The 144,179-nt window shown below is 41.4% G+C and overlaps 1 protein-coding gene across 2 annotated transcripts; it reads left to right on the plus strand.

Moving 5' to 3' along the window:
- The first annotated feature begins 33,289 nt into the window (after positions 1 to 33,289).
- On the plus strand, positions 33,290 to 112,458 carry SLC1A3 (solute carrier family 1 member 3). Of its 2 annotated transcripts, XM_065905518.1 has the most exons (10): positions 33,290 to 33,414; positions 35,017 to 35,288; positions 57,548 to 57,685; positions 97,197 to 97,401; positions 100,539 to 100,581; positions 103,600 to 103,892; positions 106,426 to 106,659; positions 107,260 to 107,454; positions 108,361 to 108,495; positions 110,154 to 112,458. In XM_065905518.1, exons 2-10 carry the CDS (start codon positions 35,108 to 35,110, stop codon positions 110,356 to 110,358), a joined length of 1,629 nt encoding a protein of 542 aa, XP_065761590.1. In that variant the 5' UTR covers positions 33,290 to 33,414; positions 35,017 to 35,107; the 3' UTR covers positions 110,359 to 112,458. The 2 variants fall into 2 exon arrangements, with proteins under 2 accessions (XP_065761590.1, XP_065761591.1); XM_065905519.1 differs by lacking the exons at positions 33,290 to 33,414; positions 35,017 to 35,288; positions 57,548 to 57,685 and adding an exon at positions 58,030 to 58,131.
- Positions 112,459 to 144,179: the final 31,721 nt, after the last annotated feature.

A 144,179-nucleotide genomic window follows, 5' to 3' on the forward strand; every position in this document is an offset into this window, starting at 1 on the left:
CTTGGCAGGCAGATTCTTTACCACTGTGCTGCCTCAGAAACCCACAAGAGACATTAGTTGAAGTGAGCTGAGGTGGCTGAGATTTGCAAGGCAGAGAGAAGGACGCTATGCATGCAGAGATGTACCTTTAGGAATCTCCTTAAGTCTTTGACTGGATACAAGTCTGTGCCTGTATAGGGTAATACAAAAGAAGACCAATCAAAGGAAAACAGAAACTTGACCAAATATTCTGGATATTTTTTTTTCTACCCCATAGCATTAAGGTCAAACTAAACCTAGAGTAAAAACTACTTCAGATTTACTTTAATGAAGCTTAAAAACAAGCCTCAAAATGATGAAGACACTCTGCCAGTAAATTAATTACATGACAGAACAAATCTATTCACTCTTCCATCAAAGGAAAATGAAAAGATCCAACCAGGAAATGTTTTTAAAAAGTCCACCTAGAATTCTATAATTAAAAAAAAAAAATGAAGTTTAAATAAAGACGTTTTCAAGCAAGCAGAACCTGAGAAAACTCATTGCCATTGTTAAAGTGCTTCAGGTTAAAGGACAATAACTTCAGATGTAAATTTAAACCTCTGGAGATAAATATAGAAGACATTTATTTCTCACTTTTTAACTCCTTAAATAATAGTTAACTTTTTTCCCATTTATTTTTATTAGTTGGAGGCTAATTACTTAACAATATTGTAGTGGTTTTTGCCATACATTGACATGAATCAGCCATGGATTTACATGTATTCCCCATCCCAATCCCCCCTCCCACTTCCCTCCCCACCCGATCCCAGGCCCGAGCACTTGTCTCATGCATCCAACCTGTGCTGGTGATCTGTTTCACACTTGATAATATACATGTTTCAATGCTGTTCTCTTGAAACATCCTACCCTCGCCTTCTCCCACGGAGTCCAAAATTCTGTTCTGTACATCTGTGTCTCTTTTTCTGTTTTGCATATAGGGTTATCGTTACCATCTTTCTAAATTCCATATACACGCGTTAGTATACTGTATCGGTCTTTATCTTTCTGGCTTACTTCACTCTGTATAATGGGCTCCAGTTTCATCCAATAGTTAACTTTTAAAACAAACCCCAAAAAAGCACTGTGAGATTTATGCCATATGAAGAAGTAAAATCTATCATAATAATAGAACAAAGGGAGGAGGGAAAGGAAGTATAATGCTATAAAGTTTTAAAATTCTATGGGAAATAGCATAAAATCAACTTTTTGCCTAACTCTCTTACCCTTACATTTCTTATTCCATCAAATCCTAATGAACCCAGTTTTTGTCCTCAACATGACTTTCAGTCCCTAATCTTCGAAGTGTCCTCCGCTTGCCTTCCAACTCAGCAGGACCCTGTGGCCAAAACATAGAATTGTAGATGCTATAGAGCTAAGAGTTGGACGTTATCCACTGCAAAGCCCTTACTTTATAGATAAAGAAAGAATTCAGACCTCCAGCTCCTTTCCCTTCAGATACGCTTACCACGATCCTTTGTTTCCATGACCAATGCTCCACTTGCCTTGTTAATTCCCATGCTGTGCATACTTCCATTTAATTTCTCCAACTTCATCTTTTTATATTCATTGCTACAGTTAATTGCTTAAGAAATTATTAATCATATCAAGAGCTTCTATTGCCATTTTCTGCATCTCAATCAAGTTTTCAATACTGCTCCAACTCTTTTTTTCCATCTCTTTTTAGTTCCTAGTAGAATTTATAATATCAGTTTTAAAACTTTTTTTTTGGATGTGCCATTCATCCTGTAAGATATTAGTTCCCTGACCAGAGGTCAAACCTAGACCCTTGACAATGAAAGATAGGAGTCCTAACCACTGGAATACCAGGGAATTCCCCTCAGATGCTTACCTTTTAGTTTTCCTATGTCTGTGTTTGTTTTCTTTCTTACCAGTGGACATTGTAAAATTTTGGTTTTCCAACATTTGAACCACCCATACACCTTCCTATGGGGAATTTCTCATTGTGGGAGGCAGGTTTTTTAAAATAGCCTCCAAGATTCCTAACCTTGGTGTACATGCACCTTCTCCCAGTTATTCAGACACTACTGCTGTGAATTCTCAGTTATTCAAACACAAATTTCAGATGTAATCAAGTTCCCAGATCAGTTGGTCTTAAAATAGGGAGATTAGTCAGACGAGTGTGACCTAATCACCCTTTAAATCTGGGTCTGGTGTTGGGGACAGAGAAAGTCAGAGAGATGTGAAGCACAAGAGAGGGATTCAATGAGGGTGAAATGCTCCATTCCTGCTTTGAAGCTGGAGGGGGCCACACAACAAGGAAGGTAGGCAGTCTCTCACCTCCGAGAGTGGCCCCTGGGCAGCCAGCAAGGAAACCACATCACCCAGCATCATAACCATAAGGAACAGGACTTTCTACAACCACATGAGATTGGAAGAGAACCCCGAGCTCTAGCTGAGAGTGCAATCTGACCGACACCTTGATTTGAGTTTTGTAAGACATGGAGCAGAGATCTCAAGACTTCTGACCTACAGAACAATAAGCTAATATGTGAGTATTGTTTTAAGCCCTTAAGTTTGGTAATTTGTTATGCAGCAGAAAGAAACTACTACACCAGTCCACTGCAGGATGAAGGCATATGGTTTAGGTTTGCCTCTGTTAAGAACAAGACAATAGGGAATTCCCTAGCAGCTCATTGGTTAGGATTCAGTGCTTTCACTCCAAAGGGCCTGGATTCGATCCCTGATTGAAGAACTAAGGTCCCACAAGCCATGCTGTGTAGCAAAGAAAAAAAAAACTCAAAAAAAGAATTTCCTTCCAGAAACAAACAAACCGAGACAACAGGCCTAAAATGAAGTCACTTATGCTAAGCCTCATGTCACCAAACTAAGACCTAATTATAGTCTTGACTTTCCCAGAAATGAAATCTTTCCCAGAAATGATCAATCAAGAATCACCTAATCAGGACTTCCCTGGTGGTCCAGTGGCTAAGACTCTGCGCTTCCCATGCAATGGACCCAGGTTCGATCCCTGGTCCTCATGCCTCAACTAAGACCTGGTGCAACTGAAAGAAAAGAAGAATCACCTGATCAGCTCTAGTTAGGCAATCTGCCTTATAGAGCTCTGACATTTCCTAAAGGACTTCTCCGGTGGCTCAGTGATAAAGAATCCTTCAATGCAGGAGACACAGGAAACGCAGATTGAATCCCTGGGTCGGGAAGATCCCCTGGAGGAGGGCATGGCAACCCACACCAGTATTCTTGCCTGGAGAGTTCCATGGACAGCAGAACCTTGCAGGTTACAATCCAGAGGGTTGTAAAGAGTCAGAAATGACTGAATGCACGGACACGTAGCATTTCCTAAAGGAAACCAACCTGCTTTTTCTCTTCATACGGCTTCCTTCTTCCTGCTCCCTTCTGCTTATAAAGACGGATCCCTGAAGCTCCTTTCTATCTGCTAGATTGCAGGCTGTCTGTTTCAAATCAATTTTCATTCAGATAAACTCTTAAAATTTTTAACTTGCCTCAGTTTGTCTTTTAACAGTTCTGGTATCAGAAGAGGGAATCAAAGAAGACTCCCCCACACCCACCCACCCACCTGGAGAAGCCCCTCAGGAGCAAAGAGCAACCAGACTTCGGTATGCTTGCAGCCACTTGACCTGCCAACATTCTCAGAGCCCTTGGAGGGGGTGGGTAAGTCCCTCTAGCATTCTAGTTCCTCTGTTTTTGAATTATGAGTTTTCAGATTTTATGTAAGCATTTGTTTTTCCTGGCTGAGCCCAAAAAGTGACAAGAGTTCAATTTCGAATCCAGTCTGGGTTGGACTAGGTCTCTCTTAGTAATTGGACTGGTTTAGGCTCATACTGAGGTGCCACTGAGAAACTGGGCAGATGAGGCTGTTTGGGTGAATAAAATTTTGTTTTAAGGCTGAACAAGTAGGTTACACTTACCAAAGATAATTTGAATTATAATGGCTGAAGTGAAGAACTTTTTTCCCCCCAAACTTATTTATTTTTAATTGAAGGAAAATTGCTTCACAATATTGTGTTGGCATCTGCCATACACCAACAAGAGTCAGCCATAGGTATACATGTGCCCTCTTCTTCTTTAACCTCCTTCCAACCTCCCACCCCCTTCTACCCCTCTAGGTTGTTACAGAGCCCCAGTTTGAGTTTCCTGAATCATACAAGGAACAGTGGAGACGCAGACATAGAGAACAGACTTATGAACATGGCAGGGGGTGGAGAGGGGTGAGAAGGTGGGAAGAATGGAGAGAGAAACATGGAAGCATATACACTACCATGGGGAAAAAAGGTAACCAATGGGAATTTGCTATATGAAGTGGATAAATTTTAATCAGATAAGCTTATCCATTCATGAGGTGTCCTTAGAGAGAAAGGGGTCTCAACCAAGCATTGACCACAAAGGGTAGAAGGAAAATTATTTTTCCTCCTCTACAGTTTCTGGTGGCCAGGATGACACCCCTAGGACAGCCTACTTGCTCTAGAACCTGCAGACGGGATCCTGGGGAAACTGGCAGAAGCCTGCAAAGGGAGAGAATTCTTACCCAAGTCAGCGCGCCTAGATCTCTATCTGTCGTGCCAGGTGAAGAGAGAAGGTAAAATTTCATGTTGTCCTTTCTTTTTAGATTGGCAGACAGAAAAACACATGTAAGAATTAGATCTTTGAATTGTGACCTGTGGAATTGCTTTCAGGTACCTGTTGGTTGTCGATCCTTATATCTGTTGACTTCTTATTTGTCTCATCTTGTGTCCTAAGAGCTTGATTTGAAAATCATAGGTTAAGGGCTTCAAAAATATGGCTGGATAGAAATATGGGTTTCAATTCACTTGCAGTTGAGATTCTATGAACTTAGTCAGTCCTAAAGGAAATCAACCCTGAATATTCATTGGAAGGACTGATGCTGAGGCTGAAGCTCCAACACTTTGGCCACCTGATGCAAAGACTCACCCAGACCATGATGCTGGGAAAGGTTGAGGGCAAGAGGAGAAGAGGACAACAAAGGATGAGATGGTTGGATGACATCACTGACTCTATGGACATGAGTTTGAGCAAGCTCTAGGAGATGGTGGACAGGCAAGCCTGGCATGCTACAGTCCATGGGGTCGCATGAATCTAGATCCAGCTCTAAATCTGGAACACAGAAGTCTAAATCCAGAACACAGACATATTTTGTTTTTCATCATTGTTGAAGATCTTCTACCTAATATAAAGAAGCAAATTGAAGATGACTAGCTACTGGGCAGGGCTTCCCTTGTAGTTCAACTGGTAAAGAATCTGCCTGAAATGCAGGAGACCCCAGTTTGATTCCTGGGCCAGGAAGATCCTCTGGAGAAGGGGTAGGCTACCCACTCTGGTATTCTTGGGCTTCCTTGGTGATTCAGCCAGTAAAGAATCCACCTGCAATATGGGAGACCTGGGTTCTATTCCTGAGTTGGGAAGATCCCCTTGAGGAGGACATAGCAACACGCTCCAGTATTCTTGCCTGGAGAATCCCCATGGACAGAGGAGCCTGGCGAGCTGCAGTCCATGGGGTCACAAAGAAACAGACATGACTGAGCAACTAAGCATAGCACAACAGAGCTACTAGGCAACGTCCATATCAGTCAGGTTTCTTAACTTGTAAGATAAGTGCTGTTGATTTTAATTCCTTAAAGAACTGGGTCTTATACAAGACCCAGTCTTATACAAGAACAGAAGTGTGACTCTATGAACAATTCAAAGCCCATCTATCTATTTTTATCAGTCTTCTAACTTCCTCTATTCACCTCAAAAGGCTTGCAGATACTGTAAAAAGTCTGGACTTAAGAAACAGAAATCCTTCCTGGTGGAAACTCTTTCTCTGTGTTTTTTGATGTGTAAGTATTCTACTGGTTTTCTCCAGGAACCAGAGTAATTCTTATCAGGAAAAAAAGGAAAGGCTATTTTGCAAAGTAGACCAACAAAAAACTGAAAATTTCTTTCACAAAAATTAGTAAAAAACTTTAACCACCTGAACAGGTAATCTTAACTTATTCCATCTGCCAGAAACACAGTTTGGATCTACCTGTTCTTTTTTAAACTAGTGACTTTTGTACTATCATGCCCATCTTATGATTAAAATTTCAAAACAAAAGCTATAAGATCTCTGTTTGGGTCTGTATGTTTATGTATGTCTATGTATTTATTTATAGATGTCTGATATTTTTCTACCATGCAAAGGTATTACCAAAATTAATTTGTATAAAGCTCTATTTTATAGGCTTAAAGACAAACAAGCATTTATGTTAATCAAATATACTCTTGAAAATGTAGAAACTAATTAAAATTTTTTTCAAGTTCATGTGATCTAGGATAATCTTCAGTAACTAAAAGCTAGTTTAAGTTTGTTGGTTTAATTGAAACAGGCATGTCAGTCTTCCCTGGTGGTCCAGTGGTTAAGACTCTGCCTGCTAACGTAGGGGACATGGGTTTGACCTCTGGTCCTGGAAGATTCCAAGTGCCATGGAGCAACTAAGCCCATATGTCACAACTACAGAGTCCACTTGGCTAGAGCCCATGCTTCGCAACAGTAGAAGCCACCATAATGAGAAGCCCACACACTGCAAGAAAGAGTAGCCCCACTCACCACAACTAGAGAAACCCCGCATGAAGCAAGATCCAGTGCAGCCAAAAATAAATACTAAAACAATAGAACTAATGAAAAATAAATACATAAAGCAAGCATGTCTTTAGAGTTATGAGCATTAAATATAATACCTTTATTCTACCTAATCAAATGCAAGTTCATGCACCCCATGCACAGTACTTTCCTGGTGGCTCAGATGGGAAAGCGTCTGCCTACAATGCGGGAGACCCAGGTTTAATCCCTGGGTTGGGAAGATCTCCTGGAGAAGGAAATGGCAACCCACTCCAGTATTCTTGCCTGGGAAATCCTATGGACAGAGGAGCCTGGTAGGCTACAGTCCATGGGATCACAAAGAGTGGGACATGACTGAGTGACTTCACTTTCACTTTTCACATGCACAGTAAGGCCAAACAAACCAAAATGTCAGAGTTTGGAGCAGAAAAAAGTATATTGTAGGGCCAAGCAAGGGGAATGGGTGGCGCATGTCCCCAAACCCTGAACTCCTCCATGATTTGGATGAGGAGTTTTTAAATATGCAAAATTTGCAGTGAGGACTGCAGGGTGACTTTCTTCTGATTAGTTGATGGTGCTCAGGAATCTTATGCTCATCCTGAATTTACCATCCTCCACCTGGGCGGGAGACCTTAATTCCTGCAGAAGAACTCAAAGATACTGCTGTACATATCCCTTCAGAAAAAACCAGGACCTTGCCCTACCACTGTAGTATTTTTTTTTTTTTTTTTTTTTTGGCCATGCCACTCAGCTTATGGGATCTTAGTTCCCCAACCAGGGATTGAACCCAGGTCCTGAGCAGTGAAATCATAGACTCTTAACCACTGAACTACCAGGGAATTTCCTGCAGTATTATTTTCTGACTGGTCCTCCTTGGTTCCTACATTTCCTTATTCCCCTAATTAACAACTGTTGAATCTGTCCTTTAATATTCAGGAAGGTCTAGGAGGCTGAAGCCTTTTTGCTACAAATGAGAACTGGGGACCTAGAAAGGATTTATACCTGAGAGAGCCCCACGGGGTCCTGCTCCCTTTCATAACTCTACTTGAAAATAGTTTCCAAAATCTTTTGGTAACTTGAAACCTTAGACTTGGAGTGAGATAAATTAAATGATGACTATCCATTGACTATCTAGATCATTTCCAAATAAGATAAAATACTGAAGCATTAGTTACCCAGGTGGTGCTAGTGAACACACCTGCCAATGCAGGAGACATAGAAGATGCGGGTTCCATCCCTGAGTCTGTATGATCCCCTGAAGGAGGGCATGGCAACCACTCCAATATTCTTGCCTGGAGAATCCCAAAGACAGAGGAGCCTGGTGGGCTACAGTCCACAGGGTCACAAAGGGTCAGACACGATTGAAATGACTTAGCATACACACACACACACACACACACACACACACACACACACACACACGTCACCAAACTGAAATAATTATAGTCTAAACTCTTCCAAAAATGGAATATCAAACCAGTCAACCAGAAATCACCCAATCCACCACCACTTGGGGAGCTTGGCTCAGAGATTCCTATAATCCTCTAAAGGAAAGTAACTTTGCAGTAACCAACCTGTTTTTTGTCTCATATATTAATAACTTCTTCCAATTCCCTCTTGCCTGTAGAATTCTTTTGTACAGCTAATTGGAGCTCCTTTCTGTTAGACTGGATGTTGACTGATTGAAACCAACTTTTGCTCAAATAAATTCATAAATTTTAAAATATGATTCACTTTATTTTTACTGTATCTCAGATCCATTTTGCCATATTCAGGAGCCAGTGGCCCAATAAATAGGAAGTGTGATGTTCTTATGCTCCCAGTGGCATTAGTAGCAGCTGCTAAAAATCAAGTTTCTCATGTAGAAGTGATGGCTATATAGGTGGATAGCTAGTACTAAACCGTTGCTGTTAAGTTGCTAAGTCGTGTCTGACTCTTTGTGATCCCATAAACTGCAGCACACCAGGCTTCCCTGTCCTCCACTAGCTTCCAGAGTTTGCTCAAATTTATGTCCATTGGCTCGGTGATGCTATCTAACCATCTCATCCTCTGCCACCCTCTTCTCCTTTGCCTTCAGTCTTCCCCAGCAATAGGGTCTTTTCCAATGAGTCAGCTCTTCACATCAGGTGGCCAAATTATTGGAGCTTCAGCTTCAGCATCAACCCTTCTAATGAATATTCAGAGTTGATTTCCTTTAGGATTGACTGGTTTGATCTTGCTGTCCAAGGGACTCTCAGGAGTCTTCTCTAACACTGCAATTCAAAAGCATCAATTCTTTGGCACTCAGCCTTCTTTATGGTCCAACTCTCACAACTGTACATGATTAGAGTAAGGGCCAATATTTCCCAGTTCTTAGCCTCAATCCTCTGTGGCACTGAAACATTGATTTTTCTCTTCATTCATTTGTTCAACAAACTTTCATTGACTACCCAATATGTGACTTTTCCCCTAAAATATCATGGTTCAAAAAAAGACAGGTTGGACCCCTGTCCTCACAGATATGATGATCTAAAACATGTCCACAAATTCAACAGTCCTCCCGTCAAGCCCTTAGCACCGGCTGGCCTTACTGATTCACTTCTAAAGGATTGAATGCAGTGAAAATGTCACTGTGTGACTCTGCCCTTAGCAGAGACATTGTACAGTTTCTCCTTCTTTTCTCTAGGATGCCTGTTCTTGAAAACCAGTCACTATGCTGTGAATAACTGAGGCCATGTGCAGAGGTCACAGGCACATAGAGGTGTTCTGGTCAATAGTCTCAGCTGAAGTCTCAGTTGATAGCCACTGTCAACTACCAGACGTGAATTTTCGAGTGATTCCAACTCCAGACCTTGTCTTACTATAGCTGAATGAGAGATATTGAGTAATAATCACTAGCTGAGCCCAGTCAACCTTTGGAACCATGAAGAACAATGATACATAAGCTTTCATTTTATGCCACAGTGTTCAAGAAGGTTTGTTTTGCAGCTATACCTGAGTTTACTTGGAGAAGGAAATAGCAACCCACTCCAGTATTCTTGCCTGGGAAATCCCAGGGACGGGGGAGCCTGGTGGGCTGCCGTCTATAGGGTCGCACAGAGTCGGACACGACTGAAGCGACTTAGCAGCAGCAGCAGCATACCCGAGTTTACAGTCACATGCTCTAATGTCTACAGGAGACATCAAACAATTACCCCCCAAAATTAAATTCAGTTACAGAGATGGCACCAAGCTTTCTCCTTTCTTGGCGTACAAAACCCTACCCCATCCTAGCTCTTTCTCTCCTCTTCCCTGCTTCCCTGTCCTTGCTAATAGCATTATCCTCCTGACAAAAACCAAGGCTGAAAAATTTGAGTCACTCTTGGCCTATTTTCCTCATACCCATACTCAAATCATTTATCATATAGTTTTGATTCTGTTCCAGAAAGTGCCTTCCACTTGGCTCCACCTGACAAATCCCACCATCACCTTGGCCCAGTTCAGGCCCTCAGAATCTCATCACTGATTTGTTGAAATGACTTACCCATTGACCATTCACATCCTTGCCTGTTCACCACTGTCAGGTATGTGTTCTCAAACCACATCCTCTATCTTCCCCCTCTCCTGCTAAAAAAAAAAAAAAAAAAAAAAAAAGCTGTACTATCTCTTCATTCACTGCCTGAAAAGTACCAGCCAATTGTCTCAGACCCTTCATAGTCTTCTGCTAACATTTGTTCTGGCTTTTCTTCCCACGTAGTGCTGCTATTACATGCTATGCTCCTAATAATCTGAACTTCTGAGCATGCTGATCATGCCCCCTCATTGATGCCCTCAAGCTCTCCCTCCCTCCACTGAAAATGTTTTTTCTTACCGCATCTATCCTGTGATCTCCTGAGGCTCACACAACACGACTATCATTGATCCTATGGCTAGGAAAGGGTGATAGCTATGGCGGAGATAGTTCACCGCCAATCATTTCACACAGTGGAAGCCATGAGTTTTTGCTGAGCACATGGCCAGCCAAACGCTACAGTTAGCCACTCTTTTAATGCAGCCTGATGCAAGCGTAGGACTGAGTTCTGGCACATGGCATGTAACCAGAAACAGAATGTGCCACTTCCAGTTTAATCCCTTAAAAGGAATTAGCATGCCCTCCTCTAACCTTTTCCCTTTCTTGCTGGCAAGGATGGGACAAGGGCTGGAGACACCATCTTGGCCTTAGAGATGAAACTATATTTTGAAAATGGCAGAGATATTTTTATAGTCCAAGACCTCTTAGCTTCAAATAGAGAAAATTCATTTCTGTTACTCTGTACTACTGAATTTCGGAGTCTCCTTGTTATTGTAGCTTAGTCCATATCCTACCTACTATGATAGCTAATCTTTATATTGAGAGTTTATCAAGTAGCAGACACTGTGCATCACATCATTTAACCCTCACAATGATATCGTGGGAAAATAATGTTAGAAATGAGGAAACTGAATTTCAGAAGGGGTTTGCAACATGCCAGGGGCCAAACAGCTAGTAGATAATGCGGTTGGAACTCAAGCCTAGGCCAGTTGCTTTCAGAAACTATACCTTTAATTGCTGTTTATCCCTTTGCTCTGATCCGCAGCCTTGAAGGCATAGACAGACCTCACTGAGGTTTGCCAAGATTCCCCATAAACACTTAGAAACATGCTTCTCATGTTGTAGATACTCAATAAATGTTTGTTGAATAAATATCAATTGGTTTCAGGAAAGCAGCCTTTTTGGAAGTTCCTAGCTACAATCAGATGATATAGTTAACTGCTTCTGCTTAGCCAGCAGCACTGCATCCCTGTTTTATATAGAAAAGTCTCCCAGTTGCTTAATACCAGACAATTTTCCCTCTGAAGAATAACACATAGTGTGCACTTTGGGTCCATGTCCTTATCCATCTTACCTGCAATCGGCAGAGAGCCTATGTAAGTGGAGCAGGCAGCTGGGGAAAGCACGCAGCCAGTTGTACTCATCTGCATTTATTTACACAGCTGTTCTTCCCCTTGTTCAAGCAGAAGACTCCAACCCAAAAATCAGAAACAAAAATAAAATTAGGGGGCTTTTTGAAGACTGCTGGGCAGTCTCCTGCATCCTGGGGTCTCAGCAGGGATGTGGGGGTTCAAGGATGTTCAAAGTCTCCTTTGTACGGTGTCAAGGGTACTAGTACAAAGCGAATAGTACTGAGAGCTTGGGGCTGTGAGAGAGGTTATTATAAAGTTCTGACATCATGCTGTGAGGGCTGAATTGTGTTCCCTTCTTCAGGGCTCTTATCTGGAGCCCTGCGATAGAAAAGTCATAGAAGAGAACGCCTGAACTGTTCTAGGGTTGCCTTCAGCCCTCCCCTGGGAAAACTTTTAGCAATAAACACAAATCAAGAGGAAACTGAAAACGATTTTTTCAAATGGGCCTTCAAACAGGCAGTCTTTATTTGTTCAAGTGGGGGGACTAAAAGAAGAAATTAAAGCCAAGTTTCTTTCTAATTAAGTTCCATGGACCTCCCGAAATACAACACAGATGCTGTGATGAACATTAACAAGCTCTCTGATGGAGTGTACTTGAGCTCAGTAGGACTAAGACAGAGAATGATTTAGAAAAAAAAAATAAAACCTCCACACAGAGAGAGAAACACCCTAAAAGCTTCTTGCAATGATGACTTTTATTAGTTCTTTAAGAGGTTACATGATAAAGCTGAATCCTTTTTCATCAGTACATTCAAAAGTAAATTCATTCTTCTCTTTTGATTCTAGTAATGATACACATTTAAGATTATTCTTTCTTTTCTTATGGGAACCTACCATGTTAACATATCTAATTAAAAGTAAGCATTGTTTTGTTTCAGAACATATGTTTAGATATAATGTCCCTGTCCTGGAATTCTATAGAGTCAATGTCTCAGGGGTGAGGTGCAGGGGTTGGAGGGCTAAGATTGATCCATCACCTAGAGGAGTATGTACATTAGGAAGAGCTAAGTGATGATTGAAGAGGCATGTTCAATCCATCATGTGTAATCAGTTTTAGTGCAACCAGATCCCAGGGAGTGGGATGAGTGTAAGGCAGGTGATTCTAGCTTCAACTTCAGAAAGTCAGAGATGATTTGGGGGGTATTTCTGCTTCAGTTTTACCTATACTTGTTATACAGTTGCTCAGTCGTGTCCAGCTCTTTGTAACCCCATGGACTGTAGCCTGCTAGGCTCCACTGTCCATGGAATTCTCCAGGCAAGAATACTTGTGTTAGGGTCCACAGCAATAATCCCACAGATACTATCAAGGATAGGAAAAACATACGACATAGAGGGAACCATGCATGGAAGCTGGCATCACTTCAGAGTTAATTAATTTGAGATAAGAGTCAGACAAAAACAAGCTATGTGATAGTGCCCAGAAAGATAGATGAGGCTGTCCTGAAACTGAAAAAGAATTGAGCTCAATGTTGAGATTTCAAATGGAGGCAGTGCAAGGTTGGATTGAGGATTATTTGCCTGTGAGACTGTATTATCTATAAATCATGTCAATGAGGAAAAATAAAAACCAATGAGGAAATTCATCTTTTATGGCTTCTGTTAAGTTTACACTGGCATGAGGGAAAATACCAGCATAATTAACATAGAAGAGGGACTTCCCTAGTGGTCCAGTGGTTAAGAATCCGCCTACTAATGCAGGGGACCCAGATTCGATCACTGGTTGGGAAGCTAAGATGCCACATGCCAGGGGAGCAACACAGAGCCCTCGCTGCCACTACAGAGACCATGTGCTGTGGGGCCTGTGAGCCACAACTAGGGGTTTTGCACCACAAGGAAAGATCCCGTGTGACACCATGAAGATCCTGCATGCCTCAGCTAAGACCTGACACAGCCAAGTAAATAAATACATACATTTTTAAAAATTAATGTAGGGGATTAAATGAGGGGATCTGTTTCAGGCCACCCAGGCTTTGCATATGGAGTGAATTGGAGTAGAAGATGGAAGTTTCTGCATCTCTTCACATCCCTGTGTACTCTCTACCTCACCTTAAAAAGTGGAATAATAATTTACTCCATCCAACATCAAATTGTTAGAAGGGAAAGACTCAGGTTTCTTTCTTGTGGAGGATTCATTTTCAAATGAATCCTCTTTTTACTTCTTTTTACTTCTCACTCACTCTTTCTTCTTTTCTGGCAAATTAAGGAAGAATAAAGTAGACCTGTTTGGCTCCATTCCTACCTTTTTGGTGGGCCACATGGATTGTGGAATCAAGGTGCCAAGAGCCTTACCTGGACAACTCCCACCTCGGGAGACCGTCCCCAAACCGAGGTTGCCTGTGGCTCAGGAACACATCCGCCTAATCCTGGAATCAGTTCATAGGGCCATTTGGAGGTACACTTATAGATACACTATCAATGCAGTTGTAGTCTCTAATGAAGGTTATCTTTTTATTTCCCATATGCTTACCTCTTTACCTTTTTTCTCACTGTGTTCATAATCTGGACAGAGAAAAGATGTGCTATATATTGGGCTCCCTGGGAAATCTCAGCAAAATAAAGAAATATTGGAATGCATAACCTGGTTTTAAAGTCCATGTAGAAAAATAAGCAAGCAAGAATAGCTAGGACAATTGTGAAAAACAAAAATAGTGAAAGAATGTCTTGATAGTCTGATGATACAATAATTAAAACTGTGGTATTGACACATTGAAGCTGCAGACAAATCAATGGATCAGAGTAGAAAGGTAAGCATTAGTCACTCAGCGGTGTCTGACTGCTTGCGATCCCATGGACTATAGCCCGCCAGGCTCCTCCGTCCATGGAAATCTCCAGGCAAGAACACTGGAGTGGGTAGCCATTCCCCTTCTCCAGGGGATCTTCCCAATCCAGGGATCGAACCTGCCTCTCCTGCATCTCCTGCCCTGAAAACAGATTGTTTACCAACTGAGCCACCAGTGAAGACATAGGCATAAATATACGTGGAAATTTAGTCACAAAGATGACATTTAATATCAATAGAGAAAAGAAAAATTACTTAATAAATTGTGTTGGAGCAGTATATGGGGGAAAAAATGAGCCCTTACTGTATGGCAAGATAATTCCAGGTATATTAAATATTTAAATTCAACAAATTAAATAACAAAAATTCAGGAAGAAATCACTGGAGTCCTTTCATAATCCAAAGTACCATAAAACTTCTCAGAAATCACAAAAAGAAAGACTGATCATTTCAATTGCCTAAAATTCAAAATTTATGTATAGCAAAACCCATCAATAATCAAAAGATAAATGACAAACTGGTCAAAATATTAGAAACTTAAATCACAGGGAAAAAGACCAACATTTCCTAATAATATATTTATTCTATGTAAGCAGGAAAAGATAAATAGATATCAATAGATAAACAGGCAAAGGATATGAAATAAAAATGGCTCTTAAGCATGGAAAAAAAAACCCCAGTATCATTCATTAGAAGCAATATGTAAATAACTCTACAATGATTTATCATTTTTTGCCTATTAAATGGACAATTTTTTTTTAAAAAACTACATAGAACAATGTGTGGAGAAACCAGCACTATAATACATTATCCTTGAAAGTATAAATTGATTAATCCTCTACCAAGAATAATTTGATCGTATTAGTTACAAATGTACATACCTTTTGACCCAGAAATTCCTCTTCTAGAATTGAATTCTACCAATATATTTATATCAAATGATATATATAAAGTATTTATTAGAGCACTGTTTATAATAACAAAAGATTGAAAACTAAACATTCATTATTAGGAAGTTGGTTGAATAAATTATGATCAACCTCATTAGAAGATAAGGTCTATGAATGAAAGGATTTGTGTTTGATTTGTCCAATGAAGAAAAAGAAATGCAAAAAGGAAAAATGGTTGTCTGAGGAGGACTTACAAATAGCTGAGAAAAGAAGAAAATAAAAAGGCAAAGGAGAAAAGGAAAAATATACCCATCTGAATGCAGAGATCCTAAGAAAACCAGGGAGAGATAAGAAAGCCTTCCTAAGCAATCAATGCAAAGAAACAGAAGTATACAATAGAATGGCAAAGACTAGAGAACTCTTCAAGAAAATTAGAGATACCAAGGGAACATTTCATTCAAAGATGGGCACAATAAAGGACAGAAATGGTATGGACCTAACAGAAGCAGATGATATTAAGAAAACGTGGTAAGAATACAAAAAACTATACAAAAGAGACCTTCATGACCCAAATAACCACCCAAATGATCACTCACCTATAGCCAGACATCTTGGAGTGTGAAGTCAAGTAGGCCTTAGGAAGCATCACTATGAACAAAGGTAGTGGAGGTGATAGAATTCCAGCTGAGCTATTTCAAATCTTAAAAGATGATGCACTTAATATGCCAGCAAATTTGGAAAACTCAGCAATGGCCACAGGGCTGGAAGCAGTCAGTTTTCATCCCAATCCCAAAGAAAAGCAATACCAAAGAATGTTCAAACTACTGCACAATTGCACTCATTTCACACGCTAGCAAAGCAATGCTCAAAATTCTCCAAGCAAGGCTTCAACAGTATGTGAACCGAGAACCTCCAGATGTTCAAGCTGGATTTAGCAAAAACAGAAGGACCAGAGATCAAATTGTCAACATCTGTTGGATCATCAAAAAAGCAAGCGAGTTCCAGAAAAACATCTACTTCTGTTTTATTGAGTATGCCACAGCTTTGACTGTGTGAATTACAACAAACTGTGGAAAATTCTTAAAGAGCTGGGAATATCAGATCACCTTACCTGCCTCCTGAGAAACCTGTATGCAGATCAAGAAGCAACAGTTAGAACCAGACATGGAACAATGGACTGGTTCCAAATTGGGAAAGGAGTACGTGAAGACTGCATATTGTCACCCTGCTTATTTAACTTCTGTACAGAGTACATCTTGTGAAATGCCAGGCTAGATGAAGCATAAGCTGGAATCAAGATTGCTGGGAGAAATATAAATAACCTCAGATATGCAGATGACACCACCCTTGTGGCAGAAAGTGAAGAAGAACTAAAGAGCCTCTTGATGAAAGTGAAAGAGGAGAGTGAAAAAATTGGCTTAAAACTCAACATTAAAAAAATGAAGATCATGTCATCTTGTCCTATCACTTCATGGCAGTCAGATGGGGAAACAATTAAAACAGTGAGAGACTTTATTTTGGGGGGCTCCAAAATCACTGCAGATGGTGACTGCAGCCATGAAATTAAAACATGCTTACTCTTTGGAAGGAAAGTTATGACCAACCTAGATAGCATATTAAAAAACAGAGACATTACTTTACCAACAAAGATCCGTCTGGTCAAGGCTATGGTTTTTCCAGTGGTCATGTATGGATGTGAGAGTTGGACTGTGAAGAAAGCTGAGCGCTGAAAAATTAATGCTTTTGAACTGTGGTGTTGGAGAAGACTCTTGAGAGTCCCTTGGACTGCAAGGAAATCCAACCAGTCCATCCTCAAGGAGATCAGTCCTGGGTGTTCATTGGAAGGACTGATGCTGAAGCTGAAACTCCAATACTTTGGCCACCTCATGCGAAGAGTTGACTCATTGGAAAAGACTCTGATGCTGCGAGGGACTGGGGGCAGGAGGAGAAGGGGACGATAGAGGATGAGATGGCTGGATGGCATCACCGACTCGATGGACATGAGTTTGAGTAAACTTCGGGAGTTTGTGATGGACTGGGAGGCCTGGCGTGCTGCGGTTCATGGGGTCGCAAAGAGGCGGACATGACTGAGCAACTGAACTGAACTGATAACAGTGACAAAGTCCAGATACTGCTAATAATATGGCTTGTTGCCTATATTCTTAAGTGAAAGAATTGCTGAATTTCAGTTAAAAGTTAATGAAAGTAGGACTTCCCTGGTGTTCCAGTGGTTAAGAATTCACATTCCAATACAGGGGGCCCAGGTTCGATCTTGGCCGGGGAACTAAGATCCCACAATGCCGTGGGGCAACTAAGATCCAGTGCAGCCCCCCCCAAAAAGTTAATGAAAGGATTGAAAGGAAAGCTGTAATATTTTTCACATACAAGTTCCTGGACACCTAGGTTCTATCCATAGAAGACACTTTGGACAGCTCCTCCAACCCCAGGTTCAGAATTCCATGGTAAGATCTTGACACAACCTCAAAATATAAAGAAATGCAAAGTCTAATCAAGTGTTGTGGCTCCCCTGTGGTTGCTTAAAGAATCCAACCTCATTGCACTCTCTACCCTTCAAAATCGTGATGGAGACTTTAACAGTATCTCACAGCATGGCAGTCAGGAGTTGAGAAGCCACTCCCTGCTGTCTGCTGCTTCCCATATCACACCTAGCCAAAATCTCTGGTCAACGTGCCATACTGATTAGCTGGGAATGTATAGCTGGAAACATAATTCCAAAATATCCCTTTGGGAAGTGAAATGAAGTGAAGTGAAGTCGCTCAGTCATGTCTGACTCTTTGCAACCCCACGGACTGTAGCCCACCAGGCTCCTCCATCCATGGAATTTTCTGGGCAAGAGTACTGGAGTGGGTTGCCATTTCCTTCTCCAGGGGATCTTCCCAACCCAGGGATCGAACCTGGGTCTCCCGCATTGTGGGCAGACAGACATTTTTACTGTCTGAGAAAGCAACTCTCAAATCCTTTGGATGACATATTTATTTTCTAAGCAGGCAAGTATATATAATCCTGGGGGTATTTAGAATTAAATAGAATCTGCCTGTAATGCAGGAGACTCTGATTCAATCTCTGGATCAGATAGATCCCCTGGAGAAGGCATTGGCAACCCACTCCAGTATTTTCGCCTGGGAAATTCCATGGACAGAGGAGGCTAGCAATCTACAGTCCATGGGGTCGCAAAAGAGCTGGACATGACTTCTCGACTAAACAACAGATTCTACACTTGCGTTAAATTTCAAAAGAATCTGTGACTAACTGGTATTTTAAGTACTTGTTTAAAATAATTTGGCATATTAGACCATACTTCTGCTTTTTCCTCCCTTACCTTGAGATCTTTCTTCCCATTCCTCCGTATCTTTTCCATCTTTGGGTATTGGAGAGCCCCCAGCCCATTCCTTGATTATCAATTCTTGATTATCTATCTCTAGCTACACTCACACCTTGTGAAGACAAAATCTACTTTGTTAGTATCAAACTGTGCCCTAACTATAAACACTATCTAGAATTTGATAGCAGCAGATCTAATCTCCAAACAGACCTCACCCCTGAGTTCCTTCTCTTATGTCTAACAGCCTATTCAACATCTCCACTTGATTATCTTTTGATTTCCTGTCTTGCCCACACCTCATACAAGTCTGTTCCCGCTCTTCCCCAAATTGGTAAATTACAACCACAATCTTCCAGTTTTTCAGGCCAAAAACCTTGGTGTCATCCTTTTTGAGCCAATACGTGCTTATGAAAAATTTGGCTAACAGTATGAAGCAGAATAATAGAGATTCCATTAGATATAACTTCAGCCTTTGTAATAGTGTTTGGTGTACGAGCATGTATAATGTTAAGCAAAATAAACTGAATGATTTAATTTTTAGTTATTCCATTCCATTTGTTATGAATCTTTCTGCTCTGTCTCCATGCACACCCATGCACTCCCTTGGCATGTTCATGCAGAGCTGGAGCTCTTAATTCTGTGTGACAAATATGGAATGCCGGCTTTCCATCTCTCTTGAATGCCATTGCCGCCTGGCCATCTGCATTTGGAGATCTGAGAGGAGCCAAAAAAGAGCTCTTCCATTCCCTACATCTAACCAAAAGCTTCAGCTTTCCACCCCATTTCAGTTAAACTCTATTTATGCAGTTACTCAAGCCTAAAACTTTAGTTCCATCCTTCACTATTCTCTTACATTCATACCCTTCATTCAAAGATCTTCAAGACTGACAGTTCTTCTTTCAAAAGACATCCACTGCTCATCATCTCTCTGGTTAGTCACCTTAATCCAAGCTACCATCATCTTTCCTTGAGGCTTTTCCAGTAGTCTCTCACCCTGTTAACCATTCTTCATGCAGCAGCCAGAGTTTGATTTTTTTGTCTGTGCCAGGACCCTAGCTCCCTATCCAAGGATGGAACACAGGTCTCCTACAGTGGAAGTACAGAGTCCTAACAACTGGACCACTAAGAAAGTCCTAGAGTTGATTTTTAAAAAGACCACTTCACCCCTCTGTGTTAAGCTAAGCCCTACAGTGGCTTCCTAGCTCTCTCAGTGAGATCCAGAGCCCCTTGCTGAAGCCATGCGCATTTCTTTGTTGAGGCTCTATCTCCCACTAGAATGTAAACTCCAGGAGCATCCAGACCTCCTTTCCTTTCTTCACCACTCTATCCACACCGCCTAAACAGTGCCACACATGGAGTAGGGACTCAACAGAAATTTGTTGCATAAAGAGTAAATAAACTTGGAGTTTGGGGTTAGCAGATGCAAACCAATACATAAAGAAAGGATAAACAACAAGGTCCCACGGTATAGCACAGGGAATTCATTCAATATGCTATGGTAAGTCATAACGCAAAAAAAATTTTTAAGAATATGTACATATACATAACTAAATCACCTTGCTGAACAGCAAAAAATAGCACAACATGTAAATCCACTATGCTTCTATTTTTAAAAAACTAAATAAGCTGTTGGATGTGGATAGAGCAAAGTTTGGGGGCGCAAAGGACTATAGAAGGGTAGCACTTACATTTTCCTTTATAATTTTTACTCTTTTGTAAAGAAAAAGCATTTTGAAGACTTAATCCTCAAAATTTTAGAGGGGAAAAATTTATGTAAACATGTTAGCAAGTCTAAGCTTTCCATAGGATTGAAGGAGTGCTAGAATAAGACAGAGAAATCCACAGAGGTGGGGATCTACTGGAAATCTACTGGTGGAGCTGAGGAAGCTGAACAAGTCACATCAACCTTTTAGGAAAAATGTCAGAGAGGAGTCTTCCTTTGGTTCACAATGACTTCTTAATGAGAATCAAAACCCCAGCTTCCACCATAGCCAGTTTCTACCCTTTTGAAGATTATCTGTGCCCTTGTCCACTCTCTTGTCTTATTTGTTCTTTTCCTTTTTCTCACCCTAATCACATCTATTTTTTTCTTTTGTTAATTCCACATATGTATTTAAATCTGATGGTATGGTGATATAGTTGGTTATAAAAAGGAGAACTTATTGTGAGATGAACAGCGCAGCAAGCATGATGGATGATACAGTTCTTGAGAGTGAGAGGAGTTTTCCTCAACTGAATAAAATTTCTTAACACCAAGTTACAGTCTGTTGGAAAAGACTGTGATGCTCAGAAAGGTTGAGGGCAGGAAGAAAAGGGGACAACAGAGAATAAGATGGTTGGATGGCATCACTGCAGCAACAGACGTGAGTTTGAGCAAACCCTGGGAGATGGTGAAGGACAGGGAAGCCTGGTGTGCTGCAGCCCATGGGGTCGCAAACAGCTGAACACCATTGAGCGACTGAACAACAATCTTATCCAGAAGACCCAAGAAAACAGTTCTAAAAAGCCAGCAAAGAAACAATAAATTCCCTGTGATAAGAAGTTGAGAAAGCCAGATATTTCAAGTGGGTAAAAAGAATGCCAGAGGCATACATAGCTTCAGGATAAATGAGGAGTTTGGGATTAACAAATATACACTACCATATATGAAATTAATAAAATACAAAGATTTATTTGTTCTGTACAGCACCAGGGCTTCCCTGGTGGCTCAGACGGTAAAGAATCTGCCTGCAGTGCAGGAGACCTGGATTTGATCCCTGCATCAGGAAGATCCCCTAGAGAAGAGAATGGCTACCCACTCCAGTATTCTTGCCTGGATAATTCCATGGACAGAGGAGCCTGGCAGGCTACAGACTATGGGGTCACAAAGAGGCAGACACGACTAAGTGACTAACACATTTACATTTACATAACACAGGGAACTATAGTCAATATTGTCACAGTCTGTATGAGAGTTGGAAAAGAATTTTGAGGCATGAGGCACAATAAGAGGAGAATAAAGTTTACTAGAGTGAGAGATGCTGTTAGAATAGCAGGGTGACTCAAGGGTGAGCCGAGCGCTTTCCCAGGCTTGCAGCCTATTTTTATAGCCTCAAGACAGAGAAAATTCCTACTGGAATGGTGGCATTACGTGATTGGTTAGGATGCTGTAGGGTGGGTAGTAGGGTGGGTGTTTTACATCACATGGGGTCACGGAACTGGCTGGTTTAGATCCAGAAGCTCATGGCAACAATTGCTATGGGGCTTGGTCAGTTCCAGAGATTTTTATCCTGTGGAACAGGGTTCCACACCTGTGACCTCAGTGTAGAGCTCCACAAATATAGTAACCTATGACAAAAATATTTTTTTAATGAATATATATGTATTCACATATATTTACATATATGAATTTACATATATAGATACATATATATGTATTCATATATATTTTAATTGAATATATATGTATATAGACATGTACATCGATATATAACCAAATCACTTTGCTATATAACACAATATTGTAAATCAACTATACTTCAATTTAAAAAAAAAAGAATAAAGCAAAGTATCCAAGGTCTTTCTACCTTCCTACTTTCTGCTTGTCTAAATGCAGTATGCTTGAGACTTCTCTCATGGTCCAGTGGCTAAGAATTTGCTCTCTTAATGCAGGGGACCCAGGTTCCATCCCTGGCCAGAGAACTAAATCCTGCATGCCACAACTAAGACCTGGCACAGTAAAAAAAATTAAAAATGAAACACAGCAAACTCGACCTCTTCTGTCTTGTCTGTCACTTGTGCCACATTTTAACAGCTTCTCTGGAGTCCATGAAGTGTCTTTGCTCTTTGGTTTTGCCACCTGAAAGATTCTCCCGGGCTATTCCTGTGTGTGTGTGTGTGTGTGTGTGTGTGTGTGTGTGTGTGTGTGTGTGTGTGTGTGTGTGTGTGTTAGGCCCTCAGTCCTGTCCAACTGTTTGCGACCCCATTGACCATAGCCCACCAGGCTCCCCTGCCCGTGGAATTTTCCAGGCAAGAATTCTGAAGTGGGTCGCCATTCCCTTCTCCAGGGGATCTTCCTAACTGTATAAAAAAAACTTCATCTGTAGAGCTCCTTCTGAAATATTGCCTCTTCGATGCACCATGCAACCCACCATTTCCTCCCCCGCCCTGAAACTGGAATTAATCTCTCTCCTGTCTGTCTAGAGAGTTTAATTTTTCAATCTCATCAGGCCTTATATTGTCATCTATCTCACTGTGCATATGTTCTCCATATGATATTGTAAGATCCTTGAGGACTGCAACCATTTTGTCCTTCTCTGTGTATTCTGACTTCCCTTCAGTGTCTTCAGACCTGTGGGAATTTGTAGAATTCAGAAGGCAGTATTTTCATCAAGAGTGTTCTTTCTCAAAGCAAAATTGTGTGGCACTCAAAGGCCTGAGCTTTAAAAGCAAGTGGCTGCGGTAGAATCTCAGTCCAACCACTTAACCAGCTTGTGATCTTGGCTGGGTGCTCATTCTCTCAGAACCTCAATTCCTTCATTGGGAAAGTGGGAATAATAAAATTTAGTAACAATAGGGTTGTTGTGACAAGTAAATGAGGCAAATGTAAAGCACTTGGCACAGGGCCTGGCACACAGAAAAGATTTAATAAACGGTAGCTGTTTTATTATTATTACTATTACCATTGCATTAAACCTCTGTACAGGGACCAAAATAGTCTCAACACATGCTAATCTATTTAAATAAATTGAGAGAGAATGGACTGGAGAGCTTGCTAGTGCTGCCAAGTCTAAGAACACCTCTATAAAGAGTAATCACTTTATAACAGCCCTGCCAATAGAAAGACAATGCAAGTCATGTATATAATTTTAAGTTTTTTATTAGCTACATGAAAATAAGCTAAAAGAAACAGGTGAAATTCTTAAACATATTTTTAATATATTTTCTTTAACTTGATGATGGTGAAAGAGGAGAGCGAAAAAGTTGGCTTAAAACTCAACAATCAAAAAACAAAGAGCCGGGGCTGGTGCACTAGGAAGACCCAGAGGGATGGGGTGGGGAGGGAGGTGGAAGGGGGGATCGGGATGGGGAATATGTGTAAATCCATGGCTGATTCATGTCAATGTATGGTAAAAACCACTATAATATTATAAAGTAAAATTGCATTTCGGATCTAAAAAAATAAATAAATAAAATAAATGTAAGGCACAGACTAGTACTAATAATTTGTAATAAAGAACATCATAAACTAAAAAAAAAAAAAAAAAAAACAAAGAGCACGGCATCCAGTTCCATCACTTCATGGAAAATAAATAGGGGAAAAAAATGGAAGTAGAGGCAGATTTTGTTTTCCTGGGCTCCAAAATCACTGCAGATGATGATTACAGCCATGAAATTAAAAGACGCTTGTTCCTTGGAAGGAAAGCTGTGACAAACCTAGACAGCATACTACAGAGCAGAGATGTCACTTTGCCAACAAAGGTCTGTATAGTCAAGGCTATGGTTTTTCCAGTAGTCATGTACAGATATGAGACTTGGACCACAAAGAAGGCTGAGTGCATGTTTTCGAATTGTGGTACTGGAGGAGACTCTTGAGAGTCCCTTTGACTGCAAGGAGATCAAACCAGTCAATCCTAAAGGAAATCAACCCTGAATTTTCATTGGAAGAACTGATGCTGAAGGTGAAGCTCTAATACTGTGGCCACCTGATGTAAAGAGTAGACTCACAGGAAAAGACACTAATGCTGGGAAAGAATGACACTAGGAGGAAAAGGGGGTGGCAGAGAATGGGACGGTTCGATGGTATCACCAACTCAATGGATATGGATTTGAGCAAACTGGAAGATAGTGAAGGACAGGGAAACCTGGTGTGCTGCAGTCCATGGGGTCACAAAGAGTCAGACACGACTTAGTGACTAAACAACAACTTAACCCAATATTTAAAATATTATCATTACAAACATGTAATTAATATGAATAACTATTAACAGTATACTTAACATTTTTTGGATTAAATTTTCAAAATTGGTGTATCCTTCACAATTAGCCAGTGGTTCAGATGCTAAACAGCCTGCCCACGATGCGGGAGACCCAGGCTTGATCCCAGGGTCGGGAAGATCCCCTGGAGAAAGAAATGGCAGCACATTCCATTATTCCTCCCTGGAAAATCCCATGGATGAAGGCGTCTGACGGGCTACAGTCCATGGGGCTGTGAAGAGCCAGACATGATTAGCGACTAACGCCTTTCGCTTTCACACTTACAGCTCATCTCAATCTGTGCTAGCCACATTAAGGCGCTCCATAGCAACTTGTGACCGGTGGCAACCATATCGGACAATATAGCTTTCTAACATGGGACCTGAAAATACCTCCCTCATAAGTGAGTCAAACCATATTAGGCTTTGACTGTATGTTCCTCTGAAAAGGATCGGTGGGAGTGTGAACACCAGGTCCAGGTGTTGACTCTGATGTTCACTTCATTGACTTTGGGCAAACCATTAATTTGGCATTTCCTGCACCTATCCTGGTACTTAGCAAGGTTACATGGCCATAAAAATTATGACCCATTACTCAGTCCAGCCTGTCTCATCACCACCCACCATCGCTTCCCATCCCCTGACCACAGGCCTGGGGCTGAGATCAGCAAAACATACTCCCAGACATCTTACCTATGGCTGAATTTACTACAACAAGTCGTGCCTCTGTAAGATTTATTAATTGAGGCATCACTAAAAATGTGGAGTCCTTAGAGTTTAAGGCTTTTGTCTTTTCCTATGAAGTTATTCCATCCTTTTAGAGTCCTTTTCTTAGAATTTGAGTACTTTGAGTTACCTGATACAGTCGTTTCCATATCTTGCCCTGGGAACCCACTCAGAGTTCACTTGCTAGTGGTGGGGAGAAGGGAGGGGATACCAGAAGGAGGGCAAATCCAGAGGCTCTGAGCATCCCACCTCCACATTAGGCTTATCCCTGATGTGTGATATTACTGTTTGTTTCATCATGAGATTTTATTTGAACGAGTGAAAGTCACTCAGTCATGTCCAGCTCTTTATGACCCCATGGACTGTAGCCAGCCAGGCTCTTCTGTCCATGGGATTTCCCAGGCAAGAGTACTGGAGTGGGTTCCCATTTCCTACTCCAGGTTATCTTACCGACCCAGGAATCAAACTCAGGAAGCTGATAACAAAGTGTTAATCAAATGACAAACATAATACAATTTAGAAACAAGTCTGATGTCCTTTATTCAAGTGAAAACAATCCAGGGACTAGGGGAGCACAGTGCATCATAAGCAGTGGAGCACCCTTCCCTAGGGATTTTGGGCAGAATTGAATTTGTAGAGCTTTAGAAGAGGCCTCGCTGAAACAGGGCCAATAGGCCCAAGGTCCTTATAAGGTTGGTAGGTCCTATTTTCTGGTAAGGTAAGCTAAGGCTTTGCCGGTGGTAAAGAACCCACCTGCCAATGCAGGAGACATTTGGGTTCGATCCCTGGGTCGGGAAGATCCCCTGGAGAAAGGCATGTCAACCCACTCCAGTAATCTTGCCTGGGAGAATCCCATGGACAGGGGAGCCTGGCAGGCTATGGTTTGCAAAGAGTTGAACACAACTGCAGTGACTTAGCACACAAGCTAGCTAAAGCTGAGTTGGAGATTTGGAGTTGATGTGTTAGGTTTCCTTGACAGTGTAGGCTGACTTGGGTTTTAATGTGTGACGTGGGTCCATACATGAATTAACTTTATCAGGTTAAAAAAAGTCTGAAACCTAGTTTTTGTCTTACCTTTAGTTTAGTCCCAGGATTTCCCCAAACTTCCACAACCTGACCCCAGCCTCAGTGTATGTTTCTCTAAGACTAAATTATCTCCCCAAGTTTTACCTGTTGATATTGAGGTTTTTTTGTTTTGTTTTGTTGTTTTTTTAATATTTATGTCTTTAGGCTATCATGGGTCTTAGTTGTGGCATGCAGGATCTTCTCAGTTGCAGCACACAAGATATTTATTTGCAAGATGCCAACTCTTAGTTATGGCATGTGGGATCTAATTCCCCCACCAGCAATTCAACCTGGGCTCCCTGCATTGGGAGTAGGAAGCCTTAGCCACTGGACCACCAGGGAAGTCCCAGTATTAAGAGATTTTTTAAGAACTTACTGAAACTCACGCAACTGTGATAGAAATAACCTTTAAATAACTGAGGTCTATCGACAAGAGTGAACAGGTCATCCTGTGAGAGTGTCATTTCATTTTGGCAGGTGTGGTCCTATGTGAGAAAAGAGCAGGGTGAGTGGGGAGGCTTGGTTTTGCCGCCTCTGTGACCCAAGGTGAACTGCCTCACAAGGCCACAGCAATCCCCCTGCCCAGCCCAGGAAAATGGGACTGGTAGCATTCTAAAGGTTTCTTCTTTGGTCTTTCAATTTAGAATCAGCCTACAGACGTGACATTAGCGGAAGATGGACTTCAACTTCTGAGCACAGCACAAAGCTTGACTGTACATTTTAAAGCATGAAATAACTTTATTCTGACCTTATCCCAAATTACTCTCACAGCATCCGATGACCAAAAATTATTTCAGCCGCTAAGAATGATTTGTGTGCAAGACCCAGACAGTTTCCACCATTCACCCTGTTTTCTCAACTCAAAGCTGCATTTTCTCTTGCTTAAAAAATTTGCATATTTTCTCAGTGCCTGTTTCTGACTCACAATAAACAATGCCCAGACCTCCTGCCAAAAAAATGTCCAAATGCGAAATAGTTGCTATAATAGTCGTTTTTGTGATGGCAACTTTGAGATGTGTGCTTTTAAATTATAATTACTTTTTTCCTTACAAAAGATGTGTATCTGTCTTGATTGCTGTAATTATGATTCTATACTAGCAAACACTTATAAAAGATTCATGTCATTGCTGGGCTTCATAAAACCCATGCCCTTCAATAAACTTCCTTTGGTGACTGTTTATATGTTTGTGTTTAATTTGTGGCAGAGAAATCTAATGAGAAGCCATTAATCACTGAGTGCATATAAAAATCTGTGTCCTTAACTAAATAGACCGAAGTGAATGGGGCAAGCCTATTATTGGCATGACAAGATTTAGAATCATAGAACATTGAAAGGGAAAGCTACTTGAGCAAAGTAACGTAGTCTAACCTCATTTGGGGCTTCCCTGCTGGCTCAGTCTGTAAAGAATCTGCCTGCAGTACTGGAGATGAGGGTTTGATCCCTGGGTTGGGAAGATCCTCTGGAGAAGGGAATTCAACCTCCTCCAGTACTCTTGCCTGGGAAATCCAATGGGCAGAGGAACCTGGCAGGCTACAGTCCATGGGGTTGTAAGAGTTGGACATGACTTAGTGAGTAAACCACCACCAATCTCATTTTACAGATGACATGCAAATTTGGAAGGGGAGGAATTTATGGTTTAGTGATTAAAAAATTTGATGGGAGCAGGAATGGGACATCTAAATTCTAAATCTGGACCTGGTACTAAGGAGTCCTGGCACAAGCTGACTTGACCTCCTCATTCGTCCTTCTTCTCAAAGATGATGCCTAGAATCCATGCATTGATGAGGGGCTCCCCTGAGGGAGAGAGGAGGGGGCACTGAAATAGGTTCTGACCCCCATCTCCTATCCATTCCATTAGAGCAGCTCCACTTGGATTTATTTATTTATTTTTGGCCATGTCACCCGACCCCAGCAGTGAAGGGTTGAGTTCTAACCACTGGACAGCCAGGGAATTCCTTCTCCTCCTTTTAAAGTTTGATATTTACTGAAATTCTTTCTTCAAGTTTTAGCACTGGTGATGGATTGATATAATTTTTCACATTTGTGGCTGTGATGTGTCCATTTATTCATGTAATAACTCCTACTTAACCAAGCAACCTTCTGTCCTAGTGACTGGGTGTCCAGTAGCTGTAAAGACCGACTCTGCTCTCAAAGAGCCCGCAGTCTAGAAAGAGAGAGTTACAAAACAGGGTGGCAATCACTCTGGAAATTTAAACCCCGGGAGTCTTGGGAGCATATAGAAGGGGCAGTCCACCCTATCAAGATTTGAGGAGGAAGAGAAGGAAGAGGAGAAGTTTAGGGTTGACTTTCCAGAAGAAATAACAGATGGTGGGCATTCCTTTTAATGTTCTTTACTTTCTTTTCTCTGTCTTAATAAAAGCTACTGAGGACTTCTTTTGGAAAAAGATGAAAAACCAAACTTACGAGAACTGTTAAGAGCTCTTGTCACTCACTGACTGTAATCCTGGGCAAATTGCTTAATCCCTATGAAACTCCATGTCAACATCTGGAGATACAGGGCCAGTAATGATAGAATGTTCCACAAAGCACTATCACAAAGATCGAATTAGATAATGTTTGTAAAAGTGTTTACAAAACTATAAAGCCCTGTAAAAATGTGGACTATCATTATTGCTAACACTCTGTGGAAAGCTTTAATTCCCACTGACCTACCCGATCTTTCCCAATTACACCAAGATTCTGGTCCTGTGGAGGTTTGGCTCACTTTGAACAACTGGGAAAAGAGCCATTTCACAATATGAGTCATAATTAACAGCAATAAGGCTTGTGAAATCTTCGTTAAAAAGCAGACCCTCTTTAGTTTTAGAATGAAGAGAATGTGTTACATTTCTGTAAACCATCTTTGTGTCCAACTCTTAGCTAACTTGGGATAAAATGGTTGGTATAATTTCTTACCACCTGCAGATTTGTTGAGGGGGAGTCCTGTTGTTCTTTTTCTCTCTTATAGTGGGATTCCCTAGGCTTCTGCCCTTCCTCAGACTGCTTCTTAAACCTCTTCAGGGGTCAAACATTAAAATGTTCTAGAGAAACCCACTAGTAACTAAAAGGAGTGAAGTGGGTGGACCCAGAGATATGGAAAGGAATTACCTCTAGGGAAGGTGGTCTCAGTTTAATTCCAGCTTATCTGTTGAACCTCCATACCTTGAAGTTGTCTGTACTGTTCAGTGTAATCTTTTTTATCTTTAAATGTGAGTGTGAATCATTCCAGTTTGTAAAGGTTCCTCTGTCCCCTTGGCTTCCTTACTCAAGTAGTATTCCCTTAAAAGGTTTGCATCAATCTAAAACTAAAATCACTCCAATGTTTAAATCCTGTGGCTTCCTCTTGCTTAGGAGTAGAGTTCAAGGTTTTTTAATTTAGTGTTCTGGCTCCTCTGTAAGTTACCCTGAAGAAGGGCATGGCAACCCACTCCAGTATCCTTGCCTGAAGAATCCCATGGACATAGGAGACTGGTGGGCTACAGTCCATAGGGTCACAAAGAGTCGGACACCACTGAACTGACTTAACACAGCACACACAGAGTAAGAATAATGTTGAGCTAGGCATAGATTCTCCAAGAGTCTCTGAGTCTCAGAGGAAGACCTGGTAATTAGGCTGCAGGACAGGGTTCCCATAACTTTCTTTGGGCCGCTGCCACTGCCCACTGAATAATAATTACAGATGTGTTTGTGGGCTCCTAGAGAAAAGGGGCTTGTTTTTGGAGCACAGCACTTGTTCAAGGTTTGTTGAATGAGTGACTATGGTAAAGGTTACTTATAGTTGTTCAACTCTTTGCAACCCTATGGACACTTTCCTGCCAGGCTCCTCTGTCCATGGAATTCTCCAGGCAAGAATACTGGAGTGCATAACCTTTCCTTTCTCCAGGGGATCTTCCCGATCCAGGGATCAAACTCGGGTCTCCTGCATTGCAGGCAGATTCTTCACCTCCTGAGCTACGATGGAAGCCTAGCTGCCCACTAAAATTGGGATTTTCAGGCTTCACATAGGTTCAAGATAAACCAATCTGTTAAAAACTTAACCAGAATTCACCACCAACTTTTTTGTTGTTTTGCTTTTTACATTCGGGCTTAAAAGGAAAAAAAAATTAAGACAAAATGAGAGACCAGCTACCACAAGTACTATTTCTGTGCCTGCTACCTCTAGTACTTCCACTGGAGTTAAATCAAGTCCCCTTCATTGTCCTAATATTCTACAATTTCCAAATTGTAAAAGGAAAATTGACATTCCTTATGCTAACCCTAAACTGTCAACTATTTGAACAAGGATGGGCAAAATCTCCCATGAAATTACAAATTAAAGTGAAAAATATTCAACAAAACTTAAAAGGGTTTCTAATCACATTCTTCCTCAAATTCCAGAATTCCCTTATCTTGAATGCTGAAATTTGATGGTTCTGTACTATGTTACAAAACTTACTAATACTTCATACTTCAAGCTAATGGAAATTCAAGGATAGGTTGGATCTGTTTGTTTCTTGTTATTGTGACATTTCCTCTCACCTCCCACCAGCCCAATGAATTCACCTACAACATACTTTATAATAGCATGTTCAAAGAAAATTCTTGAAAGTTTTCAAAAGAAATAGCATTTGCCACATCTTTTTTTTTTTTAAACTCTGTAATAGAAAAATTATGATTTCCTAGCCCTGTGTCTCCTACCCACAGTAGCATTAAATAAAATACATATAGAGACTTGTTCATAATTTCTTGCTGTTTGGCTTATTTAGTATTTCTATAAAGGAAAAAATGCTTGAAGGCTCAAGGGTCTTGTTTATAAAATAGAGGAAAAGGAAGAAATATGTGTTGAGTAAACCCAAGTTGTTCCAAGGGCATTATTGCTATAACTTTCCAAAAGAGAAAGTGGTACTTAAAAGTAGTAATTCCTAATATTTCCCCCAGACTACACCCTTGTAATTCAGATGAACTCTGAACTGAGGCTCTTTGCATCTCATTTTCTCATTAGGTTTTTATTATAGAAAACAAAACTTTCAGTGGCAAATTACTTCCCTTCTCTGGGATTCACCAGACTCCTATAATGTCTGCGCTAACTAAAATAATGAAATGGTTTTTAACCAAGATTCGGGGATTAGAAAAAAGGAATAAAGAGAGGGCACTAGAGCCTTCTCATCTCTATACTAACTAAAGTATGGTTTTCTAATCCCTTTTCTTGTCCCCCTACTCCAAACAACCAGAAATAAAAGACAGAAATGCCACTTGGCTTGAAATTTCATTTAAAATTATATAAAGATTTCTCTTTTAAGTTGTCTTGAAATACAAGACATTTCCATTTCCACAAGAAATGTAGGCAAGTTAGTCTTAAATCCATGACTCACAGAGGACTTAGTGTAGTAAATAAATACTTTAAAATGTAGTCAAGGCATTGAGAAATGGCGCCTAGGCCAGAAGTGCCAACATAAAAAGTGATTTTGTTTGTCGCCAAGTGTTATTATGTCACTCATTCATAGGAGTTAAATTTAATATTTACTGTGTATCAGGTATAAAACCCATTCTTGCTTTCAAAGAACTTACAATTTAGTGGAGAAGCCAGAAATTTTAACAGGATTTTTTAAAAGAAAAGAGCGGTAGGAGACTTGTAATTAAATGTTAAACTATGTGATACAGATGCTAAGTGACCTAGGAGATAAAAGAAAAGAAAGACTGCTGAGGGTTGGGACTGCCAAGAGCATATATTTTCAATAAACCCTTAGAATGATGCAATTTTAAAAGTTGTTGTAATTGCTGCTAATTTATACTTTTAGCATTTATATGATTCACCATTGCTTTCCAACCAGGAGATGTTCAAAAAAGTATAAACATGCAACAGTTGAGACTTGGCAGGAGACATATCTTCAGAATCTCCCTGGATTTGCTAATGAAAGAAAAAGACATACTTTCTTGTTGGAAAACAGACGTAAGAATTAAGCGGATTTTGTATGGGGAATATGAGATTTAATAAACAGGAATACAGAACTCTGGCTGTAATTTTTGGTATGAGCTTTGTTTCTATTAAACGTTTTTCTTCATGCTAAACAAATTCTAAGTTTTGGAGTTGAGTCAGGCTCAAAAAATTTTTTTAAATTTTTTAAAAATCATTTTCTTTCTTAAGAAAGGTGAACTAGAAGTGCGAGTTACAGTCTCAAGGAAATGAGAATTTTCTAATTCCTAAAAAATGATGGGGCAGGTGGGGGTGTAGAGGACATTTAGCATCCTTTAAAATTGAGGCATCTGTCTACACAGCAAACTTATCTTTTGAAATTACGAAACTTCAAGTGTGCGTTTATACTCTTGGTCTTAAAATGGTTTTTACTTTAGTAGTCTAGCAAAGATCTTGGTCTCTTTGTGTTTCTTACCTTTTTTAATCTTTGCCATCAGACAATTTGAGCTAAATTAGATTTGCTATAATAGAGTTTTAACTGCTAAAATAGAGGCATGTCTCATCTTGTGTTTTGAGTAAGTTTGGTCAAGTATAGAGCATTATAGCATTTTTTCCCTCCATGCTTGATTGCCTTCTGGGTCTTCCCAAGAAATGTCAGTTATTTCCCCAATTCTAAAAAGAGGGACTCTTTCATAATAGCGTACAACCAGGCAAAAGAGCACACTCGTGTTTCCTTAAGGGGAGGAAACAGCAACAATGTGAGATAATTAAATTTAGCTCCAGAAATCTCTTCTTTGAAACGTTCTAATCAAGACTTCAAGCTTTCCGAGTGTGTGCGCGCTTTATTCTCCGATTCTTCCTGGTCCCGCTTTTGCATTTCTAATGAAAGTGAACTGACAAAGCGGCAAAGTGGTCTAAGGAGCAAAACAAAGCCAACGAGCAGGCTTCTGGTGCGCCAAGATTAATCAATATTCCAGAAACCTCGGGCTTCCCCCCTCCTTCCCTGCGGTGTTTTCCTTTTCCCCACTCCCCCTTTCCCGGGCACAGACTCCGCCCCTTTTCTTAAGTTGCTCCGATAGTAATTTGCAGTTTCACAGCACATGCACTCCTCGCTCGCTGCGTTCTGTTGCTCCGCCGTACCTGCTGCGAATTCACCTTGTCATTGCCTGGGGTATCTTCCACCCGTTACAAAATCCGAAAAAGGTAAGTCTGACGTCCTGTATTCCTGCGGGGCTTAATTTCTCATTCCGTTTCTCTGCCCCTGTATTTTGTTTCCCAAGCAGAGGAGTAGCGAGAGTAAAAGCTAGCCATTTTGGTAGATAAAGTCCACGTTAGTGATTTAATCAAGGAGCGTGTGGTGTCTATTTACGCCGCGTCCTCTCTTAATTTGGAGTTGAGTCATTCCGGGTGGATTGGGGGCAGATTGTGGTTCCGGCGCTAGAAAAGAACCAAGGCTGAGCTGATCTGTTTTAAAAGTGACTGGTAAGGGGAATGAGAGATCAGTAGGGGGAAAGAAACTGGTCTCTCGCGTCTCCTCTGCTTTACTGCTCCCTAAACGTTTAAATCTGCGATGAAGTCTTGAACGACCTGTATGTCTTATTAGCACTGACCCCAACCTGTAGTTTTATTTAAAAGTCAAAGCTGTTAGGGTTGTTTCCCCCACCCGCCCCGCATTTGAATTTGCCAAAAGCTTCCGTGGAGTCCCTCGCTTTCTAGTCACTTCCCCCACGGACGCACACGCTGGCTGTTGGCCAGATACACACGTCCACAGGCACCACTGATTTTTACTTGGGTTTATCGTGGGAAAGGTTATGGATTAGAAATCTTGTTAAACAGCAGGAGGAATTTCTTGATCTTTCAAAAGAGCTGATTTCTACCAAGGGGAGATTTGCTGAGATATATTTGAATAACCTAGGAGCACTTTAAAGAAACTGGAAACCACGCTAGCTGTAATGTTTGGAATGAAAATTGGACTCATCTCTTCATCTGTTCTAGAAATCCTAAATTTTAAAATACAGAGAAGTGGGCGATAGTTTCCTCAGAAGACTTCAGCATGTTTGCCACAAAGATAAATGCTACTTTGTACTTCTACTTGTGACAGAAATGTAGATGAATTATAATTTCAGGTCATTTATAAATATGCCCAGCCCACTTTGCTCATTTTGTGAAAAAAAACTAAAAACTTGCCATGTGAAAGAGTCATTCTTTCTCAGGGCCTGTGGGTACTTGTGTTCTTTTCATAAGCATATTTACTATTGGATGTTATCATGACTTTTTTCTTAATGAAGAAAATAGTTACTTTATTATATATAACAGAAACCTCTGACTGAAATCTCAACATCTTAATTCATTTTATTGAGCTGGTTATGCCCTTGCCATGGATACAACATAAGCCAATAAGTATAGTTATTGAGCGTTTCCTGTGCATTTAATTCAGTTGGACATTTATTGAGGGTGAACCCTGTGTAAGGCGCCCAGCTGGGTTCCAGGGGATCGGGTTGGGGTAGGGGTTTCTCCGTCACACCCAGCTCTGATGAGCCCTTTTATAGCTTCACTGGAGAAGGAAGGGCAAATTTTTAAAAATGTAACACAAGTTCCTGCTCATATATTCTGGATTTATGCACATGTCTCACACGTGGTTCAGTAAGATATCCACATTTGAGCCCTGAGGTCTGGCATTGCCGCTCTCCAGTCCTTGATTCCTAGTGAGATCATGCAGTTTGCCAACAGCTTCCCCTGGTGTGAGGCAACCCTGATTTTTCACCCCTGGAGGCTGTAACTCTTGTCTCTTTCTCTCCTGTCTAGTTGTGTTCTTTAACACCAAAGAGGACTGGCTTTCTGGGGCTGATTCCGTGACATTGACGTTCAAAGCAGAGACACTCTAGAGAAGTAAAACATGACGAAAAGCAATGGAGAAGAGGCCAGGTTGGGAGGCAGGATGGAGAGATTCCAGCAAGGGGTCCGTAAACGCACACTCTTGGCCAAGAAGAAAGTGCAGAACATCACAAAGGAGGACGTTAAAAGTTACCTATTTCGGAATGCATTTGTGCTGCTCACAGTCACTGCAGTCATTGTGGGTAAGTCATTTGATAACAAAACCCCCTTCCAAAATAAAAAAAAAACAAACTGGATCTTGTTTCTCTGGGGCATCTGACTGCCTGGGAATATTATCTGATGAGCTGATTGTAGGTATTCAAAAGGACCGCCCAGGCTTTCCTCTGAACTTGAAGATTCCTTTTTTTCCCCTTTACATGACAGTCTGTTGGCACGTTTGGAACTTTCGTAAACATGTGGGAATCTGAAGAAGCATCCTTAGGCATTATGCAAATCAATTGATTGTGTGGAGAAGGGAAATAAATCAAATGTCTTTCCATCTCATGTAAGAATAAAAGAGGATAATTTAATCATTAGGCCTGAGCGGTCAAATAACAATAATAACAAGCAAGCACAGTAGATCTGGCCAAAATGTGATCATCGTACAATGTAACTTTCACTTAAAACTAATTTACATAATTAGTATACCCAAAATGAGACATAGGTCCTTGATAGTAATTATATTCTAACTGATGCTGACTTGAAGCTGAGTATCAACTCTTAGACTTAGAGGTGGAATCTTTTTTTTTTTTGCACTCTCTCTCATCCAGGGACTGGGAAAGGTAAATTTCGGAAAATGTTAACACAGATCTCTCATTCATTCATTGCCTCTATGTGCCTGACGTAAATGGCTATAACTCTTTTGAAACATTTTAGCCTCTTGCTAATTTAGCATTGTTGACAGCAATCTGTACAAATAAGAATTATTGCTTTGTTTGATTTATTGTTATCTGAAATTACAGTTCATTACTTGTGAGTAGCATTAATCTTCCTTTAAAATATAATTGAAGAAACTCCTTACTTGGGATTTTTGACTGAACCAATATAAAAGTCCTTAGGCTAGTAAACAGATAAGCCAATGCCATGTTGTTAAAAAAACAAAAACAAAAAAACAAAGCTTAAATCTGCCACCAGAAAAGGCTTTAATCTCTAACTTGAAGTTTGCTAAAATCTCCATCAAATGTAAGAGGTAATGACGAAACAACCAAGAAAATTCTGTAGCATGTAAATATAATTGTAACTTTGTCTCCCAAAATGGGATTCTTAGATCACAGACAGATAGGAATATAGCAGAAGAGTAGTTTGTCACAAGACTTCAGATACATTCCATTTCAGCATCATTGGCTCCTTCTAGTAACTGTTGTTGATTAATGACTGTTCAATTAACTCTAGAGACGTTCCAAGGGAAAGTGTCTTGACTAACCAGGAGAAGTAATGGCTTTCTTTAGGTTGCCAGGTTTGAGTACCTTCCTGGAAGAAGTATCTCAGTACTGTGTCACTGTCTTGGAAGCTGATGTAAAATACATTATTCTCAACGAATTACAGTCACTGTCAAGCCAACTAATAGCTGCATAATACTAACAGTGAACATTTATACAGCACTATGCCAGCTACTTTCTAGGTGTTTTGCTTATATTAGCTCACTTAATGTTTAAACAAACCTATGAAGACCGTGGATAGGTATGATTACTCTGATCTTCATTTTATAGTTGAGGAGACTGAGCATGAAGAGATCAAGCAACTTGGCCAACATCACACAACTAATAAATGTTAGAGCTGGAAGTGAAACTCAGGCTGTCTAGAGCCAGAGGTGATTTCTCTTAACTACTCTGCCATCTTGCCTCTCTGCTCTCCCAGCTAGTTTATATCTCTTGAAAGTTGCCAAGAAGAAAATGCTGCCATGCCTTGGTAGAAGCCAATTACCAAGCAATGCTAGATGCATTCACATAGCCTTGTCATTTTGCTAGATGATTTACTCAGTTAAATTCAGCAGAAAACATATAATTCTCCTACAAATGATTAAGCTGCATCCCTATCATTAATTTAACAAATACCCATTTCTTTTGTAACTCTATCCGTATAATAACAGAGCTTAGTGATACTGGTGTATGTTTGGAAAAGATGTAGAAACACTGATTCAAAATGGTGTTCTAAACACAAGAGTTCAATTTCTAGGACAGAAGTGTTTCATTTAAAGAATAGAGAAATAAAAAGTGATAAAAACCTGAGCATGGAAAGCAGATTGATGGAGAAGGCAGTTTTTAAGTGACTAAAAAGAAATAACATCTCTAATAGAAGGAAGATAATCCCAAATTTAAGAGTCCATTTTCTCTTTGAGTTCTGGGATCATTTCCTAGTTCAATGAGTCGTTCCTACAATTTGTGAGATTTGTGATGAGTTGGCTGAGCTGGGGTAGATAGCTTGGCAGGTTGCCCTTGGTGTTGGCTTTACTAATGGAAACTGAGGAGGTAGAAGTAAGGAGAAGAAGGCACTAACAAAGAAACAAATAGAAAGAGCTCATTGACAGTCAGAGAGACCACTGAGTCTACACCAAAGACTTGGAATCTCAATTTAGTAACAAACAGATTTATGAAAGAAGGAAGAAGACAAGATTATCTCTTGGTGCCTCTTCCATTGAGTGAAAACATGAACTAAGCTTGTCACTGGTACATGTCTACATCAACCTTAAAGAAATATTAGGAAAAGGACATGTCTGTGCATGTCTTCTCAAATTTATTTGCTGCAGCGTAAGAAAAGACTGGGAAGTTGCTAGGAAGAGAGAAGAAAATAATTTCTTTCCCCAAAGAGGAAATGAGACAAAAGAACTATAGCTATTACTTAGTCTTTGAATTCTTAGGTTTTGATCGCTTTTACTAAGAAAGACTGTAAAAACCTACATATTGGGGTGAACTTTTTATTCCAATCTATTTTCTTTATCTTTTTACAATAAAGTAAATTTTCATTTAGTGTGTGGAAATAAAAACTAGAAAAAGAGAGGAATAGTAGAGATATGTAAATCCATATACTCAAAAAAGTAGAGAATTGTAAATATTAATATTTCCATAGAAGTTCCTCTACAAACACAGGCATAGAACTACATGAACAATTGGATGTCATTTCTATGCAATAATATTTTTACTGTCATTTCTAAGTGATGTCAAAAGTCTGAAAATGCCAGGTTGCAAAGCCCATGTAACAGGAACAGGTTAGCAACCTAAGAGAAGGCAGTGCCAAGTGCTGGATGTCTGTAAGATAGTTCATCATGAAAGCATTAGATTAAGTGTGTTTCCGGGCTATTGCAGACAACTGTCTGACAAAAGCCATACTGAGAAAGTGGTTACTGTTCTTCTTTCTCCAGGAAGCGTTTTCTCATTTTCAACTGTGGTCAGTTGTGTTAGGGTGACCTCAGACATCTCCCTGAAAGAAAGGAAAATCCTTTGTCATGGTCAAGTAACAGAATGTTACTCATTTCATGTGCAGGGAATGAAGAGAAAATAAAAGTGAAATCTCAGGCCAAAGAATTATGAAGAAGTGGGTCTTAAGGTCAATTTCAAGGGGAAGGAATCTTTAAATAGAGTTGCAGAGGATTAGATGGTTGTTTTACCTGAGGAAGTTCACAAATACAACACCTAGCACCTTTTCTGCTATTGGTCTTAAGATAGACACACACACACACATACAACGTTAATGTTTAGGCTATTCTTTATGTGGCTTTGAGAGAAATTGGTGGCTTTTTAAGGAAAAAAACCTGCTGACTGAATGTGTATAAAACATTTCCCACCATTCCCTGACACTCTTTGGCAATAAATTTCAATTGCACTAAAATTGAATGCAGTTCAATAATATCTCTGAAAGGATGTGCAAGAAATGAGCCATCATGACTGCCTCTTGGGGTAGAATTTGGATATCTGGTGAGTAGGATGGAAGGAATGTTACTTTATCCTAAATAAGTTTTTGTATGGTTTAAATGCTTTAAGGGCTGATTAGTTCAGTTGGCTATGGCATGATGCTAATAAATGCTTTATACCACATTCACACATTACCCACTGTGATCTATTATTTGCTAAATAAATAAGTTAATTTTTTTAAACATTCAGTGTTATTCAGTGATTTAACAAATATTGGATATTGCGTATCTGGCCCTGTGCTTTGAGATGAGGTGTCTCTGCCCTCCAGTCATTTAGTAGAAAAGATGAATGAAACATGAGATGACAAAGTGATATACAGAGTTCAGATATTGTAATAGAGGAGTTTGTAGCATTCTTTAAAGTGAGATCATATTTGTATATACAGTGTTGTATCATACATGAGGTCTTCCTGTGTTGGTACTTTACAGATTCTACTATATTATTAACAGCCACACTGGAGCCCTAGATGTGCCACATGGAATAATTTTTTTTAAACTGTGGCTTTTGATGAAGGCTAGATCTGGGTTCATATGCCTGAACCTAAATACGGCGTTTAGCTATTCTGAAGTTTCAATTTCCTCATCTATCATTATATGTATAACATATATTGTGGACACTTACATGGTGCCAAGCAGTGCTACAGTAAACCAGGGAGGGAGGTATCTTTATTCTCATTTCATAGATGAGGAAACTGAAGGTCAGCCACAGTTGATGCACACTTGATGCATTTTGACCACAGTTGATGCATTTTGACCGTGTTTCAAACCCACCCTTCTGTCTCCAAGTTCTTATTCTTACCCACCACAGTGTTCTGGGTGCTCATCTCTGCTCTCAGGAAATGTTCATTCTTGTTTTATCACAACAGTTAGCTAAGGATGCGCATTGACACGTCAACACAAGGCGTGGAAAGGAGAGATTGAATCGACAGTTCAGAACAAGGGTCACGCTTGAATCCTGGTGGTTGATTACATGTGAGTTGACAGAGAAAGTGGACTGCAGGTGAATCGTCTAATTTCTGGTTTGGGTGCCTCAGTGGTAATGGTGGAATACAGGAAGAAGATAGGGGAAATAATAAGTTGAGTTTTGGACATACTGAGTTTGAGATGCAGGCTGCTGCTGCAGTGGAGATATAGTGCAAGAAGCTCATAGAGATTTGGATGGTAGCCTTACCATCTCCAGGCCCAGTGAAGACAGGCTCTGTCTTTGAAGGTAAATGAATAATGGTCAGTGAATCAGGTTATTCTACTACATAAGCTACTCTGTAGGTGAGTCTATTCTGAGAGCAGTATTAACTCTAGGGCCTTTCTTTATGACTAGAAGCAGTAATCTCCCAGAAATGCTCTAGTGGTATTCTGAGCCTCGGACATGTAACACAATATCCAGCTGAGTCAGTTCAGCTCAACAGGTTCATCGATGCGGTGAACCATCAGCTGCTGCACTGAAGTGACAGGTCTTGGGACCAGACTATTTGAGTTAGCGGCCCCCTGCTGACACCTTCCACCTTATGAAGAGAAGGGCGTCTCCTCTCCGGTTGAACAACAGGAATCCAAAGAATGGTGAACGGATTTCTGTTTCCTTCACCACTTCCTGGAAAAGAGAAGAAGAGAGAGAGCTTCCGGAAGTTTCGGGGAGGGTGGCTCCCAAGGCAAGCCCTCCCTCCCCTGGTGTTACCAAAGCCCAGCTATTTGTGGTCACGCAACGGAGGCTCCCCGGGCAGAGGGTTGGAATGGAAGGGTTAGGCTTTCAGAGCTGAGAACCACAATGCCCTGCTCTAGAGAAATGACCCAGGGATTGAGTATTAGGGATTAGAGTCTGATTTTTTTTTCCCTTTTTTTAATCTGCTTTATCTTCTTCAGGGAACAGAACTACAGAAAAATTGTCAGGGACAGCAATAGCAAATAAGTGACTTGTGTTAGCTGACTTGATCTAGCCCTCCTCCCACCCCACCTTCTCCACAAGCGTTCCAGGGAGCTGCCTCCTGTCGTGGGGACAGAGTCCAGGACTGGAGAGGGGAGTGGATCAGAGCTATGGACTCTGGAGTCAGACACTTAGGTCTGTGTCCCACTTCTGCAACTGAGCCTCTGTTTCCTTGCGTATAAAATAGAATAATTTTAACACCTCTCTGCCAAGATTTATATCCCAGTTCTGCCATTTACAATCGTGTAACCTTAAATCACGTCCTTAAATGCTTGGCAGGCAGAGTGTCTGTAGGAACTGTCCACGCTTTGCCTTTGCTTCCCGTCTTTGCTATGGCATCACGTGGAAATATGCACAGGTTTGATGATGCTATTTGGTCAGAGGATGGAGACCCAGCAATGAGGGAGGCCTGGGAGCTGGAAGCAGAGAAGTCAGTCACCTGGTCTAGGTCTGGAAGTGGCTTCTGTTTCCTTGGCTAGAGAAAAGAGCCAAGAGAGTTGTAGGAAGAGACCTAATAGTTGTTAAGGGCTCTGAGAGCTGAGATGAAAGCCTCAGAGTAAGTGACACCATCCTTATCTGTCCCTTATCTACCTGGCCTCTTGGGTCAAAGCAGAAAGCAGTCTCCAGGCAACCGCTATCACAACTCAGCTTGCTCAGCGCAGGGAGCACCTGACAGCTGAGGTCCCTCTCAGGAAAATGGGAAGTTGCTGGAAAAGTGGTTTCAATAAATGTTGTAACATATTCAATAGCTCATTTTTGTTCCTGGTACTTGGGGGCCCATCAGAGAGTCCATCGTCTCCCTGATTTCTCCTTTTCTCCAGCATTTCGGTGTCTTCCTTGTTGTTTAGTCACTAAGTCATGTCCGACCCTTTTGCAACCCCATGGACTGTAGCCCGTCCAGATCTTCAGTCCTTGGGATCTCCCAGGCTAGAATACTGAAGTGGATTGCCGTTTCCTCCAAGGGTTCTTCTTGACCCAAGGAGCAAACCATGTCTTCTCCATTGGCTGGCAGATTCTTTACCACTAAGCCACCAAGGAAGCCCATTTTTGGTGTCTACTCTTCATTAACTGTCACCCCCCATTGGAATGGGGGCAGGAAAGATGAGGGGTTCTGGAAACTTGGAGAAAATGTTGCTGGTTTCTAACAGAGCTGGTAGAGATTGTTTTGAAGTAGGGGTAAGGCTTAATGTTCTAAGATTATCTCTAGGTTCTATTTTCTTTCTGTTAAATCAGATAATGAGAAAACTGAGCAGGCAATTTGAAATCTGTTTCTCTTAAAAGTAGGCCATCAAATAAGTAGGTATGTTCAGAACAATTACCTGCAATAATAATAGTACCTTCCATTTTTCTGTGTCACTTTACAGAGCACTTTCTCTTTGCCCTCTATAGCAATGTTAGTCCATGGCCAGTTCATCCCCTCTTCTGATTAGTATCTGGGAATGTCTGGAACACAGCTAAGAAAGTGCTAAGACTCTAAAGGTCCTGGTTACAGACCATGCTCTGCCATCAGCTCCCCTTATGATTTTTAAAGATTTTTATTTATTCTATTTTCGGCGGTGCTTGGTCTTCATTGCTTCATGTGGCTACTCTAGTGGCAGGGTGCAGGCTTCTCATTGTAATGGCTTGTCCTGTTGGGGAGCATAGACTTTAGACCTTGTGGGCTCAGTAGTTGGGGCCCACAGGTTTGGTTGCTTTGTGGCATGTGGACTCCTCCCAGACCCGGGATCAAACCCATGTCCCCTGCATTGGCAAGAGGATTCTTAACAACTGGACCACCAGGGAAGTCCTCCCTATATGATTTAAGACAAATCTCTGGTCCTCACAAATTCTCATCATGCGTGCATGCTAAGTCACTTTAGTCGTGTCCACCTCTTTGCGACCCTACGAACTGTAGCCTGCCAGGCTCCTCCATCCATGGAGATTCTCCAGGCAGGAATACTGGAGTGGGTTACCATGCCCTTCTCCAGTGGATCTTCCTCACCCAGGGATCAAAGCTGCATTTCTTACATCTCCTGCATTGCCAGGTGGGTTCTTTACCCCTAGTACCACCATCAGCAAAATACATTTGGACTAATGTCTGCTACCAGCTCCAAAATTCTATCATTTAAAGTCTAATTTGCCTTTCTCTAAAACTATATATGAAATAAGATACAAGAGTGTTTGCAGCTCATGACGCTGTACCATTGCAGGGACCTTTTTCCTGAACTCATGATCTCCCAACCCATTTGAGCCAGTCTCTCTAAACTAACAAGCAGCTGCCTTCTCTTGCTTTGCATTCTTGGCTGTCAAGTTCCTGACTCTGGGTAATGGCCAGTATTTCCTAAGCAATGTTCAAGGACACACGTGAGGCATACCTCTTCTGGAGTCACTTCCAACCTTCTGTCTTCTGCTAACCTATCATCCGTCCGAGAACGAAAATTTCGGGTCTCTGATTTTGCTGTAGAGTAAACAAGATTGTGAAGAGCCTACACTGTTTGGAAGAGGCAACTGGAATTTAAGCCCTGTCTTTCCCAAGTTGTACATTCCAGGTGTTGGCGTTCTTGATATTTATGGAACACTGGGGTGCCATCATTCATCAGGTATTTGATCTGGCAGCGAGGTGAGCTGTATCATTGCTGTGAGACGTGGAAACACAGAGAGCACTCCAGCACACAAAGTATTGCCATTGTACTGACTGGGGATAAAAATTATGAGTTTTATATCATGCTTCAGTGCAATCAAAGCAGCCCAGAGCAGATTCCCTAGACCAAGAATATGCCCATCTCTAGGCCCAATCAAAAATGTGCTCAAATGGTTTTGAAAGCAAAAAGAAAAAAATAAAACCCCCAAAACTAGATAAAGAAAGATATACCCTGGCTGAATTAAGGCAAGGTTTCCTTTGTGTAGCTTATCAAAGAGTTGAAGGTAAATTTAGGAGCAGCAAGTTGAAAGGCACACTTGAATTTTGAATTTCAAGACTGAGTCCCTGTCTCCTGAGAGGACAGCGTCATTCTTCTTGGCCCCAAAGAGACTTCTCCAGTTCTCCAGCAATGATTCCAGGTCACACACTGCTGTCTCTTCTCAGATAGAAAATAGCAGGCTATTAATGACAGACTTTCTATTCAGAATCTTGTAAGACGAAGCTCATTTGTCCCTAATGAGAGCAGAGATGGGCAGTTACTGCCCTTCTCACCCTGAAAAGATGGCCTCTGCATTTAGATCCATTGCATCATTGCAAATTCCATCTTTAAAGCAAGAAAGGCAAAACCCCAGAGATCCATGTGTTTGTTGCTGCCTTCATCGTGTTGATGAATGTGAAGACAAAGACATCAAGAAAGAAATTATGTCTTTGAAGAGATGCCTATGACCCTAGTTGTTTTTTTTTTTCTCTTATTTATTTACTTTTGTCTTAGATTTGCTTTTTTAAGGCAAATGAAGCAGTCCTGTACTAAAACTGAGGCTCAGTAAACTTGCCAGGGCTTTGTAATTTCTGGTATTGGGATGCTTTACACAGCATGGTGGATGAGGAAAGAGCATACCTTTGCCGAGTTGTTGAGTCGCTGAGTCTTCAGCTCTGGGGTACTTGTAACTCCAGCTAATTAGGTGAATCGGCACATGAGCCTCAGATGACTGAGTTCAAAGTTTTTTCAGAGTCATTTCCTTGTCTCCAGAAAAAGAGTCTTTTGGTCAGAAAGTGATCCACTCAACTATAAGTCTGAGCACAACTAGTGTCTCCTCTCTCCGTGACCCAAGTTAAGTAAATTCATTATTAAAACAGATTGAGGACAAGCCGACCCAGACCCAGAATGACTTTTTAGAAAGATCCGGGCATCTAGCAGAAAATACATAAAATAGAATTCCATCAGATTGCTTTTTGTAGTTGTGGACCATTTTTGTGTGTGTATTTTGTTATTTAACTTATGAAATAAATCACACTGCCCCAAATCAAAAAGAACAGAAGTGAAATGAAAGTGTCACAGCCACCAAAACCCTCCCCCAGGGATCTAATTTGCTTTGTTATCAGTTTCCTCAGTGTATTTAGAGTGATTTTATGAGCATAAAAATAAATTCATATTGATTTTTTTTTTTTTTGGTCTTTTCCAAATAGTAGCATAGTATATATAGCCCACTTCATACTTTGCTTTCTTTCACTTTGCAACATTCTTTGGATGTCATTCCTTACTGGCACATAAAGAGCCTCCATTCTCTCAGGCCTGCATTGTATGGGCAAATTATAATTTATTTAAACAATCCCCAATGTAAAGGTTGTTTCCAGCTCTTCGAAATCATTTTTCAAATGGTATAATGAATTATCTTGGATGAAAGTTATTTCACCTTAGTAAAGTATGTCTATAGAATACATCCTTTAAAGTGAAATTGCTGACACTAAGGATATACGCATTTGTGATTTTGATAAATAGGCTAACTTACACCTCATAGAGGTTGTTGTCATTTACCCTTTCAAATTGTGAGATTTGAAAGTTTGTCCCAATGGGACTGCTGCCACAGGTAAAGATGGGTGGACTTTGTAGTTTATGTGGACTGGCGAGCATGTGACACATAGCAAAGGCATAGGAGGAACTTGGAAATTTTTAAATATATTTTATTTTCAGTTTCTGCTCACAACTATACATGTACATGTGCTGTGCTTAGTCGCTCAGTCATGTCCGACTCTTTGCAACACTTTGACCTGTAACCTGCCAGGCTCCTCTGTCCATGGGGATTCTCCAGGCAAGAATACTGAAGTGGGTTGCCATGCCCTCCTCCAGGGGATCTTCCCAACCTAGGGATTGAACCCAGGTCTCACACATTGCAGGCAGATTCTTTACCATCTGAGCCACCAGGGAAGCATATATGTATATAGTTATGTAACTATAAAATATAATACATAGTTATAAAATATAATATATATTTAAACCAGAAATAAAGGCAACAGATTCTGGTGATTATAGTTACTATTTCTAAAATAAAAGACTTTTTTTAAAAAGACAATGGATTGGACATTTAAGAGCTCTATGGAATTATTTATAAATCACATTACCATTTTGCATAGCCTGTGTTACTGCAGTTTGAAGAAGAAAGTCATACCGCATTGAAAGCCACTCTGCTGTCCCTGGGACGTTCTGTGCTCACTATGCCATTTTGTTAATATTTATTGAGTCCTACTGTGTGTCAGGAACTGTGACATGAGTGGATCATCTGGTGATAAATAAATATTAGTGTCTGTCTTAAAAAAGAAGGAGAAAACCCCAGGTTTTTCAGAACTCCAGGGTTCTTGTGATTCGCTTGGGTCCCAGGGCTGCATGCCATGTGGATTTGAGCCTCCGCCTGTACCCTGCCTGCTGTCAGTCACCCACGGCTGGTTATCTGGGCACCATTGGTGGAACAAGGCTGGAACAGGTATTTCCCACCTCCAGCGACAGGAAATACCAAAGGACAAAACAATGAGGCAAGCCTGGGCCCAAATCTCTGAAGGATGTGGGAACTGAGGAGGGGGGAGGGTCGAAAGGTTGACTCAACACGGGGCAGCTTCTCACCAGGAAATGCCTTCAAGTTTGGGCTGAAACAAAAGGCCAGGGAGCTGCAGACCCCCCACCACCCCACCCCCAGCAGGTAAATTCTCCATTTTTGCCTTGGAGTCTTTATAAAAATGAGTTAATGATGCTTTATGTCCAGCAGCTTCCTCAAGCTGACATGAGACAGGCCTTTAACATCTCCAAATGGATCGGCCACAGTCTAACAGATTTCCAAAACAGAAACTTTGATTCAGTCTCTCAACCTGTTGCATACCTGCCATAATAGCTATAATGGCCAAATTGATAAAGTATTTTATGACTTACTACAAGTTTCGTGTGCGTTATCAAGGACTTTAGAATTCATTAGAAGAAACAAGATGAATTCATAAAGAAGCTAAGATAATGCTCAGGACATTTAGCTGAGAATATTGCAGTTTAAGAAGATCTTAGATACTGGCTTTCTGATCTAGTTCTCCCACTTTTCAGATTAACAAAGAGGGCAAGGAGATCAAAGAGACTTGAAGGTAGGAGCTGTGGAAATAGGAAAATCCAATGCTATAACCCCATTTTGCCAACATCTCTTACTGGCCATGTAATCCTGGGCAGACAGCTTATTCTTTCTAGGGTTCAGTCTCCTTATCTATACAGTGGCGATTCTAAGTCCTGTATGTCTGCTGTGATGATTCAGTCATTTAAGTGAAGTGTCTACTTGCATAATTTACTAACAGCATCTGACTTTCAGTCCATGATCTTGCTATTGCATCACACCTGCTGCTCTTCACACTCAAAAAATAAAAATAAAAACAACCTGCCTTGTCAGAGTATTAAAGATTGAGAGCTATCACGCCTAGTCTGTGAATCTAGAAGCCCAAGCGTATGAGAAATCGTAGTTCAATCAAGAACCAGTTTCCCAAATCATGAGAGAAACCACGGTTTGGCAGACAGGAGATGTGTCTAAGGACAGGCTCTTATGTTCACACAGCACAGTAAGGAATCAGATTCACTGTGGACCTAAGTCATTCTTCTGTTCAGGAAATTGTTCAACAGCAGCTGGAGGCCAGGCCTAGAGACTTTACAGGTCAGACAAACCATTAATAACTCTGTGAAGCTTGCTTGTTGGTGTGGTAGATACTTCTCTTGCTTTTAGCCAATAGAATGTGGCAAAGGTGATGGATGCCACTCCTGTGATTTTGTTACATCACACGTTGTTATTGTTTAGTTGCTAAGTCATGCCTGACTCTTTTTTGACCTCATGGACTGTAGCCCACCAGTGTCCTCTTTCCATGGGATTTCCCAGGCAAGAATACTGGAGTAGGTTGCCTTTTCCTTCTAGAGGGGGTCTTCACAACCCAGGGATCGAACCTGCATCTCCTGGGCCTCCTGCATTGGCAAGTGGATTCTTTACCACTGAGCCGCTCGGGAAGCCCACATCATACTTTAGATTGTTGTAAACTTGAGGCAAAGTAATGCTAGGTTTTTGTGTGTGTGTTTGGGTTTGGTTTGGTTTTGCTTTGCTACAAAAATGAAAAGACCGTAGCTGGGAAACAGCAGCATTTGGTACATAAAACCATTGGTGCACTATCAACTTTTGTTGTTACTGTTACGTCCTTGAATCATTTTACAGACAACATGGTCTTCTTTCTGGCTAAAGACCTACAGGCCAAGCCTTTTCTTGGTAGGAGTTTGAATGCGCTTGACTGGTGTGCATTGTAAATGCTAGAAGAGCTAGTTGGCTCATCTTGGGTGGGCTTTTGGTAGTTTTCTTACAGCTGGCCTCAGAATGTGAGGTCCTCCTCTCAAGATCAATGCCACTGTCACCTTTAAATTCTCTTGACATCTGAGCCTTTAGGGGACATCATCTCTTTCTGAGAATTTTGCATTGTAAGTAATAATTCTAGAAGGCTTTCTACCAACTCTCCAAACAGAGTTTGGAGATAGGGCAGGAATCTTAGTAAAACTTTTATTTCAAACTCCAACATCCACTAAAACTTAAATTGGGTGATTTGATCTAGTTTACTTCTGATTGTGCCTCATTCTTTTACTTTTAAATATGTTCTGACTTCTTAATGTTTTCAATAATTTTTTCAGATTCGATATGGACCAAATTCTTAAAACAGGTCTTCAGCCTTTACTTGTGTGTATTTGGTCTTCAAAAGCGAGCTGAGAATGTGTTCTTTCTGAGGCACCAGGGTACACTTTGTGTCTTAGTGTAGAAAGTGAGGTGATATTTAATCTTCCAAAGAAGTATTTGTTATATAGACTCCCTAGGGAGAACAGTGAGCCCCTGAAGGACTTCCTTCTTGTGCTTTACATGTTAAGAGAAAGAGTTGAATATTTTTGAAAATGCATCTTTGTTCATAGCATTTAACTGTCTACAGTTAGTTTTCATCCCTGTAAACATTGTATTTCCTAGATTCTAGAAATCTTGTTAAAATACCAAAACAGGAGTGCTATAAGCCTACTGGCTGAGAATGAGTGATCTTGATATTGCCCATGACATCTGTGTATTACATAATGTCACCAAGATGCCAACTTTGCAAACTTTGCTTCGGGTCTGACCAGTCCTGTTAGGAAGTTCTTCTAGTTTTTTTTGTTATTTCTGCAGAGTAATCAATAACGAAGGGTCTGTTCTTTTGCACTAAAGATCTGGTGGCCATAAAAATCTCTATTAACTCTGGGAATATGGATCAATGTGCTTAAATAAGTGCCCGCTAATGGAACCCAGCTCTGCAGAGGCATTGAGCTGCTTTACCGAAGGGAAATAGGCTCCCCTATCCCTCTCCTGCTAACAAGTCAGAAGGACAGTGGAGAGGACACTGGGACATCTATGCATCAGGCTGTGAGAACGTTTTTCAGAGAGGGCTTCATTTCTGTAATCAGAAACCTGAATTGCTTACCCCCAAAAAGCCATCTTTGCGTGCAGACCATTTCCTCTTGATTTTGATGTTGATCGCTGGCTGACCTCATTACTCTGGCTTTACCTCTAACTGCGTGTCCCAGCAGAAAGCTAAGAAAAAAATTGTCTTTTATTTCTTCATGTAACAAATGAATTGAAAACAGCTAGATGTTAACTTCATTAATTCAATGAAATCTGTCCTCAACTTAAGCTCCATATTTAACCTAATTAGTTAACCTAATTCAAAATAGAATGAAAAGGTAGATAAAATATTGCCTTTAAAGTAGTGTCATGACTATTTTTTTAACACCAAAAGCATTTTGTATTGGGGTATAGCCTATTAACAATGTTGTGATAGTTTCAGTTGAACAGCGAAAGTACTCAGCCATATAGACACGTGTATCCATTCTCCCCCAAACCCGCCAGTGACATGACTATTGAGAGACCCTGAGTACAGCGTAGTGGGTGATGACCTGGGCCGTGAAGTTGGGTGTGAAGTCCAGCTCAGTCACTCAACTGACCTTGAAGGACTTGACCACTCATAAGGTGATCTACCTACACAGGTTTGTGGTTTTGGCAGTTTACCGACCTTATCGATGACCGGTTCTTCATCTGAAATATAGGTAGTGCTAGTCTTGGCCTCCATGGTATCTGTGCTTGTGAGGACGTGGCATCTTGCATGTGCTAAAGTCTGATATCATTAGCTGTTATCATTAAGCAAGAGAATCTGAAGCATGTTTCTTTTCATGTCTTTCCTACCTTTGTGTACTGATGGTTTCCAAGGATTAAAATGTGTGCCCTGGAAGGAAAAGACAAGCTACTTTAATGAATAAATTCTATTTAAGTTTAGTTAAATCTATGAAAAAGGACTTGGTGTAACCATTTTAAAAAGTGACTTGATACTAGTAACCATACTGTAGGACCCTCAGCAAGTCAGAGGACCTGTGGAAGGTTCCAAGATGTGCAGCATCTTCAGCAGATCAAAGCTTAGTACTCAGTTGCTTCTATGATTTAGAGATGCTTGAAGACCCAGAGGTCAGGTACATTTGAGAACTGTCTTTAGGCAGGCTAAATGGAAGAGAAGGTACCCGGAGCACTGAGAAAGAAGGAGGCTGGATACAGCTGAAGTGGTTATTGAGAGGGGAGTAGAATCAGAGTTGGCAATGGTTGGACTTTGGGGAGTGGGATCAAATGTACCTAATATTTAGAAGGAATATTTAGAAATTTTCTTATATTTAGAAATATTCTTATTCTTATTATTTAGAAATATTTAGAATATTTAGAAAGAATCCCTTCTTTCATCTACACTAGCTTGTCTCTTGCTCTCAGAACCTGTATCATAAGTAGAGAAGCTATCTTGTCAATTTTTTTCTAAATTATAATTTAAATTTTCCAAACTAGGCAGGATCCTACCTACCCCTGGAAATATTGTTGTATCAATACATGAGTAAGTACATGAATTTAGAAATGAACTTGTAAAGCCAAGCTTATTCTTAAATTGTTGCTTGAAGGATATCTAAAATTCCTACTAGCTTGGTATGGTCAAATTCCAGAACACCAAAGTGAGTTTCTCATGCTTACTGTGCATATTTTTTGTTATAATTGAATGACCAGTGTTTAAATGCATTTAAACAAAAGTCACAAAACATAATCAATACCAGTGTAAATTTGATTTGGAAGTAAGGTAAAAATTTTAAATATTTATTTATTTACATACTTATAAGATAAAGCATTTAAATTAGTAACAACCTTTACATGCACAAGTAGGAAAAACATATATATAACCAGAGGTTTGTATAATTCCTATCTGCTATTAATACTGCTATATCAAACAATGCACAATGAAAATTGAAGTCAAATCCTTTACCCGAAATCAAGTTCCAGGAAGATTAAAGGTTCAATATTTTAAAACCAAGCAAACTATCAAAAAAGGAAAAATGTATTAAAGATTTCTCAAACTTGGGAGGGAAATTAAAGTTTATAACTCTTGAAGAGATCATCTATTAAAAAAGATGTGTAGACATCATTTTATAAAGTAGAATGCCTGTATATTTTAAATAATAATATATGGCAAGTAAATTAGGAAAGTAGTTATAGCAAATGTCATTCTAAGTATAGGCAGAGAGTAATTATCTGTATTACATAAATATATACCAAATATACACACACATACATAAACTCTTGAACTATCAAAAGTTAATAAATGCTTGATGAAAATACAATTAAGGGAATGGTCAAGATCACTAAGTATTAAGTAAATTCAAAAGAAAACAAATATACATACTATTTTCTCCTCTCATTCAAAAATTCTGCTTCTTTTAAGCAATTTTTTATAATGCTCCATTCCTAGAGGTATAGGAAATAAGCCATCTCAATTCACTAATGAATTAAACTGCTGAGCCAACTCATTGAGAAAGCAGATTGATAGCATGAATTGAGGTAGTCATATGCTTTATTTTCTTCCAGTTTTATTGAGATATAATTGACATACAGCACCATGTAAGTTTAAGATATACAGTGTGGGAATTCCCTGGCTGCCCAATGGTTAGGACTCTGAGCTTTCACTGCTGGGAGACAGGATTCAGTCTCTGGTCAGGAAACAAAGATCTCACAAGCCACACAGCTCGGACCCATAGCCCCCGACAAAGATGTACAAGATAATAATTTGACTTATTGTTGTCCAGTCTCTCAGTCGTGTCTGACTCTTTGCAACCCCATGGACTGCAGCACACCAGGCCTCCCTGTCGTTCCTAGGCTCACAAAGTTTGCTCAAACTCACATCCACTGAGTCGGTGATGCCATCCAACTGTCTCATCCTCTGTCGTCCCCCTCTCCTCCTGCCTTCAGTCTTTCTTAGCATCAGGGTCTTTTCTAGTGAGTCAGCTCTTCACATCAGGTGGCCCAAGTATTAGAGCTTCAGCTTTGGCATCAGTACTTCCAGTGAATATTCAGGACTGATTTCCTTTAGGATTGACTGGTTTGATCTCCTTCCATCATGAAATGATTATCACAGTAAGTTTGGTGAGCATCCATTATCTTATAGATAAAAAAAACTGAAGAAATAGAAATATTTTTTCCCTGTGATAACTCAAGATTTATCCTTTTAACAGTTTTCGTATATAAGTACAGCAGTGCTAATTTATCATGTTGTCCATTACATCCCTAGTATTTCTTTGTCTCGTGACTGAAGTTTATAGCTTTTGACCACCTTCCTCTAATTCTCCTTCCACCCACACCCTGCCTCATGCAACCACAATTCTGATCTCATTTTCTATGGATTTGTTTTTGAAGTGTGATTGACCTGCAACACTATGTTAGTTCCTGGTGTATAACACAGTGATTTAGTATTTCCATACATTTAAAAATGATCCTCATGATAAGCCTAGTTACTCTTTGTCATTCTACCAAGACATTATATAATTATTGACTATATTACCCCACACTGTACATTTCATACCCATGACTCATCTATTTTGTAACTGCAAGTTTATACATCTTAATCTCTCCCACCGATTCCTCTCCTCTTCCCACCTGGTAGCCAGATTCTTTAACACACAGGTTCGCTTTCCCTGAACCACGCTAAGCAAAATATTCCTAGATAAAAACCAGTCTTCTTATATTCATAATGGAGTTTTCCATAAAGTAAAAAATGTGAAACAACAAAGTGCGAACAAAAGAAAAATATTAGGTCCATTTTGATACAATCATTAGATCTCTTATCTTGAGGCTTGAAAGTGTTGTTTAAAGTAACAGTATGTGGAAAAGTATTGTCTTCATGATTTCAGTATATTTCACTCTGTTTGGGAACATTCTGGGAGGAACCTCACAGAAGCGCTGACAGTGGTTGTCTTTCCTACCGAAGAGGCAGGAGAATGAAATGTAGTCAGGAACGTGAACTCCGAGTCCAAAATGCCTGGGTTTACTCCCAGCTCTGCCACTTCAGTAACTGTTTAACTCTGATATGGAAGAGCTATTGGAATTGGGCATGTTTTAAGTTCACTGTGATTAAATTTCTCTGTGAGTAAATTGGTGGTAAATTAGTACCTAGGTCCTGGGATTTTTTTTTTGAGGATTAAATATACTAATACAAGCCCAGAAAAGAAGGAGAAGGAAATGGCAACCCACTCCAGTATTCTTGCCTGGAAAACCCCATGGACAGAGGAGCCTGGCAGGCTGCAGTCTATGGGGTCTCAAAAGAGTTGGATACTACTTAGTGACTAAATACAGGCAAAGCACTTAACAGCAATGTTTAGCAAATAGTAAGACCTCAATAGCATTAGCTATCTGCTGTTTAAATGGCAAAGCAAATAAAGGCAGGGTTTTGCCTGGACTTTTCTACCTTTTCCCAATCAACTTTTCTATCTCAAACCTGTTACTGTTAAAGCAATAAATATTTTTCTGAAGGTCTTGAAAACTGGGTCAGCAGGATTTTCTAATAAACATAGATTCAGCTCATAATTGGGCTATCATAGATTCAGCTCATGATTGGGATATCAGTGTGTATAATCAAATAGATACTTCATTGTTGCTGGAATCCAAGAATTGAAATTGGAAGTTGCAGTAACAACTGAAATGAACTTTGTGTCTCATTTCATAAGAGGTTAGGATGGCTCAGTTTCCTTAAAGGAAAGCTTGCTTCCTTTGGAAAAACTTGTGTTCACACAGTATTCACTTCCCCAACCTCTAGCCTCTAGACTACTCAGTACTTCTCTATAACTCACATGTTTTAGTAATAGCAGGGCAAAATTTTTGAAAATATTTATAATAATGGAAAAAGCACATTTTAGGGGTCAAGGATTAGCAAACACCCTCTTCCAACAACCCAAGAGAAGACTCTACAACATGGACATCACCAGATGTCCAACCAAAATCAGGTTGATTATATTATTTGCAGCCAATGTTGGAGAAGCTCTATACAGTCAGCAAAAACAAGACCAGGAGCTGACTGTAGCTCAGATCATGAACTCCTTATTGCCAAATTCAGACTTAAATTGAAGAAAGTAGGGAAAACCACTAGACCATTCAGGTACGATCTAAATCAAATCCCTTACGATTATACAGTGGAAGTTAGAAATAGATTTAAGGGACTAGATCTGATAGACAGAGTGCCTGGTGAACTATGGATGGAGGTTCGTGACTTTGTACAGGAGACAGGAGACATTGTACAGAAGACCATCCCCAAGAAAAAGAATGCAAAAAAGCAAAGTGGCTGTCTGAGGAGGCCTTACAAATAGCTGCGAAAAGAAGAGAAGCAAAAATCAAAGGAGAAAAGGAAAGATATACCCGTTCGAATTCAGAGTTCAAAGAATAGCAAGGAGAGATAAGAAAGCCTTCCTCAGTTATCAGTGCAAAGAAATAGAGGAAAACTAGAAAGACTACAGATCTCTTCAAGAAAATCAGAGATACCAAGGGAACATTTCATGCAAAGATGGTCTCAATAAAGACAGAAATGGTATGGACCTAACAGAAGCAGAAGATATTAAGAACAGTTGGCAAGAATACACAGAAGAACTGCACAAAAAAGATCTTCACGACCCAGATAATCACGATGGTGTGATCACTCACCTAGAGCCAGACATCCTGGAATGTGAAGTCAAGTGGGCCTTAGGAAGCATCACTATGAACAAAGCTAGTGGAGGTGATGGAATCCCAGCTGAGCTATTTCAAATCCTAAAAGATGATGCTGTGAAAGTGCTGCACTCAATATGCCAGCAAATTTGGAAAACTCAGCAGTGGCCACAGGACTGGAAAAGTTCAGTTTTCATTCCAATCCCAAAGAAAGGCAATGCTAAAGAAAGTTCAAACTATCGCACAATTGCACTCATCTCACACGCTAGTAAAGTAATGCTCAAAATTCCCCAAGCCAGGCTTCAGCAATACGTGAACCATGAACTTCCAGGTGTTCAAGCTGGTTTTAGAAAAGGCAGAGAAACCAGAGATCAAATTGCCAGCACCCGCTGGATCATTGAAAAAGCAAGAGGGTTCCAGAAAAACATGTATTTCTGCTTTATTGACTATGCCAAAGCCTTTGACTGTGTGGATCACAATAAACTGGAAAATTCTGAAAGAGATGGGAATCCCAGACCACCTGACCTGCCTCTTGAGAAATCTGTATGCAAGTCAGGAAGCAACAGTTAGAACTGGACATGGAACAACAGACTGGTTCCAAATAGGAAAAGGAGTACGTCACGGCTGTATATTGTCACCTTGCTTAACTTTTATGCAGGGTACATCATGAGAAACGCTGGGTTGGAAGAAGCACAAGCTGGAATCAAGATTGCTGGGAGAAATATCAGTAACATCAGATATGCAGATGACACCACCCTCATGGCAGAAATTGAAGAAGAACTAAAGAGCCTCTTGATGAAAGTGAAAAAGGAGAGTGAAAAAGTTGGCTTAAAACTCAACATTCAGAAAACTAAGATCATGGCATCCGGTCCCATCACTTCATGGCAAATAGATGAGAAAACAGTGGAAACAGTGGCTGACTTTATTTTTTTGGACTCCAAAATCACTGCAGATGGTGACTGCAGCCATGAAATTAAAAGATGCTTGCTGCTTGGAAGAAAAGCTATGACTAACCTAGACAGCATGTTAAAAAGCAGAGACATTATTTTGCCAACAAAGGTCTGTCTAGTCAAGAAGGCTATGGTTTTTCCAGTAGTCATGTATAGATGTGAGAGTTGGACTATAAAGAAAGCTGAGTGCTGACTAATGCTTTTGAACTGTGGTGTTGGAGAAGACTCTTGAGAGTCCCTTGGACTGCAAGGAGATCCAATCAGTCCATCCTAAAGGAGATCAGTCCTAAGTGTTCATTGGAAGGACTGATGTTGAGGCTGAAACTCCAATCCTTTGGCCATCTGATGTGGAGAGCTGACTCATTTGAAAAGACCCTGATGCTGGGAAAGATTGAGGGCAGGAGGAGAAGGGGATGACAGAGGATGAGATGGTTGGATCGCATCACCAACTCAATGGAGATGAGTTTGAGTAAACTTCAGAAGTTGGTGATGGACAGAGAGGCCTGGCGTGCTGTGGTCACAAAATCGGACACGACTGAGCGACTGAACTGAACTGAACTGAACTGAGGGGTCAAGGAAAGTTAATTAGGGGAAGGGGAGAGGGAGTAAATTTATTCACTACATTTGTTAATTTCTAAACATTTCCAAAGGTATCATGCATAATTTGATTTCTGCATAAAGTTATTAAATATTTAAAAATTCTCTTTATTTATTTTTGGCTCCACTGGGTCTTCATTGCTTGGCTTGACTTTCTCTAGTTGTGGCAGGCAGGGGTTACTCTCTAGTTGCAGTGTGCGTGCTTCTCATTGCAGAGCACAGGCTCTTGGATTTGCAGGCTTCAGTAGTCGCATCTCATGGACCTTAAAGCGTGGGCTCAGTAGGTGTGGTATACAGGCTTAGCTGCCCCTCAGCATGTGGAATCTTCCTGGACCAAGGATTGAACCCATGTCCCCTGCATTGGCAGACAGATTCTTAACTGCGGGAGCACCACAGAGTCCTTCATTTTGATATTTTTTAAAGTTCCAGGAGCAGAATCAAATTAAGGGAAAAATTGCTTTCTCTCTCCCCTACTATCCCCTAAGTTTTTCAGGGAAGATTTTTGGGAAAAGTCTCTGGTAATTTTGAAATCCTCTCTTGCCAGCAACTACAGGATAGTTGCCAAAGCAATATCAGGACCATGTAGACAGAAAGTGTGGTATGTAGATAGGGGGATGATGAAAATGGATTCACAGTGTGAGCAAGAGGAGTTTTTTTTTTAATTGTAAAAAATAAAATTACACTACCCTGTATAAGTGGTTATGTCAGCAGTTCTAACATCTGTTGTTACAAAGGAACTTGACTATAATAAGCCTTTCCCCCCTATATTGCCTTGTGTATGGGTACATGCTTTGTTTCCTAGATATGCCCCAGTCTTTATAACTTTGTCCTGGGCCGTGTCAAAATTGGTTGCAAGTTAGACAAAGAAATTTTTCATTGGCTTAGACCAGGAACATTTTTTTTCTCTAACTTCTATTTGAAGCCCTGAATTCCACCAGATACTTTGAGATCATGGTTGAAAAGACAGGCAACATCCCTTGTAGGAAAACAGCACAAATATTTGTTGCTTAAATAAATTGATTCTTGTTAGACAGGCATGATCACCAGCCAAATTCTTGCATATTTTGGTAGGCTTGTTACAGTTTCAATAAAAGACTCAACTTTTCTTCCTTGTTTTTCTATTTCCTTCAGGTACAATCCTTGGATTTACCCTCCGACCGTACAGAATGAGCTACCGGGAAGTCAAGTACTTCTCTTTTCCTGGGGAGCTACTGATGAGGATGCTACAGATGCTGGTGTTACCCCTCATCATCTCCAGTCTTGTCACAGGTACCCTATGCAGTTTTGCTTTGTTTTTTCACGTGTGCTTATTGCCAAAGATCGCTTAGAAAAACAAACGCTTTAGGTTTCTGCTGGATGCATGCTCTGTTCTAGAAAATAAAAGTCCCTTCAAAATGATGGAAAGGAGGCTTCCGTAATGCATGAATGATTATAACTCTCGTATTTTACCAATCACAAGAGGAAACGGATTTGAACCGCCACGTAATCTGGTCTGCCTCGCTACGAAAGAGGCACCCTGCTAGACACTACACCACCAGCCTTCTCTGCCCACAGCGATGTAGTTGACAACAGCGTACAACAGGTCTGTTTTCTCACCCTCTTATCCCACCCAGATAACATCTGGTTGGACAGCCTATTAGCTATTGATGCAAGAATGCTTGTTCTCAGAGCCACCACGACTTGAGCGGGAGCCTTCTTGGAAGCCTCATCAAGAGGTAATGCCCACGACACACTCACCAATTCTACTGCCACCGACACTGTATCTTTTCCTGGTGAACCCGCATGACTTCTCCATTGTCCCCCACCCCCGTTGCCTTTTACGCTGGTGGGAGAATGGGGAGGGGGTGGGAGATTCCCCCATCCAGACACTTTTGGCAGTTGACACTTGGATTGTCGAGGCGTGGAAGCTTGGCAGGCTAGGATTCTTATTCTCTATGAATGTGAAATAACGATTTACGCCCACGTGGGAAACGGTTTAAGAGTACATGTGATTGGTGAATACGAACAGAGCCAAAAGTTTCAGAAAAATGTTGCTGTACGTTCCCCCCTGCCCACTGTTCTCTTTCCCCGCAGCACATCTCTGACTTGGAGAAGGAATATCCGTAGACACTACCCCCGGCAGGATGGTTTCTGGGTTTGTAGCTCAAGCCCAGACCTCAGGTATTACTAGCCCTGTTTTCTTTTCCGTCCTTGGCTTACTGTCCACCCTTAGGCAGATCATTCTATGAGCTGGCTCTCAGCATCTTTTCACTTCCCAGGAGTTCGCAAGGATGTTTATAATCTCCTTTCAAGATCTCTGTGTAAAAAGAACTTCATAGAACAACTCAAAAGTCTTGAAGCAAGATTCTGACTGCTTCATGCCCTGGAGGGCTGGCCATTACTTGGAACAGAAACTACGTCAGTTTCTTTTTTTCCCCAATGCCTTGCAAATCTCTGCTGGCTTCTACTTGCCCAGGTCTTCAAACAAGTGATTGCATGTACATAAAGCTCCCATTGGAGGACGAGTTGCCCATAAAACAGTCATTTAGACAGGATGATTTGGGACACTTGTTTTTGAAACTGGCCTGGCCCATTCCTGACCAGAAGTAATCACAGCTGGCCACGATTCTTATCAGAGAAGCTACATTCATACTGAGGTGAGGGCACGTCCCTATTATGCATTTGCTGCCATTTTTCTGAGAAGCAAGTTCTTGTAGCAGCGCTCAGAGGACAAAACTCACATCTTCCATTTTGTTTAGTGGAACAGGGAGTCCCTTCCCACCCTATGGCTGGAGTCTGAATTGGGTACCTGCACTTTTCCTGGATGCAAACTGAGGGTCCTGTGTTCCTTTATGCTCTCTCTTCAATGGTGAGGCCAGTGTTTAGAGGCTTCTGCTTTCTGGTAATCGTGCTTTAAAAAAAAAAAAAAACCCACTGTGTTACCCTTTATAAGAGGAGAGCCCTTGTTCAGTACAACTAGAGAAAATATTAGTTCCCTTTAGCAATCCTAGTTAACAGTTACTTTGAAGTAGAACTCCCGAGTGTTTTCTCATTCTTAATACATCAAATTTGTTGCTGGAATAAGAGCTTTGGTTGAGTAATTTTTCAGGGAAAAAAAAAAAAAAACAGCAACACTATGAGGCAGTCCCTCTGCTTGGTTAAAAAGAAACTGTGTGTCAACTTTGGAGAAATTATCAACATTTATGATATATGTGTTAAAGAGAAAGGAATTTTAAACTGTGAACAACCAGTATAAAATGAGCCTTTAAAAGGTAACCTAATCACAAGTTGGGAATGCCACCACTTGGGACCATTAAAAGAGTCTCAGTTCTTTTCTAGGATTGTTAAGGCAAGGGACATAATTAAGTTTGCTAAAGATCTTTTCAAAGTGTTAGTCTCAAAGGAATAATTTCTAAGCTACATGATAATTTAGACACTTATGATCAAATGGAATGAATGATAGATTCAATAAGAATTTCTTTCATCATTTGAAGTGCAGTGATTCTAAACCAAAGCAGGATGTGATCCAGTGTAAATAAGGAGGTCCCCTTTGGGGACTTTTGCAAATTACACGTACTCAAGAGGATCTCTGTGTGTGTTGGGAAGCATTTCTGGAAAATGTGTTGGGAGAGGACAGAGTGAGGGCCCAGAATGGAAAAGCAAGCTCAAATGCCTCCAGTGGCCAAGCAGGTGAGGGCTCTTTATATATGAAGTTGCCCTTTCAGGCTCCTTTTTGTTTTCCTACCTGATAAGAGTCGTGGATATAGGGAAATATTTCTCTTCAATGGAAGAGGTAGCAGGGATGAGTGTGACGATAAATGGAAAGTGACCCACTGCAGAACAGTGTAGACAAAGGGAGGAAAGGATGTGATTATGACCTGAAAACTGTCCACTCCATCCAGTTGTTGCCATGTGTCAATAAGGGCCAAATCTTCCAGTTTTTCAAAAGAATCCAGAAATCCAAAAATTGATAAGAACCTAGATTTTTTAAAAAATTTTATTTATTTTTGGCTGTGCTGGGTCTTTATTGCTGTGCACAGACTTTCTTTAGTTGAAGTGAGCAGGCTTCTCATTGCAATGGCTTCTCTTGTTGCAAAGCACAGACTCTAGTAGCTGCGGACACAGGCTTAGTTGCTCCATAGCATATGGGATCTTCCTGGACCAGGGATTGAACCCATGTCTCTTGCATGGACAGGCAGATTCTTAACCACTGGACCACCAGGGAAGTCCAGAACCTAGATTTTTTTAAACGTTGACACAGGTAACAGAACAAAGCAGTACAAACCAAGCAAAGCACATCTGCAGGCTCAGTCCAACACTTGGGCCACCAAATACTGGAACTCCGGTTTCGGTGTCAGTGCTATTAATTATAACAAATGCACTAATAGACTTGTGCATGCATCAGCCTATCGCCGGGTTTCATATGTTGCCTTATTCCACTTGGCAGTTCCGTGTCAAAGCTTAACTTAACATGGAATCAGCTACTGAACACCACATTTATTGTCTGCTAAACAAGCAACTGTTGGAAAATCTCTCCATCTTCTGTGTTATAAACATGTCGTGTCCTGGCCATGCTGGCCTTTTCGGCACCCATCAGGAACACGAGAACTCAGCACTCTTTAAATTCAAAAGTCCCAGGGCCTGTGCAGGCAGAACTTGGAATGCATGAAACCCTTACTGCATTGCCTGCATTTGCCATTTTGTTTTAGAAGGTTCTGTGTGTTGTTTTTTCTTTAATTAATTAATTAATATATTTTAGGCTGTGCTGGGTCGTCGTTGCTGCGCCGGCTTTTCTCTAGTTGTGGAGAAAACGTGGATGCAGTGTGCAGGTTTCTCACTGTTGAGGGTTCTCTTGTGGAGTACGGGCTGTAGGGTGCACAAGCTCCAGTAGTTTCAGCAAGCGGGCTCAGTAGCTCAGTCCCTGGGCCCTGGAGCACAGGCTCATTGGCTGTGGCTCGCTGGCTCTCGAGGGCGTGGGCTTTGGTGGCTGTGCTACGCAGGCTCTAGAACACTGAGTTGGTAGTTTCGGCGCATGGACTTAGTTGCTCCACATCATGTGGGATCTTCGCGGAGTAGGGATCCAACCTGCAACTCCTGCACTGGCAGGCAGATTCTTGACCAATGAGCCATCAGGGAAGCCTGGTTCTGTATGTTTTTAATTCCATTTAAACTCTGAGAAATTTAAGTTAGATTTTCACACTTGGAACATCCCTCTTGGTGAATTGTGGCCCTGGAGACCCTGTAAGCCATGTTCTCCTTTTCTCAAAGTTGAAATTTCAATCCTTCCTAACATCCTTGGTATGTATTAGCATTCCAGAAGCTGCCAGAGAGAAGCCAGGAGAAAGCCTAACGGCTAGATTTGTACTCAAGTACCTATTTTTTTGAACAAAAGGAATACATCTGTGCCAACATACCACACAATAAAATGGGGAGTTGGCACCAATTTCTATTGATTTGGTCAAGATAGGCAACCAGACTAGATATTTCATGCCAGAAATATGAGTTGGTTTGACTGACTTAACCCTGATTAAATTCACTAGATAGTAGTTAGACTCCGTTTCAGGTTGCTCTGTGTAGACATAGCTACCACCTCACCTCCTCCTTACTTTGGAATCTTTTCAGAAAACTAGTTTTTTATTTTCTCATTCTGAGTGTGCATTCCTTCTCAATCTCTTACCCTGCAAGAAATCATCTGTGTCTCCAGTTTTCTGGAAGGGGAAAGCATCTCTCTTCCAAATCTGTAGACCCATGAATTCAGTGGAATATGGGTCTTCAGAATAGGTGATGCCAACAAGCTCCACTCAGCAAAGGGCTCCCTTACCTGAGAAAACAGAAGTAGAGACAGTAAATGGTGAATCTCAAAATATGGCCCCTTAATGTCAAAGAAAAGACAGCTACAATAAGAATGACCTAAAGTTTTGTCTTTTCATTTAACACAAGAGGGCAAGCAATAAGCTAGACAATTCTTGGTTCTTGGACATATGAAGGTTTTGAGAAGGTCTTGCAAAAATGAAAGCCTAAACACATAAGGAAAATTTACTATTTTAAATGATACATTGTCGTGGCTGAGGGCTATCTCTGAGGCCTTGATGAAATACTCCAGGTGCTTATGTACAAGAAAAGGGACAGTAGATTTCTTTCCTTTTTCCCCCTACACATACATTTCATTGAAGAAGGAAATATATCTATCTCTGGTGGGGAGGAGTGCCTTTGAGCCTCCTTTCCTTTCTCTGTAAAATGAATTCATTCATGGTACCTGTGTTGTGGGTCTCTTCTGAGAATTTATGCTTGGCACACAGTTCAGTTCAGTTCAGCCCAGTCATGTCTGACTCTTTGCTACCCCATGGACTGCAGCACGCCAGGCTTCCCTGTTCATCACCAATTCCCAGAGTCTACCCAAGCTCATGTCCATTGAGCCAATAATGCCATCCAGCCATCTCATCCTCTGTCGTCCCATTCTCCTCCTGCCCTCAATCTTTCCCAGCATCAGGATCTTTTCAAATGAGTCAGCTCTTTGCATCAGGTGGCCAAAGGATTGGAGTTTCAGCTTCAGCATCAGTCCTTCCAATGAATATTCAGGACTAATTTCCTTTAGGATGGACTGGTTGGACTTCCTCGCGGTCCAAGGGACTCTCAAGAGTCTTCTATAACACCACAGTTCAAAAGCATTAATTCTTTGGCACTCAGCTTTCTTTATAGTCCAGCTCTCACATCCATACATGACTACTGGAAAAACCATAGCCCTGACTAGACGGACCTTTGTTGGCAAAGTGATGTCTCTGCTTTTTAATCTGCTGTCTAGGTTGTACGTGCTCAGTTACTGGTAGCTACTGGAGGTAAGGATAGCAGTAGTAAGAGCTGTCCTGATCCACACGGTATGAGTGAAAATTCTAGAACAAGAAGAGAGAGCTTCAGTTCAGGGGCATGTAACTAAGTCTCCAGAGTCCTTACATTTTATTTGTCTGTGGTCTTCACAGTGATCGTTTTCCTATTAAAGGTTGATTAAAGAAACCATGAAGTTAATCGAGTAGCAACTGGGAGCCATGGAGAATTCCTTCCTCTCCACTGGAAGTGATTGGTTTCTGCCCTGCAGGGTGGGACGGGATGATCTTATCACTGCTGCATCATTCTAAATATTATCATTGGTTATGCAACTGCCCAGTCCTTACCAAGTAACGAGGCCCCAGTGTGCGGCACCCTGGAATCCACAGGGCAGCAAAGTCCACTTGCTGCTTAAATGCCACAAGCGGAGCCTTCCTGGCTAATCAAAACTTGGACAAGTGGAGTCTGTCTCGACACAATGCTTGGCAGCCTAGAAACAAGCCACCCAGAAAGCAACTTCGGCCCAGTTCATTTGAAGCCAGCAGGTTGGCCCCGCTTCATTTTCTCTCTAGATCTGTTGACAAACATGGGGAGGGAGGCTGAATTACATCCACAGAAACAGAGAGACTGTAAGATATAATAAGAAGACCCACCTGAGGGCTGAAGAGATCACCTGGCTTTTTTTTTTGCATCCTATAAAAGGAAATCTGGGAAACCAAATGCTCTTTATTTATTTTTAGTGGATTTGGGTTTTGTTAAAAGGTAGAAAAAATTATTTAAGTCTAGCTGTCCCAGAAAATATCTACCTTTCCATCACAAATAATTTCATTCAATAAGCACTTGAATTTTTTTTTTTTTTAATGTACCAGCCACTTTTCTAGGACATGAGGATGACACAGAACTTACCTGGCAGTCCAGTGGTTAAGACTCTTGGCTTCCACTGCAAGGGGTACAGGTTAGATCCCTGGTCACGGAAGTAAGATCCTGAATGCTTCGAGGCACAGCCAAAAAAAATTTTTTTTTTAATGAGGAAGACAAAACCCCTGACTTCAGGGGTTCAGAGTCTGGTGGGAGACAGACTTGCGGTGGCCACGTCGTGGACGGGAACAGTGACCCAGGGAGGAAGAGCCCCGTGAGGGACAAAGTAGAGACTGAATAACCCCAGGCCAGCTGTACTCCCCAGTTTTCAGGCTCCCTAGTCAAGAAGCAACTCTGCTAGCAGAGAAGAAGCTGTTTAGGTTGTTCTCCTTACACTTGGCTCACTGTTAAATGCCAAGAGCCAGAGATTGGGCCCTGGGCAGCTCCCAGCAAAAGTAACCCTGGGTTGTGTGGCCTCACAGAGGGAAGAGGCACCTTACAGGGTTTCAGCCCCAGAAACTCCCTCTGGGAGCAGAGCCTCTGAGCTCTCAGTGGGGGATGCAGGAGATTAGGTCCCTCTGAGCTGGAAAGGCAGGGAGAGTTAGTGCTGTGCATTCCATGCCCGGAGTGGGAACCCCCTCTCCGGCACCCCGGAAGGCGGCCAGCAGCCACTGCCTGAAAGTTTTGTGCTTCCCTGGCCCAGACTTAAGTTGAACTTGTCTCCTGTGAGGTCCATGGAGAAATAGAGGATGACAGTTCGGACGGTGTCAGGAAAGCCCTTGAGCACAGCCTAGAAATTTTCTGCCAGTTCTTCTCAGGTGCCCAGGCCTTCTAGGCCCTTCACCAGCCTGGTTGCCTTCCACATCCCCTTGTGTTCCCAGAGCTGAACCCAGCATGACCAAGTAGGGGCAGTCACCAGGACCCAGTCCTCTGCTCTTAGCGACTGGGGTTGGGTCAGCTGTCATCAGCTGCCAACAGACCCTGGCTCAGAGGGGTTCAGCCTATGGTCACCTAACCCCTCAGAAATAAAGTTTGTGGAGAAGTTTTTGTGGTAAAAATCAAACAGTTCTTGAAAGGTCAGAAGCCCCAGGCTCAAGGCTTTCCTAGAAAGCTTAGACTTCTATGACTTGGGAATTCTTATCTGTGAGATTTCAGCAGCTTTAAGGTAGGTAGCCTATAGTTTTGATCAGTTCCGGCTAGTAAGACATTTTTGAAAGTTTCTTTAATAAAATTTTAAAAAAAAGATTTAAAACTTTTTTTAAAGTTAAATTATTGTCTAAGAAAAAAAGATCCCCAAGCTCCCATCCCCCTACCCCTCCCACCACCCCGACCCTCCACTTACGTTACCAATCTGGTAATTTCTTTCAAACCAGTCTGAAACTGCAGGTCTGTGGGCCGTGCTGAAAACATATGCTTTTATTCTGCTGATATGATAATGGTTTTCAGTAGAGCAAAGATGAATCCTGACTGGAGATTTGTGCTTAAGGACACACACAGACACCCAGTTTATTGACTTTGATTTGAATGGACTTCTGCTAGGAAAACTGCTTACCTTGAAAGTGACTGGGAAAACTGCCTTCCATTGTAAAAGATGGCATGTCCCATAAAGCCAAGTAAAAAGGTGCTGGAGTATCTGCCAGCAGAAAGAGACAGAGATAGAGAGAGAAAGAGAGAAGGTTCTATAGCTGGATAAGGCTTTCTGTGACAATGTCATGAATTGCATGTCTTCAGGGGATCGTACCCCTTCTTCTCTTTGTTCAGTGTTTAGTGGGTATTTCATGATAAGCAGAAAGAAGGCTTTTGGGGGTGATAATATTTTCTGCTGCAGGATGGATCTGCTGGAATGATCCAACCAGTTTTGAACCTGTGTAGAATCTAGCTTCCCAAGTCTTATATTTGTGCAAATTCATTTCTCTAGGCAAGGAAAACTTCTTTTGAGCTTCTTCATGGAAGAGCTTTACAAAAATTCCAGATCCTCAGGCTGGAAGCCAGTTTACTACCCATGATTTTAGCCTGTTTTGCTAACCCAGCAACATCTACATTTTCCGTTAATACTGCTTTCAGATGTCCATTTCCTGGACTCCCATGTATGGGGAAATAGGTTTTGCATCTTTGTGTTTAATTTGTTAACCAATTACTTGAGTTTTCATCTGAGTTTTTCTCAGAGGGAAGAAACTTCCCCTAAATTACCAAGGGGGTTTCCTCTCACAGGCGCTGGATGAAGGGAGGCCATGGCTCAGCTCTGTGATGCTGGAGGCAAGTAAACAAGTCAGAAGGAGCTCTCCGCTAGCCATTTAGAAAGAGCTTTAGAAGGAAGAGCAAAGTGGCAAGATGATTGTAGACTTCCTAGATTCAGCCTGTTGATATAACATTTATATTACCAGGACTTGTCAGTGCGGTTGAGGGAAAATATAATATATACATACCCAAAATCTTGTCTCATCTGCAGTACCCCTAGATCCCCTCCCCCACCTATGCTCCTTCTCACCATTGGATTATTTTGATGCAAATACCAGATTCTTCGTTATGTTTCTAAAAGCAAAGAACACACGAGACAGGAATGATATTTTAAGATAATCGCAACTTGTTTCATGTTTCTGTAATGTCCTACCCCGCCACTCCCGCACACACACACACCCCAAGAGCTGTCCGTCACTTTAAAAAAAAGTGTTGCCAACCAAGTTCTTTCCTTTTGTGGTACAAACTTCTCTACTATTGCTTTACAGTAATTACCAAAATCCACTTCCAGAGAGCATGGTACATCTCTAGTAGAAGATAATGCAATAAAATGTTGATGCTGTGAAATGTGGGGACACAATTTTTCATTGTAGCACAGTACAAGTTTGTGTGTGCACACATAACTTTGTGTGTTTTTTCCAAAGTTCTTCCAACTCTGAAAAGTACTGTCTTTTGGCAGTCTGACTGTTGCCTCTACTCTTTGTAATTTACAACTTTTCCAGAATTTCTTTCTGTACTTTATGGTATCTCACATAGATTATTTCTAGTTAAACTATAATTTGAACACATTGTTTTCAAAGGAATTTGTGCTAAGAGCTGAAGTTTCAGTTATTTTAGAACTAACTTTCCTAAAGAAAATCGCAAAATTTTCCTGAGTTGGTGCATACCATAAAATCCTTCATATCAGTGTACCTTACCTACGCCCTAAGTATTTTGGAGTTTGGGAAAGAATGAATACATATATGTGTATGGCTGAGCTGCTTTTGCTGTGTATCTGAAACTATCACAACATTATTAATTGGCTATACTCCAATATAAAATAAAAAGGTTTTTTTTTTTTTTTTTCAAAAAAAAAGATGGAAACATTAGTAGCTTCTATACTAGAATCTTGTAACTTTTATACTAGAATCTTGCCTTCTTTTTTTATTTTAGAATAGAATTTGGTAGTCTTATCTTGGGACCTAGGCTTAATGACATATCTGAAAGCATTCCTTTGGCATACTTAGGCTTAAAGCCAGACATTAATGTAGTAGTTCTTAAACATATTTAAGAATAACAAACTGGAAACTCATAACACTCTCATGGGTATATTCAAAATGTTTACATATTGAATGATGTAGGAACACATTTACTGTAAGAAAATATGACTCTTATGCAGTATAAGAACAAAACTATAAGTATATTTCCACAAATAGTATAAGCTATTAAACAAAAGCATGATTGAAACAGTTGCAAAGTTTGTAATATTATTTAGGTATTCATAATTTTTAAGTCCTTTTTCTGCTAGCATTCACATAAGTAGAGGCAAGAAACACTGAAGAAAAATTTATAGTGAAAAATCAAAAGAATTCGATCTACTGACTTTATTCATTTTTTTACCCTCTGAATTGGGCATGTGGCATCATCATTTGATCTTAGCAGAAAACAGATGTTTTATGGGAAAGTGACTGACGTCACTATATAATTTCCCATTCAATAAACATCTGAACACTAACTTAACAACTAGCAAGTGAGGTCAAGTGCCTGAAAAGTACTGTATACACCACAGAAGCACATTTTCCATCTGTGAAAGATGGATGTGTAGCAGTGTGTATCAAACTTTCAACTGCTAGAGACATCCTTGTTGCCAAAATTTGCCCTCTACCACTCCCTTCCCTTGTTCTTTGGAATGATAGAAGCCTATTTTACAATAGAAAGGGGGAGGTTTTTATTTATATGACGTTCCTAAGATTATTTCTTGGTATTATTAGACTTAGGTTTATCTTATTTCAAAGTGGTATTTATTTTTTTAACAGTTTTGCTGAAATGTAACTCACACACATACAATTTACCCCATTGTGTATAATTCAATGATTTTTAGTGTATTCAAGAAGTTGTGCATCCATCATCACATTAAACTTTTAGAACATTATTATTTCCCCCTGACAAAAACCCACACTCTACCCATCACCCCCAAATCACCCATTCCTCCAGCCCTAAGCAAACACCAAACTGTTTCCTTTCTCTATGCACCTATCTATCCCGGATATTCCATATAAATGGAATACATGGTCCTTTGTTACTATTTCTTTCAGAGTTGATCCTTGTTGCTGTGCATGTTAGGGTTCCGTTCCCTTTTATAGCCAAGTGATATTTCGTTGTCTGGACATCCCATACTTTATTTATCCATTCATTACTTGGTAGACTTTGGGGATTTTGTATGTTACAGGCAGGGCGCTCTTATGAATAATGCTGCTATAAACTTTCACGGGCCTATGTTTTCATTTCTCTTGGGTATATACCTCAGAGTGGAGCTCCTGGGACATATGATAATTCTCCTTAAAACTTTTGAAGAACTGCCAGACTGTTTTGTATTATTTGTACTACTTTACATCTCCACCAGCCGCATGGTGGGGTTCCAGTTTGTCTACCTTCTTGCCAACACTTACCATGTCTTTTTTGGTTTGTTGGGTTTTTTGTTGTTGCTGTTGAACTTTTACCTATAAAAGATGTATGTTTTAGCTAAAACTTTTGAAGTCATAAGATATGTAGTCTCTGTATTATAACTGAATTTTGCATTTCAAAAAAGATACAATTCAAGTATTACATCTTTGATTGTACTAAAATAATTGTTGAAATCCTTTAAAATGTGTGTGGACTCATCAATTATGACTTTTTGTATTAATTTCTTTATAGTGATACAACTTAATACACTTAATACACAATACACTTAATACACTTAATACACAAATCAACTTAACTAAAAAAATAAGACAGGTGACACAATGGACTATACGTAACACCACTGAACTGTGCATTTAAAAATAGTTAAGATGGTAAATTTTATGCTATATGGTCTTTAACACAAACATTTTTAAAAATCAGGTAGATGTAATTTTTTTCCTGTTTTTTTATTTTTAGTTGGAGGATAATTGTTTTACAATATCGTGTTGGTTTCTGCCATACATAGACATGAATCAGCCATAGGTGTACATATGTCCCCTCCCTCTTGAACCTCCCTCTCACCTTCCACCCCCAAAATATGATTTTTTAAGTTAATTGTTTGAAGCATAGTTGTTTTATAATGTTGTGTTAGTTTCTATTGTATAGCAAAAATGAATCAGTCATACAAGATGTGATATTTTAATGTCAGTTCTTTTGAAAGAGGCAGTCTAAATATTTGTTTTCTTATTAATCTAATCTACCACAGCTAGAGTTTTTACACACAGCTTTCAAAGGACATCATACACTGCTTTAGTCAGATAGCTTTCTCCCTGCGCCTGGATTTACATTTGGAAATAGCAGTATAGATGCTTGGGTTATCCAGAATGTTAAAATCTCTCCAAACTGAGATATTCTTCAACGGCCCCTGTGGTTTCCCTGAGGTGGTTGGGGGTGAGGGTGGGGAAGAGACAGACTGAAGCCAGGGGTCCTCTGGATTCCTCCAAGGAATGTAGATGCTGAGACTGGAGTGCTGATACAAATCTCACTGGTATGAAGTGATTTTTATGAGCTGCTTCAGTGGTCTGGTACATCTTAACTTACAGAATGCCCCCCATTGCTGAGAGTTCTGTTCAGATCTTTTATAATACTATTGAATTACGTATTCATTCTAATTCTTTGCATGATGAGCTGTAATTCCAAATCAGTTATTTTCAGCTCGGAAGGAAAGTGTTTCCTTCCTTAGGTGTTCGCACTTGGGGAATTTAAGAAGAACCCCCAATAGTTCCATCCTTTTAGGGAGCTTTCCCTTTAAAGCATGCATAAGACCTCCAATCCAAATTTTGAGCTATATCTTTGCAGAATGGCTTCTGCTGCCTTTCGACCATCAGTAAGCCAAAGTGAAGCCTGCCAACTGACCATTCTCAATAATTTGGGGGTTGTTTCATTCAGCTTCCATCTCATTTATTGAATTGCCAGGAGTGAGTTTTACCTCTGCTTGATGAGCTAGTTATGGTACTGGTTACTGCTCATTTTTATGCCTGAATAGAATTATAGCCCAAGCTATTTCTTGCATTGATGGTGATACACTCTTACAGATGTATAAATAATGTACAGGATAATTATAAATTATTCCTTTGTGTTTTATTAAAGAAAACCTCAAAGACTGGTGTAAGTGAAATATAAGCCACTGACCACCCGTTAAAGAAACAAAGCTATATTTTTAAGGGAAAACTAAAGTCTGTTGGGTCTTTTGAAGTTGATGTCTCAGAGGGCAGCATTGGTGCTGCTGCCAGAGACAGGATGGATTATTGGTCTGACCAAGGGAAGTCTGGAATTTTAAAGAACACTGATAGAGTATTACATGGACTATCCTTGATAACAAGGGCTGGCTTTTGTTTTACTAACAGTTGGTTTCCTCTGTTTATTTTGCTGTTTCAGATTATCCTTTCTGTGTTGAAATCCACACAAGGGCCATGAGATTAAAACCCTCAAAAAATAAACAAAATATCCCAAGCTCTTTGGAAATCTAAATGTTAGACATTGTTCAGTCATGTCTGCCTGCTCCGTGGTTAGACAAACCACACTCTGGTATGTGTCGGTTTCATTCTGCAGCCTTGTGATTTCCTTTCGGTGACTTTGGGCCAGTGGCCTCTCCAAATGCAAGCTCCATGAAGGCAGACAGTGCGTCTCCCTTCTGATTAAGCTTTGCAGTCAAGATCCCCCACAGGTGCCACACTGGCCCAGCATTGTGCATCCGTGTGTACACATTAACAGTGACAATTTAACCTCCTGCTGGGAAGTGTGTTTGAATATTAGAAAGGATAACAATTTGTGGTCTCATATTTGTGGTCTCTTAAAGGAGAATATTCCAAGTGGTTCTTAAGTCTTTGAAAACTTTTTATTTCAGTATGTCTATTTCAAGCATCCTCACAAATAATGCCCAAAGGGGTATTTTGGGGGGGACAAAAAAAGACTTCTTGACACTTTACAGGTACAAAAGTTCTTGCCTTGTTGGAGTACAAATTTTGCTATGTGAAGGAAACAAAGGCATGGGCAGGAATTTAAATTTTAATTTTATATTACATCCATCCATGTTTATTGGGCTATTGGGATGTAAGGGTCAGAGGTAGAATTGTTCCCTTGGGGTATTTTTTGTTGAAATCATTTCTGTCCACAACCCTGGGGTCATTAGCTAAAATATATCTACTCTAGTAAAATATAGATTCCTTATGACACCTTATCATTATAAACTACACATTTGTGAGCATTGCAATGGAATTAGATTCTGCTTACTTACTTCATACACACAGGTGATGCAGAGAAAGTTTCATGATTCAGCATAACTAAATTTTAGGTTTTTGTTTGTTTTCTTTAATTACTCCCATTGGAAATATGTGGTTCTTCTATTGTAGCACCAAGTAAGAATCTAATTTGACCATTTTCCTCTTAAAATACTTTGTGAGTCCTGTGAGTACTCAACTAACACTCACTGTTAACCAACTTTTATTCTCAGTCACATGCCGGTCATAATGCAATTTATTAAAAGGACTTGAATAAAATAATTTAATTATTTTCAATATACAAAAGGCAAAATTAGCTGCCATGAATTTCTGGAGCAAAGCATACTCAAGCCTTCCAATTAAGTATTCATTTTTGACATTCAATCAAGATACACTTAAATTCAAATATATCTTTTGTTAAGTGGAATATTTCCTTTGGCATTCAAAATGATTCCAAAGTGTGCTCAGGAAAAAGAGAGAGAAATCAAATGTATTAAAGGAATTTAATCAATTTTACTTGGGCACATTATTCCTGCCAATCTACTCATTGGTTTACTTACACCAAAGATAGAATCTATGATTTTTTCATGGAAAGAGATTTTTGTCAACACTAGAAAAAGTCTGATTTTGGTCAAATTTTTACTGAAAGGCTATTTCCTTAAATATCCAGCCCACAATCATCCATTTTATTTTATTTTTACAATTGAAAGCAGTTTTTGAGAAAAGGTAACAGCAGTTCCAACAATTATTATATTTTAAAAGAGCTCAATTTCTTTTATGGCAATTTATCACAGTAACTTCCTGGGTTTTTTGTTCCTTATTTTTAATTTATCCCAACCTTCATGTGGAGGAGGCTAAAATGGGCTTTGGGTGCTAAGAGTTTATAAGAACCATTCTCTATGCTTCTATGTGATCACTTAGAATTTTCTTTTAATTAATGCATTAATTAGCCTTAAATTTACCATTTGGCTTTTTTTTTGAGGACCAAGCTCATAAACATGAAAGAAACTGTATTTTATTCTGCTAAATACCTTTCTGTTATTAAATTTTAAAAAATGATTGCACCGTCTCAATGTTGAGAGGAAATTTTTCAAGGTTTATATGTTTGATTATTTTATCTGTAGTCAGGACTGTGCCACTCTAAGCAAAACTCAGTTTTCAAAATTTTAATTTGGGGACTTTTCAAGGAAATTTGAGATTTGTGTCAAGAAACCTTTTTTTTTTTTTTTTTGTAACTGATGACTAAATATAAATTGGAACACTGTTCTTAAATCAGATCTACTGTTTTTGCCCCATAGTTCATCAGATCTTTGGACAACTTCCAAAGGCATTCTGTACCACACTTCATACTGTCTCCTCTGTGTCGTTTGAAAGTTTGGCTCTTACAACCTTCGATTGCCCTTGGGAGGTATTTATGGCTTTGATGGGCTATGTTCACAATCACAGGGTTCTTGTAGATAAACCTCTTGGCCTTCTTGTGACACCGAGCTACTCCCAGCTTCCCACGTGCACAGTCAAAGTCCACTTTCAAACAGAGCCCCACCAGAAGAGGGGCTTGGAAAGGACTTTTAGACATGAGCAGACCCCCTGTGTGACTGATCTTTAGACACAGTGTATCTCTGGTTTTCTTTCCTTTCAGAGACGTTGTGAAAATATTGAATAGAGAGAAGTGCAGGACTTGATCTCTCTGGACTCTAACTGCATTAATGACCTGTAGTTCAAGAGTTATTAAGATTTCAGTAGAAGAAAAAATTTGAAAACAAAGACCTTTTTAGAAAACACTACACTTTTTTTTTGCTACATATAATGAACAGTCCTAATTGTACAGTACAGTTATTATATTCCTTATTATGTTGAATTATGAAAGTTGAATAATTCACAGTCCGTCCTAGCTGAATACATTTATCTGATTGGCTCATGGCTAAAAGATTCTCTGAGGTTTTCACTTTCTCTATTGTGAAAAATGGACAGTTGGTTTAAATTCCTGTGCTTCCCAAAGAAAAAACACAGTCCTAACTTCTGTTGGTTGACAAAATCGAGATAGAAAAGTATCATAAAGAGCAAGGCTCTGGTCTTTCTGCAGCTTATTTATTTGTCTGTTAAGATGAAAGGCATTCCTATCTTTTGCAGGAACTTCATTCCAACAAATTGGTTCTAGAACAATTCTTGACTGTGTTGAATGATCAAGGTAGACTCCACTTTGAAAAAAATACCCAAAAAGAAAGTCCAGATCAATGGTTCTTGAAATTTTTCCAGTCCCAACTTCCTTGATAGAGAAAAATCACTCTCCTTGGTAATTAATAATAGCTAATATAATCTCTTAGTTTTTTGTTTTTTTGGTATGGGGAGAACAGAAAGAGCCTTACATACTTATATTGTTTAAAAAGACTGTAAAAGATATATGCTCTGATTTTCCCCACTCCCCAACTGTTGAGGGTGATATACCTTCACTATTGAGAATAAGTGTTTGTTTTCCAAAAATAAGAAATTATAAATGATTCACCATGGATTGCTACAGTGCATTTAAAATTTGACTCAAGCTTTTGGGAACGTTGATTTTGCTTTCAGTTCACTTTCAGGATTAAATTGCTGGGCAGATGTGAAAGTAGAGTTTGGGAATGTCAGCCACCGTACTGTTTTTATTTGGAGTATCCATCTCTTAGTGAAGAGGCAGGTCAGGAAAGTAGATTCACTATTGGAGAAACTCTTCCACTGTTTCTACCCTAACCTCTAGCTCTGGAATGACAATGAAAATCATCTTTCCTGGATACAAGCTAGGGACTTTCTATAGTCTGAGGGAAAGTCTGGCTTCTGTTGGAGTCATGTATGCCTAAAAAGAGGAAAATTAGTTTCCCTAAACATAACCATTCCCTAAACAAACAAAATTTGAAATGTCAGGCTGGATGAAGCACAAGCTGGAATCAAGATTGCAGGAAGAAATATCAATAACCTCAGATATGCAGATGACACCACCCTTATGACAGAAAGCAAAGAGGAAGTAAAGAACCTTGTTATGAAAGTGAAAGAGGAGAGTGAAAAGCTGGCTTAAAACTCAACATTCAAAAAACTAAGATCATAGCATCTGGTCCCATTATTTCATGGCAAATAGATGGGGAAACAGGGAGAGATTTTATTTTCTTGCGCTCCAAATCACTGCAGATGGTGACTGCAGCCATGAAATTAAGACACTTGCTCCTTGGAAGAAAAGCTATGACCAACCTAGACAGCATATTAAAAAGCAGAGACATTACTTTGCTGACAAAGGTCCATCTAGTCAAAGCTAGGAGAAGGAAATGGCAACCCATTCCAGTATCCTTGCCTGGAGAACCCTGTGGACAGAGGAGCCTGGTGGGCTGCTGTCCATGGGGTTGCACAGAGTCGGACACGACTGCAGTGACTTAGCATGCATGCATGCATTGGAGAAGGAAATGGCAACCCACTCCAGTATTCTTGCCTGGAGAATCCCAGGGATGGAGGAGCCTGGTGGGCTGCAGTCTATGGGGTCGCAAAGAGTCGGACATGACTGAAGCAACTTAGCAGCAGCAGCAGCAGTCAAAGCTATGGTTTTTCCAGTGGTCATGTATGGATGTGAGAGTTGGACCATAAAGAAAGCTGAGGACCAAAAAATTGATGCTTTTGAGCTGTGGTGTTGGAGAAGTCTCTTGAGAGTCCCTTGGACTGCAAGGAGATCCAACCAGTCCATCCTAAAGGAGATCAGTCGTGAATTTTCATTGGAAGGACTGATGCTGAAACTGAAACTCTAGTACTTTGGCCAGCTGATGCGAATAACTACCTCACTGGAAAAGACCCTGATTCTGGGAAGGACTGAAAGCAGGAGGAGAAGGGGATGACAGAGGATGAGATGGTTGGATGGCATCACCGACTTGATGGACATAAGTTTGAGCAAACTCCGGGAGTTGGTAATGGACAGGGAAGCCTTGTGTGCTGCAGTCCATGGGGTCACAAAGAGTTGGACAGGACTGAGGGACTGAACTGAACTGAACTGAAACATAACTATAATGCTCATTATTATTTGTTTAAAAACTAACAATTATCTCTTAATATCATCCAATCAGTTTCCGAAAAAAATCCCTATTTCTTTTCTCCCTCTCTTTTTACAGTGTGTTAGTTTGAATCAAGCCAGATTGTTTTGCATATCTTTTAAACCTTGTAATTTACAGGTTCTTTCTCTTTCTTTTTCTCTCTCTTTCCCACTCTTTTCTTTCACAGTTTGTTTGTTGAAGAGACCAGATTGTTTGTCATATAAAATCAGTTTTCCATATTCTGGCTTTTGCTGATTACATCTCCCTGGTGTTGTTTAACATCTTCCTCTGTCCATCAGACCATAGTTTTTTGGTCAAGAGAGTCACAGATAGATACAGTCAAAAGTCTGTATTGGAAAGAGACCTTGAAGAACCTTAGTAACCACAGCTTTCAGTAACTGGTAAAATTCAGTTGGCCAACGTCTCTTGAGTTAGGCCACCTTTGACATGTGATTGCTACTTCTTTTCTTTTTTTCATGTTTATTTATCTGGCCACACCGGGTCATAGTTGTGTTACACAGTATCTTCGATCTTCATTATGGCATGTAGGTTTTTTAGTTGTGGTATGTGGGATCTAGTTCCCTAACTACAGATGGAACCTAGGCCTGCTGGATTGGGAGTACAGAATCTTATTCTTAGACCATCAGGGAAGTCCTGATTGCTACTTCTACAGACTCACAAAAATTCTTCTTTTATTTCCAGATGGAAGATAGTTATTGGATGTGTTCCCAGGTGTGTGCAAACTAGAATGATTTGCAAAATAAACTTGCAGACACAGTAAAAACTTAATAATTCTGAGCCTGGTTCACTGCCTGAGAAGGACCCGCTGGTCCCTTTTAAGTTACTAAGATTTTACAGAGCTGGTTCATTATTATGAAGATGGTGAGTGCAGGTAGAATAAATGTATTCCTGCTGAAAGAATGTCAACATGGAGGAGAAGTCAGCTATTTTAGATATAGAAAGAGTACAAAACTATTGAAAGTTTGCTGTTGTTTTTAAATCAAAGGAAATGTAGACAGTAGGGGCTAAATCAGAAACTTTACCTCCTCTGCCGCTCCTCCCCCATGCCCAAACTTGTTGATTCCACCTCCTTAACTCTGATTACTCACTGTGGACACCCCTCCACCAAGTCCAAGCAACACCAGCTCAATCCTAAACTACAGCTGCAACGCCATCACCAGCCTCTTTGCCTTCCCTCACACTCCCCACAGAGGCTTGCCCTTTTCTGACTTGATTTTTTACATGAAGGCAGTATGATCTTGCTAAAATTCCCCACACTGCTTTTGAAATAAAGGTCAGAATGTAAGCATGTCTTGTATGGTTCCTGCTTATCCCTTTCCATCTCATTTCTCACTGACTTTCCCCCACCATGTCTGCCTGGAAGCTTTATCTGGAAGCTCTCCTTAACCTCTGATCTTACTTTGGATGTCATTTCCTCCAAGAAACCTTTCCTACCCTTCCTGTGTCATCAGGTGGCCCCACTGTCATTTTCCACCTCCTCCAGCCAACTGTATGTTTCTGGGAAGCATAGGATCATTTTGTTTGACACTGTTTCCCTGAGGGAACTGGCAACAATTGTTTTTTGAGATCCCAGAGAGTCTTCAGTGATTTTAGAAAAAGACATGAAAGTCTCCATTTTTCATGTAAAAAAGGTATTATACCCTGCATACTATTTCTCAGAGGTTAATCCAGGAGGGAAGAAGGGTCAGCATTCCAAAGTGAACCAGCTCCTCCTGAAACTATTCCACTGTGTCCTTGAGCAGCATCAGACCAGAACAGCCAACATTTGGACTCCTGACTTAAAGAAATATTGCACTCTACTGCCAATTTATGCAGTTGGCTATTTTTCTTTTTTTTAACAGGCAAAGAGAGTTTTGACATGCTTTTCCTGGAAAGATTCACTGATTCACTCTTTCAGTTAATATTTGGTAGAGTGCCTTCTAAAGCCGCAGCATGCAATTCTGCCCTAGGACATGAGAATGTGTGCCGTTTAAAACAGTGAGCATTACATGGAGTTTCTGATTGCCAGCTAGTTCGCTTCCCTGATAGGCATTTCCGGATGTGAGGAAAGATTTATTTTGGCCCCTCTAGTTCCAACTGGTATGTGTGCATATCTACACACACACACACACACACCCCTACTTTCTCCCTCAGTGCTTAAAATCATCTGTCTTCAACTTTTGGAAATTGAATTGACACAGCAGCAGAATAACTGGCTCTCAGTAACTTTCAAGAGGAGAAGGGCATCACTCTCTCCTCTGGAACTGAGTACAGCAGCTTATAAATAGAACAATGTGTATTGGGTGTTTTTCTTTTCATCCTTTGCATCAATAGCAAGTATACGGTTACAGACACAAAGAGCTAGATTCACGTCTTCTGCAGGCCTGCGGAGAATTCCCAGAGTTACCTAGGGAGCAAGAACTAGCCTAAAATGATTAGTAAAAAGACAGTAACCCAATATAGCTGTGTGTTACTAACACTGCCATGTCACATGACTTTATTATTCTTCCATAGGCACTCTCGGAGGTAAATGGCCAGTAGAAGAAAGTTTCACCAAGAGCAGTTCTTAGGTACCAGTAGACAATATAAAGTTAAAACCTCAAAAAGTCCAATTAGAGTCACTGACTCAGCTACTGTGAATTGCAGGCTTTGAAATAGTTACAGTGGGGGTGCTGAGAATTGAAATGCTTCCACTAGAGAACATCACTACAGCTTCATAAACCAAATGTGAGATGATAGTTTGCTTTTTAATGGATTTTCTTTTTTCAAAAAAAAAGTAATTATTTCTTTATTTGGCTATGCTGGGTCTTCGTGACTGCACATAGGTTTTCTCTAGTTGCAATGAGTGGAGAATGCATTTTCTAAGATGGGCTTCTTAAGTTGTTTGATGACCTTGGGGCACTGACCTCACATGTGCCCTGGGACTGAATTCCTCATCCGTTTTGCAGCATGTCCGTGGTCAGAACGGTATTACTTAATGAATCAGTTCACACATAAATTTACTGCATGGAAGCGGCACCCCTCGCTAGCACACTTCTCGGCAGCTGCTTGCAATTCTTTCACGTTCCTCCCCAAGGAGATGGTTCATAATAGATTTGAACAGATGCTAGGTGTTTGGCAGCATGGTGAGGGGTACTAGTTTTCAAAATTTGGGGTTATTTCATGTCTCGTAATTAGAATTATGCCTTCGATGTGTTCACAGACATACCTAACCTCTGACTCCACACTTAACCCTTCGTGAGCTCTCCTAACCTATTTATTAGTTCTGATGGCATCACTGCTAAATCCTTGGTGCTCGGAGTCCAATCTGGTAAACATGTACAGGCAGATCTGATTTGGCACGAAAATTGCTCCTTCTTTCTAAATGTACTTTTCCAGTTGTCCTGACAGCAAAGCCAGGCGTTGCCGGAAGTCCAGCTTCCAGGTTATCACAGTCCCCGTGCCCTCCTTCCCCAGCGCTCCTCTCTTCTCCTGCCAGAATGCAGCTCCCCCATCACTGCTCTGCCTGATGCTGCGAGCACTGAAACCAGCCCTGGGTTTTATTTCCATCCGTAGCCAAGCCTGGCATACAATAAGTGCTCAATAAATTTCTTTCAAATGAGCCAAGGATGGTTCATCAAGAAAAAAGGAAACTGTTTGTGTTTTCTTCTTAATCAGCTTTAATCTCAAAATCTTCCTCAGAAGAGCTTCCAATGCCCCTCCAGGAGCCTAGGGAAAGCTGTTTGTATGAACAGAAAATCCGCAGTGCGTTAGATAAGCTGGTGGAAACGCTCACACGCTTTCAAACACTCAGGGGTGGATTAAGGGACGTGTTTGCCTATCTTGCAAGCTGATTCCCAATAGATGGTTACTCTGTTCACCTTCTTTACACATTTATCTCCCTACTTGAAGTCTTCTACATCTCTACTCACTTGGAAGTTATTCCACGAGCCTTCATGAGGCATTTTCTTGTGATGTGGCCTCAGTAAGATGGTTGAGACACTTCTCAGGGAGCGCGGGTTGTACCACTGGCTTTATTTTCCACGTCAAACTTCATCTGGCTCCGCACTTTCACTGGATGCGCGGTAAATAGTCCTGACAGCATCTGCCATATGTTTTCATGCTTCATTCCCTTCCGTGTCCTCATTGCTTCTGTGCCCTGAGTCATGCACAGAGGCTATTGTCTAGCTGAGCTTGTTAATTCATTCAGTATTGAGTTCCTCCAGTCAGCTGTGCTAGGTGCTAAAGAAGGAAGTGACAGAGCCGTAAAACAGGGACCCTGGGCCTTGGAGGTCCTTCCTCTGAGGACAGACAAGGTGTTTAATCCTGAAAACTTGAAAAGGGCCTAGCTGAGCAGTGCAGAGTAGAGGATCAAAGAACAGGAGGCTCCCTCTGGCTGCATGTACCCACAGTAATCCCTGTGTGTTTCTTAAGAGCGCAAACTTTGGAATCATCAGACTAGTTTTCATACTGACTGGCTAAGGGGAGCGTTGCTTTGGTATTCAAGGCTTATCAATGGAGTGGGAAATAATGGTAGTGATAGGAATATTTGTCGTCCATGCTATGACAGGGGACCCAGAGATGAGCCCAGCTGAGATTGTGGCTATGAGCATGCTCTATGGAATTGCAGGCAGTGAACTTATGTTAGTGATTACTGTCGCTCTCGGGCTCTGCTTCAGTACTGTGAACATCAAATGCAAAGGTCCTTTGGCTTCCTTGCTGGAGAGGAGCTGGGGAAAGGCCTTTCCTCATTTGTAGATATCACATCTGCTCAGGGAGTATTCATTTCCAAAGTCTTGGCCCCAGGTCATCTGCTGATGCTCGGATCAGTGACCATGACTGTTGTTGCTATTGTTGTTCAGTCACTAAGTAGTGTCCAACTCTTTGAGACCCCCAAGGACTGCAGCACGTCAGGCCTCATTGTCCTTACTATCTCCTGGGGTTTGCACAAGTTCATGTCCATTGAGTCGGGAATGCCATGCAACCATCTCATCCTCTGCTGCCCTCTCCTTTTACTTTCAATCTTTCCCAGCATCAGGATCTTTTCCAGTGAGTCAGCTGTTCACATCAAGTGGCCAAAGTAGTGAAGCATCAGCTTCAGGACCACTCCTGGGCTCTCACTAATTGGCAGCCAGTTTCAGAGATCAGATCACGTTGTATGCCACTTTACCTCCTTTCAGCCAATTTGTGGGTTTTCCTGGTGGCTCAGTGGGTAAAGAATTCACCTGCAATGCGGGAGACCTGGGTTCTATCCCTGGGTTGGGAAGATGGAGACCTGGATTGGGAAGATCCCCTGGAGAAGGGAATGGCTATCCACTCCAGTATTCTGGCCTGGAGAATTCCATGGACTGTACATTCCATGGGGTTGCAAAGAGTCAGATACGACTGAGCGACTTGCATGTCACTTCAAGACATGCTCACCACAGCTCATCAATGTTTCTGAAAAAGAACACTGCTTGGGGATGATCCAGGGTAAACAATTAAAAGTGAAACTGAAGTCGCTCAGTTGTGTCCCACTCTTTGCGACCCCATGGATTGTAGCCTACCAGGTTCCTCCAGCCATGGGATTTTCCAGGCAAGATTACTGGAGTGGGTTGCCATTTCCTTCTCCAGGAGATCTTCCTGACCCAGAGACTGAACCCAGGTCTCCCACATTGTAGGCAGACGCTTTACTGTCTGAGCCGCAGGGAAGCTAGCTTTAATTTTTTTTTTTAAACAATTAAAGTCACTTTATATTCTATGTTAGAAAAAAAAAAAAAAACTCATTTGCCAAAAAAGCTCATGACCTCCCAGGATTGGGAAAATTTTCTTTGTCCTAAACTTAACCGGCTTCATGGGGCTTCCCCATGGCTCAGTGGGTAAAGAATCTGCTTGCAGTGCCAGAGACACAGGAGACGCCAGTTTGATCCCTGGTTCAGAAAGATCCCTTGGAGGAGGCAATGGCAATCCACTCCAGTATTCTTGCCTGAAAATCCCATGGACAGAGGAGCCTGGCGGGCTACAGTCCAGGGACTTGCAAAGAGTCAGACATGACTGAGCAATTAACACATTAACTGGCTTCCAGTTGGTGTACTAATGCAAAGCTTTAAACTACTTTGCAAAGTTCATGGTGAAGCTTTCGTTCCATCCCAGCCTCACCACTATCGAGTGGTGTCATTTTGTACATTACCGAGAGCCTCTTGGTTTCTGGGACTCATTTTCCTTAGCCATGACCTAGCCCCAGTCTTCAGCATTTAATTTTGGCTTTTTGGTAACGGACGTGGTTTCAAAGGGTGTTTGCAGATTCTGCCTTGGGATTATCAAGTTTCCATAGCATTAAGTGTGCAAGTTAGAGACAGTGCTATATGGTTTGCTTAGTCCAGGACAGAGCCTGGCACCTGGTATTGCCTCAAAAATTGGCTAAATAATGTGTGATTTACATCTGAAGCTGAAAATGTATGAGAACATTGGTATTGCCATTCAGATCATGTTTGCTCTCTTCTACCTTAAAGAGGTGAAGTGATCATCTTGATTGCAGATTTATTCTTTGATTGGCCAGTGACTTTTGAAATTTGACCTGCATAATAATTGCTAGCAGTTATTGAGTGTAAGCGGAGAAGGCAGTGGCACCCCAGTCCAGTACTCTTGCCTGGAAAATCCCATGGACGGAGGAGCCTGGTAGGCTGCAGTCCATGGGGTCACGAAGAGTCAGACATGACTGAGCAGCTTCACTTTCTTTCACTTTTCACTTTTATGCATTGGAGAAGGAAATGGCAACCCATTCCTGTGTTCTTGCCTGGAGAATCCCAGGGATGGGGTCGCACAAAGTCGGACACGACCGAAGTGACTTAGCAGTATCAGTAGCAGCATTGAGTGTAAGAGACATGCTGGGCATTGAACGCATATACTTGTTATTCCTTCTACAAGGTCGTTATTCCTATTTTCAGATGAGGGAACTTCCCAAAGTGTCTCTGGCAGCAAGTGATTGAACCTGTGTTCAAACTCAGATCTCTTTGTCACAAAAGAGGTGCCATGCAGAGCTGCACTCTGCGGTGCCATGCAGCCTCTGCCGGGCTCTAGCCACTAGACTTGTACCAGACTGATTGACAATGGTAAAGTGCATTTGTTGCCTTAATTTTACTGCCTATATAAAGTCTTTTCTCCACATGAGCAAAATTTTTCCACCTTAAGGCAACAAATGCAGTTTAGCAGTATACACAACTTTTTATGTCACATGCGGTTGATCATTTGATTATTTGGTGAGAACTTGTAAACTCAGAGAAAGAGCTCCTTGAGAATAGGAACTAGGCCTGGTTACAGTGACGTGTTTAGTAGATATTACATAAATAACTCATTTTTGTGTGGGTCGAGTACATTTGCTTAATTATTCTCACCTGCTAAATTTGCACATTTTCACTCATCATCTGTACAACGAAATAACTATTGGGTCCCTACTGTGATAGCCACTGAATGTATAGCAGTAAATATAGACCATCATGTATACTTAGAATTGAAAGACTCTAACTTAGAAAACCACAAGCTACTATGTATTGGTAGAAGGAGTAAAAGTGAAGATGAGTTAAAAGCACACACTTTTGAATAATAATGGACGTTTTAATGATCAGTGTCATTAACATAACATATAACATCTGGGATTGTTTGCCAATGAATTATCCAGTGAACTTTTCTAAAGCCTAAAATAATTATTATGCTATTTCTTTCTCACATGAGTAACTTATGTTTGTATTAATCCTTGTCCTATTTAAATCTCTACCCCATGATGTTACATTCCCATTTAGTAGAGAAAGATATTTATCAATGTATAATTTTTTGGATTAATACTATTGATTCTTTTAGGAAAAGAGAATTATTTCCTAAAGTTACAAAGTCAAGCTTAATGTATTCTCACAAAGTATCCTGTAAGGATTCCTTGTGCTACAAAAATCTTTTTATGTTTTAAAATCAATCCCTTTCTATAATAACATTTGGCTGTGGAATTCCTGATACAATTTATTTTGGTTATTCTGAAAATTTCAGAGTCTTCTGTAATACCTTTGATAATAAAATAGCACCTAATGAAACAGTGGTATATACTTGAAACTGACTGAATGTTTAGGTCTAAGGAGTTTAAAGCTCCATGGCAACCTGGAAAGATACCTGGTAACATACTCTGATGGTGGTGATGCTGGTTTAATCGCTAAGTTATGTCCTACTCTTGGCAACCCCATGGACTGTAGTTCACCAGGCTCCACAGGTCCACCAGTCTGTCCACAGGATTTCCCAGACAAGAATACTGGGGTGAGTTGCCATTTCCTACTCCAGAGGATCTTCCTGACCCAGGGATCAAACCCAGGTCTCCTGCATTGCAGGCAGATTCCTTACCAACTGAGCCACCAAGGAAGCCTGGTGTACTTATAAAAAAGTATTCAAGTGTACTTAGGAAAAAAACCTTGTCCTATTCCATTCTTTTAAATCAACAACTTAATGACCCAGAAGACACCTACACTGTGTTTTGAGATGATATAAGCCCCTGAAGAATAGTTTCTACCACATATGCCTCTAAAGATGATTCAAAATGACTTCAATAGGCTGCAATGCTGGATGGAAACCAACAAGATGAAGCTGAGCAGGGGATAAATGCACATTTCTGCTTTTAGATTCAAAAGGCAATTGCGCAATCACAGAATAGGGAGCAACTGAGCTTGGCAGCCGTTCATGTGACTAAAAGCTTAATGGGAACCAACAGTAGGATGTGGTGGCTAAAAAAGAATGAATATAGTCGTGTGCTTCCTCGGTAGAATTATGAATAGTTCACTGTACTCGGCAGTGGTCACACTGCCTCAGGAACATTTGTTTAGCGCTGAGCACATTCAGGAGCACCTTTTGACAAAGCGGAGTAGCTACTAAGACGGTGTTGAATCCAACCCCAGACACATTTATTGGACTCCTGTTTTGAGCAGGCGATGTGCTAACTGGCATGCAGAATAAAGATGTGAAGAAGACCTTGCCAGTCTCTAGCCTCAAGGAATTGAAAATATTAATGGACAGGTACACACTTGACTGTAAAACAAAGCTTGACTCTGAAGCCAAGAAGCAATAAAGAGAGTGCTCTGAGAATTCAAGAACTGGACCGGTGGGAGGATTTCCGCAGGAAATGAGGACAAGACCAGAGGAAGCCATAAAAGCAAAGATGCAGAGACATGAAAACTCGAGGCATATCTAGGGACTACTGAGCAGTCTAGGTTGCCCGGAAGAATAGGGTAGCCCTTGTAGAAGATGAAGCTGAGAGATGAAGGCTTGGATCAGAGCATGAGGGTCCTGACTGGTAGACAGTTTTAGAAGGATTACAGGTTGGTGAACCTCTGAAAGGGCTTCCCAGGTGGTGCTAATGGTAAAGAACCCATCTGTCAATGCAGGAGATGTAAGAGGATGTGGGTTTGGTCCCTGGGTCAGGAAGATCCTCTGGAGGAGGGCAGGACAACCCACTCCAGTGTTCATACCTGGAGAGTCCCCACAGACAGAGGAGCCTGGAGGTCTACAGTACATAGAGTCACAAAGAGTTGGACACAACTGAAGCGACTTAGTGCTCATGCTCACATCAACCTCTGAAAAGAATGATATATGGAGATCAGTTGGAGAAAAGATGTGTATTTAGTGTGCAGAAAAGAAGACCAAGGTCTCTGATAAATGTGGACCGGATTTGCTCTGTGTTCCTCCAGAAGCTAAAATTTATCTCAGGGGAAAAAGAGTTATAAAGAACCAGATTTCAGTTCTTTCTATGCACCAGTTTTTTAAAAAATCAAAGCTGGGACTTCCCTGGTGGTCCAGTGGTTAAGAATATGGCTTCTAACGCAGGGGATATAGGTTCATTGCCTGGTTGGGGAACTAAGATCCCACATAACGCTGGGCAACTAAGCCCATGTGCCACAACTAGAGTGGTATTCCAAGAAGTCTTTCAGACCTAAAAATATTTTTAAAAAACAAAAAAATTGCCATCATCATGGCTAAGATATGCACCATATATTTGTTCTGAGGCATCACATGCTGAATTTATTTAATCCTCCAAACAATCCCATGAATTAAATACTATTATTATCTCTCATTTACTGAGACACTGAGAGGTTGACCAGTCACCGGCTAATAAGTGAGGGAACCAGGATTCAAACCAAGCCCACTCCCATTTTCTTCCAATAAATACCAACAAATTTCCTGGTTTTCCTGCTAATTCCATTCCAAATCACTCTGCTGGATAATTCTATGCATTTTACTTATTCACATTAATATATTTTAAAGTCTTACTTGTTACTAAATACTAAATACATGAGGGTCTTAATGATCGTGTCTTTGGCTAGATCACTGAGAAGGTCCTTAATGAAAGGTGAGTGAACACATGAATAAATGAGAAATTTTTAATTATAAAATCAATTCGTATAGCCACTTTCAAAAGAAGTTGCCCTTAATAGAACTTCATTACCTTACTGCCTCTTTCCATTATTTGTGATGGGACAGTCCTAATCATTTGAATTATTTAATAGTCATTTGAAATCAATGTTTTGTAGCTGCTTTTTTTTTTTTATCTTATTTATAAACTTTTTATGCCATATTCAGTTTTAACAGCAATATCCCAAGTTCATATTCTTTCTTTGCCATTTTGTGTTACCAGATTTCATTCAAGTGTGGCCATCCACTCCTAAAGTCTAAGTTAAAGAAGAATATTACCAATCATGCAATATCAGTCTCAAATCAACTAAATGCCATTTCCACATCTTTTTGACAACTTTCTAGATCCCTGAAGTCTATTCAAGATAACTGAAGTCTGATGTCAGGGACTGCCCATAATTTTCTCTGGAGAATTTTTGGGAATTCCTAAATTATCCCTTGAAAAAAAAATCAAATTAGGAAATTGACGCTACAAAACTAAAGTAGAATTTGCAGAAACAACTCCCTGGTGTAGAAGGGGAAAAAGCTATAAAGTGTTGCGCCACTTCTAGTGCACTATTTCAGGAATGATTCAATTCCATTGTCGCCCTTGGCCCTGGGGGCAAAAATGCAGCTTTTCCTGTTCCAAGGAGGGACTGTTCTCTGACTTAACTGTGTGAAGCAGAGATGAGGCAAGCCAACCAGTTCTAGAGTTTACAGTCTTTTTCACTCTGTGAAGTGATACTGCCTTATTGTTTGGGTCAGGTAGTTGGGAGCACAATCTCCCACCCCCTGGGTGCGACTATTCCTTTATAGATTAGATAAGAACAATTGATGAACTTTTAAATGCTGAGAAAACTAATCAGAACTGGAAAGGGGGGTGGGTGTTGGCCACAGTCCAAGAAATATGCCGACTGAGATAAAAGCACCTTCTGAACTGTTTCTCCATCCCACACATCTCAGCTTTTAAGTCTTCATTTCTTTCGTCTCTTGTCTTTCTTATCTGTCATTCCCTCAACTCTCTTATCTCCACTATCTTTCTCTTCTCCTCAACCCCAACTTGATCCCCAAAGACTTAATTTTGAAAACTCTCTTAACTGGGCAAAACATGGACTTACATTTTTTTAAATGCATCATTTTTTTGTAGTGCATAAGACTCTACATTCTGGATTTAATTTAGAAAATACCTCAGGTGAGCATATGAATGAATGAAAGTTGCTCAGTCGTGTCCAACTCTTTGTGACCCCATGGACTATAGCCCGCCTGGCTCCTCTGTCCATGGAATTTTCCAGGCAAGAATACTGGAGTGGGTTGCCATTCCCTTCTCCTGGGGATCTTCCTGACCCAGGGATCAAACCTGGGTTTCCTGTATTGCAAGCAGAAGACATGCTTCCAGGTGAAGATATCTTACTCTCAATTCTTCCTTTCTTTTTTTTTTTAAAGAAATATTTTAAATATCTTAATGTTAGTTTCAGGCAACAAATTCAACCTCAGTTGGGTTATGGTTCCAGATTCTTGATGGCAAGGAGTTGGAGGGGGGAGGCTGGACCTTGGGTCACACAGTCTGTATGAGTCCTTTGGCCCCAGTGCTGTTTGCTGCTTCCCAGCCTCATTTCAAGGCCTGGAGTCATACTCCTGCTTCAACTGTTCTGGGAATCCAAGCCAGATGGATTTGGGTTTTAATGTCCATATGTTGCTTTCAGTTTCTCTGAGGCTTTCAATTCCTTTTTTTTTTTTTTTTCCTGTGAGGGACAGGCCTTCCCTGGGAAGAAAGAGCACCCCTTGAGTCTGACATGTTCTGCAGTCAACTTGTGACGCCCTTTGATTAACTTGGGACGAGTCTGGCCCCGTACTGGAACTCAGTCCCATTCAGCATCCTGCCAGCTAGCAAACATTCTGTCTCGATCACCATCTTCCTAAGAAAGTTGTACGATGCCCAGAACATAAAGGTCTTTTCCGTGGCATGTTAGGCAACCCCAAGGAAAAAGGGCTGTTACGGAAATGGCCAACAACTCACCCGGTGGTTGGTTGTAAATCATTCTTTGGGGGCATAAAGGCAGAGGGGGCTGGAGCTCTGGCCCTCAAAGAACTTCCTCTCATTAAACCAGAGCAATTTGCTGCTCTCTGCGTGCTCTTTCTGCTGTGAGGGAAGTCACCTGCTTTCCTCATTCACATCAGTGCTTCTGGCAGGGTCTGGTTGAAGGTCCCCCGCCTAGGGGTGCCTCTTTCCACCCTGTAGAGGTCTCTTCTTGAAGCCAGACTCCACAGGTGTAACTCGGAGTCGATCTGATCAGCTCCTTGCCCCCACTGCCCAACTCTCACTTTTTCTCTTAGCTGTTCTTTCCTGTGGTCCTGAGTTTCCCAGTCTTGGCGAGAAGACAGTCATTCCTTTGTGCTCGGCTGCTACAATGAGGTAACCAAAGAAAGGGTCTTGGTCTGAGGCTGTCAGCTGTTACTAATCACTACTCCCCGGCTCATCATGGGTCCCACTCGCCTCTCCCTCTTGCTCTGCTTAGCACACATAAAGAAGATGAATGACTCCCTGGTTCCTCTTCAAAAAAGCATATTGTGCGGCACATTCCAATACCGTGAGCGAAGGATGTGGCTAGTGTGTGGGGTGAATGGGTATCTAAATCACCTCTCCGTGGGCCTCGCGCCGGCAGCTGTGGCCTGTGAGACGTGAACCTCAGAGCTGGCCTTCTGAGAGTTTCCCAAGACCACGCTGAGAGAGAGAGAGAGAGAGACAGAGAGTAGATGTGATGGGTTCCCGAGTTACTGGAACCGTTCGTTGCAGGGCTGTGTTAGGCTGAGATGAGGCTATTGGATGGTTAAGACTAGTGCAGAGAAGGGCTTCCCTGGTGGCTCAGACGGTAAAGAATCTGCCTGCAATGCAGGAGACCTAGGTTCGATCCCTGGGTCAGGAAGATCCCCTGGAGAAGGGCATGGCAACCCACTCAAGTATTCTTGCATGGAGGATCCTCATGGACAGAGGAGCCTGGCAGGCTATAGTCCACGGGGGTCACAAAAAGCGGCTAAGCACAGCACAGTGCAGAGAAGAGCAAAGCTTGACCATGCAGAGGGCCTCACCAGTTGGTTACCCAAAAAGAGGGCGCTCAGACGTGTCCGACTCTTCCACCCACCATGAGGCTCCTCTGTCCATGGGATTCTCCAGGTAAGAAGACTGGAGTGGGGTGCCATTCCCTCCTCCAGGGGATCTTCCCAACCCAGGGATTGAGGCCACTTCTACATCTCCTGCAGGTAGATTCTTTACTGCTAGTGCCATCTGGAAAGCCCTACCCAAAAGAAGGATTCTCCCCACCCAAAGGTTAATGAAAAAGACCCAGAAACTCTTGGATATGAGAGGTAGCAGAAGTTGAATCTGGGCCTCCGTGTCCCCTCTCTGCTCCCTTCTGTGAAAGCTTATTTTCAAGGCTGTCTATAGCCAGAGAAAAGGAATTGTCTGCTCAGTCCTGCCACTGACAATCATGTCTGTTCCACTACTTTTCCTTTTTAACAGTCTTGAAAAAGAATGTTTCCCTTTTACCTTTCCATGGCATTCTACTAGTGAACACCAGAGCTCAAAAAAAGACTTTTGTTGACAAGCCTTAAGAGTCGAATTAAAAAATCAACTTGGTTGACGAAGTGATATGCCAGTGATACATTTGTTAGGAAGCATCTTTGTCCTTCTCAGGTGAAATAACCTCATAAAACTAAGTGGTGTTATAGGTGAATGAAACACCAAGTTTTGTGATGCTGTGAACAGCCATAACGGGAAGGAAATATTGGCCAGGGGGAAAACCCTTGTGAGAATATTTGTGTTTTAATTGACTGTGAATTCCACAAAATCATTCTCAGCTCTTTGTGCAAGATGGTTAACTCTCTTCACCAAGAATCACTGATTAAAGTAAAAGCCTTCTTGACTCAAAATTCCATGAAGTATACCTTTTCTAAAAGTTTTCCCTTCGTTACAGTGTCTGTAGAATTTCTGTTCAGATTAGTTGATCAGATTCCAGCGATCAGCACCGTCATTTCCTTGATCTCCGTTAGAGATGGGGTGAGGTCTTGGGTGGAGTGGGTGGGCAGCCCCAGGGGAACAGACGCAAGGTGAGAGGGTGGGAAGACCGTAGCTCATGGCTCCTTTTTCAAGCCTCTACTCTCAACTGAATGTGGGTATATACTAGTGTTTGCAAACTTTTTTTTTAACCAGAACCTGCAAATACCATATAAACATATTTTACGCTGTGACCTGGCCGCACACAGACATACACACGTGCAGCTGAAAAAAACTTCACAAAGCAGTATTTCCCTCTTACCCCACGTGATGCACTCCATCGTTTTCTATTCTATCCTGTTTCATTAATAGGATAAAAGATACTAGCTCATGACCTACTAAGTTGATTTCACGACTGGCATCTTAAGCACTTGTTCGACCTTACCTCCTCTTCCATTCCCGTCTCTGTGTTGGGTTTTTCATTTATTTGCTCATTGTTCTGTTACTGTGTGACAGATAGGACTATAGCAATTACATAAGCTCATCTGCAAGAGTGAAGCCTGTTAAAGATGGCAAAGAATAAAGCAGTGGGGGAGGGAGAGGCTGGGTGAGAAGGAGGGGTCCTCCTGTGGTGAGGGGTAGCCATGTGCCAGCCTCCTGCCTATCCTGCCCATCTCGGATTACCCCCCACCCCCATCTGGAGATAAAGCTCCAGGTGATGCTGGGACCCTCCCCACAAGGTCTGTCTCTCCTTCTTCAAGGTAGAAGGAACCTCACTACTTTGGATTAAATGTGGGGAAGAGGGGCTTCCCCAGTGGTTCAATGGTAAAGAACATGCCTGTAATGCAGGAGACTTCCAAGAGAGGCAGGTTCAATCTCTGAATGAGGAAGAACCCCTGGAAAAGGAAATGGCAACTTGCTCCAGCCTGGGAAATCCCATGGATAGAGGAGCCTAGTGGGCTACAGTCCATGGGGTCGACAGCTGAGCAACCAAACAACAATGACAATATGATAAATGTGGGGACGAGCAATCAAAATTGGTGTCTGAATTTCAGAGTATTTTAAACACAAGCAGTTTTAGTTGTTCGAACAGTGGCCTAAGTGAAATATTTTTTAAAAGTTTGTAGCCTCCTCCCAGCATAACAACAACAGGTATAAGAATGACTATTCAACATTCTATTGGGTGCCTTCCTGTGCAGGCACTGTTTGGGGCAAGTAGGCTGCATCAATGAATAAAACAGATTGTTCTGCTCTCCTGGCACTAAAATTCTAACAGAGAGCATCATATAATACACCATTTATCAAGGGCTTACTTTGTATAGATTCTTCATATAAGTTTTCCATAAGCTTGCAGTGTAGGTATTATCTTCTTGTCTAGGTGAAATGGAGACTTAGACAGGTCAAATATTATTATTTGATTAATTAATAATAATAGCAGCTAACATAGCTTGAATGCTCACTATGTACCAAGCACTATGCTGAGTGCATCTTGTACAGAAGTCCCTTTAGAGCCATGAAAACCCTGTGAGGGAGCTTTCTTCATTCCCATGCTACAGATAAGGAAACTGAGGCTTGCAGAGGTCACAGGGCATCCCAGAGCTAGAAGTAGAATCCCGGTATTCTAACCTCAGAGCCTGAACTCTTAGTCACTGTGCCACAATTTTTTAAAAACAATGTGCTTCTGAAAATGCCTGAGATTGGCCTTAAGTAGTTTGAAATATTGACTCTTCGATTAAATTCTGAGGCTTTAACCAGCTTATTCATTGTGATGCAAAATTATGATACAATTTCTAACCTAAGATTTGCCTTCTGTTCTAGAAACCCTAGAACTTATTTTTTTTTCCAATCTAGTTTTTAAAGAAGCTGGAAGAAAATATTATAGTAGGAAAAAAACTTCACATAATTTTTTAGAAGGAGATTTAAAGCAATTTGTTTCATGTTCACGCCCACCCCCTCACACCTTTCCTCAGAGCTTTTTCTCCTGCTATGTCTGCTGAGGGTCCAGGGTGCCCTTGCTCCAGTGATGGGCAGATGCTTTAGGACACAAGAGCTCCTTTTTCAGCCTGTAAATATGAAGTACATTGTATTTTTTAAGAGTTTAACCTTCTTATTGAAAAAAAATTACCTTTTATTCAAATGAATACAGTGTATACTACCACTCATCCTTGATTTCCTTGTTATAGGTTTGCCCATCTTAAAATTCTAGGGGGCTTGAGAACAGGCGGCGTTCATTAGATGAGCATCTGAGAAACCCACGGTAGAGAAGGAGTATATCTAAAATAAAATAAAAAATAAAAAATAAATAAATAAAAATAAAATAAAAACTAAAACAGAGCAATATTCTTGAGTCAGCAGTTGCCACCCCCTCCCTTTTCCATTCTTTCTGGGCCTGATCCAGTGGCCCTGAAAGAACAATGAAACACCATGAGGGTGAGTAGAAAGAGCATTCATAGCAGAAGGCTTCTTCTTTAGATTTCACATTTCAAAGCCAGAAACAGGAATCATTGGAGGAATATACTGAGACCCATTAATGTATAAGACAGACTTTTAGCAGATGGGAGAATAAAATCCATGCAAAAAGTAGAGCCGTAGGAACTTGACATTATTTATATGTTACCCTTTAATACTTGACTGAATACATATTTCATTCATCCAATAATTCATACCAAATATTATACCAGAAGAAATCTAATTTACAATAGACTTATAGAGTTCCATATACATATTTATTGAACACTCCCTCCCCATCCCCATCTTGCCCCCAAAACATGAATTTGATGCATTTTCTGTTGTGCTAAACTGATTACTTAAACACTATCTTCATAAATAAAGAGGTAAATGCTTACTGACCCATTTGCATTAAGAAACTCTCTTCCTCTCTCTTCAGAGTGACTGCTGCCTAAAATATTCAGGTGTTTGAAGCAAAGTCGAAATCTTTTGCATTCTAGAGAATGTCTTGTTCAGTCTTTTTTAGATGCTTAACTCATTGGTAAACATATAATAGGTTTGCAGACATGAATGATTAATTACTTTTTAAAAACTAATTTCTATTGGAGTATAGTTGACTTGATTACTTTGTTGATGACTGGTATTTGATGGGTTTATTTTTAGAAAAGAAGGCAAGATCTGTGTGCCCACAGTCTGCAAATATCCATGACCCTCTATGCTCCATTAGAACATGTTCTGGGCTCTTTTTCTAGGAATGATGAGGAATTTGAATGGATTGATCTGTTCTCTAGCTAGTCCTTCTGGTGACCAGTGTGGTCCACTTCCCCCCAAGGTGGGGGAATGTCAGAGTTTTTCCACAGTTACCTCCCTGTATGCAATTTTCTTCTAGCCAGATGGCTCATTTCAACATTGAATTCAAATGCGATAGAGTTAGAGAAAGCTTGTATGGATAAAAGCGCATGAAATGTGGGTGACTCCTAGCTTGTCCATAAGGATTGAGGTATAGTAGAAAGGATACTCCCTTAGAGTGTGGGTTCAAATCCTGACATTACTGTTTACTAGCTGTGCAACACTGGGCAAGTCACTTAACTTCTCTGGTCTCTTGTCCCTTTACCTTTAAAATGGCATCAACAATATCTGCAACATACAGTTGTCATGAAATTAGATGAATATGTGCCACTGGTGGGAGGAAGACTTTGGTGAGTGATTTAGTGGATCAGCACAAAAGTTAACTCAAAATATACAAAACGTATAAACTTACAAACATGTCATTGTAATTGGAGCAACTACGGCAGAACTGTAATTAATAGGCAGTATAGTATTTCTTTGGGTTCAAGAGGAGCTCAATTCCAATGACAGATTGTTTTCATAATTAAGATGTCAGGATGTCTTGAATGGGATTGGTTCAGCTAAGCCCAGATCAGATGAAGAAAAAGGGACCAGTTAAGATCATTATCTTTACTACTTGCCCTGGAATGTGTTTCTCACATACGTATTTAGATGAACACATAGTTGTCATAACATACTCCCACGAGTACCTGCATACCCAAGTGACCTCGTTCACCCTCACCCCAGGGCCCTTTTCCTCCATATATTTTCAAATGACGAGGCTCAGTGCAGACTTCCCCCTTCTCAAACATTTAGAGCACTTCCTGCCAGAGTTCTCTTTTCTACCAAGTGATTTAGTGCATTACCCTTGTGCCCAGACACTCTGACATTTGTGTGCAGCGCTTTGTCTGGAATTTCTGGAGGCTGGAGAAAGGAGATGGCCCCAGAGTTGGGGCGAGAGACAGGAAGAATGGCAGCCTGCTCGTGTGGAGTTTTGCCTTCCAGAGCTTTTCCTCCATTTCTTTTGCTCCTTCAGCATCGAGACTGTTCTCTTGCAGACCCAGTGTGACAGACTGTTCACATCCATCCTACCTTTGCCCTGATGACGGTGTGAGGCTTTGCTCCTACGGTCCCTTTAGTTTGACAGACCCTACTCAGAGCAAAGAGGAGAGGTTAGAGTTGGAAGGAGGAGGGGAGGGGGCACCGGGGTACCCAGAGCAGAAGTCAGCAAGCAGCCCCTCATGGGACACCAGACCCTTTTAGAAGAAGCACCTCCACGGAGATTTGGTTAATAAAGATACCCGCACACACCCCTGCCTTTTCTAAAACGTTAGCAGTCCTGCTTTATCCTCTTTCACAGGATCAGGGTCAATATGCAGAGGTTGGTGAGGCCTCTCATTTGACCATCGATTCTCCTTCTGGGTTCATTGCTAAAATAAATGCTTCAATGTTTGTCTTCATCTATTTCACAATTGGAAGTATGGAGTAAATACTCATTGGTTTCCTTTTTTTATTAACTTTATTTTAAAAAAGAAGGAGAAAAAAAAAAACAGCCATAAACTTTGTTTCCTAGAGCCGATGGCCCTGTAGCTGTGAATTCCGGAATCACATTCCCCAGCCCTCCCCCGCGGTGGGAGGGAGGGAGAGTTAAGCCTCCCCTTTGTCTGCCACGTTGGTTTCCAGTGCTGTGCCTTGACCACTTAGCGCTCTCTCTGAATAGCTATAGGTCGGGAGTAGTGGGCAGGAGCGGCAGAGAAGAGTTGGCGTGAGAACGGAACAGCACCACAGAATAGAAGGCGAGAGGGAAAGAAAGCATCTCGGAGGAAGAGAATACTGCCGCCTGGTACCCCTAGCAGAGATATCCGGCCTTTTGTGCCCACACCACTCGCCCGCCGAAGGATTGCAGGCTTCAGTGGTGACGAGCTCAGGCAATGATGGGAAAGAGAGTGGGCCCCTTCTGGGAGAAATGATTTCAAGCACAGGAAAGTCAAGATATTTTGAGACGCCATAGGAGAACTGCGGATGAACCTGGGGGGATGGGACCACGTGGACTGAGAACAGATTAGCCCATTTCTAATGATGGTAAAGTGTTGAAGTGGCGCCACCCCCACAAGTGGGTATTAACCCTAGGTTTCAAGAAACCTAGGGCTAGGATAAAAGAAGCTAACTTCAGTGCCTTAAAACCAAAATTGGCCTACTCGTTTGTGGGAGCTGTAGCTGGTTTTCTCAGGGGCAGAAAGTACACTAAATTCAGTTACATAAGATCTGGGTTCAAGTTCCCACTTCATTTTACTTGGTACTAACTAAGAACTGAGAAAGTTACTTAATTGCTTTTTAATCTGCCTTATAGATTGTTGTTAAAAATAAGAACATAGCAAGTACTAAGTGCTTATTATGAAAATTATGAATGATTTGATTCAAATACACATGAAATTATAAATTGGAGATCTTGGCTTCAATTCCCATATAAGCTCACTACCATTGTATCAAGGTTTGGGGGCAAACCCAGTCAGTTTTCTGGCATTCATGGACATTATCTTTTTCCAATATAATTTACCTTACTCTAAACACATTGATATAAACAGAATCACTACCTGCATATTGAATCACTGTTAGAATCTGATACTGATCACTGAGATACAGTAACTTTTAATATACAGTAATACAGTAAACTTTTAATATATTTATAAAATTATGATTTTGCCTAATAAATTAAATAGTTTGATTAATTATGATTGGATGATGCTATAATTGGATCTTAGTATTTTAGGAAGTTTGGGGAGGAGAAAGAAAAAAGAGAAATGAGGAAATGGTTAATGAAACAGAAGAGCCCATATTATGATTAAGAAAACTTAATCTTTTGAGAGTTTTGGATTATTTCCAATTTTTTTCCATCTCAAGAGGCATGGAGATGTGCTCCATTTGCTAGAACAGTTAGGGAAACATTCACCATCATGCCTCCTCTCTCACAGAGGATCATGCCTTGCCTGAGGTAGACTTTGAAGATGTCCTGAAAAAGAGGGGAAGAATGTTTTCACGTGAGATAAGGTATACCAGGCCTGTGGGACAAGGTGGAGGAAGGCAGAGAGCAAAAATGAGAAGAACCCCACCAAAATTACTGTTTTTAAAAACTGCTGATGAGATAAAGTGAAACAACAGAGAAGCTATTTGAGAACTTTGGCCTACTATAAATGTAAATTGAGGATAACTCAGTAAGTGATTAGAATAATAGCTTAAATTTTACATTAAAAATCCAAAAAATCTTACAAGTGCATACATAAAATAATTATTCTTATAAAAGAATTTAATGGTAGTTACTCTGTGTGAGTCTGCAGAGTGCTCACAACTTGAGATATGCTTAGATTATCCTGCCAGAAATCTTTTTTAAGGTATCTCTTCATACGCATACACACACACACACAATACTCATTAATTCACACTCACAGCTTCCCCAACTAGTAGCAACCTAGGAAAGAATTTGATTGCCCCTTCAAACCATCAGAGAGTCATGTGAAATCAACTCTTGGGGCAGAAAATGGGTGATCACGTGTTAGCTGACACAGCTGGTGCCTAGCCATTCTGTGGCTTTTTCCTTTCACCTTTTGTGATGCCCTGATTTAATTTGGTGCCAAGTTCTCATAACATGTATAAAATCCCATTGCCGGGTGGGAGAGGGTTGGGGAGTGAAAAAGGAAATGCTCTTCCCATTATCTTCCACTGGGCAATTCCATGAACTGATTTCCTGAAAATCTCCTTCTGTTTGCCTTCCCTAGGAATGGCGGCCCTAGATAGTAAGGCATCAGGAAAGATGGGGATGCGAGCTGTAGTCTATTACATGACTACGACCATCATTGCCGTGGTGATTGGCATAATCATTGTTATCATCATCCATCCTGGGAAGGGCACAAAGGAAAACATGCACAGAGAAGGCAAAATTGTACAAGTGACAGCTGCAGACGCCTTCCTGGACTTGATCAGGTACGTCCTTGCAAGCCCATCCTTTTGGGTATATTTTGACCACCTCTCCTCTTTTGGGGGGAGTTGATCAAACCCTAGAAGAGGTATCCAACTGAACCAATCCCGCTCGGCTTGAAATGAAGATCACATCTAACAGAAATGGAAGTAAGGATCCATTTTCTGATCTCATGTGAAAGAGATAAAAAGAGCAAGGAAAAGAAAGATTTAGGAGCCCTGCTTTTAGGATTCAGAATCTGAGCACTCAGTCCTCTTAACTGTGCAGCTCATCTTGGAATATTAATATCAATAGTTCTTTTGTGTGTATGATTTTTTATTGAAGTATATTGCTATGCAATTACATAAGTTACAGATGAACAACATAGAAATTCAAAATTTTTTATGGGTTATACTCCACTTATAAAATATTGGCTTTATTCCCTGTGCTGAACAATATATCCTTGTAGTTTAATTTATACCTAGTAGTTTGTACTGCTTACTCTTCTACCCTTATATTGCCCTTTCCCCCTTCCCTCTACCCACTGATAACCATAGTTCTCTGTGTCTATGAGTCTGCTTTTTTTTGTTATACTCACTAGTTTGCTGTGCTTCTTAGATTCCATGTATATAAGTGATAATCATATAGTATTTATCTCTTTCTGACTTATATCACTTAGCATAATGCCTTTCAATAATTCTTGACCTACTTTTCTCAAGTCTTACTCTTTAAGGCTATTTTTCCCCCCAAGTATAGCCTGTTCATTGGACTCTTCTAATTTGGAACTTGTGATCTGTATCACCATCTATTATACACAACAATTTATTTCCAGAAGGGACCTTAGAGGTCATCTGATCTCACCTGTCCTAAGGTTTTCCTTTTGTACTATCTATGAAGAAAGGATTTGGCAAATCAATAATAAATGATTAAAGGATGACTTCTTTAGCATTGTTTTTATATACAAACCATACAGTGATTATAAATTAGTTTTATCTATTACTTGAAACAGACCCAATGATATAGTTTGTTTTACACAGAACTAAGAAGTAAGCTCAAATTTGATCCTGGCACCTCCCTGCCTGCTTTCTATCCACATTTGCTTTTGCATGGGTCAGGTCCTGGAGGGAAGCATGTTGCAGGCTCAAAAGGATCACTGAACAGTGTGTGTAAAGGTGCGGGCAGGGTTAAGGGAACCTACAAGTGATGGTGAGACACTCGGGGACTATCAGCAATAGGAAATTGTTTTGTTACCACCTGTTGCTTTGAAGTCAGGAAGGGAGCTATTCCTAGAACTCAGGATGAGCTGTAGCCTTGGGATAGGCCACCAAGGACAGGGGCTGGAGCTCTAATTTGGAGGAAGGGAGCTATTGCCCAACCTGCCAAGAGAGAGAGCTGGAAGAACCTATGCATCCACGTCTGTCTCCCACTGCTCTCTGTAATCTGTCAGCACCTCCCACTGGACAAAGGCAACAGGAACCCAGAAGGCAAAGGGGCAGCCTCGCAGGCACAGAGCAGGATGCAGGGTAGATGGAGAAGGGCAAATGGAAGATACCCTAGCACAGACCTCGAGTTGTCCCACCTGCTCAGCAGTCCAGCCAGCAGCCCATCCAGGCTGTCTTCCCAAACCTAGTTCTTTCCTCCTTACTTCCCAATGGACCAACTTGCAGAGTGACTGGCTTGCCAGTCCTAGATGTCTACTCTAGGATTCCCCACTGACCATTTGAAAGCAGCTCCTCCTAGCAACTCAGTCTCCCTTGCCATCTCAGGGAAAGGGTCCAGTAGGTTCAAGATTGAGTTGGGCAACAAAGGACCTCTTTAGCAGCACCTCTCCATACCTTCCACGAGTGACTTTGTAGCATCTGTGTGTAAGCACTATACAGCCCCTTCTTGAAAGCCTTTTCCAGGGAGTTAATGGCAATTATCTGAAGGTAATAAGCCGTTCTGTTTCAGTTCATACCAAGTTGGCACCTGATGACAATGATTTTATTTAGCTACTACAGTTAATTAAAGCTTTTCACCATTTTTTTTCATGGATTTTACCTCCAGGTAGTTTGGATTGGGGGTATTTTATTATATTCTCTTTCTGTATAATTTCTACTCCTTGTTTAAAGAGTTGGGATCTTGTCATTCTCTGGTGCTTTTCTGCCCCTCCTTGCCCCATTGACAAGTATTAGACTCACCTGTCCTCCCCATATACCTGGTTTGAGCATTTATCTTGGAATCTCCTAAACATTTATCTCGGGGTTCATAAAAACAGACCCAGAGAGCATAGATGGGAAGAACAAAGAAACAGGATGGTCTAGGCAGTAAGAAGAGACAAGAGTTTATAGCCTTAACATATGATCGATGACTTACAGTTGCTGGAATCTCGGGCTCTGACCGGCTGCCCACGTCCTGTCTCCTCCACAGGCTTCCATCTTGGAGCCCTGGTGACAGTTAAACCCATCTCCTCTCTAGCAGATGAGTAGCCTGGGACCTCCATGGATGCCACGAGTCACCCAAGGTCACACAGCTGGTTAGAAATTCCCCAGTGAGAATGCTGACTCTTATTCCTTCCCCACCACGAGCACAGACACTGGTCTGAGGAAATGAGAAGTCCTGCCACCTGAGCCCCAGCTTCAAGTTCTGCGGGCCATCCCCTTGTTGGTTACCGAAGGGCTAGAAGCTCTAACCATTCAGAGTCGCTGTCTCATCCCCCAGCGTTCTCTGGGAGGACTTTGTGGAGAAGAAAATTCCACAGTCTGACCATGACATTTGATTCAGAACGTTTGGTCCCTAAACACCCAGCGTGATACTGAAATGACCCCTATTGAATGACCCCTAAGGACTCCCCAGTCAACCAGAATGTTTATGCTAAAAGGCATTTTCATTTTCACTTGGGTTCTTCTTGGCAGCAAGGTTTGATGTCTGAATTTTAAAAATTCATTTGTCTGACAAAAGGACGGATGAGTTGAATTTGGGTCTTAAACTGAAAAATATGAACTACATGGACCACACGTAGGGATGACCTATGTCCCATTTCAAAACTATCTACCAAAATCTTTCTCTTTTTACATTTGCTGCTTAGTTGGATGCAATCTTTACCTTACACACAATGAAAAGGTATTTAAGGAACTAATTTATTATTTGGAAAAATTTCAAGTGATCATTATTTTCTTTGCAGGAATATGTTCCCTCCAAATCTGGTAGAAGCTTGCTTTAAACAGGTAAATACTCTACAGCCATGAATTCCCCTTTGAAATTCCTCTTTGGCAAACAGAGTGTGGCTGTCTTTTTGATTGAATTTACTTTTTTTTCCTGTTTCCCTGCAATAAGAAACACTTCCTTTTGCCAACTAGATGGAAAGCACTAGAGTTTTCTGGGGAATTGGGAGGGGAGGGAGGGGTCTTCCCTTGTATTGAAGGCTTATTAGTTTCCAGACACTATATGTCTTGCATACAAATGGCTCATTAAGTCTCTGTTAATTGTTAAGAAGGCTAATCAGGAGACTTTTTCCCTTCCTCCATGTCCCATACACAAAAGCTCATCAAGCACACAAACTCCACTATAAGATATATTTACAACTTGCTTCAAAGATTAGGGAGATTATTCAAGTTTCTGGGTTTGATTTTAAAAGTCAGTGGGTTGTGTTTTTTAAAAGTCTGTTAAGGGCCTTATGGATTCTAAAGGAGGAACCATGTCAGAAAGGATTGCCACCATCATGTATTGAACGTCCACTCAGTGCCACGCACTAATGTTATATTTGCTCCTCACATAAATATGTTGAGTATGATTGTCTTCATTTCATCATTGAGGCAACTCTTCTATGATCATTCAGAGGGGTCATGTAACAGGCATACGATTTCACAAGTAGTAAATGCCAGACCCAGAATTCAAACCTATTGTGCCGATTTCAAATTCTGTCACCTTTCTGCTTCTACATTCTGTTCCCTTTCCTGGAAAGTGGTATCTAGGCTGATGCGACACTTCCCAGGAGGCCGTAGTGAGCTCCAGTTCCTTTTAGCACCAAATCCAAGCAACCCTTGGCTCTCTGTGTTGAACACACAAATACATTTTACTATTAGGGGGATAAAATGAGTAAAGCTCATTCTAACCTCAATTGAATAATAAAAAAAAAGCTTTGTTACCCAAAATATTAAGAGGGAAACAATTAGACATTATAGTTGTTAAATAGTAGTTCCCAAACATTTCCCCAGATGGTGTCACTTTACCCTAACCCTTGTGCTTGGGATCTGTAAAATAAACAAAACCAAACCCTGACCTCATGGAAGACCAAGTTTTCCATTCTTCACTTTTTTCCCCTTTTAAAATTTGTATTGACCATTTTTAATAGTCAAGTTTGCACTAACTGCAAAATTCAAACAGAATTCTTTTTTAAAAAAAAAAAAAAAGGCTGACAAGGCAGAATCTAACTCTTTTTATTCAAAACAACTGCAACCATAAATAATAATCCCCTTTCAATCCATCCAGCCAACCCCAGCACCATGGGGCTGATTCTTCCAGTTAGTCAGCTGGCACTGGACAAATTCAAAAACGTTGATTTCTAGCAGCACTAGAAAAAGTGCTGACTCACGCAGATTTATTGTATTCAATATTTGGTTTTGGATAGCACTTACACGATTTTGAAGGAGAAGCAAATGCATCATCCCAGATCTATTTGTCTTAAATCAGAATGCAAGTGAGGTTGCAATTTCTGTGTAGGCTGCAAACTGTGTCTTAGGGGAAAGAGTTGGAGGTATAGGAAAAGCTAGTTGGATTGAAAATTCACCCTAGACGGTCTAAAATTGGGGTGCACTAAAATGCATAAGCACCCCAGTTGAACAGAGATTTGACTGAAATAGGAGACAGAAGGGGACCAGTTTCTTTGTTAAAATTACACAGCAATTCCACTGATTGTTTAGGGCTATGTCTGCAGTATTGACAGCTAGCCATGTCTTTGTTTGGAAATTATAGTTTCCCACTGGACAAAAAAAGTCTCCCATACTTTACCAATACTCTTAGTAAAGTGATGGCCAAGCATTCCGTGTACAGCTGTGCTTTCTTCCCCTAGACTCTAGATCCAGTCAACATCCATAGATGCTGAAAGTATCCATAGATACTTTCTTTGGTGCTTCAGTACCATCAACGTGAAGGCCAGAAATTCTGTTCTTATTAAAATCATAAAGACATGGGCTTGTTTCAAATGGCCACAGTAATACACTCAGCATCTTCTGTCTGGGGCATCTATGCACAAGTTTTGGTATAAAGACCATCTCCCTTTATTTCTTTAAGATTTATTTATTTATTTATGGTTTCCTGGATCTTCATTGCTGCTCACAAGCTTTCTCTAGTTGCAGCGAGCAGGAACTACATTCTGGTTGCAACACGCAGGCTCAGTAGTTGCGGCACACTGGCTTAGTTGCCCCACAGCATGTGAGATCCTCCTGGACCAGAGATTGAACCTGTGTTCCCTGCATTGGCAGGGGGATTCCTAATCACTGGGCAAACAGGGAAGCCTCACAATCATTTCCTGAGTAAGAGGAGAAACTCCTCTATAGACTTGAGAAGTGGGTTGTCATCCTCACCAATCAAGCACCTCTTAAGAACTGATACAGTCAGGATTACCTGGAGGAATGTTGTTTGGGGAGATTAAAATTTGTAATTCTCACCAAAATCTCCAACTAAGTCTAGTCCCAGAAGAGCTTTATATGTGAATACCATTAGCCAACATTAAAATCTGTTTTAATTTACCAGATGACCTCATATATTCTGTTTAATTTGATCATTACAGCAACCCTGTGAGGTAGAGCCAGACCAGTGACCCTTGTTTTGCTATGCATATGACTGAAGGGAGATTAGGTGATCTGCCAATGATCCCATAACATGAACCCATAGAGGATACAAGGGTCATTGTGAATATCTTTTAATTTTTAAAACACCTATCACAGTCATTTTATTAGGGTTTCAGAAACATGCATATGTTTACTCCAACATCTTCAATCTCTTTCCTGTTACGATTTGCTGTATATTTAAGTGTGTGTGTGTGTGTGTGTGTGTGTGTCTGTACTGAGGAAGTAGTAGAGGTTTGTCACAGATTAGATAGATGATAGATATAGATAGATACTTTCTATAACACAGTTCTCTGAATTCAGGGTAATGTATATCATTACAGAAAATGCAAGCAGAAAGTACAAAGAAGAGAAGAAAAATCGTCTTTCATCACTGTTGTGTCTTTTCTTTTTAAGTTTAAAACCAACTATGAGAAGAGGAGCTTTAAAGTGCCCATCCAGCCCAATGAAACACTCATGGGCGCCGTGATAAACAATGTGTCAGAGGCCATGGAGACTCTGACGAGGATCACAGAAGAGCTAGTCCCAGTCCCAGGGTCTGTGAATGGGGTCAATGCCCTGGGACTAGTTGTCTTCTCCATGTGCTTCGGATTTGTGATTGGAAACATGAAGGAGCAGGGCCAGGCCCTGCGAGAGTTCTTTGATTCTCTCAACGAAGCCATCATGAGATTGGTAGCAGTGATCATGTGGTATGTATTTCCATTTGCTCTGTATGCTCTATAGAAGATGCTTATTGCCATCAACTTGTGTTCTGTTCTGAGGAAGATGCCGCCAGGCAGGATGGCCAATTGCAAAGATTTCATCCGGGTAAGCATAAGAAAATCAGTGACTTTCTGGGCTGGTGGTAGCCTTGAACATATCTGTGAACCTCTCTTCATTAGTTTGCTTCTGTGGTTTTGAAAGGTGTCAACTCCTTTACTCCAGTGCTGATGGCATCCCATTGCTCATTCCTCTTTTATAACTAATTAACTATTCATTCAATATGTATTTTTTATCATCTCCTGTATACCAAGCATTTAATGCCAGGCACTATGGATATAGCACTGAGTAAAACAGACAAGGATGTCCTAGATCTTACATTTTTTTTTATTCTTTTCCATTATAGTTTATTATAAGATATTGCATATAGTTTCCTGAGCTATACAGCGGGACTTTGTTTGGATCTTATATTCTTAAACAAATCAACCATATGCTTGAGTCACAAGTGCTATGGAGAAAAAATAAAATAAAACATGAGATTTTATTTTGTATAATATCATATGGTGTGATAAAAAAAATAACTGAGGAGGAGGCTTAAAATTTGCCTTGGTTGGGACAGAAAGGCCTCTGAAGAGATGGATGACATTTTTTGCTGAGATCTGAGACCAGGAGAAGCTAGGTATACAAAGTAGTAAGAATCACATTCCCAGGAGAGGGAAAAACAGAGGCCCCTGAACCATCAGAAAAAGTGAGCTCTCCTCTCCTCCACTTCAGTCCTAAGAAGGAAGTGTAAATGGCCCTTCTGCAGCTAGTGTGAGAGACTGATGGGAAGTGTTATAGAAAGCCAAGCCACAATTTATAACAAAACTTCCTTCAAAGAAAGTTGAGAGCAGGAGACAAAGGAAAAGACTAAATCCACAGAGGAACACTGACCTTGGAAAAGTAAACTCTCCCCAGCAGGGAAGAACCCAGTGATTGGTTTAAACCTCCTGTGAGGGTTGCTTTCCTTTTATCCTTTATTTTTAATCCAGACTCCCTCTTGGCACCTGAGGCAGGAAGGCATCCATTTCTAAGAAAAGCACTCACCAACGTGATTAAAAATATCCTTGGTCTTTATTGCCACCGAAGCCCAGAGAATCCATTTTTCAGGAGTTTGTACAAGATGGATATGAAGTCGGAAACACAAAGATGATCAGAGTGCGGTCTCCACAGGCGTCCCTGTTGAAATGCTGGGGGCCCTCTTTGGAAACCTTGGCAGGGCTGAAAGTGGACATTTATCTTCATATTATTAAAATGCCTCTACCTTTCACCTCTTTTATGAAAGAAGTCTATTCAAGGCTGCTGAATGAACCTCACATGTAGCTTTTCTAGCTGTATATTTCGCCTGCACATTCAACATTGAGTTATTACATTTCTGAAAACAGGTACTCTTATACTTTCCTGGCCTGTGTTTTTAAAGGACTTTTAAAAGAACCATTGTATTTTTCAATATGAAAGAAGTCCTCCACAGTTCCCAACAGACCCTTCTCCTGAAGGGTGATCGACTTCTCTGTTTATGGTAATGGGAGTTGGGTTGTAGTTTACAGCATACTTAGGACAAAGAGAGTTGAAGGCCAGGCAGCACAGCCTTGATTCAATGTATACAATCCATTTCATGTCTCCAATGTTAATTCTTGCTCAGAGGTAGAATGAGATCTAGAATAAGGATTGCAAATAGCAGTAGCAGCCTGTGGATAATAATTGCTTAAGTAGAGCACTTATAACCTGATTGTGGAAGTACATACATGCATGTTATTAGCTTTGATAGCGGTGAATTTATTTTATGATTGCCTTCTACTCATCGCAAATGGTGTTAGTTTTTCATTTGCACTGTAACATATAATTTCCTCTTATAGTACATTTATTTAAGTAAAAAAAAATTAATACTAAGTATGTAATATTGTAACAAGGTTGTAATATAGGAAAAGCCAATAAAAGTGGTCCTTGATAAAGAGAGTTGACTGCAAATCTAAAACACTGAAATGGCATGCTATACATCTGGCTTTAGCTTGGAAATCAGTCTCTGATGTGGGAAATGCTGCCCCCCCTGCCCCACCCAGATGTCTGGAAATTGGTTCAGTGGATTCTGACTGTTCAGGGTATTTAGCAGGAGGTGGTGGGGAGGGCTCAGAGAGTGGATGGCGTCTGAGCACCCCCAAAGTGACCGAGGTATTTAGGGAAAAAAAGAGGTAAGTAACAAAACCTCTGAACCTACCATTTTTCTTGGTTTTGGAGAAAAAAAAAAACAACTGTGACCTAAAGAAATTCTGAGTGAAAGGAAAGCCTAAAGTACTATTTATATTTAAATTTATATTTTAAAAAAGGAAAGAAAGAAGTTCATAATTTATGCAAGCCCTCATAGTATCCTGGGCAGAAAAGTTGGGAAATCAACTCTCATTGACTTTTTCTTATCACTTGGTAATTTCTGTGAAACAATTTGTTGGAAATCAGACTTCCAACTGTGCATGTGTTGCTTCTACATAGGTACGCCCCTCTGGGCATACTCTTCCTGATTGCAGGGAAAATTGTTGAGATGGAAGACATGGGGGTGATTGGGGGACAGCTGGCCATGTACACAGTGACAGTCATCGTGGGCTTGCTCATCCATGCCGTCATTGTCCTACCCCTCCTCTACTTCCTGGTAACGCGGAAAAACCCCTGGATTTTCATTGGAGGGTTGCTGCAAGCACTCATCACGGCTCTGGGAACTTCCTCCAGGTATAGATATATCCATGGCTTATTCCTATCGGAAAATATATTTCAAACCTTACTTTGAACCAGAACCTGCAGACTGGAGTGACAGGGTGGATTTTTTCCATGTTTTAAACACCCAGACACATGCATTGGCTTTTTGACTCTGATGCTAATCAGACTGATTTGGGATTTAGGGAGTGGCTGGCTGTACACACTTGTAGGGGAAAAATAGAAATCAACTGTCCTTTCCTGCCCACTCTCATCTCCCTTGTCCAGTCGCCATTTACCTGAGATGCCAGAGCATCAGCACAGGCTCTTCTTGCGGTGGTTGCGGAGTAATCACAAGCGATGCCTCTTGGAGGAACCTAGAAGCAGGAGAGCTGTCAAATGACACAGTGAGGGGACCCACTGTTCCTAATCCTGCTCCCCTATTTATAATCGTGCTGACTTAGTTCCCTTTAATTTATGGGAGAGGAAGGAACTCTCTGTCCAAAGTACTAAAACAGACAGGCACAATAGTAGGACCAACTCCCTAAGGGTTGTTGTTGCAAGAAGCGAATGAGGTAAGCCATGCTTCACATCGTCAGGATGGCCAGCTGACGTGTCCTGTTTTACTGTGCTCAGCTCCGCCACCCTACCCATCACCTTCAAGTGCCTGGAGGAGATCAATGGCGTGGACAAGCGCGTTACCAGATTCGTGCTCCCGGTAGGGGCCACCATCAACATGGATGGGACCGCCCTCTATGAGGCTTTGGCTGCCATTTTCATTGCTCAAGTTAACAACTTTGAACTGAACTTTGGACAGATTATTACAATCAGGTACAAGGAATATTCTACATGACATTTTCTTAAGAATGCCTTTAAATGATGAGCTAGTGATCAGGGCCACCTGGCTGAGGGTAACACCCAGGGATGACACAACCACAAGCTCTGGTCCCTTACTCTGTAGAACTTGGTACTATACACGGGGGACGATGTGAGGGAACCATGAACAGTCTCTTCCACAGACTTATTACTGTATGAATACCACTTCATATCTACTCATAAAACATTTTCACATTGTCACATAAGCCTATCAAATTGATATTTAACAAATTGAGTTCCAGATGGGTTATGTGCCTTACAAATGAAATTCACATCGCCTCTGTAAAAAATATTGATAGTGCTACAGAACTTTGTTCATAAATCATGTTGCTTTTGGATTCATAAATTTGATTTTTTTTCCTGACCACAGTGGCCATACAAGTTCTGTATCCCTTACAGTCCTCTGCTTGAATAGAGGAATTATTAGAAATAAATTGTTATTATAACTGTACAGTGTTTTAGACCTTACAGAATACTTTCAGGTACATGAGGAAGTATTCTATAACATCGTAGGGGAAAGGCCAAAAGAACTTTTTGGCCAACCCAGTATCTAGGTACAAGGTTCTGTATTTAGAAAAGGCTGTAATAGTAGGACCTACTCCCGAAGGGTTGTTGCAAGAAGCAAATGAGGTAAGCCATGCTTCACATATCAGGAGGCACATAATAGGCATTTGATAAGTATTAGCTAATATGCTTATTAACTCAGTGGGTTTTTTAACAATCTCATTTACATTTTTCTGAAGTGTGTCCTCTCATGTTAACTTGGCAAGTCAGACACCACCACTGTGCGTTTTATAGGGTCTGCTCTCTATTGGGGGAGATTTAAACAAAGGTTTTCTGTTTGGGGACTTCCTCTAACAGCATCACAGCCACGGCTGCAAGTATTGGGGCAGCTGGGATTCCTCAGGCAGGCCTGGTCACCATGGTCATCGTGCTGACATCTGTGGGCCTGCCCACCGACGACATCACACTCATCATCGCAGTGGACTGGTTCCTGTGAGTACACTCGGACTGCATCATCCGGCTTGCCGTCATGGGGGCCCCTCTGTCATCTTAGGACACCAGGCAGCCTGACACCCCTGCCAAAGGGCTCCAGGAAGGGGGGCAGCTTGGCCTGTAATTAAATTGTGCTCCCTGCCTGATCCTGGTGGCTATCTGGAGCCTGAGTCCCAGACTCTATGCACACTCACCCCCTTATCAGCCCACAGGGCACATCTGGCTGTTAATACTTCTCACTCCATAAAGCCATTTGGGGATTGGGAAACCCACTGTCTGCAAAGTCAACATAAATCAGCGAAGTCAGTTCTGAATTGCACAACGTGTCCCCGTGGCAGCTGGGACAGAAGTGTGGGCCTCCCAGGCTGGCTCAGACTTTCTCCTTGTGCTTCCCATTCCAATGGCGTAATACAGGGCGGATGTTCCCAAATGATCCCCACAGGGAGCGGGGCGGCCCTGAAGACAGTGGGAAGAGAGCTGGCGTCATTAAGTGGAATTGATTTTTGGCTCTGGGGAAAATTCCAAGAACAGTACCCTAGACCCTAACCTCTAGGGCCTATCCCTCTGCCCTTTTCCCCTCACCTTTTCGACTGACACGTCCCGCTCCTCTTCTTTCCCTTCCACTTACAGAATTTCTCCCCAGGATGCCCAGGTTGAAAGCCTAGAAGGACGCAGTAGGTGCTAGAGTCTACATAGAGGCTGTGAGCTAGATCTAATGACCGCGAAAAGCTCAGAGTGCTCAAGGCAATATAAGGTGGGGGGGGGGGGGGGTAATTAACTGAAGCTTGAGATCCACAGTCACTTGGATCTGGGCCTGTGTCCTGCCCCTGTGTGATCCTGGGGGGTTACCCAGCCACCCTGGTTTCCTCTGTAAAATGAAGACAGTAATGTCTTCTACCTCCCAGTGGTGCTATGAGGATTAAATGCAGTGGTACGTAGGAAGCATTCGGCCCACTATCTGCCCCACAGTCCTACTCAACTCATGTGAAGACTTTTATAGCGTAAACCCATGTTTCTCAAAGGTTTTGGTCTTATAACCCCTTTACATTTAAAAAATTGAGGACTCCCAAAGCTCTTTTAATCTGTATGGGTCATATCTATCAATATTCATCATGTTAGAAAAACTTGGGCATTTTTAAAATGTTGAATACATTTAAAGATTACAATAATAAATTCATTACATGTTAACATATATAATGTTTTTCTGAAAAAATACCACCTTCCAAACCAAAAACTTAGGGGAAAGAATGACATCATTTTACATCTTTGCAGATCTCCTTAATATCTAGCTTAATACAAGACTAACTGCTTCTGCCTTCAATCTCTTTTGTTAACTTTTGTGTTATGTTGTAGTATTCTAGAAACTCCACTAGATAGACATTCATGAGAAGGTGAGATGGAAAGGGGCAAATAATATCTTGGCATTATTATGAAAATTGTTTTTGCCTCAGGGACCTCCAGGGGTCTCTAGAGTCCAATTTGAGACCTTCTGGTAAAAGGAAGAAAAGAGAACCAAAGATTAATTTTAAATAGAAGGAGACAGGGAAGCAGAACTTAAGAGATGCCCCCAATGACTTAGCTGGCTAGTTAGAACATGAGCTGGAATCTCACGATGTTTACTGGTGCCTCGTTTTTCACGCCTCCCTGCTCTTCCCCAGGGACCGCCTTCGCACCACCACCAACGTGTTGGGAGACTCCCTGGGAGCCGGCATTGTTGAACACTTGTCGCGACATGAACTGAAGAACCGGGATGTCGAAATGGGTAACTCAGTGATTGAAGAGAATGAAATGAAGAAACCATATCAACTGATTTCCCAGGAAAGCGAAATTGAAAAATCCATGGACAGTGAGACGAAGATGTAGACTAACACAAAGAAATGCTTCCTTGAGCACCAGGTGTTTGGAAACCATCATACAATGCTTCCATCTCATTGCAATCATTCTCGCCAGAAGCCCCTTACCTCCCTTCTCCTCCCTGCCCTGACAGGATTGGGAAGTATTCATCCAAAATCAAGGGAGGATTTTGCAGTGGCCAAAATGTATAGTTTTCATCCCAGTCTTGAAATTTTTAAGTCATTTCATGTTAGTCTTATCTAATAAGGTACTGAAATAAAAAAAAATAGTCCTGATCAGATCTTACAAGTTTCTGTGGCACACAATCCTGTAAATGTGATAGATCTTATAATTTAAAGACTCAAAACAAATACTAGGCTAAAATCATGGTTTTGAATCAACTTTCAGAATGGAAAAATCCTTCAGAATACAATTCAGTTTTAGGATCAAAACAAAACAAATTGATCAGCAAAGGGTTATTAGTTGGATATTAAGAGGGTTCCCCCCCCCACTTCCTCCTATGATTTGTGTCCTTATTTTATTAGTAGCAGGACAACATTAATACACACCTAGCACAGCTGTAAGGAGGCATGTAAAGAGAAATTTCCATGTGGCCATGGGGGAGTTATGAAGTCTTATCTCTAGGCCTCAGTGTTCCCATCTATAAAATGAGCAAGTTCCTTAGATACCTTTATGATTGATTCCAGTCCAAACATCTGGTGGCACCATGAAAGAGCATGTCCTCCAATTCCCCTCAGAATGTTCTGTAGCATGGATCATTCCATGGAGCATGGGACTTTCAAAGCAAAAAGCGAGTGAACGTTTCTAAATGGTGGGGGTGGGGTGGCTGTGCAGTTTACGAGGTCCTGTGTCCAAAATGTCAGTTACACGTCACCAGACTGGAGGCATTCCAGGAGTGGAATTGTGCGTGAAACTCTGCTTAGTTCTTCCCAAGAGGGGACGTATTCCCTTCTTTCTTACCAAACTTAAGGGACTCTTCTGGGAAGGATGTCTCCCACCACTCCTCAGCTGACAATAGACTTTTAGAAAATAAAAAGTAAGACTATCAGTTAGCAAGGGTGCTTACCCGTCTTACTTTGGAACACTAAAGAGCCAGCCAGGAAAGGATGGAGCATGGTTGACATTATAAACAGAGGATTTTAAAACACCAAGATCATAAGTCATCTTTAAGGAAGAGGTTTTTTTTTTAAACCTGAAACACTTTTTCTCTTCAGTTCAAAAATCATTCCCTAAGGAAGTCTGCAGATTAAAATATAAGGTCACTTATATTATTTTAAGCAAGTCAAATGAATGAGCTCTGTCTCTACTAGAGATCCCAGAGTCAGGTGGGTGGTCTCTTATTTGAAAAGGTTTTCGACTCCCCTCAAGAGTTCTTAGAATGAGTAAAACAAGATATTTCTTTGTGTTGGAACATCACTCACAAAATCATTCAAAATCTTAAGCTGGAGTGGTGTTTGATTTGATTGTGTTTGTGTCCATGAGAGAAATGGTAGAAGATGAATCGGTATGAAGCCATGTCAGCGTGGTTCCAAGAAAAAAAAAAAAAAAACATTGGGGCATTAGTTTCAGGCAAGGCAGCTACCAGGTTTAGAGGAAATTAATGTTTTTTTTTACCCTCTAAGGAAAATGCAGTCAAAGATGTGAAGTGAGAGCTGTCAGACAATAGCAACTGTGTTTGAGTTTCTGACTGAAAATGGTGAAGAATGGACTTAATCATGCTAACAGATTGAAAATCTAGACATACATCCTCTGATACACAATTAGAGATATTTTTATATAGATTGCAAGCATTACGTGTGTACAAAAGTTAACATTAGGCTGTGGTGGAATAACCGTTTAATGTCAAGGTTCTATTTGGGAAATACACTACAAAACTTAATGTATTATCCATGGCTGTCATGACACCAGTAGAGCAAAAATTAATCATGTCAAATTAACTCTGTTACACAGTGTGATCTTTTTTAATACTAACCATCTCTTATGGAAAGCAGATCCTCTGAGATGACCCTCTCGCCAGCCCATCACAGGCTCTGCATATCACATGTACCCAGTGTGGACTGAGAAGCGTTACTTTGTAGATGTATTTTCAATAAAGAAAAAAAATTAGTTTTACATGATATCTTTGCATGTTGTTATTATTCTTCTCCCTGAAGGAAAATAAACTTTTCATTCAAGGAAGTATTTCAGTGGGGTCAGGATAATGCTGGGAAGGATGCCTTGCAGTTTTTTGGTTTGTTTGTTATTTTTTTCCCTTTTTAGATTTTACTAGGTAAAATCTTGGAAGGTCCAGCTAGGGAACCCAAACACAAGAAAATCAGAAAGGACATACTCTCCCTGCCCAACTCCTTAAACCGAAGCTGGAAACAGGAGGAGGTGAGGGAAGCATTTTGCCTTAACAGCCTGCATTTACTTGTTCATTTCAGATTCAGATTTCTCCAATAGAGTGAATCATTTCCATGTTGGGATTAATTAGAAAAGTGTAATGCCACCAGTGGTTCTTCTAAAAAAAAGTAATTTCCTGTCTGACCTTCAAATTAGGTAGATTTATCTATGTGATGACTGCTGCCATTTGTGAAAAGAGCTGAATAAGATCTCAAGGGATATTTCAGAAACAGCCAGTGTGCCAGTGAACCATTCTATTCATAAAGTATGAATTATGAGTAACCACTTTTTTTTTTCCTGTCATGCTTTTTAATAAAGAACTGAGAGGCAGTATCATGGAATGCCCAGATTAAAGTTGTGTCTGGACACCTTTTAATCTAACCGTCTACCAGCAGGTGGCAGCCACCTAGAGGAGGGGCTCTTAAGTATGGTCCACAAAACCCCTAGATCAGGGGTCCCCAACCTCTGGGCCAGTATCTCCTGTAACAGTATCTCCTGTCAGGTCAGCAACAGCATTAGATTAGAAATAAAGTGCACAGTAAATGTAAAGCACTTAAATCATCCCAAACCATCCCCACCACCCTATCCATGGAAAAGTTGTTTTCCATGAAACCTATCCCTGGTACCTGAGAGGTTGGGGACCACTGCCCTAGATCATCCATGTGAAGACTTCAGTGAACTCACAGCCCTTGAAATTGTAGGGAAAGTTCTGGGCATTTGCCTTTCTGCATGGGAGCAATCTTCAATTTCCATCAATTTCTCTAAAGGATCTTTTGACCAAAACATTTACAAATCACTATTTGACCAGTCTTTTTACAAGGCATCTATGATATTTGAATGGCTGGGTGGGGAAATGCCCACAGCCTGGGGGAATCAAACCAGCTCTGGCCATCCTAAGGGAATCCGCATCTATGGGACTTTCTGGATACAGAAGCAATCAGGAAAGTGCCACAAAAAATTCCCCCCTAGGAAGTGCTTCTTCCTGCAGTCACCAGTTTCCTTCCCGTCCCAGTCGAAGCTGGATTTTGCCTCCGCCCCAACCTCCACAGCCACGCCTGAGAAGCTGGTCATCGGTCTGTGGAAGATCTGGAGATGCCGTTAGGGTTGAGGGACATGGCAGCCCTGTCGGTGTGTGACTAAGGTGATGATGGGGAAGCTGGCATAGATCCTCTGTGTGGTGGTTATAGATCTGTTCACAAATGGAATTTGGAAATTTTTCAGATGCACAAGTTTTGTGTTGTTTTTTTTTTTTTTTTTAATGTTTCTGATGAGTAAACACACCCCTACCAAATTTTCTTACAATCCAGCACTGTGACAAGTTGAGAGTCTATTCGTGCTTCCCATATTTATCCCTTCAGCACCACTGCCCCACTCCAAGCAGGATTTTTCTCTCCTAGGCTGAAAAATCTCTTTCCCAGTAAAATCGCATCTTTTTCTTTTTTTTCTTTGGTAAATCCTTATTCATATACAGCGTGTTGAAAATGGAGATTTTGTTGCTGCTAATGGCGTGGGTCTGAAGGAAGGGCTCGTTTCGCGCTGGAAGGGGCAAAGGGGCACGTGGAGGGGGCGCGCGCTCCTTCCGGGTGGCCCGCGGGGCCCTCGCCCTGAGGCCGCTGTCAGTCATCCGGCCTCCGCGGCGGCGCGCGGCCCCTTCTCCCAGCCGGGTGGTCCCCGAACTGGGGCAACAATGCCCAGCTCTGTGTGGCCTGTGCTGGGGGCCAGAGCCGTTGGTAGGCGTCATGCCGAAAGCAGACTCCGCATGAATAAACCGTCAGAAAAAGCCGAGAAAGCGAAGTTCGAGGAAGGCCGAGTTCTAAAAGCGGGAGGTTGGAAAACTAGGGGATAAACGAGGCAGGGTCTGGGGGAGCGATACCCGTAATAGCCACCGGGGGGAGCCCGGAGCTCTTTGCAGGAAGGAACTGCACTTCCTCTCGGAGAACTCGCTTGAATTAGCTCAGTATGAAATTCCAAGGTCTGCAATGCAGAGGGAAGATCAATATGTGAAAGCCATCAAGGGGTTTAAAACTCTACCCCGCCCCATTTCCCTTTTCCCTCTGGTCATCCTACTTCTCCAGTCCTCTCTCCCAGGAGCCTCTTCCTCTCTGGGTATTCTCTGTTTAGCCTCCCCGGTGGACCTGCCTCTCTCTCCTCCCACTTCCTTCTTTGATACCACCTTGTTCTAGATTATTATCTTCACATCCTATCACTTATGTTTCCTAAGCACAAAACAGGTGCTCAGAAAGTGGCATGGCAACGTTTTTGGTTTTTTTTTTTCAGCTCATCTTCCTTTATCCCTGCAAAACCAGTGTCTCAACCTTCAGTTTGGAAACAGTCTCATTTTATTCAACATACACATTCAAATAGGACTGTCAGATAAAATACAAGAGAGCAATTAAATCTGAATACTAGCAAATAATGTTTTAATTTGAGTATTAAATAGCAAATAATGTTTTTGTGTAAGTCTGTCCCAAAATATTCTAAGGGCAACCTGTATTTTTTGGTTAACTTGGCTACCTTACATACGAGTGAAATGAAGAATTCAAGACTATGCTTGCTTCAGTGAAATGAATATTATAGGTGACAGAGTTTGTGTGATTGTTAAAATAATTATCCTAATTTTTAATTTCTCTTTGTAAACAAAAACATGTGTAAAAGGTAGCCCAAATCTGGGACATTTCTTCCTCTTTATTTACTTTGGGGACTTTATCACTTATTATGTGCTTGTAAATCACTTCATGGTCTTAAATAAATAGTGTTTCAGTTATCCATGCTTGAAATATTTTAGACTCACATCTGTTTTTCTTCTCTTTTCATTTTTTCCCCTTTTCCTTCTCTCACCCCTTCTTCCTGTCCTCCCCTGCCCCTACCCAACTCCAAACATAAGATATTTTCTGTAATCTGTTACAGGGCTGAGTGATTTGGCATTCACGTATTGTTTTCCAATGTGAACATATTTTTTTCATTTGGGGTGCTCTTTTTTAGAAACTCACCCATATTCTTTTCATACTGCACTATCCAAAGACCGTCATTTTCCAGCTATTGTAAAGTTGGAAAGGAGGCGTTTTTCAAAGTCTTCTGAGAAAACTGTAGCCTCTGTGGTTGGGCATCATTCCCACAAAAGCCCCTTCTTTCAGCTGAGGCTGAAGGATATTAAAAAGCAGGGCCCAACTGGTGCTGCAGAAGGAGCACAAAATACGCCCCTTGAAAATCGTGAAGTCTTTCCCAATAATCACATACATACAGCCAGCTTAGGGTGGGTCTTGCAGAAGATGGTGTCAGATGACAACTTTTGGGTTTCCCTTCCGAATCTGTAGGTTCAGGAGATCAGGAAAAAAGGCTGAAGGCAGCCAGCCAGGAGCTTGCAGACAGAGCAGGAAAAAATAAAGACCATCCAAGAGTCATCTCAGCCCAGAAAGGAACTAATGATCCATCTGCCCTGGGGAGAACTTAGCACTCAAAGTTCTGTCAACAACACAAGTCTGAAAACTGTCACCAAATTCCATGGCCTTGGCACTACAGGGCTTCAATAAAGCATTATTTGGTGTAAGCCGATGATGAGCCATTAGCTGAAGAAGTAGAACATCTACACCCGTGTGTTAGGAAACTAACACAGCTAGGCTAAAAGTATCAATACCTTCTTGCTTTCTCAAACTTAAAGGCCTTTGGCTGGCTTCAGAGTAATGGTTGAATCCAGACCTGTACATGGTGCTGGCTGAATCCACACTATTAACCCTTAGTTCTTGGGCAGTTTCTTCAAGGTCCCTGAATTATCTTGCTTAACCCTGGAACATAATCTGTTGGCTTCATGGTGATAGTAGTTACCTGGACAAGGAAACGTGAGTTCAAGTCCCTGACTTGCTTTTTTTTCTTTCTTTCATTTATTTTTTATTTGGCTGTGCTGGGTCTTAGTTGAGGTATGCAGGATCTTTAGTTGTGGTATGCAAATTCTTATTTGTGGCATATGGGATCTTGTTCCCTGACTAGGGATCGAACCTGGGTCACCCCTGCATTGGGAACTTGGAACCTTAGCCATTGGACCATCAGGAAAATCCCTGACCTACTTTTAGCCAACTGTGGTGCCTTGACCTAAACCTTCAGGCTCCCCTGTAAGTCCTTATCTGTATACATGGAGGTTAAATGAAACCCCAATTCTCCACACTGATTTTCCTCTCAGGTTTCCGTATACCAGAGGAGGTTGAATGGGGCTCTGTGGTCAACTACACTTGGCTTCAGCTTTCCTTATCATCAACAGGTATAATAAAACCTCCGTAACATGTAATGAGAATTAAATAAATGAAAATTATAAAATTCTCAGCACAACTCATGGCACTTAGGAAGATTCTCAAGGTGTCTAGAATAAAACCAGCTTAGTGGAAAAAGAAGAGGCACACGGATGATGCTGGAGGAAGGGAAGGTGGATCCTGACCCCATCTGAGCCCACAGAGCAGGAAGGAACTCCCCAAGGATGCCACAGACCAACCTCCCCTGGGAGGGAGGTTTTGCGGAGGCCCATCACCCCTAGAAACGAGTATCCTGAGAAACCGCCAGGCCCGAGGGGCCCAGGCCTCTGCATGCACCCGGGGTACGGGCAGCCCCTGCCAGTCTCCTCCGCGGCCTTTGTCAGGCCCGGCTCTCCCAGCAGCCCCGCGCTGCATGGTGGTTTTGTCAAGGGCACAATTCGACACTCTGAGGGGACCACCCAGCTTCCTCCCGGGTCTCCCAGAGAACAAAACCGCCTCTCTGTGTGCCAGCGACCTCCCCCTCTGCCAGGCCCCCTCCAGCCGCCCTGCTCCCTGCCAAGGGGAAATGAGAGGCAGTCAGGCCCACACTCTGTGGGAACCCCAGGCCTGGTGTGCTAATGAGCTGTCCCCAGCTCCGGGCCAGACTCTCGGTCCCTGGAATACTGCTGCCACCCTGTGGCAGACGGCTTCCTCCAGGCTCTCCCGAGGGCCCCGCCAGACCAGGCGAGGCGGAAACACCCGGCCCTTGCTGCAAACTCACGGCCGCGAGGGGAGCAAAGGCTAGAGAGACAGAAAATAGTTCAGGAGTCTGAAAGAAAAGGGAACCCGAAGTAGTGTCTGTCTATGACAGGAATTCTCAAAGTGTGGTCCCTGGACCAGCACTATCGGTATCGCCTGGGAACTAACTAGAAATGCAGATTCTCAGATTCCACCCTGGATCTACAGAATCAGAAAGGCCCAGCAGGCTGTTTTTTACAAGTACTCCAGGCGATTCTGAAGCACATCAGAGTTTGAGAACTACTGGTCTAGAATCTAAAGAGAAATGGACTTTGGAATTGACAGACCGGGGTCCTAATCTCGGCCTTGCCTGTTAACTGTGTGACTCTGGGCCAGTTAATTCACTTCACCATAAACCTCAATTGGCTCATCCCTATCTGGGTCATCATCACTCCTATTTTCTAGGATTTTGTTGAAGATTCTATCGGAAACAAAGGCCTGGCACATGATCAGTGGGGCATGTTTAAGGTGTTATCATAGTGGAGTCATAAACTTGTTTACAGTCCCACGAGGATAAACAGAGAAGATGCTGCCCTTCATCTGTTTACTGTACAGATATTGATAGAGGACCTGCCATGTGCAGGCCCAGTCATGGGCAATTTGGAAATAGCAATGCACGGACAATTCCAAGAAATGTGCAAATGCATTCGAATAAACGTGGACTTATGAGGATGCCTTGGACTGAATACTAGTCCCTCCAATAGGTTGAAGCCCTAACCTCCAATGTGATTGCATTTGGAGATGGGGCTTTTAGGAGATAATAGGGTTAAATGAAGGCACAAGTATAGGGATCTAATTTGATAGGATGTGTGATCTTCTCTCTCTCTCTCTCACACACACACACACACACACACATATGCCAAGGAAAGGTCATGTGAGCACATAGCAAGAAGGCTGCTACCTTCAAGCTTGGAGGAGAGGCCTCACCAGAACCTGACCATGCTGATGCCCTAATCTTGGATTCCCAGCCTCCAGGCTATGAAGAAATGAAATCTCTGTTGTTTAACCCACCTAGTCTGTGATATTTTGTTAAGACATAGGCTCAAATTGTAATCATTGTCAGGGATGATAAAGCTGTGTAAGAGCCTGGAGAGGGGTTGGAGAACTATCTAAGTAGGGTGGGAACTTCCCTGATGGTCCAGTGGCTAAGACTCCATGCTCCCAATGCAGGGGGCCTGGGCTTGATCCCTGGTCAGGTAACTAGCTCCCACATGCTGCACCTAAGATCCCACAAGTGAAGTGAAGTCAAAGTCACTCAGTCGTGTCTGACTCTTTGCAACCCCGTGGACTGTACAGTCCATGGAATTCTCCAGGCCAGGATATTGAGTGGGTTGCTATGCCCTTCTCCAGGGGATCTTCCCAACCTAGGGATCAAACCCAGGTCTCCTGCACTGCAAGTGGACTCTTTACCATCTGAACCACCAAGGATCCTCTATTTTATCTCTCACGTCTCTGTTGGTCCTTCAGGTTGACGAGTCCAGTCCTTGCCCATCTAAACAGTCTTCCGTGGCAACTTGGCATCTTTCAGTGCCATTCCCTAGACTTTCTACTCCCTCTTCTCTTCTCCACCTTCTTCCAACCCTGGAACTCACTCCCACACACACAAGGACCCTGTTCAGACCTGCTGGCTGTCGGCCTGATATCCACACTGCACAGAAAATGAGAGGTGTCTAAGTGAGCAAGCCATACCATACCCTCTGCTGGCACGGGGCAGCCCCGCACAGTATAGGGGAGGAGTCTGAGATATCTGCCCCGGAGTTCTCTTCAGCATGGGTAACACCAGCTTCTTAAAGAAAATACTTCTCTCCTGGCCTCATCTCTTTAAATAGCTACCCCCATAACTGGAAGGGATGGGATTCTGCCCCCCACTGTACTGCCTCCATCAATCTCCCAGTGAAACCCCTACTGTCTAGTTCACCAGGCCTGGGTTTTGATAAACCAAGGAAGGATGTGAGGAAATTGAGAAAATCTCTCTTCACAATGTCTGCTCTCAAATCTGTTGCCTCAAAATAAGATCTTATTTTGAGAATCAGAACCTGAATACCATTGATTTCTTTCTGCTGTAATTATCCTAATTTCTTGAGGCAGATAAGTGTCCTTGGCCGGGCTTGGCAGAAAATATACTCCGAAAGGCAAAAGAGGAAATCTTGTCAACTTTTTCCTGCCAAAATATTATGTAATTATTATAATACCAATTATTATTATAGAAAAACGAAGCTTTAGTGATTAGGGAAATTTCACTGGGGTTCTTTTTCATTCAGGGGATTTTTCCAGTGTCTTCTCAAAGACGCTTTTCACTTCTATCTAAGAAGTCCCTTTAAGATGTATTCATTTATGAAACTCAAGCTACATTAGGCTTTTATGTCTGGCATAGGTTTCTCCCCCCTCAGCGTCCTCCAATTGTCCCCCCCATGAGGTTGTGACTTGCCCTGGGTCAGGTTGCCAGTCACCTGGATCCTTTGCTGCACATGGAAGGAAAGGCTATGGATACACGTTGGGGTAACCTGGCAAGTTACAGACCATGGGATCACAAAGAGTCGGACAGGACTTAGCAACCAAACAGCAACCAACACCATGCTGGGGAAAAAGCTGGAGTCTCAGAGCTCAGACCCTGTCAAGGACCCCAGCCCCTGCAGGGTCATGCTCAAACCAAGCCCAGCCATTTTTCTTGATTAAGAGCCCTCTTGAAGTGGAGAGGAGGTTTGAAGTAAAAATAATGGACATGTGTTTCAAATCCACTCCCCAAAAGGACAGGAAAGCTTTGACATAGGAAAGAGGTCACAATTTTCTATACATTTCCAGCCTTAATGGAAATAAGAAAGTAGAGTGACACTCTTGGGGGCCGTTATTGGACAGAATCAAGAAGTCTCTCTAAGTAGAATGGAGAGGACTCCCTCACCTACATGTCTCAAACTCTCAGACTCCAAACCGATGCTCCCTTGCTCCCACCTTGGCCCAGCTATGCCCTTCTGAGATGCAAGTCACCCCAGAGTGGTGAAGCAGTCAGGGCCTTACAGTCAGGAGCCTCAAGTTCAAATCAGACACCTCCAGTTGCTCAATATGTGTCTTAGGACACTAATGTCACTTCTCTGAACTTAATGTTTTTTCATCTGGTGGTTTTCTGGGGGTTTAATTAGGCAATGATTAGCTCAGCAGGTAAAGAAACTGCCTGCAATGCAGGAGACACGGGTTCAATCCCTGGGTTGGGAAGACCCCCAGAGAAGGAAATGGCAACCCACTCCAGTATTCTTGCCTGAAGCATCCCATGGACAGAGGAGCCTGACCAAAGGCTCACAAAGAGTCGGACCTGACTGAGCACACACAGCATATGCATATCTCATGGCCAGCACATACACATGCTAGAGCTGAAATTCAGTTGAAAATCCGTGTCCAGTCCAGCCACACCAGGTGTCTGCTGCTGTGTCATTTTTGATAGGTCAGCATCCATGCATCAGTGATTGTAATGTGTGTTCATTATCACCTCCAGGTACTTCATCATTAATGTTATTATTCTTTTTGTTTTCACACTGTGTGTCCCTGGTGGTTTTATCTAGAGAAAGAGATCTTACCACAGGATGGCAGCAAATAATCTTCAAAGTCCTTCCCAACTCTAAAGTTTCATGAGTCTCCAAAAATGATCTATAGCTGGAACTGAGTAAGATCAAAGAGAACTCACGTCAAAGCGCTGGGAGGTGGTAAAGAACAAGGAAGCCTGGCGTGCTGCAGTCCATGGAGCCTCAAAGAGTCGGACAGGACTGAGCAACTGAAAAACAACAAAAAGAGGGCTGAACGGTAACAGAAGCTGGAGCCATGAGGAGCATCCTTCTCTGCTCGTTCCCATCCAGGCAAGAATCTTCAGGGGGTGCTTAGAGAGTTTATGGGTGTTCCTAGAGCTCAGAGCATTTCTCCACCTCCCTGCCTTCCTTCTCGTTAATCCTTTGCTCTCCCTTGATTGTGTGTGATCTCTCTCTCTCATTCTCTCTGGCCCTCAGACTGAGGACTCAGGCAGCTTATGAATTTTTCATTTCTATTCCCCCTAAGGCATTATCTCTCTCATAACAATTCCTCAGGCTCTGTGTTCTGAAGCTTGCCCCCACTGATATGGTCCAGGATCCGTGTGTGTGTGTGTGTGTGTGTGTATGTGTATATATATACACATGTGTTTATATATGTGTGTGTATATATATATATATATACCACATCTTCTTTATCCATTCATCTATCGATAGATACTTATGTTGCTTCTATATCTTGGTTACTGTAAATAATGCTGCTATGAACATTGAGGTGCATATATCTTTTCAAATTAGTATTTTTGTTTCCTTTGAGTATATACCCAAGAGTGGAATTGCTGGCTCATATGCTAGTTATATTTTAATTTTGGGGAAACCTTCACACTGTTTTCCACAGCAGATGAACCAATTTACATTCCCACCGAAAGTGTGCAAGGTCAACACGTATTTATCATGTACCCCGACTCTGGCTTTAGAGAGGTAAGTTTGAATCCTGACTCTGCTGTCTGCTAGCTGTGTGACTTGGGGAGGATTTACACCCTCTCTGAGCCTCGGTGCCTTCATCTGTCAAATGGAGGTATAACAACATCTGCCTTTCTATGGCAGCTGTGAGGATAGGTGATCATGCACATGTAGAGCAGGTAATCACAAAACAAGAGGCTTTACTGTCACAAAACAGATTCAAGGAATGTGTAACCTAATGGGAGGCAGAGATGCAATTACAGCATAAGAAAACACTGCCAGGCTTTCCTGGTGGTCCAGTGGTTAAGAATCCGCCTTGCAATGCGGGGGACACAGGTTCGATCCCTGGTCCATGGGGCAGCTAAGCCTAGGAGCCACAGCTATTGACCTGTGCTCTGGAGGCTGAGAGCCACAACTACTGAAGCCCATGTATCTAGAGACCATGCTCCAAAACAAGAGAAGCCACTGCAGTAAGAAGCCCATGCCCTGCAAAGAGTAGCCCCTGCTATCCACAACTAGAGAAAGCCCGCTTGCAGCAACGAAGACCCAGCATAGCCAAAAGTAAGTAAATAAAACATTTTTTTAAAAGAAAACACTGCCAATGTTCACATGGATTCTTATGTCAGGGATTCAGAAGAGTTGAAGCACTAGGAAATCAGTCTCTTCAGGCTCTTGCAGACTGAAAAAATCCAGGCAGTTAATTATAAAACAAATCACATTACCCTGGTAATAAGCATTTATTACCCTGAAAATTAAAAAGTCAGTTTTCCCAGCTCTCTCTCAGCATGTCACAGGGCTCCTCAGCTAGAATTCTCCAAATGGGATGTCTGGCCAGTCACATGCCCATTCATAATTCTGCCTTAATATCAACAATACTTTGAGCACCTACTGTTAACCAGCCAAGCTCAGATCCTAGCAGGGAAAAATCATTAAATGAGCAATAGTATTTGTGTGATTGGGCTTCCCTAGTAGCTCAGTTGGTAAAGAGTCTGCCTGTAATGCAGGAGACCCTGGTTCGATTCCTGGGTCAGGAAGATCCCCTGGAGAAGGGATAGGCTACCCACCCGAGTATTCTTAGGCTTCCTTGGTGGCTCAGACGGTAAGGAATCCACCTGCATTGTGGGAGACCTAGGTTCGATCCCTGGGTTGGGAAGATGCCCTGGAGAAGGGAAAGGCTACCCATTCCAGTATTCTTGCCTGGAGAGTTCCATGAACAGAGGAGCCTGGCAGGCTACAGTCCATGAGTGGTAGAGTCGGACATGACTGAGCAACTTTCACTTTACGATCACTTCACATATGTGTGATTAGTACTAGGAGAGAGTTAGACAGGGGAATTCCAGTGAAACCGTCACTGTAATCTGAGTATGTCTTCCTCTCCCCAAACCTCTAAGAAACATTATTCCGGCTCTCTGCCTCTGAGCGTGATTATGCCTGAACTACTCACACAAGATTATTCTATTTTTAAGGATTTCCAGGCACTGGTTTTAGGATCTAATCTCCCTTCCACATGAAATGCTCAGGTTTAGTTAAATTGTAATTTCTCTAACCACATATAATATGAAACCCATCAAATACAATATGCATGGAATCTAGAAAGATGGTATAGATGAACCTGTTTGCAGGGCAGCAGTGGAGACGCAGACACAGAGAACAGACTTATGGACAAAGGCGGAGGGAGGAAGGAGAGGGTGAGATGAGTGGAGAGAGTAGCACGGAAGCATATACGCTATCATATGTAAAGCAGATGGCCAATGGAAATTTGCTCTATGACTCAGGGAACTCAAACCAGGGTTCTCTAATAACCTAGAGGGGTGGGAAAGGATGGGAGGTGGGAGGGAAGTTCAAGAGAGAGAGGACATATGTACATCTATGGCTAATTCATGTTGATATGTGGCAGAAATCAAACCAATATTGTAAAGCAATCATCAATCAATTAAACATAATTTAAAATTTTTTAAATAAGACAAAAAAGAAAACCCTCTTCAAGTAGAGAAGGGCAAGGCATATGCTGAAGGTCTTGTTATATACCACGTGCCTCACAACAGTCCTGTGAGGAGGCATTGTTATATCCATTTTACATGCAAGAAAGTTGAGATTCAAAGGATAAGAAATTTAAGGCAAATTTTCCATCTGAGTCCAGGTCTATACCTGAAGGATGGGTTTCCCTCTTAGACTACTCTAACCCTAGAATTTAACTCTGACCATGCATTGAAAATCCAGGACCTCATCTAAAACATACTATGGCATAATCTCATAGGTCAATATTTTTCAAACTGTGTGTCGTCATTTTGGTGGGTCCCAACCAGCATTTTTTAATGAATTAATAGAATAGAAATAGAAATACAAGAGAGTCCAACATGTAGTAAAACATTGTTTTAGGAATTTTTATTTCAATTATATATGTATATGTATAGGCTTGCATAGTGAGTAATTACATTTCATGATTTAAAACTTTAAAGCTACAGTTCCAAGCCTTTGCTGATCAATAACCAATAACCAATCAATAACTTCTTCACCTCTTGAATTTAAGGGTCTGAGTGCCTTTGGTTTTCACAATTGCCTACCCTCAAGGAAAGTGCATCTTCCAAATACAAATACTTCATTAGGATGTGATGATTTGATCTGTCTTTGTTGTTGCTTAGTCACTAAGCCCTGCAGACTCTTTTGCTACCCCATGGACTGTAGCCTGCCAGGCTCTTCTATCCATGAGATTTCTCACACAAGAATACTGAGTGGGTTGTCATTTCCTTCTCCAGGGGATCTTCTCTACCCAGGGATCAAACCCACATCCCCTGCAATGGCAGGTGAGTTCTTTATCACTGAGCCATCAATAAAAGTCCAATGATGTAGACTTTTATCTTAAAGAGCTAAGCGTTCTACCAACGTATATTTTCCAAATTCGGTTCTAGGCTCTGCTAAAATATATATTTATAACCCAACCTTCCAAAATCCCTCCATGCTCCCATGAACTAGAAAATGAGCTCCATGACCAGAGTAAATTTCTCTTAGCTGTGTCTGCCAGTGGTGGCAGTAGTGGTTCAGTCACTGAATTGTGTCCGACTCTTTTGACCCCATGGACTGTAGCTCGCTAGGCTCCCATGTCCATGGGTTTTCCCAAGTGAAGACACTTGGGAAACAAAACAAAGAGGAGGAACTCCTTGTTAGCACTGACATCTGGTGGTCACCAAGAGGCCGGCATCACAGTGTCTAGGCCGTTTAGAATTCATCATTTATATACAAAAATATAAATGTGAATATGTATATATATATGCATACATGTTTGTATGTATAGTGTTTACTCTGTGCCAGGGACCAGAGCAGGAGCCAGGTACCAACCCTGTTCTGTACTTAAGTCGTTCAGTCATGTCTGAGTCTTCGTGACCCCATGGACTGTAGCCCACCAGGCTCCTCTGTCCATGGGGATTCTCCAGGCAAGAATACTGGAGTGGGTAACCATGCCCTCCTCCAAGGGATCTTCCCAACCCAGGGATCAAACCTAGGTCTCCTGCAGGCAGATTCTTTACTGTCTGAGCCACCAAGGAAGCCCTACTGCAGCCAAATTGATTCCTCGTGTCTTCACACCCTTCCGGGCTCACCTCCCTTCTACTTGTAGCTAGACATAGCAAGGTGGAGGGAAAGGACAGGGACTTTGACCATGCCAAAGTCAGGGGATCCTGGGTAAACTACTTAAATTCTGGAACACTCAATTGCATCATCAGGATAAGAAAACAACAGCCTACACTGGGCATGGGGTATCTTATTTTATTTAACCCTCAAAATATTTCCTTTGTTATTAAGTTCTAGATACCTACTAAGCATTCAGAAAATACTGGTTTTCTTCCCCCTTCTGTCATTCTACGTAAGTCATTCACTAGTTGTCTTTCAAAGTCTAGAGTCCTACTTTGTTCCCATCGTGGCTTACCTGCCTTACTCAATTAAAATAATAACAAAGATTTACGAAGCGCTTACTATATGCTGTGTGATTTCTACAAGATATCTGAAAGTATTCTAAGAGATTTACATGGTTAAAATAAAGTCACAGGCTTCCCTGATGGCCCAGTGGTAAAGAATCTGTCTGCCAATGTAGGAGACGCAGGTACGATCCCTGATCCAGAAAGATCCCACATGCCACAAATCAAATAAGCCCATGTGCCACGGCTATTGAGCCTGTGCTCCAGAGACCAGGAGCTGCAACTACTGAGCCCACCAGCCCTAGAACCTGTGCTGGGCAACAAGAGCAGACACTGCAATGAGAAGCCTGAGCACCAAAACCAGAGTTTAGCCCCTGTTCACCGCAACTAGAGAAAAGTTCGTGCAACAATGAAGACCCAACACAGCCAAAATTAATAAATAAATAAAATTATTTTGTTAAAATAATCAAGTTACATTAGCCCTCTGAAAAGGAACTATTATTGCCTTCCTTTTTTTTCTTTTTAATTTGTTTATTTTATTTATTTGGCTGTTCTGGGTCTTAGTTGTGGTCCATAAGTTCTTTAGGTGCAACACGTGAGATCTAATGACTAGGGATTAAACCCAGGCCCCCTGTATTGGGAGCATGGAGTCTTAACCACTGGACCATCAGCGAAGTTCTTGCCGCCTCCCATTTTATACAATTATTTCATCTAATAGCTATTAAAACCCTGTAAGATAGTTATTGTCATTATCCCTATTCTACAGATGAGAAAGCTGAGGTTAAATAACTAGGCTGAGGTCCCAAAGCTAACAAACACTGAAGCTGGAATTCCAACTAAGTTTCATTCCAAAGGCTTAGGTCTTCACTACTCTTCTCCTTTAGACTTTCACATGGTTCCAGTCTCCCTACTAGCCCATGATCTCAAAGGCAGAGCAGTCAACCTGCAAATGGTTTTCCCTCACCACGTCATATATTTAACACAAAAACAACATAGCAACTTTTTTTTTCATTTATTTTTATTAGTTGGAGACTAATTACTTTACAATATTGTAGTGGTTTTTGTCATACCTTGACATGAATCAGCCATGGATTTACGTGTATTCCCCATCCTGATCCCCTCTCCCCCCTCCCTCTCTACCCGATCGCTCTGGGTCTTCCCAGTGCACCAGCCCCGAGCACTTGTCTCATGCACCCAACCTGGGCTGGTGATCTGTTTCACCATAGATAATATACATGTTTCGATGCTGTTCTCTCGAAACGTCCCACCCTCGCCTTCTCCCACAGAGTCCAAACATAGCAACTTTTTAAAAATTGAGGACTTCATGACACTCTTGATACTAGAGGCCCTCCTGGGGTGTTGTGCAAAAACAAAATCAGGAATCACCAGGGCCAATACATGGGGACTGCAATCAGCCAACCCAATCCTTGGGTGACCTTAGCTTTTTGTTAATAAGCTACCTTAGTTTCCTATTGCTGTTGCTACAATAGGAAATTGCAAATTTTTACAAATTTAGTAGCTTAAGACAAAGTAAACTTATGCTTTTGCACTTTTTATTCTCTTAGAGTTTCGAATGCCAGGCTGGATGAAGCACAAACTGAAATCAAGATTGCCATGAGAAATATCAATAACCTCAGATATGCAGATGACATCACCTTATGGCAGAAAGCGAAGAGGATCTAAAGAGCCTCTTGATGAAGGTGAGAGGAGAGTGAAAAAGCTGGATTAAAACTCAACATTCAAAACACTAAGATCATGGCATCTGGTCCCATCACTTCATGGCAAATAGATGGAGAAACAATGGAAACAGTGACAGATTTTATTTTCAGGGGGCTCCAAAATCACTGCAGATGGTAACTGCAGCCATGAAATTAAAAGACACTTGCTCCTTGGAAGAAAAGCTATTCCAAACTTAGATAGCATATTAAAAAGCAGAGACATTGCTTTGCCAACAAAGGTCCATCTAGTCAAAGCTATGGTTTTTCCAGTAGTCATGTATGGATGTGAGAGTTGGAACATAAAGAAGGCCAAATGCCAAAGAATTGATGCTTTTGAATTGTGGTGTTGGAGAAGACGCTTGAGAGTCTCTTGGACTCCTAGAAGATTAAACCAGTCAATCCTAAAGGAGGTCAGTCCTGGGTGTTCATGGGAAGGACTGATGCTGAAGCTGAAGCTCCAATACTTTGGCCACCTGATGCAAAGAATTGACTCATTTGAAAAGACCCTGATGCTGGGAAAGACTGAAGGCAGGAGGAGACGCGGATGACAGAGCATGAGATGGTTGGATGGCATAAATGACTCAATGGACATGAGTTTGAGCAAGCTGTGGGAGATAGTGAAGAACAGGGAAGCGTGCTGTGCTGCAGTCCATGGGTTTGCAAAGAGTTGGACACTGAATGACTGAACAATAACAACAACAGTTCTGGAGATCAGAAGTCTCAAATCAAGATGTTGTCCAGGCTGAATTCCTTCTGGGGATTTCCCACAAGAGTCTATTTCCTTGCCTTTTCCAGTTTTTAGACATCATCCACATTCCTTGGCCCATGACCTTGCATCACTCCAACCTCTTCCTTCCACTATCATATCTCCTACTAGTGACTTTAATCCTCCTGCCTCCCTCTCATAAGGACCCTTGGGATTATATTAGGCCCACCACAACCCATTCCAGTACTCTTGCCTGGCAAATCTCATGGACAGGGGAGCCTGATAGGCTGCAGTCCACGGGGTCGCCTGCCCTCAGGGTTGATGTGAGGACTGAAGATCCATTCCAAAAAGGGCCTAGTGCATCGTAGGTTCTCCCTGAGACCCTCTTGGGTGACTATGAACTCGAGCTGCCCAGCAATAACACTGATGTTATGAGTCTGCCCATGTAGAGATGAAGGGCGAGGAGAGAGGAGGAATCCAGGAAAAAAAAAAAAAATGTTGGTCATGTGGCCAGGGCAAGAATGAAGTAGTCTTCTACTTGACCTATTTTGTGAAAACTATAAAAATCTCTTCTGCTTTCTCATTATCCATTGTTAATCTCAAATATATATACAAGTAATAGATGTTGGATCTGTGTCGAGAGCAAAAGGCTAGCTTCATGAGATGCCTGATGTGCTTTGAAAATGGTGCTGAGATTTTGAGACTTGAAAGCTATGTTGAATATTCAACATTACTGATACCTGGTTAAATTGAGAAAGCAAAAACCCTTAGTTGATTGGTGGTCTCAGCTTCCTTCTCTGCAAATTAGAGGATTTTTTTTTTTTTAATGCCTCTCTTTCTAACTGGGTAGAGCACAGAGGAACCTCAAAGATTTTCATTAATGAGCATGCTGTTTATCTATTTTGAAGATAATCATAGCTTAAGTCAGTTTGTGTCTTAGTTACTGATGTCAGCACAGGAAAGTGTTAAGTATAGGACTCTGTTACGAAGAAGAGTTGTGAAACTCTACTGCTATTTCTTTTATACTCAGACGCACTGATCACTTTAATCGAAGATAAGACACCTTGCCTAAAACAATTAGCGTTGACAGTACATGTAATAAGCAGAACATTAAATTGTAAATGTGTTCCTTTTCTTTTTCCCTGCCACACATATTAGGTAACAGTGACAAGAAAAGTAGGTGAAAGATGATTCCAAGTAATTTCAGAGCATGATTACAAAGTGAGGCTGGTGAGATTTTTGTCTTTTTGACAAATCGAAGGAAGCTCGTAGAACAAATCTACTTTCAAGAGTGCGTTTCCACTTAGCTATTCTCTAAGTGGCGATGCATTACCCCTAGAAAGAAATATCAAAGTTCTTCAACTGCCAAAGATAAAATGACGCATTTGGCTTCCAGCAATACATTCTTGACTGTCACTAGATTTCCAGGAAAAGAAAACAAGAAAATTAAATTTGACAGAAATGCAGAGGGTGAAGAAAGAAGGAATTTTTTCCAGTTAGCATCTCAAAGTCCATTCAGTAACAGACCCCTTTGGCATCTCCCCCATTTTACCCTACAGATATGAATGTTATTTTTTAAATTATTTTATTATTAGTGTGTTAGGCTGCACTGGGTTCTGGTTGCTTTGCAAGGGCTTTCTCTGGTTGCAGAGAGTGGGGGCTACTCTTCGTTGTGGTGCTCAGGCTTTTCATCGAGGTGGTGTCTCTTGTTGCAGAGCACGGGCTCTGGGGCATGTGGGTTTCAGTAGCCATGGCACACAGGCTTATTAGCTGTGGCTCGCGGGCTCTAGAGAATGGGCTCAGTCATTGTGATACAGGGTCTTCGTTGCTCTGTGGTATGTGGGATCTTCTCTGAACAGGGATCAAATCTGTGTTCCTTGCATTGGCATGCAGATTCTTTACCACTGAGCCATCAGGAAAGTTCCATGAATGTTATTTTAATGGAGCTGCCACCCTATAAAGAATAGACAGTGTCTACATGTTTAGTCCATAGATGACTTGTTTAGTTTGCATGATAACTCATTCCAGACAACTTGAGAATAACTGTGAAAAACTACCTGTCCAGAAATGAATTGTACAGCTCTCACTTCCGTATTTCCAAAATACCCTTCCGTGGAATTATTGCAAAAGCCTGCTCTTCAATATGAGGTTAAAACTGAGGATCTTGTTCGTTCTGTTTGGGAACTATTCAATATGGTAGTGGTTATTTAAATTAATTTAAATGTCACTTTAGTCAATTATTAGTCAGTTTTATTTAAAACGAAATGAAATGTAAAATTTCAGTTCTTCAGTTGCACTAACCGCATTGCAGGTGCTCCATGTGGCAGTGGCTGCCCTCTTGGACAGCACAGATGGAGGACGTGGCCACCATGGCAGAAGGTCTTATTTACTGAATTATCTCTGAGCTCAGGACACTGTAGGTTGGGAGTGAAGGGTTGGTACACAAGGAATATGGTTGGGAAAGAGGAGTTGCAATAGACGTCTATGGGCAGCCAGACGGGGATTCGAGTCAAAAATAAAAATTGCTAATTGACTACTCTGTGAGCACGAACGCTGAGAGAAACAGAGATGAATAAACGCGATGTAGGTCCTGCCCTCAGGATATTCAGGGTAGGACAAAAGCAACAAATACACATCACAAAACTACTTCCATACAAATTGTTATGCCAAAAGGATATATCATGAGAGAGCTATGGGGGCATTCAGACAATTATTAATGGAAATTAAAGATGAGAACAATTAGGAACTGAAGGGCAAAAGAAAAAGGAGACCACAGGGTAGGAGAGGCTGCCAGAGAGAGATGGTAGGGATTAGAGAAATGTCGAAGTGAATTTGCCAACAAACATGAGCCCGATATGGAGCAAGACTAGCAGAGGGTATAGATTCTCAACATCACCAAACACTGTTTGTTTTTTATTAGTCTTCCACTACTATGTTTTGAAAGATGTTTATCATTATTACCTGAAATAATAAAACATGCACGTGCTTTGGAGTAAGAAAGACTTGGATTGAATCCCAGCTCTACTACTTACCAGCCATGTAATGTTAGTTAACTTACCTAGCCTAACCTCTCTCAGCCTGTCTTCTTCCTCATTTACAGAACTGTGGATTATAACAGCTATTTCTAAGTATTGTCACGAAGATTAAATGAAATAGTGCAAATAAAAGTGTTTAACAGAGTGCCTGACACATGGTAAATACCCAACTGGGGTTATGTTTTCCCTTCCCTTTCTGGAAGATGATGGCTAAGCCTGCAGCTTTGGGGGTAGACTGCTTGGTTCAACTCATACTCTATCTCTTACTGGCTGTGTGATATTGGGTACAGTCTGAGAGACATCTTCCCAAGTAACAGTAAGTGTGGACTCGTGACAGTTTAAGTCTGAGCCTACCACTTTTTTTTTAGCAGAAAAGGGTCCTATTGGCAAAATCACTTTGTAGGACTCCATTTTCACTGCTTATGTTAAGGATAAACACTTGTTAGTTAATAATACAGTAACAATTTGAGAATAGTGGTAACTAGCACTGAAGTGATCACTCAATTAGGGAATGAAACAAATTAAGCAGGGTTATGGTTTGTTTACACCTGTACGGTCAGCTCTGTTTTAATCTGCACCAGCAGTGATACCTCATACCATTTCCTATGGGTTTACACTTCTTGAACTTAATCACGTACATTTCGGGCGTGCGGTGTTATCTCTTCTATAACAGATCATCTGTTTCCTTTTCATTTATCTTATCTCCCAAGCCAATATGCAGTGCTTTTGAAGTAAAGAGCCAAGTGTATGTTCTTTATATTTCACATGGCTCCTAGCCCAGTCTTGCACTTGTTGCAGAAGAAGGGGGGTGGGGGTGGGGAGAAAGGAAAAATGGGAGGGAGCAGCTTGTGTTTGTGTTAGAAATCTGAAATAAACATGTATTTGGTCATGGCAGAAAGTGAAGAAGAACTAAAGAGCCTCTTGATGAAAGTTAAAGAGAGAGTGAAAAAGTTGGCTTAAACCTCAACATTCAGAAAACTAAGATCATGGCATCTGGTCCCATCACTTCATGGCAAATAGATGGGGAAACAGTGGAAACAGTGGCAAACTTTATTTTCTTGGGCTCCAAAATTCCTGCAGATGATGACTGTAGCTATGAAATTAAAAGACACTTACTCCTTGGAAAGAAAGTTATGACCAACCTAGACAGCATATTAAAAAGCAGAGACATTACTTTGCCAAAAAAGGTCCATCTAGGTTTTGGTTTTCCAGTACTCATGTATGGATGTGAGATTTGGACTATAAAGAAAGCTGGGTACTGAAGAATTGATGCTTTGGAACTGTGGTGTTGGAGAAGACTCTTGAGAGTCCCTTGGACTGCAAGGAGATCCAACCAGTCCATCCTAAAGGAGATCAGTCCTGAGTGTTCATTGGAAGGACTGATGCTGAAGCTAAAACTCCAATACTTTGGCCACCTCATGCAAAGAGCTGACTCCTTTGAAAAGACCCGGAAGCTGGGAGACATTGAAGGCAAGAGGAGAAGGGGACAACAGAGGATGAGATGATTGGATGGCATCACCGACTCAATGGACATAAGTTTGGGTAAACTCTGGGAATTGGTGATGGACAGGGAGGTCTGGCGTGCTGTGGTTCATAGGGTTGCAAAAAGTCGGACACGACTGAGTGACTGAACTGAACTGAACTGACAGTAAGATGGCCATACAGGGTAAGCCCAATATTGGATGTGTAATCATGATATCATGACACCAAGTGCTGGGTGGTGGAAGACTCTGGTCCTTCTCCTTGTCGGTTTTAAATAATCAAGACTTTATCCTAGGAATACACTAGAAAAACCTTTAAGGCTCTACAGTCATAATTACCTGTTTTAAATTATTTTAAGGTATATATTAAATTATTTTGCTTACATTTTATATTTTTTAAAAATGAAACATGAATTTATTCCCTTGTAATGAATGACAGGAAAACACATAAGACACCATTGAAGTTGCCTTCACCTCCTTATCTCTCTCTCCACCCCACTGACAGTACTGATAACTGCCTGTTTCCCTGAATCAATTTATATTTTATGCCTGTACCATGTTTGGGGTTGTTGGATTCCTTCTAGATGAAAGATTTCATGATTTTATGACTAAGAAGGGATCATTAGATATATTCATTCATCCAACAAATATTTACTGGAAGTTTACTCTAGCACCACCTGGGAAGCCCTACGGGAATATGGTGGTGGATTTAACATGCCGTGCTGTCTTCTCTTGCTATTGACATCAGGATTCCAAGAATTCTCTTTCAAAAGGACATTTTCAGGGTTTCTCTAGTGGCTCAGATGGTAAAGAATCTGCCTCCAATGCAGGAGACCGGGTTTGATCCCTGGGTTGGGAAGATCCCCTAGAAAAGGAGATGGCTGCCCACTCCAGTATTATAAATGCCTCGGAAATCCCATGGACATATGAAGTGGCAAGTTACAGTCCATGAGGTTGCAAAGAGTTGGACACGACTGAGCAACTAAACAACAACAACAAAACTGAGATGAAGCTAGATGTCAGGAAGTTGGAGTGTGGTGGGGAAGGAAGACTGAAAACTGTACTGTTGTGGTTTTGTGAAATTTGGCTGGGAAAGAAAGACTTGTGGTGAGGTGGTAGCTTATAGAAGTATAATAGCTGGGACAAGGAAAGATCTGTTGCAACACGGGAAGAACCTGTAACTTCATGTAAGAAGGTGTTTTTGAACACCTACAAAGGCCAGGCACTGGGGTTACTTCCACAGGAATATGTGTCACCTGTGTTAACTCAAAACGCATATAGTGAGCTCCTTCACATTTGGCTGGACACTGTGGGGTGTAGAAATGTGTGTGAAATAACCACTGTCCATTTACAAGAACCACTACCACATTTGAACCAGAAGTGCAGAGAAAATCAAGCCTAGTATGAGAAGAGTTGATTCATGGGGTCAGTTCCAGAAGATGACTAAGAGAATGACTTACATGACCAGGTAGGAAGATTTATTTTGAAGCAGTTTTGGAAGACATCATATCTTTTTTCTCATTGGTGGGAATGGCCACTTAGTATACATTTTCTATAAAGTAATTGAGGAAAATATATCGCTAGCCTTAAAAATGTCCATGCACTTTGTGAATTCTGTGGCCATTCAGTGGTTAGAACTCTATATACTCTCACTGCTGAGGGCCTGGGTTCAATTCCTTATTAGAGAATTAGAATCCCCAACTTTTCCTTTTTTTTTTTTTGTCAAGATCCCTCCCCCCCACACACAAAAAAATACGCATATCCTTTAACCTACTAATTCCTCTTCCAGAAATCTCTAAGGAAATAGTCAGTTCTTGGCAAAAATGAGAAGCACAGTGGTAGTTACAGAATTTGGCCTCTAGGCTCAAATCTGACCTCTCTACTAACTAGTTATGTTCCCTTGAACAAATACCTTAGCTTTACTCTCTTCAGTTTCAAATAGGGATAATAGTATTTATCTATAAGATTATTGTGAGGCTTTAAATGAATTGATATGTCAAACATTTGAAACTTGGCAAGCAAAACACAATAGGGCTCCCCGGTAGCTCAGATAATAAAGAATCTGCCTACAATGCAGGAGACCCCAGTTTGATTCCTGAGTTGGGAAGATCTCCTGGAGAAGGGATAGGCTACCCACTCCAGTATTCTTGTCTGGAGAATTCCCATGGGCAGAGAATCCCCTGGTGGGCTGCAGTCTATGGGGTCGCAAAGAGTCAGACATGACTGAGCGGCTAAGCACACACACAAGCACAAAAATATAAAGATGTATCATTAAAGCAAAAGAAAATGGAGACACTAAAAATCTCTAGCAAAAATACATGGTTTGCATTAGCAGAAGACTGCACAGTCAGGCAAAGTGTGGCAGAAACTGCTAGCTGAGCCTCAGTATCTGTCTTATCCTTCTAAAGTAGTAGAAACCCTGGATTTTAGTTGGGCATATTACCACCCAGAATAAGTACTATGATTCCCATCTTTCCTTGCAACTGATTATTACCATATGACTAGATATGGCCAATGTAATATGAGCAGAAGTGATAGACATTAGGGGTGTGCCTTCCCCTCCTCTTCCCCCTCCCCCACTTCATGATTTTCACATAAGCATGATAGTGAGACATCTTGGACCATGCAGAAAAGGACCACACCTGGGGATGGCAAAGCAATGCAATAAAAGAGCCTGGGCCTCTGGCATCCTCACAGAGCTTTACAATAGCTCAAGCTGCCACAACAGGGAAACACATTTCTATCTCAGTTAAGTCACTGTTCTATCTCTTTCACAATGGCCAGACCTATTTTCTATTAGTACAAGGAAATAGTATGCAGCTACTTAAAATGATGCTTTAGGAAGCAGTTTGAATTTCATGAAAGAATAATTATTACTTAGTAGGTGGGAAAAAAAAACTGAATACTATATTACTATATGATCTCAGTAGTTTTTAAAATTCATAGTTAAAAAACACTAGAGGGAACTATGCCAAAATAGAATTATGTTTGGATATTTTTCTTCTACTTGACTATACTCTTCCAAATTTTCTGCAGTGTAATTACAATATGCTGATAATCGAGAGAAGATAAAGTATAAAAATTCTAGCCACCTATATATTCAGAAAACTAAGATCACTGCATCTGGTCCCATCACTTCATGGCAAATAGATGGGGAAACATTGAAAACAGTGTCAGATTTTATCTTTTTGGGCTCCAAAATCACTGCCAATGGTGACTGCAGCCACGAAATTAAAAGACACTTACTCCTTGGAAAGAAAGTTATGACCAACCTAGATAGCATATTAAAAAGCAGAGACATTACTTTGCCAACAAAGGTCTGTCTAGTCAAGGCTTTGGTTTTTCCAGTGGTCATGTATGGATGTGAGAGTTGAACTGTGAAGAAAGCTGAGCACATAAGAATTGATGTTTTTGAAGTGTGGTGTTGGAGAAGACTCTTAAGAGTCCCTTGGACTGCAAGGAGATCCAACCAGTCCATCCTGAAGGAGATTAGTCCTGGGTCTTCATTGGAAGGACTGATGCTGAAGCTGAAACTCCAATACTTTGGCCCCCTCATGCAAAGAATTGACTCATTGGAAAAGACCCTGATGCTGGGAGGGATTGGGGGCAGGAGGAGAAGGGGATGACAGAGGATAAGATGGTTGAATGGCATCACCAACTCGACGGACATGAGTTTGAGTAAACTCCGGGAGTTGGTGATGGACAGGGAGGCCTGGTGTGCTGTGATTCATGGGGTCGCAAAGAATTGGACACTACTGAGTGACTGAACTGAACTGATATTTCAAGACAAAGCTGCTCCAGTTTCCAGAAATACCCCTTCTCCTTCTGCACTCATGGGTCATTTTGGTCCTGCCTCATTAGATTGTAAGCAAGCACTGTATCTTGTATAATTCTGTGTTGCACAAAATTTCACCTCTAGTAAACACTAAATAAGTATTTCACAGATAATTCATCTCAAGGCAGAGTTGCTTATGAATATAGCTAAAGCAATCACTTGGTCACTTTATTTGTATAGACCCTTAAAACAAGCAAACTAGTCACAATTCCTTGCATGTAGTTTATCTTCCAATATTATACTTAAGAACAATAGAAAATTTATATCTGCATTTGAGTTTTCAATATATTTTAAAATATTCATCACCAGTCTATTAAGCACATATTATTTATCACCATTTTACAGATTTCAAAACTGAGGCATAGAGAGGTTATTCACCCCAGATCACAGAACTAGCAAGTGATAGGGTTGAGATTGTAACCTAGATCTCCTTTACCACTTTATCCTACTTCATATATATATATAGAGACATATATAAAATCTAGCATGCATGCATGCATCTTCTGGCCTGATCCAGAGATCAAACCCTCATCTCCTGTGTCTCCTGCATTGGCAGGCAGATTCTTTACCACTGTGCCATCAGGGAAGCCCTTCGATATATATAGTATATCAGTATACTGTGTGTATATATATATATATATTCAATATGTATAGTATATCAGTCCTACCTAATACACATAGACACTCACACTATTTTAACCCTCTCAATAATCTACATAAATATTTTTAGTGTGCTAATAATATATTTTTTTATTGTGTACTCAGTTGCTCAGTCATGTCCAACTCATTGCAGCCCCATGAACTGTACAGTCCCTCAGGCTCCTTCTTTCCATGGAATTTTCCAGGCAAGAATACTGGAACAGGTTGCCATTTCCTGCTCCAGGAAATCTTCCCAACCCAGGGATCAAACCCACATCTCTTGTGTCTCCTGCATTGGCAGGCAGATTCTTTACCACTTTGCCACCTGGGAGTATTTAATTGAAAAAGGAATACATGCCCCAGTCCAATCATGACAAAAACATCAGACAAATCCCAGTTGAGACATCCTATTGACTAGTAGCCAGTACTGACTCCTCTAAAGGTCATCTGAGAAGTCTGAGAAACTGTTTCAGCCAAGAGGAGCCCAATGGGACATGACAATTAAGTGAAATGTGGTGTTCTAGGTGGGATCTTGGCAAAGAAAACGAACAAGAGGTAAAAAACTAGGGAAATTGGAATAAGGTATGGATTTTACTTAATAGTAATGTATCAATATGAGTTCACTGTGACAAACTGTGAATAATGAATCATACTCGTAAGATGCTAATCATAGGGGAAACTCCATTTAGGTATAAGGGAACTCTCTGTATGATCTTTGCAATTTTTCTGTAAATTTAAAATTATCCCAAAGTTAAAAGTGTTTTTTAAAGGATTATACACTTTTGAAAAAATTCAAACTATCAGAATATATAAAATGAGCAGTAAGTCTGCCTCTTACCTCAGACTCTTATTTTCTTGATTCCCCTTCCAAGAGGCAAACCTTGCTACGCATTTCTCATGTCCCCTTCTCTAGAACCACAGAATGTACTGACCTATTTTTCAGTAGAGAGACCTATGTTCATGACTTAAGAATTTAATTCCCTAGGTTCAAGTTAAGTACTTATATCAGTTTTCTATGACAAGTGTAACAAAATACCACAAACGAAGGCTCAAAACAATGAGATTTATTTCCTCACAGTTCTGGAGGTGAGACATCCAAAATCAGCATGACTGGCGCAATACCAAGCAGTCAGCAGAGGCTCTGGGGAGATTCTGTCCCTTGACTCTTCCAGCTTCAGGGAGCTGTCAGCATTCCTTGGCTTGTGACTATATCTCTCTGATCTCTACCTCCAAGTTCATATTGCCTTCTCCTCTTCTTCCTTGTATGTCATCTCTTTTTATTTCCCCTTTAAAGGGTTATTCTGTGGGAACTTACCTAGTAGTCCAGTGGTTAAGACTTTGCCTTCCAATGCAGAGGATACAGGTTAAATCCCTGGTAGGGGAGCAAAGATCCTACATGCCTCGTGACCAAAACAACAAAACATAAAACTGAAGTACTATGGTAACAAATTCAATAAAGACTTTAAAAGTGGTCCACATCAAAAAAATCTTAAAAATAAAAATAAAAAATTTGAAAAAGAGTATAATGTGATTATGTAGGGCCTATTGGATAATTCTAGGTAATCCTTCCAATTCAAGTGTTTTAACTCAATCACGCCTGCAAAGGATTTTTTGAAATAAGAAGCCATTTACAGGTTTCAAGTTCAAGGACCTGATATCTTTGGGAGCTATTATTTAGCCCACTGTAGTAATTTAGTTTTTATAATGAAAGATTTCATTCACAAGTTAAAGACAAGTTCAAGAACAAAACCGCTGCATACACATTATTCATGTTAGTAAAACTAAGAAATGATAAAATTCTGATGAGTCTCTAGCATACCTCATCCCTTTCCCTCTAAGTGACATAATTATATTCCCTTAGGTCCTCCAAAAAGACATGGGATGGTCTCACGTAAAATGTAGTTGGCCTTTTATTTTTCTTTCCGTCTTTCCTTTGGCAAGGATAGGTTAACTCCCAGGGCTACCAGCTCCTTCTATCCTGTTGCATCAGTGTTCAGCTGTGGTTTTCTAGTCTCATTGTCAGAGCATGTGATGAAAGAGTTTCAGCATCTGATGCAAGACTGCGCTCCCTCGATGACCTTGTACCCCAACACGTTGGCTCTGTGCCCCTGTGTGAGAACCTTGCTGACTGATTGGCGAACATTTGCCAGTCCCTGAAGTCCTGACTTTAAGAGCAATCTGTAGGGCTTTACCTGTGAAGCGGAGGAACTCTGGAAAACTGTCCTCTGATGGGATCACCAGGAACAGTAAGGAAGGTAAGAAAGTGGTGTACGGTCTAGGAGGAAACAAAAACAGAAATCTCAGCCTCCACTGACCTGCCATCCTCTGCAGACTCATTTGCTCCTACTCAAAACATCAGACCCTCCAGAGACAGCCTGGAATATCTTGCCTGCAAAATATACAGCACGGAGACCTGGTACTTTTTGTTCTCACAAGACAAAGCATTCAAACATAATGGTTAATCCTGAGCCTGAGAGGAGAGGCTGAGTTCAACCCTTAACACTTTCCTACATCTTAGGCTCTTAATCATTCTTACTGGTTTTTTGTTTTGTTTTGTTTTGTTTTTTTACTGCAGGGAAGGAAGAAGTTAAATTTCAATATGAAACAATGGCCCCCAGTATTTTCATTTACCACCAGTAAGTACTGCTCAGGGAAAGGATTAAAAAAACATACAAAGTCTAACTCCAATTCCCTATAGCCCGCCACTCATTCCTTTCTCTAACCAGCAACATATTCACCAATATATTTAAAACCAAGCATGAAAAAGTCAAGAATACCAATAATTTTGTTATTTGGAGTGCTGACAAAGGATCTAATGGGGCTTTAGGCACCATGTCTGTCTGGGCTCATTACACAAATATGCCCATCCTCTGGGAGGGCTGCAGGAGGAATGAGTGAGGTAATGTATCCAGGGCGCTTCGCACAGAGCCTGGCAAGTGGTAAAGGCTTGATAAATAGCAGCTATCGCTATTATTAGCACCACAGTGGGGCTCGCTGGGAAACTCCATCCGGTGTCAGGCGAAGGGAGGAGACGTGAAAAGGAATGTGCAGTACGAGGTGGAGAGGGAGAGAAAGGAGGGAGACCAGGAGAGATCAAGAATCAGACAAGTTTTCCAAATTTTCCTGAGGACAACTTCTACCCTAGATGCACCATCCAAAATGATCTTTTTCTAAATTTGATTATTAGACGCTGACAACTGAGTTAAACTGTATGCTTTTTATTTATAAAAACCATTTTTCCAAGATAGAAGATCCAGCTAGCTATATTTAGATGATCCTTGTATTTTTATGTTTTGCTTTGTTTTGTTTTTTGGTGGGGAGGGTGGTTTGTGTGTTTTACTAAAATGAAAGACCCAGGTGATAATTCTTCCTATTTAGTCCTGAGACAAAATTCTGGTGGGTTATAGTTTTGTAGACCATTTGTCTACCCGGAATATCTGGAAAAAGTGCCTGGTTGGATAAAGCTCAAGACCTCCCCTGATCCACACAGTGGAATAAGTAACATTGGCACCATCCCTCTGCCCTTTCAATGTAGTAACAGAAAATACACAGCTGACACCGTCAGCAATCTCCTGATGGCGGCAGAAACATCAGGGTTACTATTCTGCATATCTATCTGTGTTCTGTATTAGTTCATGCAGGCATTGAAAAGCTTTTCAACGAAAACACATACAATAATATTGTGATGTAATATAGGTTAGAATAAAGAATCAGCAGCGGGGACAATATAAATAAAAATAGAAAGTTGAGACCAAGGAAAGCCCGTGATGGCTTATATAGAGCCTATAATTGTGCCTCGAATTTAGCTTGAGAGAGAAGTTTCCAGCAGCCAGAGCAGCAACCTAGGAGCCCAGGTCCCTGAGGCCAACCTCAGACCCAGAGAGGAGAGAAGTAGGCCAGGCCAAGTCCGACCAGCCTGCCAGTCTGGACTGGGGACACCGTCAGTGAGCCAGAGATATCCAGCTTGTTCCCATTTTTGCAACCACACTCCGCCCCCATTCCCATTTAGTGTGACCCCGGAGAAGCACAGATTACAAATTCTCAGTCAAGGAAGGACCTGGTAAATAATTCAAGATGCTGGTTAAAAGTAGATCCAGATGGGACTTCCCTGGCGGTCCAGTGGTTGAGAATCTGCCGTTCTGCTGCAAGGGCGTATGAGTTCAATCCCTGGTCAGGGAACTAAGATCCCTCATGCTGTGTGGTCCAAAACAAATAAAAAAATTTAAGTAGATATAGAAGTTTTTGAGGTCAGATGAGCAAGTGGTTAAATCAGCATCTGCAGGGTACCAAGGACACAGCCAAGAATTTCCCTGAGATCCAGGGTCTATGCTAGCGTGAAGGGGAGGGTTGTGGCATTCTTTATCACAGATCAAGGCTCTGATGCTCTTGGCATGGACCAAGCTTACAGCAGGTGTGCCCAATCATTCAGCAAGGTCAAAAAATTTTTTTAAAAAGCCATCTCAGAAATGCTGTCAGCTTCCCAGTGAACCTGCCTGGATGAATTAGCTGCAAAATGTGCCCCTGGAGGAACTAGATGAATTCGCCTGCAGCAGCAGTTGCCAGATATGAAGCAATAAATCTTGAAGGACATCTGCCAAAAGCATAATTTTCATTTTAGAATGGTTACTATAGAATAGCTCTTGAAGAGGGGAAAACAATTAGCTAGCAGGACCACCTGTTTATGATAAGCCCCTTGGTTCCTAAGTAGAGGTCAGTAAACTATAAGCTTTGCCTGTTTGTATTCTCCCATTAGGGGCTTCTCGGGTGGCTCAGTGGTAAGGAATCCGCCTGCTAATGCAGGAGACGTGGGCTTAATCCCTGATCCAGGAAGATCCCCTGGAGGAGGAAATGGCAACCCACTCCAGTATTCTTGCCTGGAAAACCCCATGGACAGAGAAGCCTGGTGGGCTATAGCCAATGGGCTTGCAAAAAGAGTCAGACACGACTTAGCGACTGCATAACAACTAATTTTCCCATTATCTGTAGTCAGGCTTTCAGGGGACTGCAAAGAAGTTTCAAATCATTGAAACATAATAAACATAAGTTTGCCAATAAGAGGAAAGTGGCAAGAGTAAACAATCTCAAATTATTTGTCTCATTTATTTTTCAATTAATTAATCAATTTCTTGGCTGCAGTGAGTCTTTTTTTCTGAGCACAGGCTATCTCTAGCTACGGCATGCGGGGGCTACTCTTCATTGCGATGCACAGGCTTCTCGTTGTGGTGTCTTCCCTTGTTGCAAAGCACGGGCTCTAGAGCTTGGGCTTCAGTAGTTTGTGGTGCATGGACCCAGTTGCCCTGCAGCACGTGGAATCTTCCCAGACTAGGAATCAAACCTGAACGTGTGCCCTGCATTGGCAGGTGGACTCTTAACCACTGGACTACCAGGGAAGTCTTCTGATTTCTCTTTTGAAAACTTATTTATTTTGGCTGCTCCGGGTCTTCATTGCAGTATGCAGGCTCTTCCTTGGGAACCACAGGCTTCTCTTGTTGAGGTGCAAGGCCTCGGTGGTTGCTGCACACAGGCTTAGGTGCAGCAGGGAGATTCTTAGTTCCTCTACCAGGGATCAAACTGGGGCCCCCTGCACTGGGAACTTGGAGTCATTCCCTGGACCACCAAGGAAGTCCCTACTTAATTTCCTAGCCGTCCATTTTGGCTAATCATGCTTCTTAAAGAAGTATGAATGTAGGGTGTACCAGGCTCCCACTTATTTCTAAATTAATTGTGCAATAGCTATTGAGTTCCTTGGCCCATCCAATTGCCTCTTCTGATTAAAAAAGCATGGGGAAGGAATCCCTAGAATGCCTTTTCCCCAGCAACCTTTTCTCTTATTTTCTTATGAAAAGCAGGATAATGCCCTTCCCCACAAAGATGTCCATATCCTAACCCCCAAAACCTGTGCATATGTTAAATTACATGGCAAGAAGGAAATAAGGTTGAAGGTGGAATTAAGTTGCTAATCAACTAACCTTGATAGGAAAAGATTAACCTGGATTATCTCAGTGGGCCCAGTGTCATCATAGGGGCCTTAAAATTGGAAGAGGGAGACAGAAGGGTCAAAACCAGGGAGACAGTGTCATGAAAAGACAGCCATTCTTTGTTGGCTTTGAGGATGGAAGGGAGCCAAGAACCAAGGGATGCAGGCAACTTCTAGAACGCTGGAAAAGGCAGGAAACAGATTCTCCCCTAGAGTTCTCAGAAAAGAACCAGCCTGGGTTGTAGCCCAATGAGACCTCTTTCAATTTTGTGACTGCGAAATGGTAAATTTGCCACCACGTAGTGTCTTATTTCTTCTCAACTGCAACTCATACATAACCTGAGAACTGACCTCTCTCTCTTCCAGACTGCAGTGGTTCTCCAAACTTGGATACGTAATGGAATCACTTGAGCAGTTTTAAAATACTGAATGCTGGGACTTTCCTGGTGGTCCAGCGGCTAAGATTCTGCACTCCCAGTGCTGGCGGTTCAGGTTCAGTCCTTGGTTGGGGAAATAGATCCCACATGTTGCAACTAAGACCCACTGCAGCCAAATAAGTAAATAATTTTTTTTTTTAAGTACTGAAAGCTGGGTCCCACACACAGAGATTTCTGATTTAATGAGTCTGGGGACAGTTCATGAATCAGAAATTT

Source organism: Muntiacus reevesi, chromosome 14 (assembly GCF_963930625.1).
Source record: "Muntiacus reevesi chromosome 14, mMunRee1.1, whole genome shotgun sequence".
Classification (NCBI taxonomy): domain Eukaryota; kingdom Metazoa; phylum Chordata; class Mammalia; order Artiodactyla; family Cervidae; genus Muntiacus; species Muntiacus reevesi.

What these genes read in the sequence shown, in the direction of transcription:
- SLC1A3 (XM_065905518.1), top strand. Translation starts at nt 35,108, where the DNA reads ATGACGAAAAGCAATGGAGAAGAGGCCAGGTTGGGAGGCAGGATGGAG. An exon ending in GCCTTCCTGGACTTGATCAG is followed by an intron (nt 97,402 to 100,538) that starts GTACGTCCTTGC and finishes TTTTCTTTGCAG; the next exon opens with GAATATGTTCCCTCCAAATC. An exon ending in GGACAGATTATTACAATCAG is followed by an intron (nt 107,455 to 108,360) that starts GTACAAGGAATA and finishes TTCCTCTAACAG; the next exon opens with CATCACAGCCACGGCTGCAA.